The sequence below is a fragment of the Onychomys torridus genome, chromosome 10, assembly GCF_903995425.1.
Source record: "Onychomys torridus chromosome 10, mOncTor1.1, whole genome shotgun sequence".
NCBI classification, from domain to species: domain Eukaryota; kingdom Metazoa; phylum Chordata; class Mammalia; order Rodentia; family Cricetidae; genus Onychomys; species Onychomys torridus.
In genome coordinates, this window is record NC_050452.1 from 27,473,378 (window position 1) to 27,615,556 (window position 142,179).

Consider the following 142,179-nt stretch of genomic DNA (forward strand, 5'->3'; position numbering starts at 1 on the left):
TCTGCATCAGCTCCTGCCTCCATGTTCCTGCCCTGACTTCCCTGGATGATAGACTACAGGTGTATGATGAAATTACCCTTTCCTTCCCCAAGTTGCTTTTGGTCATGATGTTTTATCACAGCAATAGAAACCCTAACTAAAACACAAGGTAGCAGCCCCAAGGGCACTGCTGGGATGGTATCTGTGCAGGTTGATACATTCCCCTGTTCTATACCATTATCTCAAGCTGGAATAGAACCCAGGAACTTGAGAAGCAGAGGCATCTCTATGAGTTTGAGGTCTACATACACAGTGAGTTCCAGGCCAGCCAGGAATACATTGTTTGTGTATGTGTTTGTGTTTGTGTTGGGGGGGGGGGGGGAGGGAGGGGAGGGAGAAAGAGACAGAGAGAAGTTCCTTCAGTTCCTTCCTTGGCAGCTTTTGCAATGGATGCCAAACTCTTGGAATGAACAACATTGGGATACCCTGCTTATGCCCTGGGAATGTTCTCCAGAACAATCATAGAAAAGATAATAACATAAAGCTGTTTAAAAGATACGCCATATAAAAACCGACATATGGACCAATGGAATAGAATTGAAGACCCTGACATTAATCCATACACATATGAACACCTGATTTTTGACAAAGAAGCCAAAACTATACAATGGGAAAAAGAAAGTATCTTCAGCAAATGGAGCTAGCATAACTGGATGTCAACATGTAAAAGATTACAAATAGATCCATATCTGTCACCATGCACAAAACTCAAGTCCAAGTGGATCAAAGACCTCAACATAAATCCTGTTACACTAAACTTGAAAAATGAGAAAGTAGGAAGTACTCTTGAACACTGGCACAGGAGACCACTTCCTAAATATAACACCATCAGCACAGACACTGAGAGCAACAATCAATAAATGGGACCTCTTGAAACTGAGAAGCTTTTGTAGGGCAAAAGACACAGTCAATAAGAGGACAAAAAACAAAACAGCCTACAAAATGGAAAGAGATCTTCACCAACCCCACATCTGACAGAGAACTGATCTCCAAAGTATATAAAAAACTCAAGAAACTAGACATCAAAATACTGAACAATCCAATTTTAAAAAATGGGCTATAGAGCTAAACAGAGAATTCTCAAAAGGAGAATCTCAAATGGCTGAAAGACATTTAAGAAAATTCTCAACATCCTTAGTTATAAGAGAAATGTAAATCAAAATGACTCTGAGATACCACCTTACACCTGTCAGAATGGCTATGATCAAAAACATTAATGATGGGCTAGAGAGATGGTTTAGCAGTTAAGAGCATTGAATGCTCTTCCAGCGGTCCTGAGTTCAAGTCCCAACAACCACATGGTGGCTCACAACCACCTGTAATGAGATCTGGTGCCCTCTTCTGACCTGCAGGGACACATGCAGGCATAACACTATATACACAATAAATAAATAAATTTAAAAACAAAAACAAAAACAAAAAACACTAATGACAGTCTATGTTGGAGAGGGTGCAGAGCAAGGGGAACATTCCTCCACTGTTGGTGGGAGTGCAAACTTGTACAACCACTGTGGAAATCAGTATGGCGGTTTCTCAGGAAATTGGGTATCGATCTACTTCAAGACTCAGCCATACCACTCTTGGGCATATACCCAAGGAATGCTCAATCATACCACAAAGATACATGCTCAACTATGTTCATAGCAGCATTATTCATAATAGCCAGGACCTGGAAACAACCTAGATGCCCGTCAACTGAAGAATGGATTAAGAAAATTTGGTAAATATACACAATGGAGTACTACTCAGAAGAGAAAAACAATGACATCATGCAATTTGCAGCCAAATGGATGGAACTAGAGAAGCTCATCCTGAGTGAGCTAACCCAGACTCAGGAGGACAAACATGGTCTGTACTCACACATAAATGGATACTAGATATAAAGTAAAAAACAAACAGACTGCAACCCACAGATTGTAGGGAGGCTACCTAACAGGGAGGACCCTAGGATGACTGTGGCTTATAGTAAGTTTTGGTTTTGCCCAATCATTGGGCAAGCTTTAGTGATAAGAATTTGTACTGTGGGACTGGAAAGATGGCTCAGAGATTAAGAGCACTGACTGCTCTTCCAGAGGTCCTGAGTTCAATTCCCAGCAACCACATGGTGGCTCATAACCATTTGTAATGAGATCTGGTGCCCTCTTCTGGCCTGCAGTCATATATGCTGTATACATAATAACTAAATCTTAAAAAAGAAAAAAAAAGAATTTGTACCATATCAAGCTGATGAAAGAATATGCTGGCTGTACTTTCAGGAGGTGAGGCTAAAATCTTATTAGAATTATGGATTAGCCTATAGAAAAATGTCTGCTGTAAATCAACCAGTGAAGGGGAAGATGAATAAGAATCTTAGGCCAGGTGGTGGTGGCACACGCCTGTAATCCCAGCACTCGGGAGGCAGAAGCAGGAGGATCTCTGTGAGTTTGAGGCCACCCTGGTCTACAGAGCTAGTCCAGGACAGGCTCCAAAGCTACAGAGAAACCCCGTCTTGAAAAACCAAAAAAAAAAAAAAAAAAAAAAAAAGAATCTCACTTACTATGAGATTTACTAAGTAAAACCTAGCTCTCTGAACAGATGAAGAGATGAAGATAGATTTCTTCTGTATCCCAGAATCTTTTATATATAGATAGATATAGATATATAGATATATAATTCAGCTATTATTTGGCTTAAAAGGGCTTATTGGGAAATGATATCATTTTTACTATTTTCTACAGAGAAAATATTTTCCAGTTTCAAATAACCCTGGATTCTTGAATTATCATCTGCTTTTATTTTCAAGCTATCCGTGTATTATTTCTCCTGCAGTTGTACATAAAATGTTTTTATATTCAAAAAAAGGACAAATACTATAGAATTGTATTACATGAAATATATAGAATAGAAAAAATAAAAAAAAGAAAAGAAATATATAGAATATACAGACTCATAGAAACAGAAAGATTAGATGTTATCTCAAGATGGAGAAGAAAGAAATATAGAGCAACGATTTCCTAAGTACAGAGTTTCTGTTTTGTGTGATGGAAAAGTCCCACAAATGGACAGTAGTATCAGGACATAATATCATGAATGTAATAAATCAATACAATTAATGTAATTAATGAATATCATAAATACAGTTATTAAATGAATACTGTGAATGTAATCAATGAATACCACAAATGTAATTAATATCATGAGTGTAATTAATGAATATCATGAATGTAATTAATATCTTGAATGTAATTTATGCCACTGAATTGTGAACTTAAAAATGATTACAATTGCAAATATTATGTTCATTAAAAAAAAAATAAGGTAGAATGTAATCACCATACATTATATGTGTGTATAAAATTGAAGACAGTGATGTTCTAAAATGGAAAATGGTGATAGTGTCATGGGCTTATGAGGATGCTGGACTAAAGTCTATCAGATTGTGCAAACAGGCAAACTGTACACTATGTGAGTTATTTGTCAATAAAGATTTTATAAAATGTTTAAAAAAGTGTTTGATAACTGTGCCAAATATGATGATTTGATTGATAAGATACAAACCTTAGAAAGCTTTACTATTGATAAGATCCAAGCCTTAGAAGAAGAGCACACAGCTCAGAGGGAAAGGGGGCAAGGAAAGGTCACAGAACCTGGTGTGTGTAGGTAGCTCCTAGGGGGAGGGGAGGAGGTTCCAGAAGGGACTGAGGATCCATGAGGGAGCAGAGGGGGTAAGTGTCTTGGTACAAAGAATTTCAACCCAGGCATCCCCAAGTGTCCTGGGAGACTTGTCAGAAAGAGATGTCCCAAATCACAGAGGAGAGGTGTCCCTTTCCACATAATGGGGCCAGTAGGACGAGAGGAAGTTTCCTGAAACACTGGTGTGGCTTCTACAGTAAAAGAAGACAAAGCAGGGAGCTCTGTGGTGGCACTTACCCAGCAGAAGGGGCGAGGCAAATGGCAAAACAGATAGAAGAGAGAACAGCTGGAGAGGTGCCAAGCGTCTTAGTAAGTAAAATTGCCCATGTGGTAGGGCCCCGAAGTGTTGTGGGATATTTGGTCACACTGTGAATCCCAGGATTGCGTTAATTAAATAAAATCTACCAGGCTGGAGAGATGGCTCAGAGGTTAAGAGCACTGGCTGCTCTTCCAGAGGTCCTGAGTTCAATTCTCAGCAACCACATGGTGGCTCACAACCATCTATAATGAGAGCTGGTGCCTTCTTCTGGTGTACATGCAGGCAGAACACTGTATACATAATAAATAAATAAATCTTAAAAAATAAAAAATAATAATAATAAAATAAAACCTACCTTAGGTCAAGAGGCAGAGCCAGCAACTAGTTGACAGGAAGTAGAAGGGAGGGACTTTGAGTTTGGCAGTCTCTTTGGTTTGGAGTGATGGAATGGAGTTCTCTTTCTAAGATGTCAGCTACCGAGGAAGGTCAGCTAGTTGCTCCTCAATATCTCTGATTAATACAGATAGAATACTGTATATATAATAAATAAATAAATTTTTTTTTTTTTTTTTGGTTTTTCAAGACAGGGTTTCTCTGTTTCTGGAACTTGCTTTGGAGACCAGGATGGCTTCGAACTCACAAAGATCCGCCTGCCTCTGCCTCCCGAGTGCCGGGATTAAAGGCGTGCGCCACCAATGCCCTGCAAAATATCTTTTTTTTTGGATGGAGCTGAGGACCGAACCCAGGGCCTTGCACTTGCTAGGCAGGCGCTCTACCACTGAGCTAAATCCCCAACCCCAAATATTTTTTTAAAAATGCCAAGTGCAGCCGGGCGGTGGTGGCGCACGCCTTTAATCCCAGCACTCGGGAGGCAGAGCCAAGTGGATCTCTGTGAGTTCGAGGCTGGCCTGGGCTACCAAGAGAGTTCTAGGAAAGGCACAAAGCTACACAGAGAAACCCTGTCTCGAAAAACCAAAAGTAAATAAATAAATATAAAAATAAATAAATATAAAAATGCCAAGTGCAAATTCCTTGATTCCTCAGGTACCATAATTTTCCAGGTTTCCTGAACCAAGTTTGGCATAGATAGGCCTTTGATCCTTGGGAGACTCTCATACAAGAGAAACAAAAGGTGTCGGTAAAACAAAGGATGGATTAGGGATAGGTGCTACTCTCTGGAGCCAGGCCAAGAGTAGCTCAGCAAGAATACAGCCACACCAAAGGAAGTATGCCCACATGGTGGGCAGCCCACAAAGGGCACAGGAAGGAAATAGGACACTTACTGAGTAGGTGAGAAGAGATGGATGGTTAGTTAAGGTGGAGGGAAGAAATGGTTGAAGAGGTAGACTCTAGAATCAAATCTGGTGGGTGGCGAAAGCCAGCAGAATCAAATGATCCATACATATACCTTAGGAGGGTCAGATCAGCAGCTTGGTTCAGAGTGGCCATTTCCTTGGAGAGGGAACTCATTAAGCCACTCCCAAGTTTCAGCACCAGATGAATAAGAAAAAAAGAAAAAGGAAGAAAGAAAAAGGAAAGGAAAGGACATGGGTGCCCTTAGGTATGATGGAGGAGAAAATTTAGTGTAGATATGTGGGAGAGCATAGTCAGAGGCGGGGATATCTTGGAGAGTCCAGAGTGGATATGGCCAGACTGAGCTGGACCATGTGGGAGACAGAAAGGGGAAGGGAGAGGGGGAAGAGGAGAACCAGGTGCAGCAGCCAGGAGGCCAAAGCTACAAAAAGGACAGATAACCAAAAATGTCTGGATTATATAGTGAAGAGTCTCTGAGGGAAGGGCATCCCAGCCCCTGGGCTAGAGAATTCAGGGTAGAGGGCAGGTTATGTGAGCCATGCCCTGTAACAGGTAAGGACTGAGGGATTCTGGGAAAACCTGAAAGCCAGGTCCAGCTTTGATATGTTAAATAGGCACCTCAGCCTTTTGTCCTGAATCTGAAACTTAACAGAAACTATGCAACTTTCTGTTTGATTTTTACGCAGGAAGTCATAGCTCAGTTTGCTTTGACTTTTACAGACAGAAGACTTTGGTCTTGGACTTTTAGGCAGTGTTGGAACCATTTGGGATACTCCTGGAGGTAGATCAAATGCACTGTGAAATGGATGTAAGTCTTCAGGAGCCAAGGGAGAATTCTATGATTTGCATATGAAGTACCCCACCACACCCTAAAGGCTCATGTAATTCAGATCTGGTTCTAGTTCTATGGTTCCAAACCTTTCTAGTGTTTCCGACCCTTTAATACAGTTCCTCAAGTTGGGGTGACTCCCAACCACAAAATTATTTCCATTGCTACTTCATAACTGTAACTTTGAATTGTAATGTAAATATCTGTGTTTTCTGATGGTCTTAGGTGACCCCTGTGAAAGGGTTGTTCCACCCCCCCCCCCCCCCACAAATGGGTCTCAACTCATAGTTTGAGAACCACTTTTCCAGGTGGTGGCACTATTGAGAAATGATTGAATTCTGAGGATGTTAAACATAAACCCTGAATGGGTAATTAGGAGTTTAGTTGAAGGAAGGGGGGCACTCAGGGTATGCTTTTAAAGAACATGCCTTATCCCTGGACCTTTTTTTCCTCTCTTGGTCTCTGTAGGAAATAATTCATTATAATCCATTTTTAGTACCAGGTGCACTTAGAGCTCATCAAAGAATCATATGATGATAAGCTTAGGACACTAGGCCATGTGGGCATGGCAGCTGCAGCCAGTAATACAACCCAGATGCTGCATCCACGTGGAGAGTTTATTATAATAGAGAGATGAAGAGAAAGATAGGAAAGAGAGAGACAGAAAGAGAGAAGAAAGAGAGTTCAAGGTCAAGGGTGTGCACCTTGTGGAAGGAAAAGTGGAACAGAGAGGAAGGGGAGGAGTTTCCTTAGAATGAGGCTTTTACATTAGAATGCAGGGTGGCACCAAGGGGTGGGATTCCTAGCGGTCAGAATATTAACATTCCTCTGTTTTGGTTATTATAAAAAAGGTGAGTTATGGGAGCAAGTCGGGGAACAAGGGCGCTGAATTCTTGAAGCTACTTCAAGCTGATAAGGGGCAAAGTAGGGAGGGGTTAGCTGGGAGTCACACATGGCAGCAGGAGATCTCAGGCATCTGTTCCTTGAGGGAGCCAAGGAGGCAGGTTGCAACAGTGGTTATTCCAGGAGCTTGGGGGGAAATGGCATGCTAAATCAGGAGTACAGAAGCCATGGCATCTGCTATTTCTCTGGAGGTCAGACGGGAACAGTGAATCTGCAAAATATGCTTGAAAAATAGGTGGGGTCAAAAATTGTCTCTGGAGATTGTTAGTTTTCATCAGACCAGATTTCTTGATACAGTGGCAGAACTTTTCCCAGGAACCTGTAGGTATCTATAAGACAGCTGGAATAGATTTTGAACAGGAAATTTATTAATGAACTATCAAGATGCTTGTCATCTTGGGTCATCAAACACTGTCTGATCTGAGAAGGATAAATTTAAGAAGTGAGAAGGGGACCTGTGAGTTTTATATAAAGAACTGAGAAAGCAGCTGAAGCAAAGCCTGGTCATCAAATGGAATCAGAGATCTGAGAAGGCTAAATAATATCTGAGTGTAGATCAAGCATCTTTCAAATTTGTTAAAAATGACAAAAACCAGTCCATGCCCAGTTAGCCATACCCAGATCTCTACATTGTTGGCAGAAGTATCAGAACAGCATCAATCTTCGACCCATCAGGACCATGAGGTGGGAGTTTTTCCCATGGGAGAGGGACATAGGAAAGACTGATCTTAATTTTTCTAAGCAAAAGGGGTGCAATCAATTCCCCAATGTCCTGCTGTTTGTCCACAATTTGGGCCAGGTCCTGGCAGCAGGTGTCACATTTGGGCAACTTGCCTAGAGGTCAGTGTTATCATTGTCCAGATGGAAACATCTTCTTCAGAGAACTTGGGTCACTGTTAGGATCTGGGAATCTCTGTCTGATATAATAAGGGGTTTTTATTGTTGTTGTTGTTTTGTTGTTGTTTTTTCGAGACTGTAGCTTTGGTGCCTGTCCTGGAACTCACTCTGTAGACCAGGCTGGCCTTGAACTCACAGAGATCCACCTGCCTCTGCCTCCGGAGTGCTGGGATTAAAGGCATGCACCACCACCACCTGGCTATAATAAGCTTTCTTGATTAACATTTTAAATGCCATATTCTGCAGATCTCTGAGCATTTGAGGACTGCCTGTCTATTAGGTATGAATGGCTGACTACCAGCTAGTATCCCTAAGTCTCCCATATCTTAGCAGCTTCCATAAGTCTAGGACTTGCTGTCTCCTGAGAAGGCAAAGAAGAGTGACAGGGGAAAGATCCCAAGGCCGAATGAGAACAGGAGAAAAGGGGCTTGTGATTCAGGGTGCAGCCCAACTCTGAGAAAAGTACCCTCGGAGAAAAAGACAAAGACCCTCTTGGTGGACTTTATGACAGGGTTTCCATTCCTAAGCTAGCCCGCCAGCCTGTCCTGAGAACAGGGAGCACAGGACGACATCTTCTCCATAGCTGCTTCAAGCTAAAATAGGGTGTAGGTGGTCAGAACTCTGGCTTAGTTGTAGAGAAAGGAAATAATTATGTTTAGCTGGGCTGGTCCACATCACATAGACAAGAGTGTCTGCTGGCATCCACAGCAGGGAAGGCACTGCAGGCTGTGGTCCAACTGTTGCTTCAAGGTTTCTGCCAGACTGCTGAAACAGAGACTAGAGACAAGAGTTAAAATGTGTGAATTTATTTGGAAACTTTTGGCCTATGGTCTTAATAACTGGGAAGAGCAGGAGTCCCAAGACCAGGAGAAAGAGAGAGGAAAAAAATATACCATCCTTAGGAATAGACAAGTGAGGAAAAAATTAAAGCTTTAGATAAATTAGTATATCAATCAGTACTGAAATCCAAATCATGGAAAAGCAGGTAATGAGTAGCCACGGAAAATCTTAAATCCTGAGATTGTGACCTAAAGTGTATCAGAATTGCATTAATGTTAAGATCTGAAATTTTAAAATCTTAATATAATGATACCACCTGCATGTGGTTCCACTGGTGCCCTGGAGAGGAGTGCATAACACATGAGCAGCTGCAGAGGAATGAACCACAGGCCACAACTGGACTTCTGCCCTCTCAGATGGCTGGAGCCTGAGAGAGGCAGCTGGGGGATGCCAGGCCAAGGCCAGAGGGCTTTTCTTCAGCCTGTAAAACAATGGTGAAACAATGGGCAGTGGGAGGTGATTCCCTAACCTCCTTCCATACCAACGGTCTGAGTGCCAGGTGCCCAGCCCATGCTGCCCTTAGTAAAGATGGCAGTGAGGTCATATGACCTGCCCGTTTTAACCTTAGCCAAGATGGCAGCTAGACCACATGGTTGACCTTATTTAGGATGGTGCCTTGATCATGTGATTGCCCTTATTTAGGGGCAGGGTGGTAGTGGTGCACGCCTTTAATCCCAGCACTCAGGAGGCAGAGCCAAGTGGATTTCTGTGAGTTTGAGGCCAGCCTGGTTCTACAGAGTGAGCTCCAGGGCAGGTATCAAAACTACACAGAGAAACCCTGTCTCGGAAAAACCAAAAAAAAAAAAAAAAAAAAATGGAGCTGCCTGATCACATGATCACTCCTATCAGATATAGCACCTGACCACCTGTTCATGTGAGGTTTTTTCCCCCAACAAATAAACTGAGCAGATAAGGAACAGGTAAATTGAACCATTTAAAATCAGTCAAAAAGAAATCTAGATGGCCATATTAATTATCCCTTTCCATTCCATTCTCTTATGAAAGAGAAGTAGCAGTGCAGCCAGGTGGGAGAGAGGGACCCCCAACCCCCTAGGCTACAGCATGGTGCAAGCAGCTGCAGGGGAATGAACCCAAGCCACGGGCAGTGGTGGGGGCAGGGGGCCGTAGGCGCATTTTTTCCACAATGAGGTATAAGGCTCAGCAGGCTGACCTCCGGTGTCCCAGAGGATGAGCAAGGACCAACAATAATGGTACAAGATAGCCAATGGACCGTCATCACAAAGGTTATAGGCCGTGGACTTGAGAGGGCACAGGCCATCTCTATATGCTGTTGCATAGGGATGGGGGCCAAAGGGCTATGAGCCCAAAAGACACGTGGTACCAGAAAGCAAAAGGAGACGAATCTGACCTCCAGCGTCCCAGAGAGTCAGTGAGGACTAATGAACAGCGCAAGGTAGCCAATGCACCCTTGTAACAAAGGCTATGGGGCTGTGGAATCGAGTGTGTACAAGCTGTTTCCATATGCCGTTGCATAGGGATAGGGGGCCCAGGGGCTTACAGCCCGAAAGACACATGGTACCAGTGAGTAAAACAAGATAAATCCTCACTTGTGGAAAAATAGCCAGAAGGGAAGGGAGGAATCTTACCAATCTGGTAGGGTGAAGAGTGTCCAGTGGTGCTCCAGCCTGAAAAAATGGCAGGTAATACAGGACCCCAGAGTTCCTTAGACTGCTGGCAGGCAGAGAAAGCAATGGGATTGCCTGGTGACATTAGGAGGTGTCATTGAATAATAATTCAATGTTATGAATTATTGTGCAGGAGGACCCCCAAGGGCATCCTGCATGTGCAGGGAAACATGCTAGGCAGATGCAGCAGCGTGCTGGACAGATGCATGCCGTTCGAGCATGGCAGTGGTGGTGGCAGCCAGTAATTCACAACCCAGACACTGCATCCACATGGAAAGTTTATTATAATAGAGAGGTGAAGGAAAGAGATGTTAGGAAAGAGAAAGACAAAGAGAGAGGAGAGAGAGAGAAAGAGAGAGAGAGAGAAAGAGAGAGAGAGAGAGAGAGAGAGAGGGGTTGAGGGTGGGAGGAAAAGCAGAAGAGAGAGAGGAAGGGGGGAGCTTTTCCTTAGAATGAGGCTTTTACATCAGGATGTGGGGCAGCACCAAGGGGTGGGATTTCTAGGGGCGGGTCAGAATATTAACACTTATGTCCTGAATAAATAGAATGGGGATTTGGGAAGGGGGCTATTCTAGACAAATGCAAAGATTGTACTTCTCTCAAGTACCAGCCTATGGGAAAAAGAAGGCAGGAAGTTTTCATGACCAGGGACTTTGAAAATCACTATCTCCTGTCAAATTAGGGTGCCAGCCATTTTTTGCCTTTTTTCTAAACTGATGTCCACCATTTCAGCAGAATCAAAAAATAAAAACTGTTCAGCTTTTTCTAGTCTCTCGAATATATTACAATTAAGGGTCTTGTTTCTCAGTCAAAGCCTCTGGACAGCCATGAGGAGACATTTTGCTTCACCACATATTCCTGGCATGATGCTCTGCCTCACCACACAAGGCCCAGAGGCATAGGAGCCAGGTGCCTATAGACTGAAACTTAAGGTTTTTTTTCCCCTCATTTTGTTACCCAGAGAAAAATAGTTCCAGTGCAGTTTTATCTTCAAATACAAAAAACTCTAGAGCAGCGGTTATCAACCTGTGGGTCACTACCCCTTTGAGGGTCATATGTCAGATATCCTGCATATCAGATATTTACAGTTCATAACAGTATCAAAATTACAGTTGTGGCCAGGCAGTGGTGGCACATGCCATTAATCCCAGCACTCGGGAGGCAGAGACAGGTGGATCTCTGAGTTCGAAGCCAGCCTGGGCTACCGAGTGAGTTCCAAGAAAGGCGCAAAGCTACACAGAGAAATCCTGTCTTGAAAAATTAAAAAAAAAAAAATACAGTTGTGAAGTAGCAACAAAGTAATTGTATGGTTGGGGGTCACCATAACATGAGCAACTGTATTAAAGGGCCACAGCATTAGAAAGGTTGAGAACCACTGATCTAGAGTGAAGGATCCAATCAGATTGTGTAAGGTCTCTAGCGTCAATGTGCAAAAGGTTACTTTATATTGCTGAACAGTCCTGATTAAGTTCAATGGCACTAAAACATGATTGCTTGGTGTGGAGATGAGCAACTAGGAACCAGACAGATCCCTGGTAAGAAGAAAAAACAGGTAAAAGAAGCTCTGAGTAGATCAGTGTATTTTTCACTTACATATTTAAGATGGCTGACTTCCTGGTTCTTCCTCCTTAAGACAAAGACTTGGTGGGCTTTCCCCTGACTTCCACAGAGGGAACCGTTGGTTTAGACTTTCAAATCTCTTACTGGAGAGCTCCTGTGGTGGGAACCAATTGGCTTCCCTGTATTTGGTTCATACAATCTCCTGCCAGAGCCCAAACCAATCAAAGGAGAAAGGGGACTCACCCCATTCCCAAATATAAAGTTCCCTACCCCCTGAGTAGACTCTGGTGCCATCTTCTGGTTCCCTTCCTACTGCAGAGAGCCTTGTCTTTGTGTGGTTTGCCCTGTGTCTGAGTACATGCTTCTGCTTTCAACAAATTTGGTTGAGTGCTGAGACTTTGCTTTTCTTGCCTTTTTAGTCTTTAAATCAACAGAATAAGAATTCATTCCTACAACTCTAGACACCTCACCCTGACAGCATCAGAGAAGAAATCTGTTTCTCTCTGTGGGTTAGTTTTGAATCCATGAGACCATAAAATTGGCCTCTAAGGGGCAATGGTGCGGCAAATATCATAGCACTGAACATAAATGTGACCATAATAGAGAGTCAGGGTGGCTACAGAAGAGAATGTGGAATACCACCTGTGCAAAAATGAACTGTAGGGCTGTGCACTTCTATGCCCAGGGTCACCCATTTCTCCATCATCTCAAGCCAGATAGGCCTAATTCTAAGACTAAAGACTATGGGGACTAGAAAGGGGGTGGTGATGGGGACTGGGTCGGGGGAGAAGGCATGGAACCTGAAGGGACACAGAGCCTTCTCTAGAATTGAAAATGGCCCTAGCTTTCGATCAGCTTGTGGGAAGCAGAAGTTCAGTAAGCTCAGAGTTGAGATGTGAGCACTTTATTTAAAGCTATGTTTCAAATATTCAAAAGTACCTGGATGAGTGGAGTCTGCACCCACACACTGAGGACTAAAGATTTCCTAAGCTCCCAATCCCCTGATCAAATGGGAAGCTCTTCTAAGTCATGCATCTTTCTTCCCAGCTCTGGCAGGTTGTGACTGCAGTTCTCATGCATCTGCCAGCAGGTTCTTCCTGTCCCGAGCCACCATGTGGTTGCTAGGAATTGAACTCAGGACCTCTGGAAGACCAGTCAGTGCTCTTAACCTCTGAGCCATTTCTCCAGCCCACCACCATAAGTACTTTCTTTTCTAACACTGCACTTAATGTTTAAACATTGAAAAATTGAGTTCTGATGGGTGGTGGTGGCACACATCTTTCATACAAGCACTTGGGAGGCAGAGGCAGGCAGATATCAGTGAGTTTGAAGCCAGCCTGGTCTACATAGTAAGTTCCAAGATAGCCAGGGCTATATATAAACCATGTCTCAAAGAATAACAAAACAACTAAAGTTGAGTTCTATAAAATACAAAAGACAGCTGGGCGGTGGTGGCACACGCCTTTAAACCCAGCACTCAGTAGGTAGAGCCAGGTGGATCTCTGTGAGTTCAAGGTCTGGTCTACAGAGCGAGATCCAGGACAGGCATCAAAACTACACAGAGAAACCCTGTCTTGAAAACCCCCCCTCCCCCTGAAAAAACCCACCACAAAAGACTATTTTTACTGTAGAAGTCATTTCCTAATGAATGAAGCCTAATTTTATTTTTAATTTTAAAAGCAGGTGAGAGGGCTGGAGAGATGGCTCACGGGTTAAGAGCACTTGCTGGTCATGTAGAGGACCCATATTCAGTTCCCAGCATCCATTTTCTTGGCTTACAACTATCTGACACTGATCTAATGTTCTCTTCTGGCTTCTGCAGGCACCATGCAAACTTCCAATTCAACAAAAAATGGTGAAATGCAGAGAAAGGAATTTAATGTGGCATCCCAGGTCTATTGTCTGGCCACCAACTGCCAAATTCAGTTTAAAATAGAGGAAGAACTAGAGCAGAGGTAAAAGGTATGCTAACTAAACAATCTTAGTCCAGTTGTGGTCTGGTTGATCATATTTTCAGTTGTTTCTGTGAGGTGATTCAAAGTACTCCTTATTGCCTGAGGGGACAAGCTGATTCTCAGGTCGTCATTACCTGTGCTTTAGGGTGCAGCCTACATCACAGATAATTGCCCTCACTTGGGGGCCCTGGAAGGTCAACATTGCTTAGTTTCAGTTCCTTGTTAGAAGGATGTACCACTGCTCCAGGAATCCAATTAGACAACAAGTGTAGCACAGCAGGTGCCTTTTGTAGACTCAATTCAAGGAAGGAGTCAACATTTTTTAGCAAAAGCAGTTGCCAAGTGTTCCTTATGGTATCACCTGCGAGAAAGCCCAGCTGCTCGCAGGCCCCGTCCTACTCTATTGTAAACATCCATTTTTTTTTAATCTTCCATTAGGAAGCTCGTGTCAGAATTCCAGCGCGGCTAATCTGTAAAAATGGAGACTGAAGCAAAGTAGTTCCCGGATGGCAAAAACCGCACCCCCGAGTGACCACCAAGAGATGACGGCCACGGAGCACGGAGGTAGGATCTGCGACCACTACCAGAAGGGATCGGTGGGGGTGGGGGGGAGGCGTGCATTTACAAGCTAGCCACCCAACGCGCGCTGCCCCAGCCCCAACCGCCAAGAAGCATACGGCGTAGGTGTCTAGGCTCTACTGTTAGGTCGGTATCTGCGGCCTAGGCCGGCGGACAATTCAATGAGGAAGCCGCTCTCTACAGCTGTCGACGATTGGTCGAGCCCGCGGACGGTGATTGGCCCGGGACTTCTTCCGCTCGGGCGGTCCGGGGACACGATTGGTGCAGACGCACAGCCGCTCCGCCTGCCCCCCGCGCGTCGCACGTCACTACCCGGCGTGCCGCGTACCCGCCTCCTCCGCTCGGCCGGCCCAAGATGGCGGTGCAGGAGTCGGCGGCCCAGCTGTCCATGACCCTGAAGGTGCAGGAGTACCCGACCCTCAAGGTGCGTTCTGGGCGCGGCCGGAGCCGCCAGCGCACCTTCGGAGGGGTCGTAGAGGCGCAGGGGCTGGGGCGAGGCCGGAGCCGCTTCTGGAGGGGCTGCACGGCCGGGGGCGGGGTCGGGGGCGGTGGGGCTGGGGCTCTTCAGGGCGGCAGGCATGGGCCGGGGCCTCTCGGTGGGGCCCCCGGGAGCTCTCGGCGTGCTGGGTCCCGACGGCGCGGGGCGGCGGGGTCTGAGGGCCTCCGAAGTCCGGACGACGGTGCCTGAGCCCCGCCTTCCGCCCATCCCTCAGAGCCTAGAGGCTCCAGGCCGTCCGAGTGCGGGCAGCGAGGCTACGGCCCAGGCTGCGGGCACTGGAGAATTGGGGGCCCTGGTCGCGGGCGTGGGTCGCGGCGGCACCCCGGCGTCCTTCCGGAAGCTCGGCCTGGGGCGTGGCGGGCAAGCCTCTGGCGTTAATTAGGGGGCCAGTGGGGAGCTTTGGCGACCCGGTGGCACCCTGCCCCTCTGGGCGTCCCCATAACTCAAGCGCAGCTCCTGCCCTTGGTTTCCGGGGTGTGACCTTGGGTGGTCGCTGCGCCAGTGCGTTCCTTTAGGACAAATGTTCTTCCCTGACGGCAGACTGGTAGTGGCTCTTGTGTTAGAAGAGGGTTTGATGGTGCCGGATGGACTGCGGTGATGTGCCAGGGAAGAAATCCTCCAGAGAACAAATTCGGTAGTTTTTAAGGAAGGCCGGCTGAGCCTTGGGGTTTTACATTCCTCCTGAGGGCTGGGCAGCTTTTCTTCTGGAGCGCTTGGCACCGTGTCTATCTCTGTGGTGACTGAGCAGTTGCTATGTGGCTTGGTGGTGGGTGGGTAGTTTAGCCAAGATTGAAAAGCACGGGTTCTAAGCGAGGCTGCCTTCTTGTGCTTAGGGAGACCCATGGTGTGTATGGGAGGTACCTGATTGCTGGCGTTCTCTCATCTGATGTAAGCCCTAGGGAGCATTTGTTTCCCCCTAGGGTGAAGTGAGTGATCACATATTACACATGGACGTCTTGGCATTCACTGGAAGTTATCTGCTGTCATTGTCCCTGTGACATCTGACTGCTCTGGTGTAGTTGGTCTTCACAGGAGGGCAGAAGCAAGGCCCTGCTGCTCCTCGTCAGTAGTAGGTGAGCAGCCATATTTAATCGCTGTTTTGTATCCCGTCCTTTATTTGACCAAGGAAGGGAGCAAACAATGCTGGCATCACCAGTCTGTTTGCTACACCTTCAAAATGAAGAGTTTTTGTGGGGAGGTACTCGTGACAAACCTGTGTCTTGTGTGTGCATGCGAGGCAAATGCTCTGTTACTGAGCTATACCCTCAGGCCTTGATTTTTTTTTTTTTTTTTTTTTTGAAACAGGCTTCTGTTGGCTGTGAACTCTCATCTCTTTCTACTTCCTCCTGAGTGCTGGGATTACTGATGTACTACCAGTAATAGTAGTAGCAGTTACCAATAGTTTCTGGCATTGTTGGATTTCTTTTGATTGACAGATGGAAACCCTGCAGCTCATAGTGGTCTATACCTGGGAACTGCTGTCAGTGGACTTGCAACGATTGACTTTGGGGCCTAGTCAGGGCCTCCAGGCCGGTTGCAAGGAGAATGTGGTTTTTTGGTTTGGCTGGTGAATTTGGGACCCACAGACAGGAAAGGTTTCCAGAGCTCCCTCCCTGGCTTACTGAATGCATTAGGCAGTGAAATGGATGGATAGTCAGGAAAGGATTCCTCCAGTCTCCCTGGTGATCATGAATGCACTTTGCATTCCAAAGCTATTGCACAGCTTCTGACTAAAATGATTATGTGGATCTTCCTGCAGGTACAGAGAGGTGGTGGTGTTATTAAACAAGATTGCCCTCTCTTTCTTTTTTGAAGATTGACAGTAAGCAAAGTAGGTAGAAATGCTACTTCTTCCAGGAAAAAGTAGCACTTCCTTCCAAGTCCTTTAGATCCTAGCATATAATTTCTGTTCTGTTGACAATGTGTTTTTGCTTTGTTAATGTTTTTCCTGTAAGTTATTATTGCTTGTTTGTTTGGTTTTGTTCTTTGTCGTTTGAGGTGGACTCTCATATAGTCTTGGCTGGCCTGCAATTCACTGGTTAGCTAAGGATGACCTTGAATTTCTGTTCCTCCTGCCTCCATCTCCTAAGTGCTGGGATTTCAGGCATGTGTTACCACGCCCACTTTATGCAGTGATGGATATCAAATCCAGGACTTTATGCATGATTGGCAAGCACTCTGCCAACTGAGCTACATACTTAGCTTCATTTCCTGTAATTTTTCATGAGTAATTATTGGTGGGTACTGGAAAGCTTTATAACTTTGATTCAGAAGTGTGTGTTGACACAGAATCAATCAGGACACTAGGAGAGATATATTTGTGAACAGTACTTTGGAAGGTCTAGATGCAGGTGTGACATGGTGGATTGGGGTTCACAGGAAGTGAGGACTGGAGTGGAGAGCTGAAAAGCAGTGGGAGCTGGAGTATACTGGACAGACCTTTACATTTTCTTATTCACTGAAAAATTTGAAATTTATATATTTTGGTCATTGACAGATTCTTCACCTGCCAAGCAAGGCCTCCTCAGATGTGCAGCCTTGGGAACTGTAGGTGGGCTTAAGCAATGAACTAAGATGTCTGTTTTGCAGTCTCAGGCACCTGACAAGTACTACTTTTTCTTTTTTTCCTTTCTCTTCATTTTCCTGTGAGGTGCTATTGCTGACATGCCCTGATCCTGGTCGTGGCTCTTTTCTGTTCCTATATTTTCTCCATAGTGGTCGACTGGCATGGACTTCTTTATAGAACCTTTCGGCTTCATTATCTCAGTTTCTGGGGCCAGGAATTTCAGGATGCTTCATAGTTTTCCTAACCTCTGCCTACCAGCTGTAGGAGTAGCCTCAGAACACCTCCAGACATTGCCAGGTTGCCCTGGGCACAGAGTCACCATCATGAGGATCTCTGGACTGAATTTTAGGGGACTTGTTTCTGTGTTCTTCAAAGGCTCTGGAAATGTGGTTCATGAGACATCATCTTATCTTCTGACTGCGATCTTTTCTGTTGAAGTCTGTTCTGATGGTAGTTTGTAAATGACAGCCCTTTGAAGCAAGGGGGAACTGGGATTTGTGGCCCAACATCTTAAGCTTAGATCCCTTGTTTGAATTAATTTTTAAGCTTCTTTAGTTATAGGAGATTTTTTTCTTCCTTCAAATTATTCTACTGAAGACATCATTCCATTAACATTTCTGCTTTCCCCCCCTTCAGATAGCTGTAGCCTAGTGTTGTACCAACCTTCTCTGCTTACTACCCAAATCAGGAAGCAACTGTTCAGTGTCAGGAGCTGAAGACACTGGGATAGCCAGCTCTGGACCCCAACTCCTTCCTACATCTCACCTGGTGTACGTTCCCAGCTCCTGCAGTTCTCTTGAATACACAGACACACATATACACAGCTGCTGATGCTGTTCTATGCTTACAGAAGTCTAAGAGTAGTGTTTTTAGGCATAAACTCATGCATTCTTGCAATTTTTACAGGAATACTTAAAATTTCTGTCTTGCATTTGATAACAGACTGGTGAACCAGTTACTGCCTTGGAAATGCACAGCTTGAATTATCACACAGAATGTGTGATATATGCTCTGTATTGTAACTTCTAGAGCAGTTTTGCAAACTTGATTTTAGATGGATTGGGAGGATCATCAAATATGAGACATGCTGATAACCATAAAGGTTTGACTTGAGACAGGCACACACTGTGCTAGGTAGTAGGTATAGCAGTATCCTACAATAGTCTAGATCTTTTGATATGCAAATTTGAGCCACTTTTCTTAGTGGGCAGGCTATTTAATACTAAGAATACTTGGTCCATTTTTTGCTATTTTTTGGGTACTTAGTAAATTGTGATCTTATTCCTTTATGAACCCAAACCCTGCCAGATCTTCAGCATGCTGTCTGTTCTAGTCTAAAGCAGCCTCCTTTTCATTCTCCATTTAGAACTTGCCATTCATTGATGGGCCCATCTGAATTCCTTTTGTTCTTTAAAAACTGTGCATGGTGCTCCTGTCCTCCCACTTCTCACTCACCTTGTCTTTCATTTGTTGGACATTTGAATGAGTGAAGCAGTTTCAGGTGTGTGTTCCATTGGCGTATCTCTGTCTTTCTGAGGTGGGTGCCTACTGAGATTAGAAAAGTGCAGACTTGAATTCCATGATAGCTTCTGGGTTTTGTCTTGTTTTGTTTAAATTATCTTTTTTAAGAAAATAGTTTATTTAACTTTATTTTATGTGCATTGATATGAAGATATCAGATCACCTGGAACTGGAGTTGGAGACAGCTGTGGGTGCTGGGAATTGAGCTCAGAACCTCTGGAAGGACAGGTGCTGCTCTTAACTGCTGAGCCATCTCTCCAGCCCCTGTTTAAATGATCTTAAACAGATTTTGAATCAGGGAAACAAAATCCTTTGTAGTGGCAAGGGATTGGAGCAGAACATATCCAGGAGGCTGCACTACTATTGGTGCAGCCCAGGCCTTAGAGCCAAGACCTTGGCCCTTGGCTGCTGTAATAGCAGCTGTTGATGGATTTCCTGTTAGGACCCTCAGGCGTTGTGATAAAGCACTCTGCATGTCCTCTTGGAATTCATACCCTGCCAAAGGATGTTTGCTATATTGATCTGTCAAAGATAACCAGGACAGGTAATGTGGCTCAGCAGGTAAACACCTGCTGCCAAACCCAGTGACCTGATTTTGATCCCTGGAATCCATGTAGTAGAAGAAGAAACCTGATCCCCAAAAGTTGTACTGTGAGGGTTGGAGATTTAGCTCAGTGGTAGAAGGCCCTGGGTTTGGCCCTCAGCTTTTAAAAAAAAGCAAAAGTTGTACTGTGACCTCCTAATACACTGTATGGTACTCATGCTCCCATACACGTACACAGACATAAAATATAAGTAAGCTTTTTGTTTTTGTTTGTTTGTTTTGGGGGGTGTTTTGAGACAGGGTTTCTCTGTGGAGTCCTGGCTATCCTGGAACACTCTGTAGACCAGATTGGCCTTGAACTCAGAGATCTGCCTACCTCTGCCTCTTAAGTGCTGGAATTAAAGACTTGTGCCACCACTCCCTGACATTAACTTTTTTTTTTCTATTTTTATTTTTTTATTTATTTTTGTTGTTGTTTTTTCCCTGAGACAGGGTTTCTCTGTACACCTTTGGAACCTGTCCTGGATCTAGCTCTGTAGCCTAGGCTGGCCTTGAACTCACAGAGATCCACCTGCCTCTGCCTCTCAAGTGCTGGGATCAAAGGCTTGCTGCACCACCACCGCTCGACTCTTTCTATTGTTAAAGATACCAGTGAAGCCAAAAGGAAGTTGAGTAGTGGGAGGGGACTGGGCTTCCGTGACTGACAGAAATAATAGCTGGTGCTGTGAAGCTATGTGGACTGTGTAAGGTCTTGGCTGACGTTGCCTCAGAGGCCTGCAGGCAAAGGAAGAAAGGAGCCTGGCCGGCATGTGTAGTCAGTGTGTGTGTCCATCTGTGGAAGTCCCATGACTACCACCAGTCTCATGGGACTGTGTCACAGAGTTCAGGCTCTGCCAGTGGTGGTGTGCGCTGTTGTAGAGTCTTTAGACATGGGAACCATTTGAGAGCTTCCAAAGAATTATTCACTGTAGCAGTAACTAGTAACTATTTGGCAGAATGTGTGAAAGGAGAAAACTGAATTGTTTGTTTGTTTGTTTGTTAAAGACCTGGGCCTGGCTTTGCTTTCCTGACCATGACCCTCTGGTGCTGTTCATTACCTGCCTCTATCCCAGGTTATCCTCCCTCCTGTCCTATCATCCATCCATCCATCAATCTGTCAATTTTGAGGCAGGGTCTCTGTAGTCCTGGCTGTCGTGCAACTTGCTATGTAGACCAGGCTGGCCTCCAGCTCATCTAGCCTCTTCCTCCTGTTCTTTTTTTTTTTTTTTTTTTTTTGCCACAGCTGAGGATTGAACCCAGGGCCTTGAGCTTGCTAGGCAAGCACTCTACCACTGAGCTAAATCCCCAACCCCCCTCCTGTTCTTTTAGATACTCTTTCCTACCCATCTGTCTTCTCAGACCTTTTCCAGCTCAGTTGCCCATGCCTATCATAACAGTTGTGGGTCCCACATGCCCCACTTTAAATCTTTAGGGCATCTACTGGTGTTCCTGCTTTCCTATTGCACTTGCCCAGCTCTCCCCTTGCTGGGTTGGTGTCAGTATGTAGACAACAGCCTTTGCTGCGCTCTCTGCCTTCTCAGCTTTTCTCTTTCATACTGCTTAACCACATGGTTTTCATCATTCCTTTCTGGGCAGTCTGTAGGTTCCTTTCCTGTTTCTTCAATCTCGAATCTTTTTGCTTGCTCTTTGGTGTCACCAGTTAACCCTGAGAGGTGGCCTTAGTGCTTGTATCTCAGGCTTCTGCCTCCAGCTAGGCTTCTTGAGCTCTCACTAATGTAGCCACTACAGAGATCTGCCTGCCTCTGCCTGACTAGTACTGGGATATAAGGCATGCACCACCACCGCCTCGCATAAATAGAGGTTTTGTGGTTGTTTCTTACCATTTTTATTCCCTCCTTCCCTCCCTCCCTCCCTTCCTTCCTTCCTTCCTTTTTTATTCCTTTTTGTTTGTTTTGGTTTTTGGTTTTTTTGGTTTTTGTTTGTTTGTTTTTCTTAAAGCATTTATTTACTTATTATGTATACACATGCCAGAAGAGGGCGCCAGATCTCATTATAGATGGTTGTGACCACCATGTGGTTGCTGGGAATTGAACTCAGGACCTCTGGAAGAGTAGCCAGTGCTCTTAACCTCTGAACCATCTCTCCAGCCCAATTTTTGTTTTTTTTTTGAGATAATCTCTCTATGTAGTTCTGTCTATCCTGGAAGTCACTGTGTAGACCTGCCTTCCTCTACCTCCTTAGTACTGGGATTAAAGGCATGCACCACCATAATAACCAGCTTAATTTTATTGTTAATTATGTTAGGTGTTTGTGTGTCTGCATGTTGGTATGTGCATGTGAGTGCAGGTTCCCTGAGAAGGCCAAAAGTGTCAGATCCCCTAGAGCTGGAGCTACACTTTCCAGCTGCCTAGCATGGGTATTGGAATGAAGCCTCTGGTCCTCTGGAGGGAGCAGCAAGTGCTCTTAATCCCTGAGCCATCTCTAGCCCCCCAATTTTGGTTTCTTTATAGTATTAGTCATAATTCTACAGAATTATCTAAACTTACATCTTTTTTCTTTTCCTTCTCTTTCTGTCAGACATCTCCTTTAGAATATGTTTTGGTCACTGCCATATTCCTAGCATATCCAAGAGTACCTGGCACAGAGTCACTATAAACAGCCATTGGCCAAAAGAATTTCTCCACTGTCTGGTTGGAAAATTCCTTAAAACTTGGTGTCACTTTTATTCACTTCTTTGAATTCCAGAGTGCTTTTCTAGGCAGGCACATACGTCCCTTTGTTTCCTTTTGCATCTGTCCTCTAACCTACTAGTGCTCTGGAATTGCAGCATCGACCTCCTGCCCATAAATCCCAGCCTTCTTACTGATCAGTTTTAGCCTAGAGGTAGCATCTGTGGATTCCTCATTGACTCAGCAGTTGCCTCCACTTCTGAGAGCCCTGGCAGCTCACTGGAGGGTACCTTGCACACAGTGCTCTTTCATGCACTTTGACCTTAAACTCCTATGCTTGTGCCACACCCTATAGGCTATGCTTATGGCTTGGTTTCCATTTGTGACCTGCCTGCTTATGCTTATTGTCTTGTTCTGGTGACTGGAAATAAGGCATCTGTTCCTTATCCTGGCCCATCTTTATCCCTCACAATTAAAAGATGTGCAAATAATGACTGCCTTCTAGTTTTCCAGTGAGCAAAGTGTCACATTCTCTTTGAGCTTATCTTGTTTTTTGCTTCTGCCCACATTGCCCATGGTCATGCTGTAGCCAAGGCCATTGGGCAGCTTTATAGTGCTCAGACCCTGTGACTATATGTCCATCCATACATAGCAACCTGCCAACAGGTATCCTGGTGTTCATTTTGACTTCTTAAAGCTAGTGACTCCTCCATAGCCTTGAGGCACATTCCTGTTTGGCTTTCACAGTAGTCACCTGGCTGTCTTTCCCAGACCCACAACGGACTCATTCTTTATTGAACTATTTGCAGAATACTGGAACAGCACCTAAGCTTGACCCTGGTGGTTGGGATCTTGGTGATCAATCACATGAGTCTTGTGAACTTAAAGGAACCTCTGTCTACACTGCTGATATGCCTAGAACCCTACTCCAGGAGCCTGAAAAGCATGCCCTTGAACTCTGTAAGGTGCTTAGCAAGGCTAAAGCTGAACTTTTTAGTCTCTTTGTTTTCTGAAACAGGATCTTGCAGAACGGATACGGGAGGAACACTTAAGATCCCAACTCCTTAATGAGGAGCTGTTGAAGTTGATAGCTGCTGGGGGAAGTAGAATCATTCTTTGTAGGGTGGCCACTGGTAAGTTCTCATGCTCCATTGTATGGCTCCACACCCATGCACATATGGGCAACACTAATTGGACTTACTGGGTTATAAGGAGAAAATGAAGGAAAAATAATGAAATTGGGAGAGATGTGTTTGGAGGGATTTGAAGTGGGAAATGGAAGGTGAATATGATTATATTTCATATATACATGTAAGGATAATTTTTGGAGTGTGTCAGGCAGGGTCAGAAGCTAAAGGGTGAGTGCATGTGATCTGTCTAAAAATGTCCAATATGAGTAGAATAGAAAGCAGTTGGAGAAAAGGAAGGCACAAAAGCTAGCGAGGTGGACAGCTGTGAAGGACCTTCAGTGGATGCCATGCTGAATTGCTACATTTCATATAGGAAGCTGTTACCTCAGATGTGCAAATGCTCAGTAATATTTCCAGTCTTCACCAGGTGGTGGTGGTGTACACCTTTAATTCCAGCAAAGGCAGGTGGATCTCTGAGTTCAAGGCCAGCCTGGTCTACAGAGCAAGTTCCAGGACAGCTGGGGCTACACAGAGAAACTTTGTCTCTAAAAACAAAAACAAAACCAAAAAAAAGATTTCCACTTCTCCCCTCTCTAGACAGAAGAAATATGTCCTTGATTCATAGCTGGGCAGGACTGTGTGGCAGGTTCTGGCCAGTATGCTGTGACTTGGAATCAAGTCTCATTGCCAGAGCCAGGGCCTCCAATGAAAGGTCTGATTTTCCAAGTCCTACACAAAATTGTCAGGCTTTCCAGACCTTTGTTGCATATGAGAGAAACAACCAGTAGATACAAAGTCAGAAATTAGTACATTAGTGGCTATTGCCCAGACTAGAGGAAATAGAATTATAGAAGTATCTTTTTGAGATTAAGAACATGTTTTAAGAGATTATGATAATGAATGCAGTAATCTGTTAACATGTGAAAAAAACCATATTCTTTAGATGACTGAACTTTGAAGCTTAAATAGTAAATACCTCAGTAAACTTGTTAGAAAAAAACTAAACGAAGGCAAAATAATATGAAGTGGAAGTTAAGTACAACTGTTAAAGTTTAGTGGGGAGCTGGAGAGATGGTTTAACGGATACTTGCTCTTACAGAAGCCTGGATTCAATTCTCAGCACCCACGTGGCAGCTAAAAACCATCTGTCTGTATCTCCAGTTCCAAGAGATCTGATGCTCTCTTCTGACCTCCAAGGGCAAGTACCAGGCACAAATGTGGTATACAGACTTACAGACAGGCAGAACACCCATACACATTTTTCAATTTTTTTTTTTTTTTTAAGTTTAGTGGGCAGCTGGCCATGCAGTAGACACTGAGTGAGCTTAGCAACTGCCCTCTGTACCATCAATGGCCAGTTGCATCATATTCTGAGGAGATGTCTGTCCATGACAACCTACCAGTGGGGAGAGATGGCCAGGGTGAACCTTGGCTGGCAGTGATGTCACTGAAGGAGCTAAGAAAGGCACAGTTGGCAGAAGACAGGCATTAGTGTGAGGGCCTTGCTTTTGGATGTAGATGGTAATGATGCCTGGTACATTTTGTTCATTGCATAGTGTGTTTTACTTAGAACATGGGGAGCACCAAGAAGGGCAGGACCCTACTGACCCCAAGTCCAAGCACTCAGAATGCTGGTGGGTTCTGTTACCTACAGAATGAGCATTAGCTTCACTCACTTGAGGCATGTGCTAGTGCATTTGGGATTGGGTTGGGTCACTGAGCTGTGTCAAGGATGAAGACTTAACCACATGAGACTGGCTGTTGTACCTTTTGGTGTCATGCCATGGCAGTTTTAGCAGAGGGCGCCATGTTGCTTTGTGTACTGTCCATGGGTTGTTTTGCTTGGTTTTTCTCTAGTGGACTGCTGGCATGTGACCAGTGGGTTAATGATGGATATGATGGTGGACCTAGGGAGTAGTGTTGATGCTGATGGCTCTCCTTCCATCTTGGTCTTTGTCAGCCACATCTTATTATAGCTTCCTAGAAGTTGACCAGAAACATGGAATTTATTTTTTAAAGTAGGAGATCTAGACTGTTGTCTTTTGTATTCTCCTTCATATGGCCATATCTGGGGCATAAGCTCTTGGTAGCATAGAGCCTTCATGACTTGGGGCACAGCACTACTCCACAAAGGTTTGAGTGGCTTCTTAGCAAAAACTTAGATACTTATTCTGAGGCCTCTTTTTTGCTTTTTTTAAAGATTTATTTATTTTATGTAAATGTTTGCCTGCATGCATGCATGTCTATGCCTGTGGAGGTTAAAAGTGGGCATGGGAACCCCTGGAACTGGAGTTAGAGATGGTTGTGAGCCACCAAATGGGTGTAGGGAACTGAATTCAGGGTCTCTGAAAGAGTAGTCAGTGTTTTTAACCACTGAGCCATCTTTCTAGCCCCTCTGAGGCTTCTTTTTCTTTCTTTTTTTTTTTTAAATTTTTTATTTTTTACATCCCTGCCCTGTAAGGCTTCTTAATTGTGAACAGTAAATGCCTCGTGCCATCACGAAAATCTTTCCTTTCTATACTGGTGGATAGCTAGAAACACAATAACAAACTAGAGCACCCTTTTGTGTGTGTGTGTGTGGTGGGAGAGGTGTCAGCAAATACTGTCAGAAAACTCATAGCAAGTCTGAGAGAAAGCTTGAGGAAGAGAGGTCCTGCAGTAGATGACACCATGTGGGAAGGTGCTGCATGGCAGGTGGGAGAGCAGGTGTTTCTTTCAGGTCTCAGCAAACATGGGCACCAGACTGAGGTCAGTGATGAGACAAGTATTGTGGGGGAGTCACTGATGGGGAAAGACACACTGAAGGAAACATAACCCAACAACAGCTGACTAGAGAGAGTCTGACTTCAAGAACTGTCCCACAGAGACTAGAGAGATGGCTCAGGAGTTATTACAGAGGACCTGAGTTCAATTTCCAGGGTCCACATGATGGCTGCCAACCCTCAGTAGGCATGCATGTGGTGTGGGTACATATATGCAGGCAAAACACTAATGCACATAAATAAATCTTTTGTTTGGTTGCTTTTCATTTTTTGAAACAGAGTTTCTCTGAGTAGCTCTGGCTGTCCAGGAACTCACTCTGTAGACCAGACTGGCCTCAAACTCACAGATCTGTCTGTCTCTGCCTCCAGAGTGCTGGGATTAAAGGCCTGAACCACTGTCAGTGCCAGGCTGAATAAATAAATCTTTTTAGAATTACCACTGACTCCTGCTGCTGGCAGGACACATGAGTTAAATTCCAGCAACCACATGGTGGCTCACATTGAGAAATATTAAGTAGATCTGTTAAGTAGACATTTTAATATTTAGCACAAGATAAATTGAAAATCAGAGACTTCTAAAAAAAAACAACCCCAGATATAAACTAAGGAGAGGTGATCGGATGCAAAAGAAAGCGTTAAACCTTTTCTTTCTGTAGAGAGCTGGTTGGCGGCACAAACAAAATGTGTGGAAGGGGGAGTGTATCTTTATAGGTTAAAGAGCTGGACAATGGTGGCGCATGCTTTTAATCCCAACACTCAGGAAGCAGAAGCAGGCAAATCTCTGTGAGTTTCAGGTCAGTCTAGTCTACAAAGCAAGTTCCAGACAGCCAGGACTATACAGAGAAACCCTTTCTCAAAACCTTGAAAAGCAGAACAAACAAACAAGGCAATAACTGTAATGACCCTGTAACATGCAAAGACAGTTGTTTAAAAAAAAAAAATTCTTCCTAGTTGTGAAAAGTCCCAGTATAGGATAGCTTTACTGGTGAACTCCAGTAGACATTTTAAAAAGGAATTTATATCAACTCTCTACAAACTCTTCCTTTTTTTTTTTTTGAGCTGTGGGTCGAACCCAGGGCCTTGCGCTTGCTAGGCAAGTGCTCTACCACTGAGCTAAATCCCCAACCCCACAAACTCTTCCAAGAAACAAAGAAGGGCCACTTTTTAACCTCATTTTTTGTGAGCCCAGTATTACCCATAGCAAAAACAGAAAGTAACTTATGAAAGCTATAGTCCAGCGTTTCTTTTTTGTTGTTGTTTTTTAATTTAAATATATATGTTTATTAAAATTTTTTTCATTTTGCATACCATCCCCAGTTTCCCCCTCCTTCCCCTTCTCCCGCCTCCTCACCTCCCTCCCACTCTACCTTCATCCACTCCTCAAAGTGGGTAAAGCCTCCCATGATAGTCAATAAAGTCTGGCATACCAAGTTGAAGGAGAGCCTAGCCCCTCCCCATTGTATCAAGGCTGAGCAAGGTATCCCACCACAGGGAATGGGCTCCAAAAAGCCAGTTCATGCACCTGGGATAAGTCCTGGTCCTGCTGCCAGGGACCCCATAACAGATCAAGCCACACAACTGTCACCCACATTCAGCGGGCCTAGTTCGTAGACCAGCATTTCTTATAAATAACTACATACTAAAACACTCAGCACTATCTAAATCTAAGCTCAGCCAGCAGTCCCAGCACTTGGGAAGTGCAAGCAGGAAAAGCAGGAGATCAAGAAGAGCCTGTAGTCAGTCTGGGCTGATACTCCTCAAACCAATAAAATCACACATACCAAATGAGTTATCCTAGAAATGCAAAGTTAGTTTACCTTGTGGAAATCAGTATAATGGATATATTAATGGAATAAAGGACAGAAGCCACATGATCATCTAAATAAATACAGAAAAAGCACTTGACAAAGTAACATCTTTTCAAGATTAAAAATACCAACTTCCTCAACCCAATAAAAGGTTTTAAAAAACAAAACAAAACCCATACCTAGTGCTGAAAGACTGAAGCGGCCCCTAAGATCAGCAACTAGACAGGACATATATCACTCCTTACCATTTCATGTAACCTTGGCCTGGAAATTGTAGTCAGGGCAGACAGACAAAAAGCCAAGTCTTTCAGACTGGAAAGGAAGAAGTAAGACTATTTGCAGATGACATGATCATGCCAGTCTAAGGAATGCACATCAACACACAACTATTAGACTTAATAAGTTAGTTCATCATTGTTGCAGAATACAAAAGCAGTGTGAGTGGCACTAATCCCAGCCTGGATTAATGTTTTTTTTGTTGACATTATTTATTTTGTGTGTACATGTGTGGACATGAGTAGAGATCAGAACAGCTTTTGAGAGTCAGTTCTCTCCTTTTATAATATAGGTTCCAGGCCTTGAACTCAGATCAGCAGGCTTGGGAGCAAGTCCTTTTGCCCACTGAGCCATCTTCCTGCCCCCTAATGTTTGGTAAGAAGATAGACGACTAAAGAACTCTGCATGTATACCAAAAGAAAATGTGAGGCCATAACAAGTAAGAGGATTTTTGCCAGACCCAGTTCTGCCAGGACCATGCTCTGAGCCTTTCAGCCTTTTTAATTTTATATAGTAAAAATTGTGCAAGCTAAACTGACCAAGACAGATGCTCACAAAATAGGAAAAAACATTTGCAAATCACCTCTCTGATAAGAGCAAGCATTCAAAGTCTATGAAGTCTTAACTGTTGAGTAATAATTTAAATTTTTAAAATGAGCAAACGTAGTGGATAAAGCAGAGTTCTCACTATGCAAACTTGAGGGCCTGAGTTCAGATCCCAGGACTCACATAAGGCCATGATTCCACCTGTAATCCTAGCATGTGGGAGGCTAAGACAGGGTATCCCAAAGCAGCTGGCTGTCTAGACTAGCCAAAGTGACAAGCTCTAGATTGGGCAGGAGACCCTGCCCTGATAAAATAGAGAATGATTAAGGAGACACCATCAATGTCAACCTCTGGCCTGTACACCCACTGGTGCATGTGTATCTACATACTTTCCAAAAACCAAAACAATTTGAAGATTTCCTCCAGAAAAGATTCACATAGCCAGTAAGCACACAGGAAGGTGCTCAGTGTCTGTAGAAATCAAGGAAATGCAAACCAAAGCCACTGGGACATACTACTTCCTTCTGCTAGAATGGCTCCAGGGGTTGGGGTTGTGGGTTGTAAAATGTGGAGAAATCAGAAACCCTCAGATGTTGTTTATGGGAGTGAAAAACAGTGGTGCCACCTTTTTGAAACACCTTAGGCATTAGGTAGTTGCTGTCCATACAAGGCACAAAAGCTTTCACAGCCTTATTCATAATGACTCCAAAGTACATGTGGTCTCTGTGTGTGCATAAGCAGAGTTATTACTAACACAGGATTGCTCGCCATCCAGGAAGAGCAGAGCACTGGTACACACTACATCATGGATCAATCTCAGAAACAGCATTAAGCCAAAAGACATACAAATGTCCCTATAACCTATTGTTCTGTTTGTGTGAAATTTTAAGAACTGACAAAGAGTCATGGCTGGATTCTTGTGTCTTGAGGGATGGCCATGGCGTGGTTGTGAAAACACTCTCTAATAGATGGTGGTAATGGTTTCACAACCTTGTAGTTACTATAAATAAAACCTCTTAAGTGGTACCCTTTAAAGGGAGACTTAAGAGTTTGTGAATTATATAAAAAGCAACCCCTCCCCCTTTTTTGGTAAGGGTTGGCTTGACTGACAACTGAAGGTGGCACCTCATGACCCGATCTGTTGGTCGGCTGGGGTACACAGCTCTGAATACATGAGCAGTTGTTTTCAGGATAGGCCTGTAGAAGACCAGGTCAAGAAGCCAGGCATGGTCTGTGGCTTACACTACATCAGCTCCGCCTGTGGCTCTTGCTCATGCTTGATGTGAGGCCCAGACTGAGGAGTTGCCCATCACATATGTGTATTACATTCTGTCAGGGCAGCTGTGACTTGCACAGCTAGGGAGCACTGGGAGTGTTACATGCTCTGAGTTAAGATGACTCTGGCTGGGCGGTGGGGGCACACCCCTTTGATCCCAGCACTCGGGAGGCAGAGGCAGGCGGATCTCTATGAGTTCAAGGTCAGCCTGGTCTACACAGCGAGATCCAGGACAGGCACCAAAACTACACAGAGAGACCCTGTCTCAAAAAACAAAAAACAAAAACAAACAAAAAGATGACTCTGGTTTGTTTGGTTAGGTTTTTTTCAAGACAGGTTTTTCTGTGTAGCCTTGGCTGTCCTGGAACTTGCTTGGTAGACCAGATTGGCCTCAAACTCACAGAGATCCACCTGCCTCTGGATCCCAAGAGCTGGGACTAAAGGTGTGCGCCATTACTGCCCAGCAATGACTCTGTTTTTATTGTAGATGGTTGTGAGCCACCATGTGGTTGCTGGGAATTGAACTCAGGACCTCTGGAAGAGTAGCCAGTGCTCTTAACCTCTGAGCCATCTCTCCAGCCTGACTCTGTTTTTAAAGACTTAGTATAAAGTGGGAGATGAACACAGCGTCCCAGCTGGATGCAGATGGGGGTCTTAATGTGTTCTCTTAAGTTTTCCAACAGATTTGGACAAGACCCACACCAGAGAGGCCATCAGCTTTACTAAGGACTGGCTCACTGTCTCCAGAAACATGCTCACAGACACCCAAAGTCTTTGGCCAAAAGTCTGACCAAATCAAGGTGCTGCCTAAGAAAAACCACTTTCTGTTAAAGTTCTCATTTATATTTCCTGGTGACAAGCAGCATCATAGATCTTCCATGTGTCATTTTGGATGGCAGGCATATCTGCTGATCCTCTGACCTGTTTTGAGAATACGATTGTTGCTATCCTCATTTTAAATTTTTGTAGGCATTCCACATTTTTTCTGGAAGGAGTTATGCTAGATATGTATATTTCCAGTGGTTTCCTTCCAGTCTAGCTTCTGTTCGTTCGTTCTTTCTTTCTTTCTTTCTTTCTTTCTTTCTTTCTTAAGATTTATTTATTTATTATGTATACAGCGTGTATGACTGCAGGCCAGATCTTGGTACAGATGGTTGTGAGCCACCCTGTGGTTGCTGGGAATTGAACTCAGGACCTCTGGAAGAGCAGTCAGTCAGTGCTCTTAACCTCTGAGCCATCTCTCCAGCCCCCTGTTCTCTTTCTTTAGGTGGTTGTCTGCAGACCCGAAGTTTGGGTTTGGTGTTAATGATGAGTTTTCTTTCATAGTTTGTGTCATCCACAAAGCTTGTGTCCTCCTACAGGTCATAACAATGTCTTGTTTCTTCCTCAGATAATTATAGAAAGTGTCAGCATCTATGTTTGGATATGTGATCTGTTTCAGGGTGATCTTGGTAGATGTAGTAGGCATAGTCACCACTTTCATTGAGTTTCCAGTCCTGCGATTGTTACAAAGATTACCATTTATTTCCCTTGGCCTTGTGGCTGGACATATATGGGTGGTGTGGGGCTCTATTTGTGGTTTTTCCACTCTCATTTGATCCATATCTAATCTCAGACCAGCGCCTTCCTAAGAGGGATCACAAAGGTTTATAGTTTTCGTTGTAGTTTGGTCTGGTCTAAGGTGATGGTGTTGAGGTGGAATCTTCTTATGTAACCCAAACTCAAACTCAACTGTCCTACTGCCTTGGATTCCTGAGTGCTGAGATCACAAACATATGCCACCATGCTAAGCTAGAGTATTAAATCTTGACATCATGTACCATTGCTTGTATTATATCAAAATTGTAGTTGGTTTTTTTGCCTAAGATTTATTATGTAGTCAAAAAGGATCTATCTGATCTTGAACTTATCCTCCTACTTCCACCTCCTGAGTGCTAGGATTGCAGGTATACACCACCACTGTGCAGTCTGTTTATGGAATAATGGGGATTAAATTCAGGGCTCCATATATGCTAGGCAAGCACTGTCTGCACCAACTGAGCCATTCCAGCCTGGGCCTTGATGTATGTATGTATGTATGTATGTATGTATGTAGTAAAAGCATAGCATAGAATTGTAAAATGTACAATATGTGCTGTTACTTGTGTGTACCCTCATGGTGCATTAGGTCTGGAACAGTCAATCATGTAGAACTGAAATTCTGCCATTAGAGATTCACTGTGAATCCTATTTTTGTTCGTTGAGAGTTTGTTCTTTTTAGGAGTTTTGTTCAATGACAGCTTTATTGTCATTTTGTGATCAGCTCATCTTACTTAACATGATAATCCTCAGGTTTCATCCATATTTTGGTATGTGGCAGGATTTTCCATTGTTATGCTGCATGTTCTTCATTTATTTGTCAGTGAACACCTAGATGGCTGCTGTTGGGGGATGTTGTAATAAATATGGTATGCAAACATCTTGTAGAGATCCTGCTCTTTTAGATGCACACCTAGAAGTGGGCCTGCTACTATATCTGGTTGTGTGTAGTTGGCATTTTCATTGGCTGTCAACCAGCTCCCAAATAAAGACATGGAGACTTTACTATTAATTATGAATCTTTGGCCTTTGCTTAGGCTTATCTCACTAGCTCTTAACTGAATTTAATGTGTTTCTATTAATCTACATTTTGCCTCAAGGCTTTTTTTTACCTTTCTTTCGTTCCGTATGTTCTACTTTTCCTGCTTCCTCTGTGTCTGTCTGTCTGGCTCCTGGTGTCTCCCTGTTGTCTCCTTTTCTTTCTTCTTCCCTAAATCTAAATTCCTCCTCCTATTTACTCTGCCTGCCTAGAAGTTCCTCCTATACTTCCTCCCTTGCTATTGGCCACTCAACTTTTCATTAAACCAATCAAGTGCCTTAGGCAGGCAAGGTAAAACAGCAACACATCTTTATATAATTAAACAAATGCAGCACATCTTTACATAGTTAAACAAATACAACACATCTTTGAATAATTAAATATTCTGCAACATTTCCTCTTTTTGTTTAGCATAATAAGACTATATACAATAAGAATTATTAAGTAAGGATTTCATTTACAATATTAATTTGCATTAGGCAAATTCAGAGAAAATACTCTATTATTTATCCTATCTTGGTGAGTCCAAAGTTGTGTACCTAATTTACTTTCTATCCTAACTTATATAAGTTTCTTTTCTTAATTTGGTAACAAGGAAAACTATTTCTTCAACTCCATCAAAGACCTGAGAAGGATTAATATTACCTGAGTAAACAGGAAGTCCAGAACAAACAACTTCTTAGAATATCTGGCAGGCTTTTCTATGAAGCAGGAATTTTGAAGGACTATCCCCCTTTGTCTTGGTAAAGTTCAGCAGTCTTTTTCCTTTGTGTCCTATTTGTCCAGTTTGTACCGTATACTGTCAGCAGTTGAGGCAAGGGCAGTTTCTTACCCAAATGGCTAGTTTTGCCACAGTGAAAGTGAATTCCATATGGAGGTTCTTTGATGCCCATCATCCTTTTATGAAGTAGATTGGTGCTACCAGGAACAGACATATCTCACTGTCATGAAAAGCCTTAGGTTATTAAACATCTTAAATATCATATTTTGTAGGTCTCTGAAGCGTTTGAAGATCACTTATCTATCTAATATACATCTCTGTTTTACTTTGAAAACATACCTAACATAACTACAGGTTTGATTATTATAGATGACTAGCTACTAACCTATATTTTTTAATTATCCTAAACAGTTTGTAATTAAGCTTTCAAGGACTAGAACTTGATATTACATTTTTAAATGAGCTGCATAGGTACAATACCTTAAACAAGAATAGAAACATATATATGGTATAATAAAAAATAATCTTAAATTTGTATGAGTATACAAAAATCCATACCAATGTAAAATATTTGAGATGAGTAGTTGTCTTTTTAATCCTATATTCCTGTACCCCTAAATGATGACAAGCATCCGTAACCCACCAAATGAGCAAAGCCATCCATCCCACCTCTTGGGAATGTGGGCATTGTGTTCTCTAGACTGCTTCCTGTTGTCTGAGGGTGACAGCTTCCACAGGAGACCCTGAGAAAATTGACAGCTATAACATTTATTGTCCAGTCTCTGTGTATTGGGAAAGTGCAAGGCTTATCTGAAGTCCTGGCTAGAGTAGTCTGTGAGAACCATCTTACCTAGCAGCGTAGAAGTCATTCTGAACCCAGAACTCTGAGGAGACTGCAACAGTTATCTGTTTATAGTAATCCGATGATGGTTCACCATAACAACACCATTCCTGTCCTCACTAGCAAGAAACTTTGCTAATACAATGTGTGGTTTTGGTGTGATTTTTGTTGTTAGTTAGAGACAGGGTCTGTGTCCCCTTCCATTTGCCTGGAACTTGCAGTGTAGACTAGGCTGCCCTTGAACTCCTGGAGACTAGCCTGCATGCCTGGCTACATTTTGATTGGTAAGAGCCATTCTGACAGATATGAGGCAGTGCTTCATTGTGGTTTTGATTTGCATTTTTCCACTCAAGTGATACTAGCATCTTTTACAGGTTTGTTTTTAGATTCCTTTTCTCACTGAGCATGGTGGCATGTGTCTTTAATCCCAGCACTTGGGAGGCAGAGGCAGGCAGATCTCTGTGAGTTTGAGGCTACCTGCTCTACAGAGTGAGTTCCAGGACACCCAAGGTTATACAGATAAACCTTGTCTCTAAAAACTGAAAGAAAAAAAAAATGATTCGTGTGTGTGTGTGTGTGTGTGTGTGTGTGTGTGTGTGTGTGTCACACGCACATGCATGCACATTGTACCCTTGGAAGCCAGAAGAGGGCATTGGATCTCTTGGAGCTGGAGTACAAGCTTTTTGAGCTGCCTGATGTGGGTCCTGGGAATGAGCTATCTACACACACACATACACACACACACACACACACACACACACACACACACACATCCATTGTTTATTTTCTTGCATATCGTCCTTAAAGATTTTTTGTACTATTTTCCACTGAGTTTAGGAGATATTTTTGTTGTTTTTTTTTTTGAGACAAGATCTTTCTACATATCCTAGGTGTTCTTGGACTTTGCTATGTGTCACCTAGACTGGCTTTGTACTTGTAATCCTGCCTCCACCTCCAAGTGCCAGGAGGTCACATGGCTTACATGCCATCCTGTAGGTTGCCTCTTATGCTGTTGATTGTTTTCTGCTACTTTGGAAACATCCTTGATGTTGTTTCATTTCTCTCTCTCTCTCTCTCTCTCTCTCTCTCTCTCTCTCTCTCTCTCTCTTTTAAAGATTTATTTATTTATTATGTATACAGTGTTCTGCCTACATGCATGCTTACAGGCCAGAAGAGGGCACCAGATCTCATTACAGATGGTTGTGAGCCACCATGTGGTTGCTGGGAATTGAACTCAGGACCTCTGGAAGAACAACCAGTGCTCTTAACTGCTGAGCCATCTCTCCAGCCCTCATTTGTCTCCTTTTGTTTAGAGTATATATTTAGTATTTTGCCTCATTTCCCAGTCTTTCCTTAAAGTCTGTTACATGTATAGGCATGTTGGTTACCATCTTTGTTTAGGGGAATTATATCTTTTCTTGGTTTCTTCTTTAGTACCATGTCCATCTGTTGTCTTCCCTTGTAAACTCCCTGTTCACCTCATTGAGTACCGTCTTAAGCAGTTTTTCTCCCAGAGAAGGCTTGTGCTTGCTGAACTTTTCAACCTGGCATATCTGGAAATGTCCTTGCCCTGCCCACATCTGTGAGTGGTGATTTAGCCTGGGTTGCAATCCTGCTTGTTCATTCACTGGAGCCCTTTGGAAGGAGCTGTTGGAAATTACAGTTTGGAATCACCTGGCACAGCCCAATAGGGGAGCGTTTGCCCCTGGAAAGGGGCAAAGAGAAGAAGGCTGCTTCCCAGGTCTGGGAAAGGTGTGGGTAACAAGGAAGAAGTTGGTTCAGGAAGCTTGATTTGTTGACTATACTGTCACATGTTCTGAGAGTCCCTAGGAATAGACAGAGCTACTTTACCCATCCTCTTGTCTTAGATGAGATCCAGGCACCTGGCCCAGAACCTAGGAAGAGCAGACCATCATGCTGGAGTCTGAGAAGGGGGAAGGTAAGCCAAAGAAGAGAGTAATGAGGGTGCTTTGACAAGCATGTGTCTGAGTATGATCAAAGGAAGTTGACACTGGGCTATCCTGAGGTTAGACTCAGGAGTCGTGGCTGGCTGGAAAGAGATATTCAGTGCAGAACCCCAGGAAGACTCTGAGCTGACAGTGTTAGGAGCTGTCACAGTACCTTTCAGGTCTGTGCCATTATATTAGCCCGGTGACATCTGTGTTGTGGGTTATGTGAACCACTCGCAATACAGGCTATATGTTGTGCAGCCTTACCACAGATTCTGCATGGACATGGTAGTTTTGTTCACACCTCACTTGAATATACTGGATCTTGGATTTTGTTTTCTCAAAAGGTACTAAATGGAGCCATGAACTTAGAGTAGATGGCTATCCACCTTCTCTCTAAATAAAAGTTAGGATGGACATCCTGAACTGATGGGGTTTTGCTGTCATTACCTCTGCTGGTAGACCATCTCAGTAAGTGTGGGGCTATGCGGTATGGTAGTCCTAGCATGACAGGTTTTTATACCACCTGAGACCTGCAGGTGTTATGTATGTTATAGGTATATGCTGGTTTCACTCAGGATCTTCATGGGGCTGAAGACTCAGCAAGGTTCTGGTTCTTTTGAGAGTCTATTCACATCAGTCACCCAGTAAGTACCACCTAAATGGAGCTTTGTGTACAGGTTTATAATCATGGGTTTTTTTTTATGTTTATTGGAATATAATTTTAATTTGTGAGTGATGATAACATTTGGGGACTTTTGTTTACTGTGTGTCTTGGGTTTGTTTTCTGTTGTTGTTTTTCATTTTAATTTTTACTAACTTGGTATTACTGTATTAAAGGAAAGTGTGAGTCCAGGTCAGAAGGGAAACCTCCCAAAGGATGGCCAGCAAAAGAGAGAAAAGGTCGGCTGCTGCACTGTGTTAGGAGCCAGGGGCTAGTGGGACTGCCTTTGCTTGCTCAGTGCTCCTGCCTTGTAGTCTGTTGTTTTTGAAAGGGTTGCTTATATCATGTGCATACAGGTACCTGAGGATGCCCCAAGAGAATGTCACATCCCTGAAACTGGAGTCACTCACAGTTATAAGCCACCTGATAATGGGTGCTGGGAACTGAACCCAGGTCCTCTACAAGAGCAGCAAATGCTCTCAACAGCTAAGCCACGCCTGGTGGAATTTGCTAGAGGTTGCTTGGATAACCCATTGACCATAGCTGGGAACTGGTGTTTTCCCTCTTGAGCCTAGTATTTTTTTCCTGTGCTTGACTAAATCCCAGAGCCTGGCAGCACATGCAGGTATGAGTCAATGTCTCATCCACTATGACGACAATGCATTCTTCTGATAGCACTGCTCCTGACAGAGGAGTTTTAGCAAGTGCTCCTTTCATTTGACCTTATAAACTTTGTATTTTGACATAATGTTAGGCAAAACTAAACCCTTTTCCTTTGGTCATAAAGGACAGGAGCTTGTGTTTGAAACCTATTAGTAGTATTTGTTTTGTCTTGTTATTACACTAAATAGGCTTGATAACAAGACAGACATTCTTATAGGAATCTAACAACACCCTGAGAGGGTATTCCTGGCCACAGGTTGGACTATGGTGGGTCTGGGGAAGCTATATATATGAAGCCTCTAACTTCATACTCTGCTGTTTGGTGGGCTGGATTGCAATGTGGTTGAAGAATATATGTTTGATTTGCCTTCCAGGATTCTACTTCCTCGCAGGATAACCCTCATAATGGGTAGGAGGTAGGACAGTTGGACCTGGCAAAGGTGCCAGGTGCTATGGTGGCTCAGGGACTCTGTGACTGCCAGAGTCTCTCACTGGGTCTTATGTCTGTCCCTTCTCCCATTAGGTCCTTTCTAAGAGTACAGTAGGAAGGCATGGGACAAAAGCTATTTTGAATACATCCTTATCCATTGGATAGACAGGAATGGAGGAATCTCTTTTGCATGAAAACAGTGTTGGCCGAGCAAGGTAGTGCAGGTTTGCCTTGGCCACCCACACTGTGACAGGCTGACCACTTACCAACCGTATCTATCACAGAGCCTCCAAAGAGGATGCTATGCTCTGTGCTATTCCCTACCTGACCCAGGAGCTGCATTGGCCACACTAGTCTCTTGTTTCTTATTACCCTGTTGAGGTATTGAACGTGCTGCTGTTTGACAACTTCTCCATCTTCATTTCCAACACTGCGAGATTAACTTACTTACCAGCAAGTGAAAGCTCACAGCCATTTTGCTGCACCTTCTTCATAACAAACATGGCTTGTCTTAAGGCAGTTTGCCTCTCATGCCAGTGAAGCCTTAGGATTAGACAGGAATGGTCAACACAGTGCTGGAGAAAGGCAGGTGTGGGATTGTGGGAAGTAAAGCTAGTCCTTTTCCCATGTTGTCTTTACAGTCCCTACTCTCAAGAAACTTAGGTTTTAAGGTGAGCCATGTCTCGGTCTCTCTGTCTGCTTTCCTGCCTTTATCAGGCCTCACCACAAGCTCAGTGGCTGACTGATGCAGGGTCCATGCCTGCCTCATGTTGAGGGGTACAGAGTCTGACCATGTTGCTGAATGGGTTTAAGATCACAGGTAAGCTGGGTATTGAGTGTAGTGGTACACACCTTTAATTCCAGCACTGTGGAGGCAGAAGCAGGTGGATCTCTGTGAGTTCCAGCCTGGTCCATGGAGTTCATACAGGTCCATACAGGTCAGCCAGGACACATAGAAACCTTGTCTCAAAAATGAAAAAAAAATTTTTTTCACAGGTGAGTTTGCTGTGACAGCAAAGTTAACACTAGCAGTACTTGACAGTAGAGATTCGAGCCGTGGCTGTAGCTTAGCCTGCCAAAGAGGTGGGGCATGGTGCTCAGGCACAGCTTAATGTGTTACGCCCACAGTTATGGGCCATGAAATGAGAGACAAGTGTGATGATGAATCTCTGGAAAGACAGTGACTTGACAGTTACTTTGTAATTTTTCTGTAGGAAATGGTTGTTGTTGTTTACAATTAGGATAAACTATTTTTTCATGGAGGAGAAGAAATTTAATGTGCATTTGTAATTCCACATGAAATATGATGACTTCACATTAACCTGAACGATATGAAGCTTTTTGGACCCTGCCCAGTGTGGTCGTCCTCCAGTTCCCCACTAGCTGAATGGAAGCCCCTTTCTCTCAACTTATTTTTGGTCGCTTTTTTTTTTGTTGTTGTTGTTGTTGTTTTTTTGTTTGTTTTGTTTTGTTTGTTTTCCGAGACAGGGTTTCTCTGTAGCTTTGGAGCCTGTCCTGGACTAGCTCTGTAGACCAGGCTGATCTCAAACTCACAGAGATCCACCTGTCTCTGCCTCCCAAGTGCTGGGATTACAGGTGTGTGCCACCACCACCCGGCTGGTCGCATTTTTAACTGTTTGTTTTTCTAGATTAAAAAAACAAAAAACAAAACAAAATTTTGTTGTTTTCTTTATATACTTCATTTGTTTTTCTTGTTGTGGAGAGATTGTGGCTCAGCATTATTCAAAGACCAGGGCAGCGTGCGTCTCCGTGCCATTCGCCCTTCCGGGCTCTGGACCGTGTCTAGTCGCCATGCTTTGTGAGTCCTGGTCCAGGGTGCCGTGAGAATTTTTTTGAGAGCTTAAGGTCTTAGGCTGCCTTTGCTGGATGTAAAGGAGGCCCATGTGCTGTGCCTGGGACATACCCGTGCATTGAAGGTCAGGGCTGAGGTTCTTTCTGCCTTTTCTTGTCTAGGTGCCCTATGAGACACTGAATAAACGCTTCCGAGCTGCCCAGAAAAACATTGATCGGGAGACCAGCCACGTCACCATGGTGGTTGCTGAGCTTGAGAAAACCTTGAGTAGTTGCCCAGCTGTGGACTCTGTGGTCAGCCTACTGGATGGTGTGGTGGAGAAGCTGAGTGTCCTCAAGAGAAAGGTTTGTCCTCTGGGAATGGGCCCTGGCTTGGAGATGAAGACGGAGGCTGACTGTGGGTAGGGTGCCCAGGCCTCACTCATGCCGCTGGAAAGGGAACTGAAAGTGTCCTAAGCCCCACCCATGAGGAAGCTAGGGCTTCCAGAGACTGATGTTTCACCCTGAACTTCTGGGACTGTCAGAATGACCTAGCCACTGCGGATGACCCTTTAAATAAGATCTGAGTAGATTTGAATAGTCCTTCCAAGCACCCTCCCAAAGGAGTTAGAGAGCTCAAGCAGCAGAAGAGAATTACCAATCCCAGTCACGGGTGGGGGTCAGATGTAAGAAAAGGCCAAGGACTGCAACTGCCTAGGAGCATTGTCTGAGCTCGAGGGGTCATGTGACAGAGCTTTGGAAGCCCGGGAAAGTGGGCCAAAAAATCTTGAAGACCTGCAGGGAACAGAAAATACAAAAAGTATTTAGAGTTTCAAAAATAATCAGGGAAAATATAAAATAGAAACTGGGACTGGACATGGTGGCACACACCTTTAATTCCAACACTTGGGAAGAAGAGGCAGGAAGTCTCTAAGTTCAAGGCCAGCCTGGTCTACATATGAAGGTCCAGCCTGGCCAGGGCTATAGAGTGAGACTATGTCACAAACAAATAATAACCAGGCTGCTGGTAGTATTCAGTGGTAGAGTACCAGACGGAAAAGTGGTTCTAAAGAAATTGTCTAGAATATGGTGCCAACAGAAAAGCAAGTACATGAGAGATCATGGATTTCTGATGGTTGGTCAGAGCCCAGAGGAGGGGCAGAGAAAGGACAGGGAGAATAACAGTGGCTCATAGACCCACATGACACAGGTGAAGATAAACTTGCCTGACATGGTGAGACTGAAGAGCTCTGGCTGAGATCAACCCTAACAGGAGCCAAGCAAAAGCCCACTCCCAACAGAAATATAGCCCAGAAGCCAACCTGGACGCAGGGACAGAAAGCCAGCGGGGGCCTGGCTTGTGGTGTCTCACATTTAGCTGTTTGCTCCATGGCTATGAGAATTTACTCGCAATGACATAGGAGTGGTTCCTCTGAGTCACTGGCCTTCCAGTAATCCACTGATACACGGGGTGGTAGCAGCCATGTTGGGCAGTGTAGGTGAGCTACGTAGGATTTAATTTTGAACAAAATTGGGTGTGTGTGTGTGTGTGTGTGTGTGTGTGTGTGTGTATATATATATATGTATGTATGTATGTATGTATGTATGTATGTATCTATATAGCTGGGTGGTGGCGGCACGTGCCTTTAATCCCAGCACTTAGGAGGCAGAGGCAAGTGGATCTCTGTGAGTTCAAGGCTAGCCTGGTCTACAGAGCTAGTTCCAGGATGGCCAGGGCTACATAGAGAAACCCTGTCTCAAAAAAACAAAGACAGAAAAGAAAAAAACCTAACAAAAAAATATAAAATATTTAAAAGTCCAAACATAGTGACACATACTTTTAATCTCCACATTCAGGAGGCAGAGCCAGAAGGATTTTGTGAGTTTGAGGACAGCCTGGTTTACATAGCAAGCTCTAGGACAGCTAAGGCTATGTAATTGGACCCTATCTCAAAGTAAAATAATTAGAGTCACTTTATAGTAAATAATAAGACAAGGAAAGTACAACACATTTCACATTTTAAGCATCTGACAGTGTAACTTAAACCAAAAAAGATACACATGCATTTTAGGCCTTTTTGAAGGAAATAGGGCCTCAAATGTACTCAGCAAGCACATGAAGTGGTGGGTAGAGTGTCATGCCCCTCTCAGGAAGTGCTGTCTCACACAAATTCACCCCAAACAAATGTAGAACCTGATTTCTTTTGTTTCTATCATATCGTCCTACACATCCTCAGCTTTTACCTTTCCTTGCTTATCTTCTTGCGAGCATACAAAAGAGGTGATGCATACATATGTTTTCATGGCTGATGGTGGGTCCTGGGACGAATCATCTCAAGTGTGTTTGCTGTGACTTAGGCAGTAGAGTCCATCCAGGCTGAGGATGAGAGCGCCAAACTCTGCAAACGTAGGATCGAGCACCTCAAGGAGCACAGCAGCGACCAGCCAGCAGCAGCTAGCATGTGGAAACGAAAGCGCATGGACCGAATGATGGTGGAGCATCTGCTGCGCTGTGGCTACTACAACACAGCTGTGAAGTTGGCTCGCCAGAGTGGCATTGAGGTGGGCTCTTCGAATTCTTGGTCCCCTGCTTAGGTGTGAGCACTATCACATTCCCTCCTGTTCCCACCTGTTATGGTGCCCCAATAGTCACTGAAGATCACAGGATACAATTAACTTGCTTTTAGCCAACTTGAACTTGCACCTGAACTTAAATTTGTTGGCCTTGTGGTGCCTGAGGAGGTCAGAAGATTGGTGTTCTTGATAGGAACTCCCTGGAGTCAGTGACATGCCCATATAGCCAGGGAAAGGTGTTGCTGCCTTCTTGCCCCTGACCAGTGGTTATAGCCACTGCCACTAGACATTGAATACCCAGCCTGTGCTTGGCCACCAGAGTGTATCACTGAACCCATAGGTTATCCCATTTTTTTTTTCTTGTTCATTTTCTTGTAAGCCATTATTGTCTTTAAATTTTCATTAAATTTATCTCGGGGGTATGCACATGCATGTCACAACATGTGTAGACGTTAGAGGGCAACTTTTGGAGGTCAGTTTTCTCTTTCTGCCGTGGGAGTCATGGAGATTGAACTCAGGCTGTCAGGCTTGGTGGCAAGCATCTTTTCCCAGCTGGGCTATCTCACACCATCCAGGCCATTGGTTTTAATTGCATTGTTATTAGCTCTAGTCTGCTTCTTATAGTTGTTTATCTTGAAATAGGAAAAGTAGGAGTCTTACTATGATTTCTTTTACTTAAAGGCTGTGTCTATACCATGTTCAGTAGCTAGGTCCACATGCCCTGCCCAGTCACATCTCTGGAAGAAGCTTCCCATAACTTCAACTCCTTTCTCTGGTCATTGTCCTGTATGTGTGGTGGTGTTCAATGCTTGGGATGAGATGCTAACTAGGACCATTGTCATAGGGCTTGGCAGGAGGAACATCAGGTCCCTGTAGATCCTGACCAGAGCATACTGCACATGGCTCACCTAGGAATTATCAGTTGTTTTGTGCTGTTATTCTCCTTGTTAGTTGAGAAACTTTTTTATTAATGTGTTTTGTTGGGTACATCCCAGATAGGAAAGAAATTTCACTTTTGAAATTAGGTTTTTCAGGCTGTTGAGATGGTTCAGCAAGTGAAGACACTTGTTGCCAAAATTTAACTAATTTTGATTCCTGTGAATTACATGATGTGAAGAGAGAGCTAGTTCCTGCATGTCATTTTCTGTATATCTGCCTACTAATATATAAATCAGTGTGATTTTTAAAATTTAAAGAAATTTCCATTTTCTTCAGTTAGCTTCCCTGCTTTTCTCATAATGTGCATACATCTCATTGTCCCAGCCACTCATTCTTGCTAATCTTGCTGGACCCTTAAATATAGAGAGGCCCTGACCTTGTATGAGCCCTCTGGAACTCAGCAGATTTTCTGTCCTTGGCCCTTTTCAAAGAGCACAGGCACTGGAGAGAGTTGTATTACAACCCCCTCCACACACACTTACACACAGACACTGTGGGGGCATTGTACCCTGTGCTGAGGACTTGAAGGAGGTTGTGCTCTTTGGAGGTTTGGTTGAGGTGTTAGTGATTTTTGTTGTTGCTGCAACAAAATGCCTGTCAGAAGCAATTAACGAAGGAAGGTTTCATTTGTCTTAGCATTACAGGAGATAAACCATCATGCCAGAGAAGGCACAGCAGCAGAAGCAGGAGACAGTTGTTATGTGTGTGCACAGTCAGGAAATAGAGATGACTGCTGGTGCTCAGTTTGCACTCTGTTTTCAGTCTTGAGACCCCCAGCCCTTGGAATAGTACAACCCACATTTAAGATGAGTGGAATAGTAAAACCCACATTTAAGGTGAATTTTCCCACCTCTAAAATTTACTTAATCTAATCTAGGTAAGCCCTTAGAGATATGCTTAGAGATTAATTTCCATGGTGATTCTAACCAGATTAACCACAGTGTGCCTGTACCCTGTGCTGGGAGCCAGTCCAAGTATGTCTGTATAGTCCAGTGCTTATGATCCTTGTTGGCCTTTTTTTTAAATTACAACAGGATGGCTCTGGTTCCCTAACCAGTAGGCATCTGCCATATGTAAGCTTCCCAGTCATTGTGGACATTTTTCTGCTCCCTAGAATCTCATTCCCTGGGTACTTATCTATGAGCAGTGCTCTAGACAGGTTGGACTAGAAGCAGGGCTGCCCTATGGCCGAGCCCAAAACCCTGGGTGGGAGGCTGGGGTGAAGAGAGTAGAAACCAGTTGCCCCTGCTTGTAGGCCACAGGCATGTTGTGACCTGAGCTGCCCCTTCCTCTAAGGACCTTGTGAATATCGAGATGTTCCTGACAGCCAAAGAAGTGGAGGAGTCCTTGGAGAGGCGTGAGACAGCCACCTGTCTTGCCTGGTGCCATGATAACAAGTCCCGACTCCGGAAGATGAAGGTATGTGGGCTTTCCCGGTTGGGCTTCTGGTGGGGATGGGTCTCTATTGGAGGAGAGGCCAACGTTGGGTGGAAGCTGTTCCACCTACCCAGGACCATCATGCCTTCACTTGCTTGCAGCCTTTTGGGTTGGTTTTGGTTTGTAAGATTGAGTTGTTGGGTTTAGGGTGGGGTTCACCTCTAGGTAAAAACCCTGAAGAATAGCATGTAGATGTAACGGTCTTATTAAATAAGAAACACAGAGCCAAATGCAGAGTTAAAAGCCCAAGAGGTCAGGGAGCAATAGCTGAGACTAAAACTGCCTTCTTACCACTCGATGCTGCCGCCACCGTCCTTCCCCTTAGAAAGAGACCTACTTCCTATGTGTCTGTCTTTTTATTGACTTTCTGTTCTGCCTTCTCATTGGTTGTAAACCCAACCACATGACCTCCTCGTCACTACCTGTATACAGACCTCCAGGTCTCTATGGTTGGTATTGAGATTAAAGGCTATGTCCTTGAACACACAGACTCTGCCTGCCATGTGATTGGATTAAGGGTGTGTGCTACCACTGCCAGATTTTTGCTATGGCTTGCTATTAGCTCTGACCCCCAGGCAACTTTAGTTATTAATATACAAGTAAAATCACGTTTCAGCACAAATAAAAAATCACCATAGTAGCATGTTGTGTTAGTTTGGTTCTATGGTGAAGTATGGAGTCGCATCACACATTAAGCATGTTCACGCCTACTGCACTTAGAGTTGAGGCAGCCTGTGGGTTCCCCCACTCAGTCAGATAGGGGCTGCAGAAATCTGGGATGTGATATTCTACTGATTATATACTTTGTACTTTAAAGCATTCTTTAAAAGTAAAACACAGAGGGGTTGGGGATTTAGCTCAGTGGTAGACCGCTTGCCTAGCATGCACAAGGCCCTGGGTTTGATCCTCAGCTCTGGCATAAATGAATGAATGAATGAATGAATGAATGAATGAATGAATGAATGAATGTAAAACACAGGCCACAGAACTTAAATCTGCTAACTGAAAATTGTTATCCTAGGGCTTTGTAGCAGAAATGTGTTAGTGTTCATCAACAGCCAGCCCCTGTTTCCACCAGAGGAGCTGTATTTTTTCTATTTTCTAAACTGAATGCTGCTTTAATCCATCTGGTTGAGTTTGTTGAGGTGCATGTAGTCACCAGCCAAGAGTGACACTTTGCCATTCAGGGCTGCCAAAGTGAGCACGAGGCAAAGATGGAACAAAAAAGTAGAGCCACCACTGAGGATCTTGGTATGGAACCTCTAAAAGGAAGTGAGAATTGATCTGTAACAGTCTGGCCTACTCAGTCCCACTTTCACTCCCTCCCAGAGAAAGAACACATGTCTCTCCCATGAGGTGATTTCCCAAGCTTTGACCTCTCTAGGCAGCTCGCTGAATTTACTATGAGTGCTCCATGTGGACCTGGGATGGACACTCTGGGTAGGCAGAAACACCGTGAAGGTGCCTAATGACAGCCTTGCCCATCACATCACATTATACTATCTGTATAACTTGATTGTGCACATGTACACATGCTCTCCCTGCCACCAGAGAAATAGTGGAGGAGCCACACTGCACTAAGGTCCCACAGACCAGACACACTAATTTGGATGGGAAGAGAAGTATCTCAGAACCAGTTTCACTAAATTGGAAATATCATATAACAGGGTACCAAGATAAGATCTGTAAATTAGCTTAGGTCTCTAGACTTGACAGGACACTGAAAGAACAACCTAGAGGCCTTGTGTCTAGAAGTCACACAGTGGTAAATTCAGAGTCTCCAGCTGCTGCAGAGTGAGCATTGTGGCCAATCATCCCACCATATGAATTGGTAGATATATGTTCTGGAGGATTAATTTGCATAGCAAACAGGCACTTCTGTGTATTGGTAAGGTGTTTGAAAGTTAACTGTTAAAGAATGTTGCTCCTAAATAACAAAAACACATTTAAGGTATATGTTTTATGTAACAAAACTTTTCACTAGGAGGTGGTGGTGCACACCTTTGATCCTAGCACTCAGGAGGCAGAGACAGGTAGATCTCTGGGAGTTTGAGTTCAAGGCCAGCCTGGACTACAAAGTGAGTCTACAAAGCTGTCTACAGGACAGCTAGAGCTGTTACACAGAGAAACCCTGTCCTGTCTTGATGGTTTTCATTTTCCTTCAGTACATACACAGTGCCTTCATCCTGCTTTTAAACATCCCACTGGTGCCCACCAACTACAGAAGGAACAATGTTACTCCGCAACTTAATGGGACTCTAAGTGTGTAGATTCACCTTCAGTTCCTGCCTTTCTGGCTTTAAAGGGGCAGAGCAGCCACACACCTCTCCATCATCAGTGGGGCCAGGCTACTCCTGGAGAGCCTTGGGGTACCCTGTCTTTTCCTGATCATATCAAGCCTGCTACCCACCACTCAGTCAGGACAGCTCCTGCTCTGGCTTGGAATGTACTGTGTTTCCAGCCTGTTGGGCCCTCAGCCTGGGTGCAGAGGGTACAGTGCAGGGGTCAGAGGGAGTGGACATCCCTGTCATCTTCCTGGCCCTACACATGTAGGTATGGCTACATTGTGTTGGTGGAATAGGGTCAGGACAACTGGCTCTGGAGTATGCTTTGCTGGGGTTACATTGAGATGGGCTGTGGGAATTGGGTACACAGAGGAGGCTAGGTGGGAAAAGATGCAGCACTGGAGAATTGAGTTTGAGTCCTAAATGTTCATGAATGATTGGCTTGCCATGTGAAGCCTGTGCTGTTGTAATATGGATTCTCTGGAATCAGTGGCATGTGATGAATAGTCTTAGACTAGTTTTTCATGTCTTTCATGTCCTCATTCCTGTTTCTGGCAGGAAGTGTTTTATGTGTCCTGAGGCTATGCTGAAGGTTTTGAGTAGCTTTTAGGGGGATATTGCCTTGCAATGTAGCCCAGGCTAACCTCAAATTCACTGAGACCTTGCCTCAGCCTCCTAGATGCTGGTTTTACAGGTGACAATGTACGCGTTGGGTAAGTGCTCTACTGCCTGGTACCTGGGGATCTTTAGATTAGTACTTGCATAGAAAGATGCTTTCTGTGTAAGGTGGTAGCAGTTAGTCTTCCTGCCAGTCACAGGATTGTAGTGCTGGTTTCAGAGTCAGCTTTAGGCTTCTATATAGAAGCATCTGTCACCATACCCTGTACTGTCCCCAAGAGCCACTGCAGTGCTGATCTCAGATCTCCCTTAACAGCTGCACGTCTTAGAGTTTCTGCCATTCGTGGACCATCCCTTCTCTTCTCCTGATCCCCACCAGCCTGGACCTTAGAGTCCTGACAGGAACATTAGCTTCCTTGGACTTACTGCTCCAGGGATTTTGTTCTTCTGTCCCAGGCCTTTATACTAAACCTCTTTCTGCCTGGAACCCTCCTCGTCTTCAGCCTTCCATCTTTTGTTGTTGCCTTAGTGTTCCCTGTCAGCACCTTGAGGTGCCACCTTCTTGCTGCCTCACACCCGCTTGAGACACTGTCTCCTTCCACTAGGTATCAGTCTTAGATAAACAGCTTGTGGACATTTTCCAGAGCATTCACCATCTCTGCAGCGTGACTTACAGTGCAGACAAGAAATGTGCTGAGTTGAAACCTGGTGGAGGTGATAGGGAGGAAACTTTTTTTTTTTTTTTTTTTTGAGACAGTTTCTCTGTACATAGCTCTGGCTGTCCTGAACTACTCACTGTGTAGACCAGGCTGGTCTTGAATTCACAGTGATCTGTCTGTCTTGCCTCCACGTGCTAAAGGAAACATGTTTAGAGGGAGATTGCTTTATGGTATTCACAGAGAATAGGCCCTTGACTCTAGGGCCCTGGAAAACCCTCTAGGGAGTTGTCAGGGTTTCCTCATACAGTTACTTAACCTTACTCCATGTGTTCTGGGAGCTAATGCCTGTCTTCAGATGTTGTGCTCACCATCTGCATAATGCATTGGTCCTGCCTGAAGAGGAGTAATGTTCATCAGAATAGAGGCTCTGGCCATAGCATGCTTCCCAGTGTCCGTGGAGAGCCCTGAGTTTTGATGATAGAATTGGGAGACCTATGGGTCCTGGGGCCCAGGTGCCTAGACCATGGCACTGCTGACAGGTGGCACCTTCTAACCCTGTCTGTCTTTGCCCTCAGAGCTGCCTGGAGTTCAGCCTCAGGATTCAGGAGTTCATTGAGCTTGTCCGGCAGAACAAACGCCTGGATGCTGTGAGGTAGGACGTGCTGTACACAAGGTTTTTTACATTAGGACAGGACATGCAGGAGCCATTCCCCTTTCCCCATTCCCTTGGTCAGGTGATAGAGAGGGAAACACGCATGTTGGGGCACTTCCAGTCTGATGGCTTCAATCCTATATGCCAACTAGATTTCTGTGTTCTAAGGCAGGGATTGAAGTCCTCTGCTCCACAGACAATTTCATGTGGCAGTTCAGACCCTCATAGCTGTCAGGTGAGCTGGACTGGCATCCCAGCCACCCATGTGAACCTTGGATCAGGGCTCCTGGTCTCATCTTTTCCACTTGGGAAATAATCATCAGCTTTAAGTAACAAGTATGCTCTAAGGGGCTAACCAATGGACAATTCCAAGTTCCTTGGTCTGATACTTTCTTCCTGGCCATCTGAGAGCATGCTTGCATCAGGAAGAATACCTTAGGGCTTTCTGTAGGTATATTGAGCTTCTGAGGTCTATCTCTGCCCTAAGGGTACAGGGAACAGTGGCTGACTGGCCCTGTGGCCTCTACTTGGCAGGCCTCTAGAGGGTCTTTAGCAGTCAAGCATAAGACTCACCCTTTTTTGGCTGGAGTGTCACAGAGAGTACCATGTGCCAGTTTGCACTCCTTCTGAACTACTTGCTTTCAAGTCAGCTTTGTAAGCCTTCTTGGTGTCCACCAGGTGTCTGGTTAGTGTATGCCAAAGCTGATGCAGTAACTTCTTTCTGTAGCTGGGGTTCTCCAATTCCAGCTTTGCCAGGCTCCTGCCCAGTTAGTCCTGGAGTGTGAGCAGGGAGGAACACTGCTCAGGGCCATGCAGTACACCAGTGAAAACATGACCTGCTGCTCCCTAGACATGGGCTGAGCTGGTGGCATCTCCTAGCATAGGCACTGAAGGAATGTATCTTCCAGAAGGTGTCTATGATGAGTGAGACTCAGCAGTGACGTGTCCCACCAGAGAACCCTGAGTGGGGAGCAGAGAGTCCTGCAGGCCCAGCCCAGGCTTAGCTTTTAGTGAACCCAGGACTGCTGTTCCCTGGGAGCATGGAAGGGTGAGGGTAGGGCATGATTGAGCTGGCTGTGGACCTTACTGGCTGCTGTCGGTTCACCTTGCCTCATACTTGTAACGGGAGAGCATGAGGTGCCTACACGTGTGTGTGCCCTCTGTTGATACTCTTTTTCCAGGCCTTGAGCATGGTGACAAGTGCTCTACCAGTACATTCATTTCCACTCTTCTCATTTCCTTTTTAAGAGGCCTGGTCATGCCAGGAGTGGTCATAGATGTCTCTAATCTTAGTACTTAGAAGGTAGAGGGAGTGGATCCCTGTGAATCTGGGGAAGGCCTGGTCTACATAGCAAGTTCCAGGTCATCCAGGGCTACATATAATAAGATCCTGTCTCACAAAAAAAAAAAAAAAAAAAAAGATAGGATCACATTTTGCTGTCCAGTGTTCAAACTCCTGAGCTTAAGCAGTCCTTTCCTCAGCTTCCTGAGCAACTTGAGTTTTGGAAGGGGCACTGTGCCTGATGCCTGAGACTTGACTTGTGTCTCTACAGTGTTAAAGGGATTGTCACTCTCCTCACACTGTGGGAGCTAGTGGTTGGTTCAGGTATGTCAGTCTCTGGGTGTCTCACATTTATGTTTTTAAAGAAAAAGTTGGTGTCACTGTACACCAGTTGCCAGTTTGTGATGTATGTATACCTGAGGCAAACAACTTCAAAGGCAGACAAGCTCATTTTGGCTTGTGTTTCCTGTCACTTGGTGCCATTGTGTGGCACCTGTGATGAGGAAGAACATGATGGTGGAAGGATGTAGCGACGCACAGCTGCTTAATTCACAGCAACCAGGAAACAGTAGCAAGGGGCCAGCGCACCACTGGCTCTTCAAGAACACACCCAAGTGACCTAACTTACTCCAGTGGGCTCCACCTTCTAAACTTTCTGGTACCTCAGATCGTGCCATAGACTGACAGCCAGCTTTCAACCATAGCTCTTGGGAGACAGTGAAGAGCCAAACTATGTTTTGTTTTTCTTATACTGTTTGTGATGTTCATTAAGCAATATTGGTTCTTTTACCCTGGGATTAGGATGTCAGTCCTAGGCCTGGTACTGTTCGTGGCTCACTGTTTCCGTTGAGTAGGAAGCTATGTAGACCAATTGGTTGTAGGCTAACCCTGTACATACTTCCCACTTCCTTTGGCTTTGTGGCCATCTTGCTACTCCATGGGGGCTGCTTGGTGACAGTGTCTACTAACTTTATTCTCTATCTCACCATACATATCCATACTCACCTCAAGGCTGCCTCAGGTCCCCAGAACCTTCTAGCTCTCTTTTTCCTGACTTAGCACAGGACTGACCTACATGAAGACTTGGTTCCATGTATTCTGCTGTGTCATTGGCACTGGTTAGAGGGACTGGTTCTGCAGGAGGGACTTGGGGTGTAGAAGATATGACATTGAATGAGCCTTGTGGGAAGATGGGAAACCTATGGCCTTTGGGGCAAGTGGCCAGCAGAGGAAAGTTCCATACTACTCCTGGCTGCCCAGCCCTTCCGGGTAAAATAGGCCCTAGTCACATGTGAAAGACTACAGTGTGTTTGCTTGTACATGATGGGCTAGATAAGCCTTGGAGTCCGTCTATGGACCTGAGTTGCTCTGAACAACTTAGAATTGAAAATGCTGCTCTGGAAGTCCCTGGGCCTGAAAGGTAAGCACTCAGGACAATTGGAATCACTTGGGAGCCCAGGCAATAATTCTAGCACTAATTGAACCCATTTCCTGATATCTTGACCCCTCAGGCCCTACCCAGCACATCTCTGGGATCGAATTCCTTTATGCCAAACTCAGAAGGACCTGTTAGTCCAGACCCTTAAAATTGGAAATTCAGGGCAGGTAAAGGCACTTGCCTCCAAGCCTGGCAACCAGAGTGTAACCTCTGGGATCCACGTGGTAGAAGGAACTATCTTAACCCTCACAAATTGTTCTTTAACCTCCGAATTGATTAAGTGATTATTGAAAAGTGGGGAATACAAACCTAAATGTGCCAAAATGTTGTGTTTTAGACATGCAAGAAAGCACTTCAGTCAGGCTGAAGGAAGCCAGCTGGATGAGGTCCGCCAGGTCATGGGCATGTTGGCCTTCCCACCAGATACACACATCTCCCCATACAAGGTAATGTTTATGACCTTGTTATCTAGGTTCCTGCTGGTCCTTGGAGTCAGGGGTCCACTGGGATGGATCAGCAGGTCCTGGCCAGCTCCTGAGAGCCCATCAGGTGTCACTTCTTCAAACCTCATGGCTTGTCTTTTTCTTGCTTTATTCCCATCCAGCTGATGCGAAATTTGAGGCAGAGGTCAGAGGCTTCAACCTGGCAGCCTCTGGGTCTCCACACCCTACCACCCTTCCTCAGTAGTCCTCCTGCCATGTCCACAGCCTATCTCCTGATCTACACTCCCTGGCCTCCTTGCTTTTTCTGTAAGGCCAGAGTTCTGGGTCTAAAGAGCACTAGAGTCTGGTCATGGAGGTGGTCTTGCCCTTCCTTGGCTGCTCCTGGTCTTTTTCCTGGTTCAGTCCTGTTGTTTTTAACCCCCTGATCACTGGCCTGTGGTGAGGGAGGTTCTGGGAGCGGATGTGGTCATGGCTCCATTGCTTAGACAGCTTTGTACAAACTTCAGCTCCACATTGGGGTATCTGTGCCTGACCCTGAGTAAATAGCCTATGGCTTTTTGCTGTTTTTTGTTTGTTTGTTTGTTTTGTTTTGTTTTTTAATTTACTTTTATTTCTGTTCAATATAGCCTCATCAAGCCAAGACCTCTGAAGGCATTAGGTAGTCTTTGCGGTTATATACTTTGTTCCCTGATCCTTGAGACTGGTCTCTGTGAGAGGCTTTTGTGTCTGCCCTGCAGCCTCACCCACAGTGCCAGCATGCCTGAGTAGACCCAGTTTTGGAGTTGCTGGGTTTGCTCTAAGCCATAGTAAACGTTTCCAGCTTTGAGGTATGAGACATAATGTATTGAAATGCCATGAGGCCAGAGTGTCATAAATCTCTCTTCACTAGGTTGGAGGTTTGGTTTGGGCCTGAGGCATCTGAGTTAGAAGATGAACCATCATCTCAGGCGACGCCTCGTAGTACAGAGAGGGGTAGGACATAGCTGCTGTCCCACCAGTGAGCACAGGGAGACGCCTACTCATGGGGTCACGGTCAGCAGGGTAAGAGGGATAGCTTATCAAGTCCTGTCAGTGACAGAAATGTGACCTGAAAGAGAAAGACCAAGGTAATACTGGTTTCCTTTGTCTTGGGGGCAGTCAGGCAATTTAGGGAACAGCAAGCTAAAAAAAGAGAACTGAAAGAATGGCTTTTATAAATTAAGGAGGAAAGAACCAGGGAACTGGTGAGAAAGACAAAGAGGAAACTTCCTTGAGAAAGTGGTGTTCTGGCCTCAGGAGAAGGACCCTGAGGACTGATGTTATCCCTTCTGTGAGAGCCTCCCAGACTGGGCATGATCCTCCATAGACTGTATTTATAGAAATAATACTGAAAACAGTGTTTTATAAAAAGGTGGGAGTGAAGTATGTTGTGACCCTACTGATGCTGAAGTTTTACCTCCTTTGTGCTTGTAGATGTGCATTCCTTATCTGTGTCTAAGACACACACATTAGCCAGACATAGACATAGTTCTTTTGAGCTGAGGTCATCTGTTATCATCTGTCCAGCATTTCTTCTCTGGAGTGACCTCCCTTTCAGTTTTTATTGTCTGTGATTCTATTTTATAGTTGTAAGACCACAGGATACACACCAGGGAGTATTCTGGAACATTAAGCCAGCAGGATTCTTGTAATACAATTGGGGCAACTGTACTGGCTGGGCCTCCCAGTAACTGCCAGGGGAGGGTCCCAGCACTTGAACGTTGTCTTTCAGGACCTTCTGGACCCAGCCCGGTGGCGGATGCTGATCCAGCAGTTCCGATATGACAACTACCGACTGCACCAGCTAGGAAACAGCTCCGTCTTCACCCTCACCCTGCAGGCTGGGCTCTCGGCAATAAAGACACCGTATCCTCCATGTTCCACCTCGTCCTCTGGGGTAAAGGTGGAGAGGGCCTAGGACCTGCAGCTTGGTCTTCTTCCCTTGGTCGGTGTACTCTCATGGTTTTTGCATCTCAAATGTTGCCATGCACCTGATAGTCAGAACTCAGGTTGACCTCATCTCTTGTGGGTCTGTCCCCACCCCCTCACGTGAGTAACTCTCTCTCATGTGGATGACCTGTATCTATTGTATGGCTAAACCCTACCACTCTGGCTGAACCCTGTCCTTGTGTGCCTGGCCTGATTGTTACATGTGGCCAGCCCCATTCTGCCCCATTCTGTGTGTGATAGCTGTCCCACAAAGTAGTGGCTATTCTGGGATCACAGTTGATACCTGTTTTGCTGTGTTCCAAGCTGAGGCTCAGGGCCCATCTTCTCACTGTCTCTAGTGGACAGTGGAGAATAAACATGTGTTTGCCTGCCACCTTCTGACAGTCACCCAGAACATCCCTGTTTCACTTTTGCATGAGAATACCAGCAAGTGTGCAAGGTCCCACTGGGTGGCCATGCTAGTTGCTTGTTTTGAGTCAGGTCTTGGTGACCATTGTTGCTGAATGGCTATAGCATCCTTTTCACCTTGGACAATAGATACAGCCCTATTTGTTTTCTGCATGGTGTCCCTATATGGCCATAAGGATGCTTGCCCTGTGTCTAGGCAGTAATGGTCATCACATGCCTGTCTTGTTCTTGTTGCTTACCCTGTTGGTACAGCCTTTCCTTAACAGTGTTCACAGACAGTGCTACAAGGAGGATGGCAGCTCCAAGAGCCCTGACTGCCCTGTGTGCAGCCGCTCTCTGAACAAACTGGCGCAGCCCCTGCCCATGGCTCACTGTGCCAACTCCCGCCTGGTCTGCAAGATCTCTGGTGACGTGATGAATGAGAACAACCCACCCATGATGCTGCCTAACGGCTATGTCTATGGCTACAATGTGAGGGGCCTGGGTGATCAGGGTTGTGGGCTAGGCGGGGCTGGGCAGGGCAGGGCAGCTGTGTGGAGGGTAAGGAGGCACCAGGGTTGGGTTTAGCACCACATTTGAACAACTTCAGGTTTCTTTGACAGGTGTGTCTTCAAGTGACTTTGTAGGACTAGATAGCTTGAGACTGAAGAGATGGCTCGGTAGTTAGGAGCATTTGTTGCTCTTGTAGAGGACCTGGGTTTGGTTCTAAATATCTGCATGGTAACTCACCACTATCCATAACTCCAGTTCCATGGGATATGACACCCTTTGCTACTTTCAAAAAGCATCAGGCACACATGTGTACATACATACATACATACATACATACATACATACATACATACAGGCAAAATGCTCATACACATAAGTCTAAAAGTTAAAAAAAAATAAGATTAGCTGGTTTAATAAATGTAATGGTATGGTAGCTTATTTTGTGGAATGAACCTTAATTCAAGTCTTAATTTATGTGGGATTTTCTCATTTTAATGCATAACTCTGGTCTTGCTTTTCAGTCTCTGCTCTCTATCCGTCAAGATGATAAAGTTGTTTGCCCAAGAACCAAAGAAGTCTTCCACTTCTCCCAGGCTGAGAAAGTGTACATCATGTAGGCCCTGCGTTGCCATGTGCACGCCTCCGGCCAGAGGCTGTGGTGGGTGGGAGCCATACCTCCTACCCTGACCCCAGACCCCAGACCCCAGCCTGCCTCGGCATTTGTTTCTTGCGACCAAAGATCAGTGAGCAACAACAAATACTCTTAGAAAAAGAGGAAGTGAGATTTAATAAGTCTGTGCTTGAGAACAGCGTTTGATTGATAGGATTTTGTAACATAAGTCGACTGGTGTCTCTGCAAGTTCTTGCACCTCTCAAAGGAAACTTTCTCTACAGTGTGACCTGAACACCAAGGAAATCCAGAGCATCTCAGAAGTAGGAATTGGTTCATCGGTTATTTCCCTGTGTTTCTCCATTTCCTTCCTTTTGCTAGTGATGGGACTCAGGGGAGTTTGAGGAGCAGGCTGGTCCTTTGCCAACTCCTGTTGGCCACAGCCTGGGCAAGGTGTTGGCCACACCAGGTTGGCTTCAGTGACTTGTGACATGGTGCCGAGGCCTTTCCTGACTTCACTGTCTAGCTGCTGCCAAAGCACCATGCACCACACACTCCTGGGCTGCTACTTGAGGAGGCTCCGCCCACATGGCCAGGGTGTCTGGGGCTGTGTCTGTGCACAGGTTCAGTATCTCACCTTCCAGCACCGCCTTATCTCCTGCTTTGAGAATGTATTCACGGGAAAGCCACTGGACTGAGTTTCTGCAGAGGCCTTGCCAGGTGGTTCCGTAGTCCTAGAGTGTAAATGCTTTTCATTACAGAAACTGATAGTTGAGCTAAAATAAGTACTGACGGGTTTTCAAAACAGATGAACCATTGTAATTCACACAAAACCATATTGTAGAGGTTTGTATCTAGCGCTTATTTTTGCATGTTGATGTTGATTAGCTAATGAACTGTAAATGTAAAGCGTGTTAATAAAATAGCTTTCTATTTCTCATTTTTTGTGTGAGGTGTTTCTAAGAGCTCAGGTCTCTTCTGCTTACCCTGCCAACCATTAGACCATGCAGCACCTGTATGGGACCTGGGTTTGTCCTGTCGCTACAGTAAAAAGGACTCAGCACCCCTATCCTGGTCCACTGTACACAACTTAGCCTGCTGACCTCCAAGGGGCTCTTCTGAGGAATGAGGGCATAAAATCAAGAGGCCTAAGGTAACAGCTGACTCCTGCTACCCAGCCAGAGCCCACCTGGAGCTGGAGCACTGCAGGTTTTTGGAGAACCAAAGTGGCTCTTGATAGTAATTCCTGTTGTCTTTGTTCTTGGGCTCTTAGGAGCCACTCTTGGGGCAAGGGTTCAAGCTGTAGATACCAGCAAGCAGGTGTCCTGAGTGTTCTCTTCACTCAGGACACTGTCTACTCTTCTCTGTTTAACTCTGCGGCCTGACTCTTTGTGCATGACAGCTGCCTTGGCCACATCAATCAGTTCTGCCCGTGAAGCCAAACACATGTACCTCAGTTCAGACTGGCAGGGGTAGACTTTGCCTGTGGTACCCACTGCTTTCCAGTGCTCTCTGGAGATACCTTATGCTCTGTTTGGGGGTCTCTGTGACCTAGCACCAGTTGACACCTCTATACTCATTCTCGAGCCACAGCCTGTCTGGGGTCTTCCCTTTCTACCATGGCACCAGTGAGAAGTGGTAGCAGAATGATGTCAGCACTTCTTTTCTGTGGTTTCCTGCAATGTCACTGTCCTTTGGGTTGGTATGGCCATTATCATCCTTAGAGTAGCTGCAGTTATCTGCAAATGACCTTCATGTGATTAAACATGTTAACATTCTCTTGGGGAAAGAGGCAAGGTCCAGAGGCTTCTCCCCTCACCAAGATTATACAGGGTAAACAGATAGGGATTTGGGGTATTCTAGCCACTTACCAGTTACACGGGGAATCACTTAGTCCTGTAGCTGTCTTCAAGTCTCCCATGTTCTGTAAGTAATCGAATAAACTCATTGGTTCATCAAGCTGGGCTTCAATGGAACTCTTTGTCTGGTCTGCTGGTGCCTTGGCTTTCTCTGTAGTATGAGTCGGTGTGCCCCTCTGCCCTAGTGGCGGTTGCAGGACTCCTGCCTTGGGTGATAAAGTCACACAGGCGAAGCTGAGCTCTCTGCCTTAAGGGAACTTGATTGCATGGGGAAGGAATGACACATGGGAAGGGACATGCTAGCCTCTGATTTGGTGGGGAATAGATAATAAGACAAAGATACTGATAGAAGGATTTTGTCTGGTTATTTTTATTGCCATGATAAGACACTGACTGGGGCAGCCCATGGTAGAAAGCATTTAATTTGAGGGCTCCAGCTCCAGAGCATTAGGGTCCATGACCATCATGGTGGATGGCAGCAGGCAGGTGTGCAGGAGCGAACAGTACCTGAATGGTACTCTTGAGATAATAGTCATGATGAAGAGAAAGAACTAAGGATGATGTGGACTTTTAGAACAACCCACTCCCAGTGACACACCTCTTCCAAAAAGACCACACTTGATCCTTGCTGAACAGTTCCAAGTGGAGACTAAGCATTCAAATATGAGCCTGTGAGGGCCATTCTCATTGAAACCATCACAGTTTTGTATGTGTATAGGTGTGTGTGTGTGTGTGTGTGTGTGTGTGTGTGTGTGTGTGTGTGTGTGTGTGCGCGCGCGCGCGCGCGTGCATGCATGGAAGCTAGAGAATAACTTCAGGTATCATTCCTCCAGTTCATCCCCACTGCTGTGGAGGTAGGAGCTCTCACAAAACAGAAATCTCAAATCTCAACTGCATCCTTAACGTGATGGTCAGTGTTGGCTGCAGGGTGGTCCAAGGCCCTACATTGAATTACATGTTTGTTGGTTGTGGGAGACCATTTTCAGTTCCTCTTGGCTTTACCCAGCAGGTCCGCATAGAGAGGGTGATTAGGGCCACTGGCTTGAGTGCAGGTGTCTGAGATGGTCTGCACTTGGTTGTGCTGGGGGAGGAGGTCTTTTGCTCCACCCCTTGGCGTCTATAAATACCCTGGGGCAGAGACAGTCAGGGCCAGTTGGAAAAGGTTCCAGGCCCTCTCGAGGTTATCCTTTATTTTCTATCTGTTTATCTACGCAATATATAACCCTAATATTTCCTGTTGCTCACACTCAAGAAAACTTTGGGGAGCTGTGGGGTTGGTGGGTAAACGCCCCACAGTTGGTCCCTAAAACTAATGAGCAAAATTTGGGCTTTAGTGGATACTGGGGCCAATTGTACTTTAGTTTATGGCAACACCCAAAAGCACCAGGAACAAGAGTCAGCAGCAGATGGACCCAGAGGTCCAGAGCAGTACTAGAAAAAAAAATTAAGCTTATCCTGTGGGTAATTCTTTCCCACTCTTGTAAGTACACTGTATATTTCTCTCTATAAGAAAATAATGTGGGGGTGGAGAGATGACCCAGTGGTTAAGAGCACTGGCTGCTCTTCCAGAGGACCAGCGTTCATTTCCCAGCAACCACATGGCAGCTCACAACTGTTTCAGGGGATCTGAAATCCACAGGCCTATGTATATAAAATTAAATAAATTTTTTAAAAAAAGAATGTGGAGTTGGAGGCTAAAGAGATGGCTTGGTGATTAAGAGCACTTGCTCTTGCAGAGCATACAGGTTTGGTTCCCAGCACCCACATGGTGACTTACAACCATCTGTGACTAGTTCCAGACAATCCAATGCCTTCTAATCTAGGCTACCAGCTACATACATGGTGCACATACGTGCATGTAACAAAATATTTTAAAAAATCAAAAAACAGGAAGGGTGATACTGCTGGAATACACTGTGTGCACAACCATTGGAGATTTCTGTTTGAAGGATGTATTTGGGTAAATTGGAGCCTATAAAGTTGATAGATTACTGTGTCACTCCAAAACATTTTTTAGAAAAAAAAATTACTTGTATGAGTGTTTGCCTGTATGTGTACTACATGCATATAGTGCCCACAGAAGCCAAAAAAAAAAAGGGTATCAGATCCCTTGGAACTGGAGTTACACTTGTGAGTCACAATTCCCACATGAGTATTAGGTTTGAATTGAACCCAGGTTTTCTGCAAGAGAAGCAAGTGCCCTTAACTGCTGAGCCATCTCTCCAGCCACCTACCTTCCCCAGGCCCTTTGAACATGAAAGTGTGGTTGAGGGGGCTACATGGATCGTGGAGGGATAGATTTCAGAATAGTGTCGCCAGTCCATGCTGCTGTACTCAAAACTGCTGTACCCAGTATTGCTCTTTTGGCAGAAAAACATGATTTTTGTTTGTTTGTTTTGTTTTTTTGCTTTTTAAATCTGGCTGGCTTGTTTAGTTTCCTCATAGTTGCTGAGTCCCAAGACCAAGTCTCACTTGGAGTGGAAGGCAGTGAAGCCTCAGAGCCCCTGCCCACCCTTTGTATAAAGGTCCCATTATTTCACACTGGCCTCCAAGTGTCTAATGAGTTGGGCAAAGCATCTGGAAGAACAGCAAACTCAGCATTTAAACACTTTGAACGAAGGTATCTGTGTAGGTGGGAAAATGAAAACCTCAGTGCAAGGGTAGGCTACCTCTCTGACTTGCTGGCCTGAGGACCAATGACGGCCCCCATACAAACTTTTGCCATTGTTGTTGTTGTTGAGACAGGGTCTTCCTAAATAGCTCTGGCTATCATGAAACTTACTATATAGACCAGGCTGGCCTTGAACTTAGAAAGATCCACCTGTCCTTGCCTCCTGAGGATAAGAATTAAAGTCCAGTCCTGGAATTAAAGGCATGTGTCACCAGGCTTGCCTTTGACATGTAACTTTTCTGTTCGATTTAAGTCTGTTGTCAGCTACTTTTTCCCGTTTCCCTCTCTGTTCACTGTTCTCTCTCATTTTCACCTGTATCCACTTTATTTTAAATTGATCCCATTTTATCTTTGCAATCTTACCAGTGATGTCCTATTTGTGTGTGTGTGGGGTGTGGGGTGTCAAATCTAGAGCTGGGTAAGTGCCTTGTATCTAATTTATTTTTTTACTTTGGGGTTCACTTGATGGTAGTGGTATGTTCTGAAACATGGGACATTAGGCAGTTACACTGTTTTGTGATCACAGAATACTTAAAAGTCTGCTAGGGAGCCAGGCGGTGGTGGCGCATGCCTTTAATCTCAGCACTTGGGGGGGGGGGGGGTAGAGCCAGGCCGATCTCTGTGAGTTTGAGGCCAGCCTGGGCTACCAAGTGAGTTTCAGGAAAGGCGCAAAACTACACAGGGAAACCTTGTCTCAAACAACAACAACAACAACAAAAAGTCTGCTAGGTCATTAGGTGTTGCATTTGGTCTCTCATTAACTGAAATGCCATTATATGTGATTGTTTATCACAATGTACTTTTAAGTAGTATACCAATTTATGTAAGAACACAACTTTAGAATATATTCTACCATTTCCCCCTCCATGTCACTTGAGTAACTTGTCATATTTTTCCTGATATTAAACTGCATAACCTATTGAACCGTGGCTTATAAAAGAAATTTGAAATTATTTCATTGGCTTTATCATTGAGTTAGTTCTTCAGTTGCTTGGAATCTGCATCTAGTATCTCCTTCTCAGAAGGGACTCCCCGTGACATGTTGGCATGCAACTGCTTGCTCCTGCTGGCAGCAAGCTCAGCTTTTGAAGGAGGCCTTGCTGCGCATAGATGCAAGTCTGGCTCGACAGTACCTTTTCTGTTACTACTTTAAGACATTCTAGTTGCTGAGATGGCTCAGCTGGTAAAGGCATTTTACCAAGCCTGGCAACTTCAGTTTGAGTGGTGGAACCCACTCGGTGGAGAATACTAGCTCTCACAAGTTGTCGTGATTCCACAAAAGAGCCCACCTTCTAACCCCCAAAAATAAATGTAATAAAAGTATCTTAAAGACATTCTTCAGGTTTTTTGGGGTGTGTGTGTGTGTGTGTGTGTGTGTGTGTGTGTGTGTGCAAGTCTTTGGCTTATCTTTGTGTGAGCATGTGAAGTGAGGAAGCAGCAGGCCACAATCGTGACCCCTCAAGTATACAGGGACTGGGGACCTGGCAGTGGCCACGAGGCTGTGGGAAGAGCTCAGATCCTGAACATATTCTGAAGTTGGGTTGCCAGATCCTCCTACAAGTGAGAAGAAAAGTCCAGTTGACTCTGGTCACTGACCCAATAGGTGGGTGGGGGGCAGTAGGCATACAGTCCTTAAGGCTAGGGGCGAGGTGGTGGGGGGTGGAGGCCGCACTTGTTGAATGGAACCCGAGGCTCAAGGTAGGGTACACAGGGAAGGCCGCTACTTTCCTGGGTGAAGCAGGAGCCAACAGAGGAAAGGCTGACTCCAAAAGGCAGAGCGAATTGAGAGAGAGATGAAGTGAGTGGCCGTGGCCGGGGTCTGTGCAATGGAGAGCTGGCTGATGGACTGAAGCTGCGTGCGGTCGGCCAGAGCCAGTGACCTGGACATGTAGGGAAGGGAGCAAGCAGCTCTAGCCGTGAGCCGCCGGATCCTTTAAAGTCACTCTACGCTGAGGCAGAACTGACACTTTAAAATTTCCAATCGGTGCAACCACCACTACCCGGGGGCAGCCTCGCAACTGTGCCTCCTAGGACGGCCGCCCGGCCTCGGGGTTGGACAGCTGACCCGGTCTGGGGGACGGGCCGACCCCTCCCCACCGGACTTGCCCGGACTTCCTTCTGAGCTTTCTTAGCATATGTACAGGGCCTGTACATAAGCCACGAGCCTCCTGGTGGTCACGGAACTGATACCCAGACCAAAACCTCTTTCTGCGCCTGTTTCAGACCGCTGCCCCGAGACACCACCCCTTTAAGAACTTGATGAGCCCTCCCGCCTCCTTTTTCTCGCGCGTAGTTCTCCTAGAACTACCCCGCCCCCCGGAAACGCATCTGCGTCACCGCGTTGCTGCGTCCTCGCGCCTGCGCTGTGGGGCCACCCGGGCAAATGACGGAAACTGGCCGGGGCCTGGTCTGGAAGGGGCGAGACGAGGGCGGTCCCGTCGCGCGTCACGATGACTTCCGCTCCGGCGCCGCGGGCCTTGGCGAATTTATGCCCTCCACGCTCTGGGGCCTGTGACAGCGAGCTCCCTCCACCGGAAAGGGTGGGCGAAGCGAGCTGCCGCGTCCGGCTGTCTGTGTCACTTCGGCCGCCGAACGCTGGTTCTAGGTTTCCCGAGGCGGAGGGTCAGGCAGCGAGTGCAGCGCACCGAGGGTCGTGACCGTCCCGGATCGGTCGTCCCTGCAGTTGTCCAGAGGCTGTCGCTTGCAGAGAGCGAGTATCCTGTGCGGGCAGCTTGCGAAGGCCGGTTTGAGTATAATCTAGTGACATTTTCCCTTAAAGAGCCAGTACCGGCTCGCCTCGCCTCCCACATAGCTGACTGTAGACCGCGGGAGTTAGTGTCATCTTCAGAACCTTAGCTAATTACCATCGAAGGTCTTGATGGCCTTCAGCGATAATGAGCTAGCCAGCTTCCTTCGCCTGGGAGGCTACAGAGACACACTAGGGCCTTTGCCATAGTCCCCAATACTCGGAGGTCCCCCATTAAGCTTTATTGAAAACACCAAGACTGGTAGGTGCTGGATGTTAACCCTGCATCTCTGCGTCCCTCGTTTCTAGATATGGATCAGAAACTTTCACAGTTGATAGAGGAGCTCACAACTTCAGGAGAATCCCAACTGAATGCTCAGAAAATGAAGGAACTGAAGAAAATTTGCAAGTATGTATTTAGGTTAAGCGTGTATAATAACCGGCCCGCTGAGCACCCGCACCATTTGAACCCTTCTGCTCTCTTGTATATCTCTGTCACCTCCTGCCTTCTGGAAAGGAGTTAGCCGACCACTGGGACATTCAAGCACTTGCCTGTTGGGAGGTGGAGGCAGGGGGATCATGAGTTCCAGGCCAGGGTAGGCTACATAATGAGACCTTGTGTCAGAAACTCTAAAGAAGCGCTATAAGAGCCGGGCGGTGGTGGCGCACGCCTTTAATCCCAGCACTCGGGAGGCAGAGCCAGGCGGATCTCTGTGAGTTCCAGGCCAGCCTGGTCTACAGAGTGAGTTCCAGGAAAGGAGCAAAGCTACACAGAGAAACCCTGTCTTGGGAAAAAAAAAAAAGAAGAAGAAGCAGCGCTAAAAGAGTTCTGGGGCAGTAATCTCAGTGTGCATTGGTCCCGAATGTAGCACAGGTTCCAAGCTTGGTGCCTCTGACCATTTCTGTATGTTATAAAGCAAGCATACTATGACAGTAAAAGTAGAGCATCTTTTTACTGTTGGAGTAAGGCCTTCATGATTGAGTCAGTGGGGGGAGATGGGGCAAGATCTAGGGATGAACCCACGAGCCTCAAGCTTGATAGGCAAACTGTGCCACTGAGCTACCCCTACCTCTATTCTCCCTTTCTTTTTTGTTTTATTTGGGACAGAGTCTTAAGTAACCCAGGTTGACCTCTTACTATGTAGCTAAAGCTGACTGTGAATTTCTGATCTTCCTGCCTCTGCTTAGCAAGTGCTCAGTTGTGTTCAGAGGTATGTGCCATCAGTGTTCTCCCTGTCTTTGAGGTAGTTATTCTCTTCTTTATTAGTCCCTCCAAAGAAAGCACCCTGCCTTACCACTTAAGGCAGTCATATTTAATGAGGAAGCAAAATTCCTTCATTTGCCTTGGTCACAAAAGGAAAAAAAAACTTAAGTGATTCTTTATGAAGTGATAAGAGTATTTACATTCAATAAAACCCCTAGTCCAAACCTGGTTTTGCTGCACACCCCAGAAAAACTCTGAGCTCTGATTTACACAGGGTGTTGTAGAGGGAGAGAGGAGCCATCCGGAGGACTATGAGGACCTTTTATTCTGTTTCCTGTAGAAGAGGCTGGGGCTATGCACCTGGGGCTGTCCTGCTGACACTGAGGTTCAGGGGATACCTCTGGGGTGGGGGGTGTTCCAGGTTTTTGTGTCTCAGAACAAAGACTTGATGTGGATAGTAGCAAGTAAAGCAAGAGCATTTATTAAGAGTGAATACCCTTCCAAGGGAGGAAGCAGGCTAGAGAAGGGAGAAAGTTTAACGTTTCAAATATCACTGCTATACAAAGAGCTGGGCTCTTGTGTTACCTTATTGTGAGCTTTTCCTGCTCTATCTGTTGTATTTCTACATTACTAGTTCATGCATCCCATGTCTGTGGTAGTTTGAATAGGAATGGCTCATATAGTTGAATGCTTGGTCCCCAGTTGGTGGAATGGTTTAGGAAGGATGAGGAGGTGTGGCCTTGTTGGAGGAGGTGTGTCACTGGGGGTGGACTTTGAGGTTTCAAAAGCCCAATCCATTCCTAGTTAGCTTTCTTTCTGCTTCATGGTGTCTCGAGATGTGAGCTCTCAGCTACTGCTCCAGCACTATGCCTGCCTGTTGCCATGCTTCCCACCATGATGATCATGGACTCACCCTCAAAAACTGTAAGCCCCAGTAAACTCTTTCTTCTGTAAGTCTCCTTGATTGTGGTGTCTTATCACAGCAATAGAAAAGTAACTAATACAGTACATCATTAGCATCGTAAATCCCCCTGGGGGTGCATTTTAGTTATGAAAGCTTTGTACAAGGAAGGCCTTTTGGACCTCACTTTCCACCTGAGGTCTGTGGTTTTAGGAATCATTTAGGGAAGCAAGGAAGCTGAAGAATGGTAACCTGGTGGCTGTTAGGATGGTAAAGGTGCTTCCTATGTGAACCTGGCAACCTGAGTTTAATCCTTCCACTCATGTGAAGGCGGGAGGAGAGAACCAACTCCATGGGGTTGTCCTTTTATCTCCACACACGTGCTGTGGAATGCACACCCACACACACATCATGAGTCAAACACACAACAATGATTTTTTAAGTGAAAGAAATAATTATCTAGCTTCTCTAACTACTTCCATGATATCTCAGGATGTGTAAGAGGGATCACAAAACTACTATTTAGTGACTGGGAAGGAGAATTTGGATTCTTCAGTTGAGTCTGAAATTGCTGTGTCTTAAGTGACAATAATTAGAAGACAAAGAAAGTAAAAATTCAATGTCCAAACAAGAGTAACATGGTAACTACAGCCAATGGCCTTGACCTCATTGGCTTCCAGTTGCTGTGATAAACACCATGGCCAAAGTAACCTAGAGAGGAATTGTTTATTTCATCTTACATCTCATAGTCCATCAGGATAGGAACTTAAGGCAGGAACCTGGAGGCAGGAAATGAAGCAGAAACCGTGGAGGAATGCCACTTACTGGCTTGCTTCCATAGCTAGCTCAGCCTGCTTCTTTATATAACCCAGGACCTCCTGCCCAGGGGTGACATCACCCACAATGAGTTGGGCCTTCCCACATGACTTGCCATTAGGTCAATCTACAGGAGGCATTTTCTCAATTGAGGTTCCCTCATCCTGGATGCCCGAGCTTGTGTCAAGTTGACAAAAAATTACACAAGTTGACAAAAAAATTAACCAACACAGGCTTCCAAAGGGCAGAGATCAGGGAAACCATGCCCATGTGTTTGCCCAGGAGAGCCATCTTGATGCAGTTTTCCCCAGTATACTTAAAATACTGTTTTGGACTTGTCTTAACCTGCATTTCTCTTTGAACAACCCCTGGGCTGTTGCTAGCATATTGAGAGCCATCAAGCCTTGTAGGACAGCTAACCTTACCTTAACTTTTGAGTTTAGGAATGAGATAGGTCCCTTAGGCTTAGAAAAGAAAAAGAAACCACACTGATGGTTATATATTGAGAATGTGAGATGCAAAAGAATAATTTCAAGAAGGAATCTAGTGTTGGAATAGAAGAAAAAAGTATGAGATTGTAATCATTGAATATATCTTATACCAACAGAATGAAAACAAAAAATGTAATGAAGGGCTGGAGAGATGTCTTAGCTGGCCAAGTGCTTGCTGAATAAACATGAGGACCTGAGTTTGATCCCCATAATACATGCAGAAAGCTGGGTGTGATGGCATACATTATAACAGCAGAGTGCTGGGAAGGCAGAGACACGAGGATCTCTAGCTCTTGATGGCCATCCAGTCTAGTTAACATTGACCTCCAGATCCCAGTGAAAGACCGTGTCTCAAAAAACCAAGTAGACAATTCCTGAGGAACAACACCTGGTGTTGATCTTTGACCTTCACATGTACACACATTCATGCATATACACACATACATGTACAACTCTACATACACATGCACCTATACACATGTGAACATACCCACTTGCATACACACTCATAAGTACTGAAGAAAACTAAACACGACATAAGGTTACTACTGCTGATCAATTTGTAAAAAGGACTTACCTTTATATTTAAGAAGACATCTTTTTTGTTTGTTTGAAGAGAATTTTTAAGTTTTTTTTAAAAAAATAGTTTGCCTGTGTAAATGCCATTGTCTTTAAGGCATTCTTAATTTTTTGTTGTTGTTTCATTTTATTTTTCGAGACAGGGTTTCTCTGTAGCTTTGGAGCCTGTCCTGGAACTCACTCTGTAGACCAGGCTGGCCTCAAACTCACAGAGATCCACCTGCCTCTGCCTCCTGAGTGCTGGGATTAAAGGTGTGCACCACCACCGTCCGGCAGCATTCTTAATATTTTAAAAAAGATTTATTTATTTACTTTGTTTTATTTATTTACTTCGACTACTTTGCTCACCTGCATGTATGTGCACCATGTGTGTACTTGTTGGATCCCCTGGAACTGGGGTTACAGATAGTTGTGAGCCATTATGTACGTTCTGGGAATTGAACTCAGGTCCTTTGCAAGAGCAACAAGTGTTCTTAGCCACTGAGTCATCTCTCCAACCCCTCTTTAAGGCATTCTTGAGACTGTGAAGACTCAAAACAGGTTTTATTCTATATACTAGGTTCTTTGATTAGTTGCTGGACATCAAGAATAACTTGAGTTCTTTTAGTCTGGATGAGGTAGGCCTCTGTCCGCTCTGAGAAGCTGTGAAAAACAACAGAAGGTATTTATATCTTTAATGAGTTCATGTCTGAGCATTGCTGTGGCTGGTATAGCTTACAAGTACCCTGGATATCCACGAGTTACAGTCTAGGTGCAGAAATAATCTATGTAGGAAGGATGTAGGAAGGTTCATAACTTTTAGATGAGGACCTCAGGTGGTATGCCTGTTATTGGACCATGTTTTGGGCAAGCGCAGAGATTGGAGCTGAAAACAATAGCTCCTTTGGCCTTTAAGCATTCCCATCAACCCTGGGTTATGCACAAGTTTATTTAGGAAGGGATTCTGGATTATTACTTAAGGCTGTGTTTAGTTACTTTTATGTTGCCATCATAAAAACAGTGTGGCCAGAAGCAATTTGCAGGGAAAGGGTTTATTTCATCTTAAAATTCTTGGGTCACATTCCACGGAGGGAAATCAGGGCAGGAGCTTGAAGTAGAACAGAGAAAGGAGCTGAAGCAGAAGCCATGGAGCAGTGCTGCTTACTGGCTTCTTCCCTATGGCTTGCTCAGCCTGCTTTCTTATAGAATCTAGGACCACCTGCCCAGGGGTGGGTCACCTCCAGTGGGCTGGGCCCTCCCACATCAATATTAATCAAAAAGTGTCCCCATAGACTTGCCTACAGACAACCTAATGGAGACATTGTCTCCACTGAGGTTTTTTCCAGATAGCTTTAACTTGTGTCAAGTTGACAAAACAAACAAACCCATTAATCAGGACCTGCAGAGAACAAACCCCATATTGGAAAGAAATTTAACATTTCCCAACCACATTGATAATTTCCTGAGGTGTTGGGCGGTGGTGGCTCACACCTTTACTCCCAGCACTCAGGAGGCAGAGGCAGAGGCAGGTGGCTGTCTGTGAGTTCGAGGCCAGCCTGGTCTACAGAGTGAGTTCCAGGACCAGCTCCAAAACTACACAGAGAAACCCTGTCTCAAAAACACTTTAAAAAAAAAAAAAAAAAAGAATTTCTGAGGCACCTCAGCAGTTTCTATTATTAGAGGAGGTGTGTCCCCAGACCGGCTTTGAGGCTCTGAGAGCCTCCTGCTCTCTATCCCAAGCTCTTTCTGCCTCCTGCTTGTGGTTTAAGGTGTGAGCTCTCAGCTGCTACTCCACCGTTGTGGACTCTAATACTCTGAAACTCTAAGCCCAAAATAAACATTTTCTTCTGGTCATGGTATCTTATCACAGCAACAGAAAAGTAAGACATGGAATAACTTTTCTGGTTTTCTTGTAGTTAGCAGGTTTCTTAATTTTTCATCCCCGCAAGGAGGTTTTCAATCACCAACCTACATCTGTGGGTGCCGGCTGGGGTGTTATGATTCCAGTTAGTGGGTTCCTAACCTGGGAGGCTAATCACTCAGAATGGACAGAGGTGAGAATTTGAGTAACTAATCCACTGGTATACTTCCTCTTCTTCCTAGATCCTCTCCTTTTTGTCAGAAGTACAAATAGTGAGGACCACGTATAGATCCTTCCATCCTTTGGCCAAACCTCCCACCAGCCAGTCTGCCTGTATTGAGACCAGAAGATGTTACAGTCAGATATTAGCCTCTTTTTCTTAGGTTCCCAGGATCAAGTATATCTGTATTTTGGAAATGTATTATTTGTATATGTGTGCACACATTAGGACACATGTACATTCAAACAGGTGCATGCAGGTATCACTGCACACTTGTGAAGGTCAGAGACAACTTTGTGGAGTTGATTCTCTCCTTCCACCTTTATGTGGGTTCCAGGGATCTAACTCAGATCTCCAGACATACCCAGCAAGCACATCCACCTGCCAAGCCATTTAGACAGCCTAGGGTCAAACATAACTTCAGTTCTTGAGGATGCACTGTCACTGGGCCTCCAAGATTACAGAGGGTGTATCTTAAGAGGAGAGACAAGCAGCAGCCTCTGGAGGTAGGAAGATACCTCCCTCTGGCTTGTGTGTAGAATCCTCAAGAGACTTGAAGGATTCGGATGTCCCCCAGTCCATCACTCCCTGGGGGTTCCAAGTGAATTGAGTGAGGCTTACAGAGTGTTAGAAACACTGCTTCATTTGGGTGGTGGTGGCGCACGTCTTTAATCCCAGCACTCGGGAGACAGAGGCAAGTGGATCTCTGAGTTCGAGGCCAGCCTGGGCTACAAGAGCGAGTTCCAGGACAGGCACCAAAGCTACACAGAGAAATCCTGTCTCGAAAAAGAAAAAAAAGAAAAAAGAAACACTACTTTGTGGCCCCAGCTTTTCTGTTTCTCATTCTCATCTAGAGTTGAAGCCAGCTAGTGATATCTCTTCAGGGATCATATCCTGCATTAACTTTCCTGGGTCTGGAATGCAAGTCTTCACTACAGGCACATTTCTTTCTACCTGGGTGGAAAAGGGCTTCTCCTGATAGCCTCTAAAAAGTCCCAAGGAGGGACTGAAGAAATGGTGCAGTGGTTAAGAGCACTTGGCTGGTCTTCCAGAGGACCTGGGTTCAATTCCCAGCACCCACATGGCAGTTCACAACTGTCTGTAACTCCAGCTTTAGGGGATCTGACACAAATTTACATAAAATAAAGTTAAATCATTTTTAAAAAAAATTCTAGGCAGCCAGGTTAGTCAGAGAAGAGGTTTGCTTGAATGGATGTGTTGTTTGTTTTTCCTCTATTTTAGGGGTCTGCTGCCCAGGTCCCAAATAAATCACACATGGAGGCTTATTTTTAATTATGAATGTTCAGCCTTAGCTTGCATTTTTCTTGCCAGCTTTCCTTAAATTAGCCCTTCTACCTTTGGCCTCAAGGACTTTTATCTTTCTCTACTCCTGTATACCTTTTCTTTCCTTCTTACTCCATATCTGGCTGTGTAGCTGGGTGCTGGCCCCTGGAGTCCTCCTCCTTCTCTGGCTGCTGCTTCTCTCCTCCCGGTTCTCTCCTTCTACATATCCCCTCTGCCTGCCAGCCCCGCTTATCCTTTCTCCTGCCTCACTATTGGCTATTCCACTCTTTATAGACCATCAGGTGTTTCGACAGGCACAGTAACCCAGCTTCACAGGGTTAAACAAATGCAGCATAAACAAAAGTAGCACCCCTTACAATAATAGTATACTACATGGATAGCTCTGTATTTTTCCAGATTGTCATCCAGGTTAAAAGTGGAAACAGGCAATCTTTCTCTTTGACTTTAGACCTCATAAATAAGGGAGTATAAAATATCTGGGAAGCTAAATCAGTGGCCTTAGAGATAGAGTGTCTACTCTAAATGAGCAGGGAGGACAAGGCAAAAGAGGGTAGAAAATGTGTGGTACAGGGAAGCTATCTAGATGTCCAGAGTGCCAGTGAGGCGTTCTGAACAGAAGGATAAGACTGGAGAGAGGCAAGCAGGGCTTCCATGGTGCAGGAAAGCACCAGGAGGTAGCCGCATATGTCAGATCTAGTGACCAGATACTTCCCAGACTGGAGCCTCTGCACCATAATCACTGCCCAGAGCCAGCTGGACAGATGCATGCATAATTGAGTCTCTGAGCACCCACCCAGCACCCTCCTCCCCTATGCCTCAGAACAAGTGAAAAGAGGAGACAAAAGAAAGTGATTGCTCAGGGATGTGTGGGTGTGGTTTAATAGGCTCCTCAGAAGTTACTTGTCCTTACCAGGGAGTTGCCACAGGACATGGTAGTGTGTGACTTCTTATTTTTAATTTTTTATGTTTTGATTCAGAGTTGTACTTTGTAGCCTTGGCTGGCTTGGAACTCACTATGTAGACTGGGCTGGCCTCAGGTTCATAGAGTTCCACTTGGTTCTGCCTCTGGAGTGCTGAGATTTAAGGTACACGACACCACATCCAGCCCCTGAGGTGTGACTTTTGCAGCATACCTTGATTCATTTAGGGCTGACTACTAACCTCTGCTAATGACCAACCAGATTATCTTCTGGTGGGCATATTCAAGCGGCTGGCATGCTGATGGCTCAGTGGGTGAAGTACTTACCTTACAAGCTTGACAACCTGCATTGGCTCTGGGAATGAGAGAACCAACTCCTGACCTCCGCAAGCATGCCCTGGCATGTGTGTACCTGCACAGACACACACATACACTAGTAGTACATCTTTTTAGGAAGGAAGGGAGGAAGTGAGGAAGGAAGGATGGATAGGCTTCCAAGGGAAGCTTATTTACATAGTACAAGCTTTCTGTGTATGTTCTGTTATATATAGTTCTATATACAACATCATATATCACATGACTCATTAGCATCTTCACTTTCCACTCAGGGCTGTGTATTTTAGTGTTATCATGAAACTTTGGTTACTCTCAGACATTCTGGAGTACCTCTGTTCCTATGCCCGTGGCACCAGCATGCAGTCTTCTTTGCCAACTTGTTTTTTTAGCTAATCGTGTAAGGCTTTGCACAAGGCATTCTGAGCCTCACCCTCTGCCCTGTATTCCTGTCTTACTGTTACTATGTGAAGGATCTGCATACACTGTAGATGTCAACTGTGAAAGCAGCTGGGGACCATCCAGGGGTAGCTGTGTTTCAACAAAACTCATTAGCATTTGTATTTTAAAAATTATTTTATGTGTATGAGTTTTGCCTGCATGTGTATTTGTGCACCATGTTTATGTCTGCTGCCCAGGGAGGCCTTAAGTGTATGCAGGATCTCCTAGAAGTAGAGTTAGGGATTGTTGTGAGCCTTCCTATGAGTGCTGAGAATCAAAGCCAGGTTCTCTAGAAGAGCAGCTAGGGCTTTGAACCACTGAGCCATCTCTCTCCAGCCCCTGACATTTGATTCTTCATGTAATGTTCATATGTCAAAAAGGTATTCTTTTATGTGTTTCAGCCATGATATTTATCTTTGCAGTGCTGGAGGTCCAGTGATAAAGCACCTGAAACATGCTAGTTTAGCCATTGGAAAATGTTCTTGGCTCACGGGCAGTGCTGAAACAGGACAGGAGTGGGCCATATTTGGTGCTTAGACACTGGTCTGTCCACTCAGCTTTAGAAGGGAAGAATAAAGATTGGATGCACAGTCGCTGCCACTTGTAAATGTAGTGTCCCTACACAAAGAGTGATGCTTCTTTGTCCTTCATGAGTGAGCATTTGGTTAGGCTGGCTTGTGCTCCTAGGTCTTCCGAGGAGCAGCTGAGCCATGCCTACCACCTGCTGAAGACACAGCTGGCCCAGGACCATGCTGAGATCCGCCTGTCAGCCTTCCAGATCGTGGATGCGCTCTTCACCAGGTCTCACCAGTTCAGAGTGCTGCTCGTTTCTGACTTCCAGGAATTCCTCGAGCTCACACTGGGCACAGATAATGACCATCCCCTGCCACCCCCACGGGAGGCAGCCCAGAGGCTAAAGCAGGCAGCCATGCAGGCTGTGGAAGGTTGGAATGAGAAGTTCGGGGAGGCCTATAAGAAGCTGGCCTTGGGCTACCACTTCCTAAAGCACACCAAAAAGGTGAGTGGGTCTCGGGCAGGACAGTCTGCTTCCCTGGGGTGGGTGAGGCTGACTAGCCAGTGTGTGGAAGAGCTCTTCTCATTGAGTGTTTGCCAGGGTGCACAGCCCTGGGGAGGCCAGGCAGCTGGGTCAGCATGCAGGAGAGGGGAGGGTGCTCCCTGAAGGGAAGGAAACTGCACCTGGCACGTGCCTGAGGGTGGAGCCGAGCCTGTAGAATCATACTCCTCAATGCCCTCTGCTTTAGGATGGGCTCCCCTTTCTGGGTCACACTCTACTCCTGCTACTCCCCTGCTTACTTCTTGCCATGGGCTCTCACTGGTGCTGTGCTCATGAGGCACCAGGTTCCGTGTGTCTCCAGCTCTCCTGTTACCGTGCAGATTCTGTCCTGCCCCTGTCAGCAGTACAAGCCTTCCTGCATGGTTGTGGGTCCTGTATGTGCCCTACTCTCTGGAGTTCACTCCTGGGTGGTGTGTACCCTCTGGGTCCTGCTGACAACCCCTGGCCTGCAGTTAGAGGAGCATGCTGCTTCCTAACAGTGTTGCACTTGGCGCTGGCTGTGGAAGATGCGGCAGGATGAGGCAGTCTTGTTTGAAATGCTGTAGACTAAGAACCGTCAAGATCCTGACCTTGTGTTGATGGCAATGAGTCTCTTTTCACTTGGGGTTTGGGTTTGTTGGAGGCAATCCTGAACTTCCTTTTCAATTCCTCAGGTGGATTTCCGGGATGTCGATGGTAGGACTGTGGCAGAAAGGAAGCGTGAAGAGGAGAAGCAGAAACACCTGGACAGAATCCACAGAGAAAGTGCTGAGCGGGCTAAGAGGGAGATGGAAGGTGAGACCCTAGGCTTAGCCCTTGAAACTGTCTGTCCCCTGGAGCCCCTGGTGCTTGTTCCCTAGTTGTTCTTCAGTCTAGCCTGAGACCACACAGGCAGGTTTGCAAGACAGAATGCTTCAGGATGGGGTTGAGCCTTCACAGGCTGCCTGAACCTCATGTGTCTCCTGGTGATTTGGTCTTTCTGGAACTACTCTCTCTGAACAGAGAGGCTGGACATAGGTGTGAATTCAGGAAGGAGTCTACACTTGGTCACAGCCAAAGGCCTTCTTGCCCATTCTTCTCATGTCCAACGTCTGTTCTTGCTAGTTTCCTTTCCCAGGTCCTCATCCTTCCTGGAGCCAGCCCTTGTGAGATGGGGCAGTGTTCTCTGTTCTGGGATACCGATTTTAGGTTCTTTGCGTGTCCAGAGCTCCCCACATACACTTGCCCAGGGTGTGGGCCTTGAAAGCCCAGGCCTTGGGGAAGGCTGCAGGCAGACAGCTGTGCTGTGAATGGCTTAGAGGGCTCTAGGAGGGGGCACCCTGTAAAGTGTGTAGTGGTGATGACATGTCCTGCTCTGGCAGAAAGGGTGGCCTCTCTGGGACCACCATTCTAAGTGGAAGGTTGGCCCATGGTAGAGGTCACATAGGCTCCTGTGAGCTGCCACACAACCATGATCAGAGATGCACTCCAAAAACTGAGCTGTTGTGCTAGATAGTTCATTGAATAGCTGGAAATGTTATGATTTATGCACCGGGGTATTGGCTTTTCTTGGAGTCACCAATGACCTTCCCTTTGGTGCCCTGGGGAGCAGTCTTGGTCATCTGTCGCTCTTTGGCTCAAGACAACAGAATAAACAGGTGTTTCAATGTCTGCAGAAATGTCTGATGAAATCCAATCCTGCCTGACAGAAGTGGAGAACTGCTTTAAGCTGCTGGTGCCCTTGGACCTGGGCCCATACATAGAGGATAAATTCTTTGCTGAGGCATCTGGCATAACAGAGGGCCATGTTCCTTGCACCTTGAGCTCAGACTTGGCAACTTCTTGTGAGTCTGGTCTCCCTGGCTCCCAGAATGAAGAGCAGCCGTGCTGTAGCAAGGACCTGCTTGCCTCCACATACCATGTGGGATCTGTTGTTGGACTGAAGGCACTAGCCCAAACAGCTGAGCAAGACCCCTCCAGGGACGAGGACGAGCACAGTGGCCCAGAGGAGTTCTTGAGGAGCCATGGGCTGGGGTCCCACAAGTACACACTGGATGTGGAACTCCCCTCAGGTAACTGGCTGCTGGTGCTCCATGCACTGCCCTGGCCTAGCCAGGTTTGTAGCTCCCTCACTGGCACCAGGTTGTCCAATGGTAGAATTTAGACTTGGGAACAACAGTTCCTTGGGTTAGGCTATGAGGGGTAGAGGGACCTCCATCTGGTTAGTCTTTCCTGTGTAACTCTGCTCTGGATTTCTGCCACCATGCCAGACCTCCATCACCATGAACCAGCTATGTGGGATTCTCTGCCATTATAGTCCTATACTAATGAGGCTATGGGCAGGGGTACAGAGTCCCTGGCAGCTGTATGGGCATCCACCTGAAAGTCCACCAGGGGCACCTTCCTGGGAAGAAAATGTGATCAAAGCATGATCTCTTGCTGTTTACAATGACAGGGATGTGGCAGAGTTGTGCCTGGCCCTGGCATTCCAGCCTTGTGGGAACAAAGGTGCTTACTGGTCCATCTGTCTATCTCAGTTGACCAGGTGTCCTCCCAGGTGCCATGTGTTCACCATGTGGGACACTGTTGGGAGGGATTGGTGCTCTTCAGGATCCACAGCTTCAATTAATATCTCTGATGGACTGCACCTTGCCTTGTAAGCATAGAGGTGCTAGTGAGGTCCTTTCTGGGGGGTCTTAGCAGGTGTTGTGAAGGAAATAAAGATCCTGTCAAGAACATGCAGAATGGCAAGGGTCACTGAGACCCTGGGACCAAGAGCTGGAGACAGTCCTGAGCAAAGAGGCAAGAGAAGATGGCTCTGAGAGGTCCAGCCCTCTGGGTGGGAAGCCATGGCTGAGACAGTGGAGCTGTACGAGGGGCAGCCTCAATGCAGAGCCAGAATGGTTGATAATTGTCCCAGATTTTTTCCAAGACAGTATGTTTTTCTCTCAGGGTTGACTAGTGTCTGGGACCTGTTGGACTCACATTTCCAGTGGGCTTAATGGCCTCTGCTACATGGCCAGCCTTGACATCCCTCTGTGACTTACTTGCCTTGTTTTAGATGGTCTGAAGGTGCAAGAGAATGAGGACAACCTGGCTGTCCTCCATGCTGCTCGAGACTCACTCAAACTCATTCAGAACAAGTTTCTGCCAACTGTGTGCTCCTGGGTCCAGGTGAGGCTCAGTGCCTGGCCTTCAGCAGTGAACGTGGGCTCAAAGACCAGGCAGAGCAAGGATATGGGAGGCGAGAACACTGACCTGGGTGGGGATGAACATTACCCTCTCCCTAGAACTTTGTCTTTTCCTATAAGAAAGGGCGAGGCCATGGGCCTCCTGGCCAGACCAGGCTCTCTGGGGACTGTCTGGGACCTTTGTGAGTCATCCTTTGTTTTACAGCGGTTTACCCGTGGAGGAATCTATAGTGGACACTTAAAACAGGCCATTGACCTGAAAATGGAATTGGAACTTGCTCTGAAGAAATATGAGGAACTGAACATCCAGCCTGGGAAAGGGCAGAGGAGCAGGGTAAGTTCATGGAGCTGAGGCTGAAAGGTCCCAGGAGTCTGCACTTGGTTATTTGAGCAGGCATACATCACCACCTTCAGAAGATTCTGAGTTTTTCCTTACTATGGTCTCATGGTGGGAATCCCAGATCAGTCTCTCCCAAGAGAGGACCTACCTGCTCCTCTTGGCTTGGAGTTCGGGCTGTCCCTCAGCAGGTCTTCTGTGATGTCACTTCATGGTGGCTGCATTCCTGCTGTGGGGGTCTGTTCATCTGTGTTATAGCTAAGGATACTTCCAAAGTACTAAAAACCCATGTGTCGAGGGTACCTCCTGAAAGCCCAAAGAAGCAGGCTGTGCCCTAGCTTAGTGGTAAGTAGGTGAGGACTTCTGTGGAGTTGCTAACAAATAGGGAATCTTGTCTCTAGGCAGGTCCGACAGAATGAAACCTACAGAATGCTCTGGTGCAGTCAGGTGAACATGGGGACTATGCCCTTTGGGGTAGAGACCTAAAGGCCATCTGTCTGTTGGACTGTGTGGCCTCAAACTTGGATAGGCCAGGTTGTTTGTGAGCAAAAACTAATTTTTAGATTCAGGGTGCTGACAAGGTACTGTATCTCCCTGAGTGAGGATCTGGTGTTGAGATAGAGCAGGGATGCATGGATCCCCTGGAAGGGGCTGGAGAGATGGGAGTCCCAGATAGGGCCAGAAAGAGGTGTGGGCATGTGTTCTGAGTGCCTGGTAGTGGGCAAGGATTCAGTCCTATAGTGACCTAGGAGCCACAGAGGCCTCCATGCCAGGTGCACTGGCACTGGCTGGAAGGCAGAGTTTGTTGCTATGCCTGGAGGAGGTGATCCCTTAGAGTGGGGATGGAGATCCTGTGCCTGAGGGCTGCATGGACTGGGGTTCTGCATAAATGACCATAGAGCTGGGGAAGATGGCTGCATTTAGGGTAGTTGGGTTTTGAGATTTTGGTTGAAAGACACAAAACTGTCACAGTCCAGACTTTCTCTGTCACCTGCTTCTTCTCACAGCTTCCAGCTGACAGTCATCGTCCTGTGTTTCTCTCAGCTGGGTTTTTTTTTTTGTTTGTTGTTTTTTCGAGACAGGGTTTCTCTGTAGCTTTGGAGCCTGTCCTGGACTAGCTCTGTAGACCAGGCTGGCCTCGAACTCACAGAGATCCACCTGCCTCTGCCTCCCGAGTGCTGGGATTACAGGCGTGTGCCACCACCGCCCGGCATCTCAGCTGGTTTTAATTAAAACTTTTTTACATTTATTTGTGAGAGTCAGTTCTCTCCTTGTACCATGTAGGTCCAGAGATAAGACCCAAGTCCTTGGCAAGTGCCTTTCCCAGCTGAGACATCTCACAGGCTCCTCTCAGCTGGTTCCCAAACGGAGAAAACAGACATCAGAGCTGCCACCTCCCCATGGAAGTCGTAAAGCTGGACCCTGAGCCTAGTCCCTGAACATAGCCTTAGAGCAGTTGTTCTCAATCTGTGGGTCACGACTCTTTCATGGGGTCACCTATCAGATATCTTACATATCAGATATTTACATTACGATTCATAACAGTAGCAACATTATAGTTATGAAATAGTAACAAAATAATTTTGTGGGGGGAGCACCCCAACTTGAGGAACTGTTAAAGGGCCACAGCATTAGGAAGGTTGAGAGCCACTTAGTGGACCAGCTCACCTGGCAGTCTGACTTGTAAATTCTGGTTTGGAAGCTAGCTTTGAGGCAGAAACAACGCTGTCTTTTACCGGGGAAAAGGTCACATTTGAAGCCATCCACTGCTCCAGCCTAAAACCAAGAGTAGCCCATGTCTCGCCTTTAGAGACCCTGTTGACCACTCTGTGGCAGCTAGTAGGCACATTGAAAGTGCAGTACGGGAAGTGCTGGAGCCAGATGAGGTAGGAGGGAGCTCCTGACTGCTGGTCCCCGCTTTGCAGAGGGTATGTGTGATGTGGGCCAGCAGAGGGCGACCTTGCTTCTCCTTCAGCCGGCCAACCATTGCGTTTACGGCAGTGATGGAAATACAGTGCTGCAGTTGAGTTTGGCAGTGTTTGGTATGTGCAGTTAACATCTTATGAGAGCTGCATTTTGTTGTGTCACTATCTAAGTCAGATTTATGAATTTTGAGCAATGTGTGTCTACAGTGGAGAACATTTCTCTAGCCATGTGGAAAGTGACTGCTCCAGCCCTCACTGGAGCAGTCAGGAAGAGTTTGTTTTATCTCTCCATTCCGTGTCCAAAGTCATCAGTACATCAGGCTTGGCCAAGACTGAGCCTATGACGTGGAAGGCCATCTCACTGTCTGCTGTGTCAGTCCCTCCCTGAAGATCTCAGCCAAGCCACTTCCTACATTATGTGGACAGTCACCTTGCTGATGGGCCTTGGCAGTGCAGGGACATCCTTGGGTAGCCAGTGTTCCAGGGACTGTCCACAGAGCTTTGAATGCTCTTGGGTAGCACAGGGTTTTTGGGTTTTGCAAGGCCTAGGTATTACCAGCTTGCACTACCTTACTGGGACCAACTGCAGTGCTGGTTGATCTCCTTGGTCTAAAGCCTTGTCAGAGAGACAAAGCTGGGTGTTGTTGGGCATAGTTGCCTTAGCCTTGTCTCTTAGCTCCGTATTTCCTGACTGCTGCGTAGCCGTCTGCTGGAGGAGACCTGGGCAGTCTTCTTCTGGCCTACAGGCCACTTGTGATACCTTTGTGGGTGGATAGGACATGCAGCCTCCCAGGTCAGGACTCTGCATTTAGTCCAGCCAGCTCCGGGTGTGCAACTTCCATCCCCAGAGCCCAGCTAAGAAGCTCTGTTTTTCCTCATGGCTTTTACCCATGGCTCTGTTACCTGTATGGCAATGGCCATGCACTCAAGGCAACCGAGTGGACGCCAGGCCTGGTGGTACAAGCCTGTGATCCCCATTACTTGAAAGGCTGAGGCAGGAAGATTATTACTTCAAAACGAGCCTGGGCTGCAGAGTGATTTCTAGGGCCGCCTCTGCAACTTCAAAATGGAAAGAAGGCCCGGGGATTTAGCTTAGTGGTGGAGTGCTGCCTAGCATGTTGGAGGCACTAGGTGCAGCCCCTAGTACTACACCGAAAAGACTGAGTGGCTTGCCCTGACTCCTGCTAGCTGTCCTAAACAGCCCCAGTGCTAGCTTCCTGCTGTGGATCTGCCTTCAGTGTAAGGGGGTATTTGGCCCATAGTAGATGGTCAGGGCATGGCTATGTCAGTACTTCTTTGGCTCCCAGGACCGAGGGCAGTTTCACTGGCCATTTCCTAACTCCCACGGGACACAGACATGGGAGTCTGAGACCCAGCCCTTAGACACTGTGGGCACAATCTTCCTGTGGCATGTGGTGGGCAGTCTTGGGTTGATGTGATGATGCCCAGGGCCTGTATTGTTTCCACTATCCCTTTTTGCACCCAGTGGCTACTAGCCTGTTCTTACCCAGATTAGTACATGAGTGTCTCAGCAGGTAGATGGTAACCCTCACAGCTGAAGCCCAGCTACTTACTTCCCCTTGTGCGTATAGGATCTGCTGTGAAGACAGGCCCTTCAGGGTGTTATGGGGGTCCTCTCTCTGGCTCCTCTGGTCACACAGGTCAGCACACTGACCCAGGCCATCTGTGGGTATGTAGGGCTGCCTGGGCCCAGTGAGACTGATCATGCCTACCTTCAGTGGGAAGGCAGAGATTGCTGCGCTCTGCTGTCAGTTGAATGGACACTTCCCAGACCTGTCTCTACAAACTGATGTGAACGAAAGGCACTGCTCTGAAGTCCTTGGAGATTTTGCTTGCCGCAGCTGGAGAGCGAGAGAGGCGCTGCTTGTAGATGAAGTGATTGGCGGCTCCCGGACTGTGAGTGGCAGCGCCCAGGCTCAGGTGAGCACTGCTTCCCAGAATAGATACAGCGACTGCCTATCTACACATCGCCCGCCCTTCCTGCAGCTGGTGGGCAGCTCCTTGCAAGGCTGCTGCACCAGTGTCTTGGGGGGGAGGGGCAGGGAGAGGGCTAATGAATGTCTATGTTAATTAGAGCTGTTTTAATTAGAAATCATGATGAGGTGTTCACTAATTTCCAAATAAAATTTACGGAGGGTTTAAATCATTTCCTAGTGTTTCCCCATTTAGCACGGGATTGGCATCGTTAACTCCTCATGTAGAACAGGCTGAGCAGGGAACACTAATTCAATAATGCATGATTTAAACATTTAAGAACTTCTAACAAATGTGTCAGATTGAAACAAATACAATGTCATAAACAGCAGCCCAGACTTTGGAAGGGTCCAGGCTGTCTTTGGAAGGTTGGGTTGACGCAGGCTGTGCTGGTTATTGCCTTTCCCTCAGGCATCTCTGTAGTCCAACCCCAGTTCCCATTTGAATGTTGACATTGGTTTCTGCACAGTATTGCTTTCCTTTTGACATAGATGGTCTGTCTTCAAAAATACTTAAACCAGTTTAAACATGTCTAAGCATTTGCTTTACAGAGTATGCACACCAGCTCAGTTTGGAGGCAGGCTGGGGATAAATCTTGACCCGATCAATGTGGAGGGCCATTTGGTAGAGTTAGTTTCTACCTGCTCTGTTACAGAAGAGCTATAATAATCCATGGCGGCCTCATTATTTAAACTGATAAAAATCCTTTGAAAACTTTTAAATTGCCTGGCTTTTCATTATGTAGCTCTGATCTTGGTTAGTTTGTATTATGTAATTAAGAAAACACAAATTCCCACCAGCTGGTGGTCAGAGCAGTGATTGCAGACATCAGTATGTCTGGCTTGTCAGCAGCTGTTCTGTCCTTCCTGACTGCTGGTCTACCTGTTCCTGTGGTTATAAATGTGTCTTTGTGCACAGCAGTCTTAGGGGCCATGTGGCCGCCACCTTGATGGAACCACAGACTCATCTTCGCCCTCTCACAGCAATGGAAATCAATCTGTTTGGTTCATGCTGTGCAGCTTTGCTCACTTTCTGTGTTGGGTGCTGGCCAGCCCGCCTTTCAGATCAGCCTCATTACCAGGCCCATGGGTGCAACTGTGGGAGCTCACCCAGGCCCAGCTCCTCTCCTGCTGAGTGTTAAGAAAGCTCCCTGGGCTGTGCAGGATTTGCTTTTGTAGGTGAAAAGGACAGAGGCAGAAAACCCAGGGAATGAAATGTTGAACCGTCAGGCACACCCAGGGAGAACAGAGAAACTAAATCAGCTTTGCGGGACCTTGTGCAGCAGCAGGGCCCGTAAACAGCCTTCCCAGTGCTGTGCTCCCTCCATCACACTGAAGGCCAAGCACGCACTCAACAGCAGAGAGTGGGGAGGGGTGTGAGCATAAGTTCTTATGAGGTCAGCTCACGAGGATGGGAGAAAACAGCTCAGCAGCCTCTCCACCAGCCTGTACCCTCCCTCCCCTGCTGCACAGATCTGGTCTTGGTTTTCCCTGGTTCCAGTGTCCAGCCCAATCATTTTCTCAACACCTTCTCATATGTTATCTCTTTAGCTCCAGGAGTACTCCCTCGGATTTTTTCCTCCATTTTACAGAGGAGAAAGCAGTACTGAGAAACTCATATGAGTCTTGGCCCCTCCTAAAGTCCCAGATGACCAGTGGAAAGGCTGCCTGATGAATGTGGTACCAGCACCTTTGGGACAGGTCACACAGCATAGCATGGCCTCATGTGCCCGGAGGCTGGCCACGTGCTCTCACCTGAGATGGCAGCCAAGGCACAGGGAGGGCCCTGTTCCAGTCCTGGCAAGTGTTAGTCGTGAGGACGCACTTCCACCCTGCGTGGTTGGCTTTCTGTGCACACTCCTGGGAGGAATGATTAGTGATTTCACACTTCATTGGATGTTAATGTGTGGAGTTCACATAACCTCATTCATGATAACTCTCCCTGCCTCTGCACCACTCACACAACCTTGTCATTGGGAGCCTGTATATATGGGTTCCCAGAGCAAGCTGGTTTGAGGATACCCATTAGGAGCACTGTAAACCCAGAGTACCTGACCTCTTTGTAGCAGGATAGACTCAGCTCTTGAGTGCCAGTGCCGGGAAGCTCCCTGGCACTAGGGCTATTGCTGGATTCTCAAGGGCAGGTTTTGTGGACTGTTCCTCAGTATTTAGATCAGGGGAGAGAGGAGGAGGAGGAGGAGGAGGGGGGGGGGGCCTGTCCCTGTGTGTCCTGCAATGCTATTGTGAGATCTCTTTTGTGAGCATGGCCTTTATAGAAACAGTCATTCCAGAAAACAAAGTTTTGCTCCAGCATTAATATTTGGACCTGAGCATATGCTCAAGAGCCCTGTCTGCACCTGGGCAGGTCTGACTCGGTGGACACCAGGTGTCTGTTCTGTGTTATCACGTGGTCAGCACCACTACGCCACGCCCTCTGTCCTCTGAAGGTGCGTCCCTGGCAGCCGAGATGCACATGAGATATTGGCCTGGCCGGGCAATTTGCACGGCCTTCCAGGGAGGGCATTAGCATATAAATAGCAGATGCAATGACGGCCATCACAGCTGAGCACGTTTAATTTTTAGTTTATAAGATAGAATGGGTTTTTAAATGCATAGCCATCAAGCCGCTGAAAGACAAATGCAGTTTGGAACTCACTTGTCTGACGAGGCCTTACATCATTTTTTTTTTAAAAGGGAAATAGACACACATAAAACTGAACAAAAGTGATTTCTTGGGTGAAAAGTAATTGAGATTGCGCACCAAGTTAATTAGATCGTACAAAATTTATTTAATGGTCCCAGCTGTATCTCCAGGCTTTGGGCTTGGCGGCCATGGCTTTCTGGATGTTGAGATGCTCTTCCCATTCCTTCGCAAATAATTAGCACTCACCACCCCACTTCTGTAAACTGATTGCATTGTATATTTTAGCTGTGTTATTGCTTGTTTAATTATGATCATGACGACTCATTTTTCTAAATCCTTTTAACTGTGGGTGAGAGTCAATTTGTATAAAACCAGCAGTACCCCTACCACGACAACAGTATTGGGTAAAAGCTTGTGTCTGTCTTGTGGGGTGGATGAGTTGGCCCTCTGTAGGGGTCTGTAACTCCCACCAGGGGGCCAGCTTGGGAGACATCACCTGATTGGCTAGAAGGGTTCTGACCACCCACCCTAAGCCTCAAAGGCACTCAAGGATTTCACTTGTCAGAAAAAGTATGAGAGAGATGCCCAGCTGGTGTGTAACTCCCTATGCAGATCTCATTAAGGGTTGGTCATCACCACCCCCCTTACCCCCACCCCCTGGTTTCCCGAAGTTTGTTTTGTGTTGTTTTGTCACAGGAGAAAACTTGGCCCTCATGTGGAATAAAAGTAAATTGTTCTTAAGAACATTTCAAAAGTCTGACCTCATTTTGAAGATGTTACCAGGACTGATGCCTTTTTACCAGGTGGGAGATCTTTCCCAGGATCCTCGGCACCCAGCTACTTTTAGTGGACTCTCTGGATGCTGCCTTCTGTCTGACCTCCCCTGTGACCTTAAAGGCAGGTTACCACCTCAGTTGTCATGACCTCCTGATTATTTAGATTCTGAAATAGTAAGTGGAGGCTGGTCAACTGAGCTTCAAGACCATCCCGTGAAGAAGGCCTTCTCTCCTCTGGGCTGTGTTACCTTTCCAGGGGACTGCCCCTTGTGACCATAATATTTCTGAGCAGGTCACAGGAGTGTCCTGACAGCCAGAGCTCAGAGCTTTCCCACATCAGAGTAATTTCCCGTCTCTCAGGTATAGCTCATCGGTCAGCTGTCCTTGGTAACTTCCGCACCAAGGATTTGCAGTATCGGTATTACTGCAAATAGTACCAAGTGTGAATGAAAACTTCACTTAAGTATTAACAGTGGCATCTCTAAATTCTAGTTGGTGAGTGTGAGGACTCCATCTCCCAAGAGTTGCAGAGTAAAGTGTAGGAGTGGCTGGCAAGTCTCTCTGTGGCCCCAGAGGAAGCCTGGGTCTTTTTCAAGGCAAATGTGGTAGAAAAGCAGACAGTCAGAGGCCTTATCCGTGCTCATTTAAGAACAGGGAAGAAACCAGTGCTTCAAATTTAATCTCAAAAATAAACGATTTAGTTGGGGAGGAAGAAGATAGAATTCTAATAGTTACCTAAGCAGTTGAATATTTTTAGGGAATGAAATTTTGATAAAAAGTCCCCAGCAAAATTCAAGGGTGTGAGCAATAAGCATAATATTTTATGAAAATGACCCCCATATTTAAAACCTGGCACTATATGTTATGCATTGTAGCACCCAGCCCACATCTACCTTTTAGAAAATTAAAACACATAAATTCTGTTTAGTGTTTGATACGCACTGCACTAGCTGAGCCCGTAATGCCCTAAAACCTTGGGCTGCTTTCCACCTTTCATAAATTCCTGGGTAGATTCTATACAAAAATAATTTTCAGGTCCGTGGCTCATTGTTATTCAAACGTGATTGATCGTCGTCATTTGCTCAGCTCGGGAGTTAAGTGCCCCTGTCATTTCCAAAGAGTATAATTGGGACGTTTCACAGGTCAGCGGTGGAGACAGGCTTCCCTTTTGATCAGTGTTAGACTGATAACAAAAATTACAGTTTCCGATGATTAATGTCCCCGTGCTTCCCAGATGCACGACTGTGGGCTGCACCAAAACAAAGTGCATTTGCATCTGATTATGCTCTCTCGGGCAGCAGTCTCCCAGGCTGGGGCATGGGGCCAGCAGGCACAGCCAGATGTGGCTGCTGATGGCACCCGCAGCCCCACGATGGAGCCTGCCTCTCCCTGGGCGGGCAGCATGCTGAGCTAGGGCGTAAGTAGGTGATGCACTGTAGATCCCTCCTCCATGGTGGTTATCATTGGCTTGGCTTGGCTTGCGATGCACAGTGGCTCCTGACCTGGAAATCGAAGCTACTCCTTAGATGTCCTTTCTTCAGGAAATAGTTCAGACCATGAGTAACATCTGTGAATTCAAAGTGTCACTGTTGGAAGTGGTTTTTAAAAAGTTTTTCAAAGTTTTTCTTATAACCCTATAAGGGTCCCAGTAGTTGGCATTCACTTGACAAGGGCCTTCCTTGTCTCAACTCTGCCCTGGAGCTTTTGTTTGTTTGTTTAGTTGGTTGGTTGGTTTTTTGTTTTGTTTTATTTTGTTTTGTTTTGAAACAGCGTCTCTCTATTATCACTATTATGAAGCTGTCCAGGCACTTGCTACATATGTCAGGTTGGCCTCCTCTAACTCACAGAGATCCACCTGCCTCTGCCTCCCAACAGCACAGTCCACTCTCAGACATTGATGGATATTCAGTGCAGAGCTCCTGCTGGTCAACTAGAGCTCTGTGGATTGTTACTGTAATTGAATCCTCTCTGTATCTCACTCCTTATACACATTCCCCTTCATTCATCCACAGAAGAGCGCTCAGATTCAAGTTGTGCAGCACCATGCCCAGTCAATTGCTCTGGAGCTTTGGAAGCTGCAAAGGGCATTGAAACGTGGGGAGCACCCAAATCCAAGGGCATCACAGCTCAAGGGGCCACTCCAGTCTGAGGGGTACCACATCCCTAGGGCATGGACCTCCTTGTCCTGGTGAGCTGAGCCTGGCCCCCTAGTGTGACAGGTGGCCAATGGAGGAAGGTTGGGTTTCTGGCATCCTATCCTGAGTGTGGAAGGCTCTGGAAGAATATCAAGTCAGTGGGAGGTAGGGCAGGAGGAACTTCATCAGAGGATGTTTCGACAGTGAGGTTAGAGGAGCAGTGTGTCTGAGGCATAGCGAATGCTATGACCTGTGACCCTGGTGGCTCGCTTGGGCATGGCAGCGCGGTAGATGGGATGGCAGCAGCATTAATTCAGGCCCTGCTGCCTGCTTAATGGGGATGGGCCAGGTGTGCAAAGTACTTGGTCATGCACACTGCACTGGCACAAGAGAGTTGGCAGTGATTAGGACATGGCTCCAGGAGAGAGCTTAGCAAAGGCACCGTGGTTTAAGAATAAGAACAGCCTTAGAGACACTGTCATTGAAGACCATCCACATTTAATGTGGAAATTAGAGAGACGGCCCTATGTGCAGCAACACTTGTACACAGTCTACAGACAGCTGCTGTTGTATAGAGCTGATGGCCTCATTTGTACTTGGGGATGTTTCCACAGACAGAAGCCCTGGAAGACAGCGAGGATGAGGATCAGGACTTCGTGGAGGTCCCAGAGAAAGAGGGTTATGAACCTCGAATCCCTGACCACCTCCGGGCTGAATATGGTGAGCTGTGGACCCACAAGGGGCAAGATTGAGCATCCAGGGTGCTGGGGAGATAGGTCCCCACTCTGGACAATGTCCCTAGGTTGTGACATCAACACAGGGAGCTTAGCCTTCAGCTTCCCTTGTACAACTATTGTGTTAGTAATTGTTGCTTGTATTTAAATTGTGGAGTTTTTCTTTTGTGTCTCAAGTCCCCCTGGGGGCCAGCACATAGCAGGCTTCCATCATGCAGGGTCTTCTGGGCCATTTGGTGCTCTGGCTGTAGGGCAGGGGTGCAGTCTGATGGGGATGCCTTTGCCCACATAGAGCCTGCACCAGGCTGGGAGGGAAGCAGACACCATGATAAAAAGCATCCCTGCTTTGTGTCTGTGAGGTCACAGATGTGACCACTGACTCAGGAATATTTGAACTCCATAGCAAGAATGAGCTTGTCACACACAGCACCACTGTGACAGACAGGAATGTCCCATCTAGGATTTTCCTCTTTTCCAAGAACTCTTAAAGCCACACTCTGTGCCCTAGTTTTATGCCCTCCAGAGGGAAACTTAAAGGGGATCCAGGACCCAGGTCACAGGCTCAGGTTATGGCATTGCTTATGTCCAGAGGAAGCAAATAAAAACAAGTACCCTGGCTTCTGGGAGGCAGTACACAAGTGGATTTGAACTGGTGTCTGTGGGGTGGAGTTGGGATTTGTTAAGAGAACTTAGATGATTATATGACTCGTGTGTGAAGACATGACCCAATGTAGTGTCATACCAAATTAGCCCAGGCAGACTCACCCTTCACTCCCCCAACCCTCTGCCCAGTGCCATCTGCTGGGCAGGCTGGGCACTTGGGGGTCAGTAAGTGTGTGACTGTCAGGAGGAACCTCCACACTAAGGGGGTACTGGTGACTCCTTGGCTGAGCATAATGTCCTGGCTGGGCTCACTCTGCAGGAGTTCCAGTGTTGTAATGTTCCTTGAAGCGCCCTGCCTGGTAGAGCTGCCCTCTTATCCCTGCTTGCCCATCTGCTGGTTGTGGGCCCCTCACCTTGCTGAGTTGTATACACCCTTTCTTTTAGCCTTACAGTGCTCTCATGGGGTTCTTCTGCCTGCAAGAACTCCAAGCCTCCCCCACCCACAAGCTCCTCCAAGCACCCATCTCTACCTGAAGTGCATTTTACCATCTCCCAGCCTATCTTTTCACCTAGTGGAAGATAGATACCTCACGGCCAAACCCTTACCCAAAGTGGTCAAAGCCAGTGCCACACCTAACATCTGGAGTACTCAAAAGTGTTTCAGGCATACCGTGGGATGACATGGCCATCCTCCTGTGCCCATAGTGGTCTTTGCCCCCTGTTTCTTTTACCCTCAGTTAGATGAGGCCCTGGTCTAGCAAGGTGCTGGTATAGATGTGGCTATATCTGAGGCCACCAGAGTCTAGAACAGTGGGCTGTGAAGTCAGGTGCGGCAGGGACACTTTTCATGGTCCAGGCAATGTGGTTAGCACCTACCGATGTACCAGAGTCTTACCTACCAAAATGTTCTTCTGCCCTCCTTGGAAGCCACATTTTCCTTCTTAAGCTAGGGGATTGACTGGCTCTTGGGGTCTTAGGGCTCATGGTTGGCACCAGAATTTTTTAGCTTGGGCCTCTGCATCCTGTTCTAATGTTCCATATCTTTCCAGCAGATATAGTAAGTCTGACTTTACACGGGCCTTGAGTGGCTCCAGATCATATGTAGCAGCCAGCAATGACAAGCCAACACTGAAGAGTGTCCTCAAAGAACAGAACAGATTCTTTCCATCTGAGGAGAGGAAGATGGCCTATGGCTTGGGAATGAATGGCCAGTGGTGGTGCCAATGACAGCAGCCTCTGTTGACAGATTCCTACTCAGTGTCACCCCTGGGAGATAGATAGGCACAGTAGAATTGACAGGGCTAGAGCAAATCCTGTAGTCCTCCTGATTGGTGATGGTTCTGTGTCTGCCTGTATCTGGATGGCTTGTGATTGTTGGCCATTAGGGTCCAGCAAAGGAGGCTGAGTTGTAAAAAATACTTTGAAGCATCTCCCAACGTTACTTGTTTGGACACAGCCATGGGCAACCTGCTGTGAGGCTACATAGGCCCTGGCAGCACAGGGAACCAATCACAAGTGACTCTGGTTTGGCAGTTACACCCCACATCTTCTCATGGTCACCCCAGCCGGCTCAGGGCTGTGTTCCTAATGTAGAATAATCCATGATTTTCAATAGAACACTGTTGGTTCCACTACTGAGTGTTCGGTTATTTGTTATCTAGCAGCAATAACTACACTACCCATAGCTCCTGCATCAGCCTGTGTGTTTTTCCTCAGAGCCTTCTCTGTGTACCTGGCTGTGGAAGGGCCTACAAAGCTGGTAAGGGCTTTATCCCGCCTCACAGAAAGGCAGAGACCCTGGTGCCTTGCTTCATTGTCTCTAGTTCATCTCTTTCTTGGAAAAGCTCTGGCACCTGTTTTAGACCTGGAAGGCAGTAGTGACTGTTGTGGTCTGAGCCAGGTGTTGTTATTTTGTGTTTTCAAAATGACATCAAGTGGGAAGTGTGGCAGAGGCTGAGTAGGCTGGCAGGGTGTATAGGTAGACCTACAGCAGCCACACTCAGTACATACAATCTGGCCATCAGTGCCACCATTGGGCTGAGGGCCATAGGAACCAAGGCAGGGTTGGTGGGCCCTTGAGCCCAGGGAATGTTTGATGATTCCTGGAGCAGTCACAGGAGGGGCTGAGGAAAGAGCACTAGCCCCGTGGGTAGGACTTGTGGCAGGGATGGGAAGTGGGAAGCCTCCATCATTGCACCAAATGAAGACTCCCTCGGGAGTCCTGGGAACTAAGCCAGCAGCCTAGGCTGGAGTGTCCAGACAGACAGACACTGTGCAGTGAGCTCAGTTCATAATGCTAGTTTATAGTCCATCACTGTTTTTCCAATTAAACACAGGCGAATCTAAAGTGTTAGATTCAGTCTAAATCCACACGGCTGAGGAAATCAGACTCTTTTTTCTTTCTCATTTCTTTCTCTGAATTTTCACTGAGGGGCTTTTATCTTCCCCTTAATCCTACCATTTCTGTCAGGACATAATCTCTTTCTCAAATTTACATTTTAATTACAAGGCCAGCTGAACTAGGTAAAATCAATAATGTCAGCGCGCGGCAGCCTAACTTTGTGCGGAGCCCCGGCCTCTCCATTTCCTCCTATCGATCCATCTCTCCCGCACTGTCTGCTTTAGTGCTTCAGGCAAATAGGTGCCACTTGGCCAATTTAAACAAAAAAAGGAGCTTTGGACATTTTTATGATTCTTTCTAAAAGCAACCATGGGAGTAAATTTTAGCCAAGGGACTACTGGAGTCAGACCCTGCAAGGCAGCAGGGCCATGGTGGTCAGCAGGGTGACGTCTCACTCTTTTAGGCCACACACCCCTTGGCCTGAGGAGTGTGCTCTGCTTTTTGGGTTTTAACTTTGAAAATATGTCAGTGAGATTGATTTTCTACGACGGTGTGAAAACAGTGGTGTGTTCGGTGCCCTGAGTGTTTACCCTGCTCTAACACGCTTACCCATCTTCTTAATGGTTTAAAACAACAAATCAATGAAAAATATATTTCATTCTTGTAACTCTTAGGAATTCTCATATTGATCTTTTGGCTGCGATTGTATCTATCTAAATGTCACATTGTTCACTTACCAACCTTGCCTCCCTGCTGTGTATGTATGTATGCAGGGCTGGGCTAACTGCTGCCTTCCACATTGCCGGTAACATTGTGATGGGAAACACAGAGGGTCACATGGAAGTGTTTGCCACCCAAACCTTGGACACTGTTTTTAAGGATGGAGCAGAGAAGGGGCTGCCTGGTATCTTCTGACACACAGTGTGCCCAAACCTTAGGACCATAGAGCTCTAGAGCCTGGCAGTGGCTGACTATGACTCCACTACCCTCAGAGTGACGCTGCCCAAGTCCTCTGCTCCTTACCTATGAGTCTTCAAGAGATAGGAGCCCTTACCTGTGTACTGGATGTACCAGAGCAGAGACAACAAATGTGTCTCTCAAGGGCGTCAAGTAAATATTTTGGCTTTCTGGGCTGTGTCAGGTCTCTGTCATAGTTCCACTCCAGACTCGGCAGATAAAGCACAGACAAATGGCTAGAGCTCGGGCCAGTAAAACTTGGTCATAGAACAGGCAGTGAAGCAGATTTGGCCCGTTCCTCCACGGCCCCAGGAAGCACTGAGGAGCAGCTGCTCATTTCTCTGCCATGTCAGGCTGACCTCCGCTCTACAACAAGCCCATTGTGAGTCCAGAACTCTGGTGGCTTAGTGCTGTGACCCCTCAGAGCTGTAGGCTTCGCCTTCCCAAGGGCCTCAGGTACAGTGTGTTGGTCTGCCTTGATGGGTGTCTCTTTGTATGCGTAGACTTTGTTTGATTTGGTTTTGGAAACAGTATCTTGCATTGAACTTGAAGGCCTCCTACCCAGGCCTTCTGAGTACTGCAGCCTTGAGTCTAGAAATTAATGCACAGACTTAGCATTTTTAATGAATTTGTTCTTGATTTAGGCTCTTACTATGTAACTGGCCTCAGCCTTGAGATTCTCCTACCTGAGCACTCCAAGTTCTGGATAAAAGTGAGGTCCACGGCTGGAGAGATGGCTCAGAGGTTAAGAGCACCGACTGCTCTTCCAGAGGTCCTGCAACCACATGGTGGTTCACAACCATCTGTAATGGGATCTGGCGCCCTCTTCTGTATGCATAATAGATAAATAAATCTTAAAAAAAAAAAAGAAAAGAAAAAGAAAAAAGTGAGGTCCAGCTTGTACTTTGGCTATTAGGTACAGGTCCATCCACATTTATCATACATTCACATATTTTTTCTTTTGTACTACTTTTTAAACTTCAGATCTACTTTCCCAGTATTAACCTATTTTCTCAGCTGTCTCTTGATTGTTTATTAACTTTTTTCTTTGAGCTGCTCAGTAGCTATTTATTAGCTAAATGTATTTGACTCGCCCAGTCTGTCGGCTCACAGATTTATCAGTCCATGTGACAGGTGGTCCTCAGTGTGTTCAGAGCTGGGCACCATACGTTTTCTGGCTTTGCTGCTGCTGTTTGGCTTTTTTCTCCCACTTAAAAATGAATCTTCATATCCTTCTGAGAGCTATCTCTAATTTTAAGACTCACATATTTTTACATTCACTGCTTCCATTCTGTGGTTCTGGGGACAGAGCCCAGGGCTGCACATATATTAAGCATGTTTTCTACCACCAGCCCAGCCCTTTGCTCCCTCACTCACTAATTTTTTTATGGTTTCTATACTGTCCTCTGCATAAGATAGGTGATCAAGAACCCACTTATCCTACCTCCCTGGCATTGGGCCACCCTGGTATCTTAGTACCCACTGAGTTAGTGTTCTGTTGTCAGAAGTCATTTTCTCCTTGTTATCTTTTGTTTGGTTGGTTTTGGTTTTTTCAAGACAGGGTTTCTCTGTGTAGTTTTGGTGCCTGTCCTGGAGTTCTCTCTGTAGACCAGGCTGGCCTCGAACTCACAGAGATCTGCCTGGCTCTGCCTCCTGAGTACTGGGATTAAAGATGTGCACTACCACCGATCAGCTGCTCCTTGTTATCTTGCCCTGAACTTGTGATTTAGATTTTTTTTTTCTTGATGGATCACTTATGCTAAGGGTATTCTTAAAGAATCTTCAAATGGTAGTCCTTGTAAGGTCTTGGGTCACAAGACCTTCCTGTACCTGTGGTGGGCTTGACAGCTCAGCAGGGTGTTCAGCTGTAAGCTTAGCTCTTCTTCCTACTCACTGTGTTCCTTTCTTCCTTTTTCTCTTTTGTGGCTCTGAGGATGGGACCCAGAGCTTCACACATACTAGGCAGATGCTCTGCTACGACACTGTATCTCCAGCCCTTCCCTGTATCCTTCAAGATGGCTTTTCCAAGGCCTTAAACTTGCAGCTATGGCTGAAAGTGAGGCTTCCAGTTCACCTTTTCTTGGTTACTGTTGTGTTCTCTGACTTCCTCTGTCAGCCAAAGTTGCCCCTCTGCCTCCTCTGGCAGGCCACAAGTCCCTTAATTTCAGGAAAACTGGCTCATTTCTTCAACTATTTCCTACACCCCAATTATATTTTATTTCCTCTGGAATTCCAGAGACAAGGACAGCAGTACTGTAGATCTGCCCTTCCCACTGCTGGGCTCTGCGCCCTTGCTCATATGCCTCACCATTGGTCCCTCTGCCCTTTAGAGACACAGCAAGTAATCCTTCTTCTTCCGCACTTCCTGCTCCTCGTCCTTTTGGTTTTTAATTTTATTTTATGTGTGTGGGCGTTTTGCCAGCTCGTATGTTTGTGTGCCATGTGTGTGCCTCCCACCTGAGGAGGCCAGAAGAAGGTATCGGGTCCCTGTCACTGGGGTCAGGCGGTTGTAAGCTGTCATGGGGCGCTGCTCTGAAGAACAGCCAGTGCTCCCAGTGCTGCGCCATCTTCTCCCCAGCCGCTGCTCCTGGTCTTTGCTAGAAGGTGTCTGCCTTTTCTGACTGCCGCCTGCAGTCCTCCTCAGCTCCTCTTCCCTTTTTGTCCTACCTCAGCTGTGGAGTCTGCCTCGTCTAAGAAATGGTGCATCATCTGCTCTCTCTCTGGTGCCAGGGTGCTCAGAAGTCTGAGCTTCTTCGTCAGTGCAGGACTCCCTCGTTGCTCCTGCCATGAGTGTGAGAAGTGGGGTAACAAATGGGTAGTGCCTCTGGAGTCCCAGTTCAGACTATGCTCTGGGGCCTGCAGGGGTCAGAGTTGGCCCTCCCTGCAACCTCCTAAGAGCCAGACCCAAGAATGTGCAGGCAGGGGAGCAAAGTGGCAGGATTCTGCCATTGGAGAGGGGAGAGTAAATCCGAGCTAAGATTGGTGTCATCGGCATAGCCTGTGGAAATCCTGCTGTCAAGTGTCAACATCATAACCTCCTCTAGCTGGTAGTAGGGCAGGTATTCCAGGGTGACATCCTGTAGTCAGGGGCAGCTGCCTCACAGCCACAGAAAAGGTACTGCAGTCACAGAACCCAGGCCTGGCTGCAGCTATCCCTGCGGCTTTTGAAGTTTAGAGCAGAAGCTGGGAGCGACCTTGGGTGTTTCCTCTGAGGACAGCACAGGGAGAAGAGGCACTGCTAAGTCCCAGCTGGAATCGTGTCGCTGCAGGAGTACAAAGGCTGCTTTTCTCTGTTCCTTGCTCAGTGAAGGGAGGCCTGCTGTGGGGGGGCGGGGAGGGAACTATATATGCACACTATGGGTAGCCTCTGTTTAGCATAGCAGGTTTTGTACGCAGAAGTCTGTCTTGGTTAGGGTTTCTACCACTGCAACAAAGTACCATGACCAGAAAGCAAGTTGGGGGCAGGGGTTATTTGGCTTACACTTCCACATTGCTGTTCATCACTAAAGGAAGTCAGGACAAGAACTCAATCAGGGCAGGATCCTGGAGGCAGGAGCTGAAGCAGAGGCCATGGAGGGGAGCTGCTTACTGGCTTGGTTCCCATGGCTTACTCAGCCTGGTTTTTATAGAACCCAGGACCAGCGGCCCAGGAATGTCACTACCCACCATGGGCTGGGACCTCCCCCACTGATATCAAATTGAGAAAAATAACTTACAGTTGGATCTCCTGGAGGCATTTTCCCAACTAGGCTCCTTCCTCTCTGGTGACTCTAGCTTGTGTCAAATTGACACACAAAACCAGCCAGTACAAAGTCCATCCTCTCACTGTGAGAAGCTGTGGGCAAAGGTGACAATATTGTTGGTCCATGCTGTGAACAACTCTGAGTAGGCTTCTAGTGACAGTCCCCGTAGGCTAGGGCTGCCTGGGTCCTTGCCCTGTGTCCCCTACATAAGAGTGCGGCCCCTGTCTAAGAAGTTGAGATGACAGGCATTTCGTGTGCTATTAGAGAAGTGAATGTTATCATGTGTGGGTGCACCTGAGGCCTGACCACATGGTGTTCCCCCAGTTTGCTCTGGACACGTTGTCATTTCAGGGCTGGAGCCAAAGGCCTCACTGAAGACTCTCGAGAAAGGTAGAGCTGTGTGCAGCTTACAGGAGAGGACAAGGATGAGAAAGGAAGAGGAGGCATCAGACCCCACCTCTGCAGCTGCCCAGCTATTGCGGCTCCAGGACAGCTTGCCGTCCACTTCACCCTCCTCTACCAGGTGACTCTAGATGTCCCATGTTGTTGGGCCTACTGTCTAATACTGCCACCACCTGTCTGGGTTGGCCTGAACAGGTTCCCAAGAACCTCCGCCACCACCCCACCCCACCTCACCCCTGTGTATGTTTGTAACCCTAGACAAGTAGCATCTGTTAATGTGGGGCATGGAGCTCAGCTGGGTCTGCAGCAACCCTCTAGAGCTCCTGCAGCCAGGCCCCATTCTTGAAGGAAATGTCAGGCAGGTTCACATCACAGATCAGAGCTAGGGCTCAGTAGGCCAGGCTTTTTGCTAGACCTCATTAGCCATTCTGAAACCGCAGGCCTAACGTAGTTTATTCATGCTGACCCCAGGCCTCTGGGCTGCACTGGGGTGTGGGAGGGAAAGGCAAGTGGTCACACAAGCAATGGGTAGCCTACATGTGCTGATCTGTTTTCAGGTTACTTCTGGGGCCAAAGGAAGCCCAGAAGCAGGCGGAGCGGGCTCGAGCACCCATTGTACCCTTTGGAGTGGACCTGTGTTACTGGGGCCAGGAGAAACTAACAGCTGGAAAGATCCTTAAGTGAGTCTAACCTATCTGGTTCTCAGGACTCAGAGCATGGCATGGCTTTGTATATCTGTTCTCTGGCTCTTCAGACACTGGTGCTTGAACCTTACTATTGCTTATTCAGGAGGTACCCATAAACTTCATCCATTACTCAGTGTGAAGAAGAAAGCTCAGTCCTGAGACCCTCCTGGCCGTTGTGGCACCTCCTTAAGATGCAGGAGGCTGATGCACACAGTGTTAACTGGGTCATAAGTTGGATTCTTGTTCTGCAAGGACCTTCTGAGTGGGGCTACCCCAGCAGAACCCAGGCTGCAGACAGCTAAGGGCGTAGGGATAGCAGGACACATCTAGGAGTACAGGTGAAGACTCATGTACAGGAAGGAGGAGTCAGGGGCGGTTGGAAAGGCCCAGGTTGCATTTGCTGGTACTGTACTTAAGAGCTAGAGCTGAGAGTCCAAGAGCAGTAAAGCTAATGACTGTGTGAGCCCCAGGCTGGGCTGGCTGGGCACTAAACTTACATGACAGGAATTGGGACCTCTAGAAGCCTAAGAAATGGAGCCAGGTTCCCCATGGAGAGTCCTGGTCCAGGGCTTTGCCCTGAGGCTCCATGGGTTAAATATTGGTACAGTTAGGCGTGTTGTGAGGCACTGACCCAAGTTCAAGTCTTACCTCTGTGTTGCTGCTGCCATCGCAGTACTCTGTCATTGGATGCTGTTGCTCCCAACCATAGCCAGGACCAGTCAGGATCCTGGGCCCCATTACCCTTCTGCCCACCATTTGCCCCACCATCTCTGAGCAATCCACAGAGGTGCCAGCTCTTGGGGCAACTGGCATCCATGTGCAGAGCCCATAGAATCCTCCCGTGTGTCAGGCAGGAGGCACAGTGGCAAAGCCTGCCCCATTCTCTGGCATCCAGATAAAAGTGGCTTTAATGGGGTTTGGTAATGGGCTGGGGCTATAGTTCAGTGGTAGAGTGTTTGCTTAGCATGCATGAGGCCTTAGGTTCAATCCCTAGCACTGCCACGGGGGAGGAGGAGGAAGCAAGGTTTGATGATAGCAAGAGAGTAAAAGCTCCATCCTTTGGGTCCCTTAGCACTGCATGAAGTCTGGATATGAATTTATCTATGCTTCTTCTTCTGGGTCATTGGTGCCATGTCAATGTCAGAGCCTGTATTCTCCCACTTGGTGGCAAAGGGACCTGTGACATGGACTCATGCTGCTCTCAAAGCCACAGTCTGAGGGCCCTGGAGCTGCTGTCTGCTTTGCAAGGAGACTCTGAGCTCAGGCTAGTGGTTATACCCACCATCTTTGGCTGGTTCATGAACATCATTATTTGAACCTGGTTACAGTGATTATGTTCTCTAGTCCAGGAAGGCCTCAAGGCCACCAGGGGTCAGTACTCTCCCCAGGGTTGAGGTACAATTGGGGTGCATTGGGATTGGGCCAGATCCCCCCTTCTGGGTCCACAGTAGCCACTCTGAGGGTCTCTGGTGCACCTTGCAGATCTGACTCTCAACACCGCTTCTGGAAACCCAGCGAGGTAGAGGAGGAGGTGGACAGTGCCCATGTTTCTGAGATGCTCCATAGCCGACACATTACCTTTGCAGGGAAGTTTGAGCCCGTGCAGCACCAGTGCCGGGCCCTGAAGCCTAATGGCAGGCTCTGCGAGCGCCAGGATCGGCTGAAGGTAAGGCTGGTGGGCAAGGCCATTGGCACGAAGCTGTGGCTACCCAGGAGAGGCTGGGCCACAACTAATGGCCTGGGGAAGTGCTTGTCCTCTTTGCCTCCATTCTGGACCAGGGATACTAGTAAGCCTCAAAGAGCCCTGTAGAAGAGGCCTTAGAAGCAGTGTCATAATTGCTTAGCTGCTGACCATCAGAGAATCATGCTTGAGTTCTCTGCCCTGGGCCCTGACATTCACTTCTGAGAGACTACCAAAACAGCCAGACTGCTGCTCTGCAGCTGGAGCCCTGTGTGGGCTGTCCTGAGCTTGGAGACATATATCCAGGCATGCAGAAGGTAGCAGAATGGAAAGAAGTTGCTTTGGACAGACAGACTTGAGTTCTCAGACTCCTGCTGCTGTCCCTCCCCAGATCTCTGTCTCATGATTACAGGGCTTGGCTGTGCCACCCTCCCCTAGAGCTGTTTGTACACCCTCCTAGCCATCAGCTGATTTGTGTTCATTGCATAGTGCCCATTCCATGGGAAGATCATCCCCAGAGATGACAAGGGGCAGCCCCTCAACCCAGAGGACAGAGCCCGTGAACAAAGGCAGCAGCTTCAGCAGCAGCAGGCGCATCCAGGTAGGTATGGAGTGCACAAGAGGGGCTGCAGGCGCAGCCAAGTTGTGGTCACCAAGTTGGAAATCCCATTTGTGACTGAGAAGCAGGTCAGAGGCTCCATGGGCAAGGTTGAGTATACATGGAGTGAGGTATTTTATCTTCAAGGCTCACAACAGGAATATGGATACTCCTGATTCCATAGACCACTATATTATCTACACAGCAGGATTGAACGCAGAGTCTGATAAATTAGATAAGCACTCCACCACTCCAATGGCGGAGCTACAATCCCCCAGGTTCTGGTTCTATTCCTGCTTCCTGAGCAGATGAAGCAACTGCAGCCGTCTCGCTCCCCTGATACGGTCACCCACTCTAATTCTTGTGTCTAGAGTCTAGGTGGTCTGTCTGCTGGCTCTGGCTTGCTCTGCTCAGCTCCAACTCACCTCACTATCTACATGGGTGGTCAAACTCAGACAGACTAGTGTTTAAACCTGCCTTGGAGACTGTGGTCAGCCCATGGGGGACCCTTCTATAAGGGACATGTCCACAGGCCCCTTCATGGCTTCTTGCCCTGTGGTCCGTAGACACAAATTCCTGTTTCATCCTGAACCCAGAGACGTGTCTGGGTTGTGTAGTGGTGGGGAGGGCCTGACCTGTTCATCTTCAGGAGAAACCTTCCCTGGTGGCTCACACTCAGGAGCAAATTAAGTGCCTATTTTTGTGTCAACCCTGAAGAGTATCTGGTTTTCCAGCCCTCGGTGGCTTGTTAACAAACAGGTATCAGGCCACGGGCCAAGCCCGGTGCTGGCCAGTCAGATGTGAAATAGCATCTCTTTACTAACTGCAGTATTGATCCCGCCTCCCTCACACACAGGGCAATTTTCTTTTCCCTGGTGCTAACCTCAGTGACAATGCACACGGTGCTCCAGGGCCCTTCAGCGCCCAGGAAGGCCGCACAGCCCCAGCGTCTATTGATTTTCTTCAAAGGCTTTTAAATTGCTCCTTCATTTTCCTGAGGTGCTCATTCCATCTCCACTGGATGCCAGCATTTTTTCGTTGTGTTTAAACAATTGCTCCATTCACCAGGTTCCTAAACTGTGACGCCTTCTTATTACTGGGAGATAAACTGTTTAGACAGTTTTCCTTAATCTTGGATTAATCGTCCCTGTATCTGAATCGTGCAGTCCTGAGTTCCTTCACTTCAAAAAAATCAGCTTGGAGAGGCCAAGCCATCTGTCTGTCTGGCGTGCTTGCTTCTCCCTCAACAGACATGCCATCTCAGAGTCTGGCTTTGCTGCCACCCTGTCCAGGCACTGTTCCCTGTCCACTCTGCCCCAGCTCATGGATCTTTGGCATTTGGGTGCCCGTGTAGTGAGGAGTGGCGGGCGCCCTTCTGCCAGCTAGGCTCCCCAGAGGCCTGGAAGAGTCAGTTTTACTGTGCCTCACTCTTCACTAGGCCGACGCTCCCAAGCTAGGCCGAACAGAGCTTAGGGCTGCCTGTGGAGGTGAGCCAGCAGAGACTGAGCAGGGAACTCGGCAGCCCAGGCTCTGACTGCCTGGTGCTTATTTATGTGGCTAACCGTCTCAGCAGCCCTACACATGAGCAGTGATCTTGCCATGGGTCTGCCTTGGTAGTGAGGAGGCTGCTCAGTGGGCTGGGTGTTCAATTCCCCTCACTTTCTGTAGACCCTTGTGGCTACAACAGGTAGTGCCTAGCTCACCGGAGGGGTAACTCTGCTCTGCCTTCTGAGACCCATAACCACATTTCCTGTGAACCACAGAACCCATCTGTAGCCTGCAATACACCTCAACTCTGGATACCCTTGCCTCACATGCCCACTAGCCAGCAAATACATCTGAAAAGCACTACAGTTGGCCTGGTTGGCCATAGCCCAGCCTGGAGGTTGGGAAGTAGCCTGTAGACACTCTGACTCCATGGCCAGTGACCTTGAGTACTGTCCTGCTGGAGTGGTCAGGAGTGCCAGGAGTAGTGGCTGCTGGGGCTGACCTGCCTGGGTCCTTGTAGCCTGTTCAAGCTGTGGGAGCCTTCAGGATACTGGGGGACTAGGGAATAGAAGCAGGCAGTGGGAATAAGGAAAGAGATATCCCTGAGTGGGTCTCTTCCCCAAGGTGGCCATGTCACTCAGCACAGACCCTCTCAGATGGTAGTACGAGGGCGTGCAGCAGGCAGGCTCCAGCCCTCCATCAGGAAGAAACCCACAAGGTCACCCCTGGTGGTGCCAGGCACCTTTTGAAACCTTCAAGTTTGTTCAGATTGGCAGGACCCTGAGTTTATGAAGGACGTGGAGGCAGCCACAGGGGTGGACCTCGGCTCATCCAAGTATGGCAAGAAGGGCAAAGGGAAAAAGAAGAAGCACCCCAACCTCACCGACCTCCGAGAGCGTGCCAACACCTCCCGGGCCCGCCTGGAGAAGAAGGTCTTTGCCAAGTAAGAGCTCATCACTGGCCCAAGGCCTCGGGCTTTGGTCTAGGATATGTTGGGGGAGAGCCACCTGAGTTGCCAGGAGTTTCTGGTGATTATATTAGTTGTGAGAGTCCGTGGGAGTCCAGCTCCAACCTGCTCCCACCTTTCAAAGGGTTCTTGGGTAGAGGAGAGAGGCATGAGGAAATATTAGATGTAAAGATAGAGACACAGGATAGCTTCAGGAGGGCCCTGGGTCAATACTCAGTCACCTAGAGCTTTATTCAAAAGGGCTTTTCATAATATGCCAAGGGAAAAGACCTCCCCCTTGCAAGATCAAAGCACACTGTACAGCCAAGTGTAGACCCTTCCAAACACCTGGTAACCGCAACCCTGGCCAGATCACCCTGTTATGCAGCCCTGCTGGGTAAAGCAAGCTCAGAATCTCTGACCCTGTCTAATTTGGGCCCCCACAAATAGTCAAGGTGATAACCAAGATTAGCCATCACAGTGACCTGCAGCCCTGACCAGTGAAAGGCCAAGACAAGAGCTGGTTGGGACCAGAGCTGCAGCTGGGGGCCTTGCATATTCTTCCTAGGAGTCCACAGCCACCTCTCTGTAAGTAGAGCTAGCTGCAGAAAGATGGCCCTAAAAGGCCAGATGCTGGCTTTGCTGTGCCCTGGGTCAGTGCCATGCTCACAAGAGGGTTAACTCTGCTCTGTAACCTCAGAGAAGGCAGACATAGCGTCCAGCACTTCTGGGGTCAGATACTTCATCATAGTACTGGTCAATAAGCTCCTTGGTCAGCCTGGGGCGGGAGGAGGGGGTGGAGGCTGGGCCACATAGCCTCCTGCTTTCTCCTTTTTCTCTTTCTACTGAGTCCCCTTACCTCTGGACATGCAGCCCATGTTCGCCCGTGCCTTCACCATGGGGTGCAGCCTGGGATTAACAAGAGTCTGCTCTTGCAAATGGCCTTCAGGGCTGGGAGACACAGCCAAGGCCCATGGTGGGTTATAGCTCAGACTGGTGAGCCCCACTCTGAGTCCACCTTATAGGAGTCCATACCCACTGGAAGCCTTTATAAGGTCCAAAGGCAGTAAGCCCACCCAGAACCCCAGAGTCTTGTCAGGTCCTTAGTCATCTCTTACTTTGCTCTCTCCATAGGGCAGCCGTGCAGAGAGTTGTTGCTGCCATGAACCAGATGGACCAGAAGAAACATGAGAAGTTTGCGAACCAGTTTAATTATGCACTGAATTAAAAGAGTGTGGGATGAATGTGCTGTGGTCCCCTTTGGCCATCAGTTCTTTTCTTTTCACCAGCTTACTAGGATAGGAGTTAGGTCTGGTTAGAATCAGAACTTGTTTTTTTATGTATGTAAATAACAATGGAAAATGGTGCATTACAATACTTTCCAGTAGGCCAGGAAATTCAGCTTAGTGGTAAAGCCAAAGTTTGGTTTCCAACAATTTGAACCATGCATATGGCACCATACCTATAATCCCAGCACTTGGGAACATAAACAAGACTGTGAGTTCTAGGCCAATATGGATTACAGAGCAAGGCTGCTTGAAAAACAACAAAAAGCAGTATGAAGTGATGCACACCTATAATCCTAGCACTTAAGAGGCAGAGCAGGAGAACCAACACAAGTTAAAAACTAGCCTAGTATATATAGTAAGTTACAGGCTGGCCAGACTTTGTAAGGAGAGTGTGTTTCCAGGGCGGTGGGGCTGGGGCTGGGGAGGGGGAGGTCTCAGGAGAGCCTACCACATTGGAGTCAGGGGTAAAGGCAAGCACCCCACTGTAGCACGAATCTTAAATGGTCTTATTAATAAGAACAAACCCGGTGCCCGTTATTGGGGTGAATGCTGGAAGATCAGAGAAGTAGAACAAGCCACAGCCACCTCACCTGTTCCTGTTTCCTCAGACTGGAAGCCTCTATGTCCTCATGCAAATGGATCTCGGCTGAACTGCTACTCACAGCCTGAAAGCTTAACCAGCTCTAGTTCCTGGTCCCCACACCTTATATACCTTTCTGCTTTCTGCAGAAATCCCATCACTTCCTGGGATTAAAGGCGTGAGTCACTATGCCTGGCTGTTTCCAGTGTGGCTTTAAACTCACAGAGATCCAGATGGATCCAGACGGATCTCTGTCTCCCAAGTAATAGGATTAAAGGCATGTGTATGCCACCATTTTCTGGCCTCTATATTTGGTGGCTGTTCTGTTCTCTGACCCCAGATAAATTTATTAGGGTGCACAATATATTTTGGGGAACATTATATCACCACACCCCATCTGGTTGCAGGTCAAGCCTTGGGCTATGTACTTTATGATGGTTTTGGAAACCCACTCTTTCATGCACACGCTGCTCAGTACAGATACACAACTCCTAGCATAGAACTCTATGGAATGGCTCTCTTGAGCCCTAGCTCACATATCGTGCAGCCCACCTAGTACATGCACAAATGTCTAACCAATGACACTATCTACTTCCAGAACTTTATCATCCTAGGATGAATTGCCTGCCCACGCACCCCTAAGCCCCCTTTCTGTTTCAGGATTTGTGTTTTTTAGATTAATGGGGTCTGTGGCTTTTTGTTTTGTTTTGTTTGAGATGTGGTCTCTTAATGTAGTTTTGACATTCCTGGAGCTCAGTATGTAGACGAGGCTGGTCTCGAACTCACAGACATCCTCCTGCCTCTGCCTCTGCCTCTGCCTCCTGAGTGCGCCACCACTAATGACTGAGTCTGTGGCCTTTTGTTTCTGGCCTCTTTCCCTTGATTTAAGGTCCTTCCATGTTGTAATACGTGCCAGTACTTCATGTCCACCAACCCAGCCCTACAGAGACCGCTGGAAGCAGCACTCTGGACAGAAGAGAAGGGTGTGCATAGTTAAGAGACTACAGAGAGAAAAGAGGGGAAGCTGTACTTACTGAAACACAAAACAGGACGAAGAACACAGAAACAACAGTAGCCAACACACGCCGTGAAATGACAACTCTGTAGTGGCCTCAGCTCTCCAGTCAAGGGACACTGGTTAGTTGACTGGATTAAGAACCCACCTTCAAAGATCAGGGCCACCTTAAAGTGAAGGACAGAAAAATTATTCTAAGCAAATGGGACCAGAAGCAAGTAGGTGTCACTACCTTTCTATTTTTCTTTTCTTCTTTCTTTCTTTTTTTTTTTTTTTTTTTGGTTGGGTTTTTTCAAGACAGGGTTTCTCTGTGTAGTTTTGGTGCCTGTCCTGGATCTCACTGTTTACCAGGCTGGCCTCGAACTCACAGAGCTCCGCCTGGCTCTGCCTCCTGAGTACCGGGATTAAAGGCGTGCACTACCACTGCCGCCGCCACCACCACTTCCAGGCTTTATTTTTATTTTCTTAAGACAGTGTCTCACTATGTAGTCCTGGTGAGCTATATAAACCATGTGGGCCTTGAACTCACAGAGATCTGCCTGCTTCTGCCTTTCAAGTGATGGAATTAAAGCCATGCACCACCTTGGCAGGTCAGTATTGCTGTTTTAATATCTGACAAAATAACCAGGTGGTGGTGGTGGTGGTAGTATGCACCTTTAATCCTTGCATTTGGGAGGCAGAGGCAGGTGGATCTCTATGAGTTCAAGGCCAGCCTGGTCTACATAGTGAGTAACAGGACAGCTGGGCTATACAAAGTAACCCTGTCTCGAAACACACACACACACACACACACACACACACACACACACACACACACACACACTTCAGATTAAAATTAATCAGAAGAGATAAAGGACACTTCATTCTAATCAAGAGGATAGTTGACCAAGAATACATTACAGTTCTGTATGCACCAAACTCTGGCGTACCCAATTTCATAAGAAACATACTATGAACTTAAAGACAGGTTACTTCAATTCAATATTAGTGGGTGATTTCAGTAGCCCACTTTCTCCAGTAGACAGGTCATCTGTACAAAAAAAATTAACAGAAACATCAGAATTAAGTGATATCATACATCAAATGGAACTAACAAATATGTACAGAACGTTTCACCTGAACACTAAAGAATATACATTCTACTCAGCAGGCAATGGACACTTCTCTAAAATAGATCACATAGGCCAGGAGGTGGTGGCCCATGCCTTTAATCCAACCACTTGGGAGGCAGATTCAGACAGATCTCTGAGTTCGAGGCCAGCTTGGTCAGAATGAGTTCCATGACAGCCAGGGCTACACAGAGAAACCATGTCTCAACCTACCCCCCCCCCCCCGGGTGGGGGGGAAAAATCATAAAAATCATAAATAAGTGACTTGATGTAATTCAATGATTTGGAAAAACAAGAACAAACCAAACCCAAATCCAATAGAAGGGAATAAATAATAAAAACAGCATAAATTAATGAAATGAAAAGAAAACAACACAAAGAATTAATGAATCTAAAAGCTGATTCTTTGACAAGCTATCAGCAGATCCCTGGCCCAACTAACCAAAAGAAGCAAAGACATGACTCAAGTTAATAGAATTAGAGTTGAGCAGGGAAACATCATAACAAACACAAGTGAAATTCAGAGTACTATAAGGGAATACTTTCTCCATTGGGTTAGAAACACTAGAAGTGGACAAGACGTGCATATGGTGCACCTTCATGCAAGCAAAACATGCATAAATTCTTCAAAGAATTGTTAATGTGATGGGTGTTTTGCCTGCATGTGTGTCTGTGCACATGTTTATCCTGGCTCCTACAGAGGCCAGAAGAGGCGGTGAAATTCCCCTGGAACTGGAGTTAAGTTGTTAGCTGTTTTGTGGGTGCTGGGAATTGAACCTGAGACCTGGAAGAGCAGCCAATGTTCTTAACTGCTGACCCATCTTGTATCTAGTCTCTCATTCTTCTTTTTTAATGTCAGCAATCTTAGTGAAAAGTATGGTTTTGGTTTTCTTTCTTTCTTTTTTTTCCGAGACATGGTTTCTCTGTGTATATTTGCGCCTTTCCTGGAGTTCACTTGGTAGCCCAGGCTGGCCTCAAACTCACAGAGATCCACCTGGCTCTGCCTCCCAAGTGCTGAGATTAAAGGCATGTGCCGCCACCACCCAGCCAGGTTTTGGTTTTCTAATGACTAATGGCAGGATTTGTGTTTATTGGCCACTTGTATCTGCTCAAATAACTTCTCGTTTTCAGTTGGGTTGTCTTGTAAGAGCTTTTGTAGATATTCTAAACACTGCATCCCTATATAATTTGCAAATATTTTCTTCTTGTCTTTTCATCCTTTAAAGTTATTAATCTTTTAAAATTACATTGTGTGTGTGTGTGTGTGTGTGTGTGCGCGCGCGCGTGCGCGTGCACACACGCACACATGTGTAAGGAGATCAGAAGACAGCCTTCAAAAAGTCCATTCTTTCCTTCCACCACATGGGTCCTGGAGATTGAACTCAGATCAGAAGGCTTAACAGCAAGTGCCTTTACCCACTGAACCATCTCACTGGCCCCAAAGTTTTTCATTTTAATAAAGTTCATTTATATATTTATTTTTGTTGTCTGTGCTACTGGTATCATTTCTCATAAATATATATTATATATAATGTAATATATGTATTTCTCAATTTCACAGAGATTTACTCCTAGTGAGTGTTCTAAGATTTTTATTTGTTTTTGTTGTTTCATATTTTTGAGACAGGGTCTTTCTACATAGCCCTGGCTGTCTGGAACTCACTCTGTAGCCCAGGCTGGCCTCAAACTCACAGAGATCTGCCTGGCTCTGCCTCCCGAGTGCTGGGATTAAGGGAGTGTGCCACTGCACCTGGCTTTCTTCTGAGAATTGTAAAGTTTCACCCATTTTGAACCATGTTTTGTGCTGTGAGCTTCATTGTGCATTCAGGACTCTAGTTGTCCCTTGCAGCCTTGGTGAAAAGATTGTCCTTTCCTTTACATCATCTTTTGATTGCTAACCATCGGAATCATTGGCCGTTGTCTTAGTTAGGGTTACTACAGCTGTGATGAAACACCATAACCAAAGCAAGCTGGGGAGGAAGGGGTTATTCAGCTTATGCACCCACATCACAATTCATCATCAGAGGAAGTCAGGACAGGAACTTTGGAAGGGCTGGAACCTGGAAGCAGGAGCTGATGCAGAGGCCATGGACGGGTGCTGCTTGTTGGCTTGCTCAGGCTGCTTGCTTAGAGAATCCAGGACCACCAGCCCAGGGACAGCACCACCTGCAAAGAGCTAGGCTCTCCTCCATCAATCACTAATTAAGAAATATAGGCTTACCTTAGAACCTGATCTTATGGAGCATTTCCTCAACTGAGGCCCCCTCCTCTCTGATGACTCTAGCATGTCAAGTTGACATAAAGCTAGCCAGACACCTGGATGTGGGCTTGTGGTTTGTTTCTGGGCTCCTATTTCTTCTCCCATTGACATCCATAACAATGCCAAGAGTGTGGTCCTTAATTACTGTAGCCACATGGTAAGCTTTGGGTTTGATAGGTGTGAGCATCCCTGCTGTTCTGTTTCTAGAGTTGGCTTTTCCAAGTCCATATAGTTCCAAATGAATTTTAGGATCAATTTTTCAGTTTCTGCCCTACTTCCCAGGAGGTAAAAATTTGACAGGGATTTCATTCAATTTGATATCACTCTGGGAAATTGTAACCTCCTATTACTAAGACTCATGATTCATAAATTTCTGGTACCATTCCATTTAATTCAGTTGTTTATTTTCAGTGTTTTACAGGCTTTTAAAATAGGTCACTTATTAAAAAAAAATCCCCAAGTACTTTAATGCTTTTATACATATTATTGTTCTAAATTCTGTGTTTAGATTATTTGTTGCTAATGTACAGAAATACAGTTGATTTTTTATTTTGATCTTGTATCCTGCCACTTTGTGAAGCTTTTCTGTTGGTTCTAATAGCTGTGCGTATTTCTGTGTGTTCCTCAGAATTCTCTGTGCACAGTCCTAGTATCCATGAAAAGAGATGTTTTCTTAGTGCCCCCCTGCCCTTCCTCTCCCCCTCCCCATCTTGTGGTTAATTGCTCTGGTCAGCAGCTCCAGTCCAGTGCTGAATGGTGTGAGCAGAGCTGAGATCTCCATCTCACTCCTGACCTCCCACCACGCACTGACGGTGATATCAGCTGGGGGTTTTTGAAGATGCTCTTTATCATGTTTCTTCTTTTTCATTTGAATGAAGTCGTTTTTTCTTTTGTTGCTTATGGTCTGGGTGTCATGTCAAAGGAACCACTGCCTAATTTCAAGCCACAAAGATTTACTCTTTTCTTCTGAGAGTTGGTTTTTCTCATTATTTCTCCTTTCCTTTTCTGTTTTGGTTTTGAAATATGGTCTCACTAGGTAGCCCTCACTGGCCTGAAACTCAGATATACCTGCCTCTGTGTTCCAAGTGCTGGGATTAAAGATGTGTACTACCACTCTGGGCCTGAGAGAGTTGTACAGTTTTAGGCCTTATGTGTAGAGACTTTAATCCATTTTGAGTCAACTTTTGTGTGTGTTGTTGAGTGTTTTGTCTTTAAAGGTTCAATTTTATAAAATGCTTTTGCCTCACTGCTAAATACTTTTCCTGTATTTGTTGAATTGATCATATGACTGTCAAGACAGATTGAATATATTATATGCTGTTCATACATTGAACTAACCTTGTATTCATGGGATAAATTCTCTTTGCTCATGGTGTCTAATCCATTTCATATGCTCATCCCTTTGCTGGTATTTTTACATCTGGTCTCTAGTTTTCTTGTGTTGCCATGTCTAGCTTTGGAGTCAGGGTGCCTTTGGCCTTACAGATTGAGTTGAAAAGTGTTCCTTTCTCTCTATTTTAGGAGAGTTAGTGAAGAATTGGTATTAATTAATTAATTGGTATTATTGGTATTAAACATTAGGTAGAATGCACCAGTAAAGCCATCTGGTTTTAGACTTTTGTTTTGTTTTGTTTTGTTTCTCTGTGTGTAGCCCTGGCTGTCCTGGAACTAACTTTGTAAACCAGGCTGGCCTAGAACTCAGAGATCTGCCTGTCTCTGCCTCCCAAGTGCTGGGATTAAAGGTGTGTGCCACTACTACCTGGCTCCATGTTATTTTTCCATTTTTTTCATTTTATAGATTTCTACTCTGATTTTAATTATTTCTTTTGGGTTGTTCATATTTCTTAAATTAGAAACAATTAGCTTATTAATTTAAAATATTTTAGTGGACATATTTATAGCTGCAAGTTTTGATCTAAGCATTATTTTACATTCATCTTTTAAGTTTTTTCATGTTGTGTTTTTGTCTTTAAAATTTTTTGTTTGTTTGTTTGTTTTTCGAGACAGTGTTTCTCTGTGTAGCTTTGCACCTGGAATTTGCTTTGGAGACCAGGCTGGCCTAGAACTCACAGAGATCTGCCTGTCTCTGCCTCCCAAGTGCTGGGATTAAAGGTGTGTGCCACTACTACCTGGCTCCATGTTATTTTTCCATTTTTTTCATTTTATAGATTTCTACTCTGATTTTAATTATTTCTTTTGTGTTGTTCATATTTCTTAAATTAGAAACAATTAGCTTATTAATTTAAAATATTTTAGTGGACATATTTATAGCTGCAAGTTTTGATCTAAGCATTATTTTACATTCATCTTTTAAGTTTTTTCATGTTGTGTTTTTGTCTTTAAAATTTTTTGTTTGTTTGTTTGTTTTTCGAGACAGTGTTTCTCTGTGTAGCTTTGCACTTGGAATTTGCTTTGGAGACCAGGCTGGCCTCGAACTCACAGAGATACGCCTGGCTCTGCCTCCCGAGTGCTGGGATTAAAGGCGTGCGCCACCACTGCCCAGCTTTTGTTTTGTTTTTAAGACAGGGTCTTACCTTACCCAGGCTAGCCTTAAACCTGATCTTCCTGTCTCCTTCTCTCAAGTACTGGGATTCAAAGGCATATGCCCCCATACCCAGAACTTCTTTTTTTATTTCAAAGAACTTTCCAATTTTTCAGTTATTCTTTACTCAGTTGATTAGAAGTTTGTTGCTTAATTTCCATGAATATGAGACATCCCTTATGTTACTGATTTCTTACTCTTACTGAAGAATATACTCTGTAAGATTTCAAGTCACCCGAAGCACATTGACCTATCTGCCAGGGAACCAGCCACTATTTAGTTCTGCCCTGTTGCTACTCAGGAGGCTCTGTGCTGCCTGCAAACATCACCCTCCTGGTGTGCTGGCCAGCCTTCCCTTATCTGTCCTTGAGAGGGATGTTGAAGTCTTCAGCTGTTGTCTCTGTTCCTTCATTCTGTTAGTTTTAGCCTCATGCACTTTGGGGCCCGTGCTAAGTAAGCTCTTTTATACTTGCCATTTCTTCCTAATGGACGGACCCTTGTCTTTGGCCTGGAGACTCACTCCTCCGTTGATAGCCTAGCCACTCGGCTCTCTGATGACTGCTTCTGTGGCATGTCTTTTCCCACTCTTCCTCCTTCGTGGCATCTGTGTAGCTGTGTTTCCTGCCTACTATGCAGACTGACAGTGTTCATCTCTCCCCTCATTTCTGCAGCCCGAGAGGAGTCTCTCAATCTGTTTACATTCACTAGTGTTGCTGACAGGTGTGGATGTGTACCTGCTGTTTACATTCACTAGTGTTACTGATAGGTGTGGACGTATATCTTCTGCTTTCTGTTGGTTTCCTCTATTTCTGTGTTGTGTGAGCATTTAATCCCTTGTAACCTCTCCTAATTTCCTGCCTCTGCAAGATCCTGGAGTTCAGAACCCCAACCAAGCACTTGGTACCATAGTCTCCAACCACAAGCTGCTGTTCTGGAGTCACAGCTTGTCTTGTAGGAGTGTCCTTGATGTTGGCATCCAACACTCAATTTCTAGTGTTTCTCGTTTGGAGCAGTCCTGTGATTGATAACTAGCTGCTTGTGAAAGTGTTTGTGTGGGCAGCTGTGTGCTGAGTAACGTGTTGGGATTTTCCCTGCCATTCTGCTGAAGTGTCGGGATCTAATGAAGAAGACGGAGGAGCATCAAAGCCCGTGACGACCAAGCACACATGGAAGTCAGACAGAGTTGGCCTGGGGACTTGCTTCTGTTCCTGGCTTTTGCTTTTTGAGACGAGGTCTTGGTATGTATACCTCAGGCTGACCTGGAACTCAAGGGCCTTCTGCCTTAGCCTCTTGAACGCTGGGATCACAGGTGTGTGCTACCAGAAACAGCTGTATTTGTGTGTGCAGTGTGTGTGTGTGTTCTGCCAATGAACTGCACCCTACCCCTCAGCCATCCTTCACTAAACATCCCAGGGGATTGGCTATTAGGAACCTTTGTTCCCTCCAGAGTTTTGAAAAGTTTGTTTTTGTTAGTTACTGCTATGAACAATGGTCCTCACTCTATCTTCTAGAAGGATCTCCCTGCAGGACACAGCTGTGAGGATGGATGTGCTGTTCTGCATTGGCCCTTACCCACTGCTACATGCAGGTATACACCAATCTGGAATTGGAACTGTTGAGCCCAGGGTTTAGCGGGATTATTCCTTGTTTTCTTCTATTATTTTTGTGTATCCATATTCCCCTTTAAATCACTGGACTAAAAAATATGAACTAGGAGATACCATTTTTTACAATTCAGGTAGCTAACTAACTGCTCATCCGCTCTCCTCAGATCTGAAAGAGCACCTGCACTGTGTGTTCAAGTTGCAGTGGTTCTGGTTTGGTACTTGAGCTGACTACCTGATGAGATACAGACAGCCTTTTTATTTATGCAGCTTTGTGATGCAAGTTTAGGTCCAAGAGCTCTTGTATATTTCTGTCGTGAGGCAAAGTTGCAACATCAGGGATGGGGTAGAAAGAGTGTTTGTAAGGTGCGACTCAGGACTACCTAGGTTAGCCCGGTGATGTCTGTATTCTCTTTTTCAGTGGGTCTCCCTGACTTTATTCTAAGAAAAATCTGCCAGTGTGGCTGGCAGGATGGGAGCGAGGAAGGGACTGCAGTGAGGGTCTGGGCAGTGCTTCCACCCAGCACCCAGTCTCTCTGTGTTTGCTGCAGTTTGGGCCCCCGGAGTCGGGGAAGAACAGGTCAGACTACCTGGGTCCAAGGGGGTCCAAGGCTCAGAGCTGGGAGAAAGGCAGCTGCTGGCCCTTGGGATTCAACGGCTTCTTGTGCTGCTCGAGGCTGTGGGTCCTGGGGGTGGACTACAGAGAAGGGAGAGGCAGAACTTGCAGGCTGTGGGAAGGGCAGAGGCAGCCAGCTGAAGGCTCCGTGGACATGTCCATTCGGGCTGCGAACAGGGTTGACAGTTATGGTTGCCAGCACCTAAGGGCCAGACTGAGCTGGGGCCTTATCCTAGGAGCAGTCACAGGGCTGTCACTAGTAGAGTGCTGGCCTGGAGGTGTTGGGGCTGGCCAGACCCAACTGGCTAGGCGTCGGGGACAGTAGAGTAGATAGACACTGTTACAAAAATGAGTATCAGAATGAACTTGAAAACTATTAAAATAGAGTTCTGGGATGTTTGTCAGAAATTGGTGCTGGGCGGTAAGCAAGCCACATGATACCATTAGGACTGTATCTGTTTCCAGATTGTGGAACAGCAGGCTAGCATGCAGGCTGCGTCTTCCCAGGCTGCTCCCAGCCTGAGGAAACATGCTGTGTCAGCTTGGCTGGAATTTAGTCATACTGCCCAGCAGCCCTGTCCAAGAAGCAAAACTTAGTTGTTTTTGGTTTGATTTTGAGGCAGAGTCTCATGTATCCCAGGCTGGCCTCTAACTCACTATGTAGTCAAGGATGATCTTGAACTTGAATCAGCTTGCCTACCTCTTGTGAGTCCTAGGATTACAGACATGCACTACTATATCCCAGGTAAGCAGTGATGGAGACTGAACCCAGGGCCTTATGTTTGCTAGGCAAGCACTCTACCAACTGAGCTTGATCATCAGCACCAGAAACTAGCCTTTATTCCCCGGAAGAGCTAATCGATCAGTACAATTAGTGCTGTACCCAAAGGTGGCTGCCATGCAGGACTTCCCTGGAGGCTGTGGAATGCAAACATCCCGGACTTGTACTTGTGGGAAGGTAACAGAATCCTGTAGGGGGGGCGTCTCTATGAGACTGTGTGAGGCTGGGCTATCCTGGGGTGGGACACAGTGTAGAGCACACCCTGTGGTGGCAGGGCAGGCCTCATTCCTGCTTCCTCCCCTCACTGGCTGGTCCTTCCCATCGTAGGGATGGTCTCCCTGACTTTCCTCTCTGCGCCCAGATCCCCCCTCCTCTGCCCCATGCTGTGTGCTGGGTCCAACTTCCCTATCTCCAAATGTTATCCTTGTTCTTGGGGGTGGGAGTGTGTGTCTCTCTGATCCACCTGACCCAAGATGACCCAGAATGGATACCTGAGCAGCTCACCATAGGCCCTGGCCACAGCCAGCAGGAAATGCCCCACTGGGCATAAGGGGGCACTCAGACACCAAGGAACACATGAAGAGGATGGCACTGGTTCTTTGAAGCCATAGGCAGCCTTTGTCAGGGTAAGCATAGTTGGAGGAGGTGGTGGGTCCTGGACATTTCTGGAGCTGAGGATTGTGGCACAAGGTGGACACCTGAGATGGGCAGTGAAGGCCACTGGCCACTGGGGACACCTTGAGTGGGGTCTGGCTGAGGCCACAGCCTCCCTTAGCAGGACAGCAGATAAGATGAACAGCCTTAGACTTTGAAGAGGAAGAACTACCATAGAGACACCATGCAGGGACAGAGTGGGAGCAGTGCAAATAACTAGTGTGGACAGGAAGGACAGATCGTAAACAAGACGAGAGGAGCCACACAAGTGGAAAGAGGAAGACCAAGGCAGCCGGGCTGGCAGTGCAGGTCTGTGGCCTGGACCGGAGTGGGAGCAGGAAACCCCCAGGAAAAGACCCCATTCCCCAGCCTCCCTCAGTGACCACGTGGCTAAGCTCTAGCCACTGAAGCAAAAGCAAAAACGCCCTGGGTTTCTGGGAGAGTTTTATAACGAAGTGGTGTCCTTCCTTTCTTGCTGATTGCTGCCCTGAGTAGGGACATGGTGGCTGGAGCACACCTGGGTTTGTGAGGTGTGCTCACTGCGGAGAGCTGAACAGGGCTGGGCTTCGTAGGGCTCTATGAAGGTGTTCTATCTGCCTAGGCCTGCCACTGGTCACAATTCTCTCGTGAGAAAATAAGGTCTTTTTTCAAATTCTCTTCATTTGTGTTTTCTCTCAGAGGCTAAAACACCCAATCTTAACCCATACCCATGGGACCGTGGAACAGGGGCAGGATGGTGGCGAGGAGGGATGTGTGTGGTCTGACTGGGATCTTCCTCAGTGTCTGGGTTCAGCAGTCCTTACACAGGAGGTTAGGGGCAGAGAGGAAGGGGGCCTGAGTGCAGGTAAAGGCCCCCCTATTCCAGGGTACCTGCCCTGTGCAGCTTTGCCTTTAGGATTGCCTTCCTATTGACAAGTCTCTGCCACTAGAAACTACCACATGTGGAAGACAGGCAGCTGCGTGTTACAGGGCATACCTATAGTCTTAGCACTTCTGTGGCTGAAGCAGGACTTTCACTTTGAGTCTGGGTGTACCCTGGGCTATGGGCACAGTCTGTGAAGAAGAGCTGCCCAGGTCAGAGTGGTCTAAGTCCTAGAAAGACTCCCTGTCCTGGGGTTCCGGCAGCTTCTCAACCACCAACACCAAAGGGGTGTGGTAAAGGCCAGCAAGACCAAAGACCAGCTGGCCAGCAGTCTAATGCAGCATCCAAGGCCCAGACTAAGAACTAGACAAACTGGTGTGTCTCCCCAAGCCTGGCCAAAGCAGAGTCATAGAATCAACTGGAGAGCTCCCCAGAACATCCAACAGAATCTGCACCCAAAAACTCACCAGACATCAGAACTAGGCAGGCCCAGCTGGCTCCTCCTAACCTGGCACCCAGAAACCTCTTGCCGTTTAGACCTACTCCTGTCACAGATGGAAGACCACAGTTGTGATGTGTAACAGTGTCCTCCACATTGAAACATTCCATCCTGCAGGAAGCTATTTAAACAGGAAGGCAAACAACCCAAAATAGCCTCAGGAAGTTCCTGAAACTGACCGGATTCACTAAGCCCCTCCCTACCAGAATAAACAATCAAAGCTGAGGATCACTCTTGGAAGAGCCACGCTGCATAGACCAGTCCAGCAGCCTGGAAGAGGTTTAAACCAACTGAGGCACCTGGAAAGGACAGTCTTCAATCTGTTGAACTGTGTTCAGGCGGTGCAGTATGCTCCCCGTTTTCCAGCTTTTGTGAGCTATTATCCATGCTGGAGTGGTCCTTGGTGATGCATCTGTCTTTGAGTCATTTCTGCTCCTGTAAGTAACCCCAATAAAACTGACTGCCTCACCAAGTTGGACTTTGGTGGTGTTTGTAATTCGGTCTGTCATGGGATCTCTATTTGGGGTGAGTAGATATGTTGCACTGCCCCAGAAAAGGTTTTGTCTCACAATACCCAATCATAGGCAAAGGTCTCTATACACAGCAAGAGTCCAGCAAGAAAGACTACAGGGGCCCAGGGAATGCCAGGAAGTAGCCTCTACTCCATGTCACAGCATGTGGCCATACACCAGTTAGGAGCCAGCAGTGAACCCAGAGGAGGAGCTATGTGTGGTGGGCTCACTGCTTTGCAGTCTCATGGCCCGACTCCTGTTTTCTACCTTGTCCTAAAGCCTGGGGTGGATGTTGGAGGGCCCATAAATGTAAGCAGTGCTATTTGGGACTGAGCCTTGGCAGATATGAAGAGTCCAATCCAGCCAAAATTCATTATCACATGGCAGAATACTAGACCCCAGGGAAGTACACCTACCTGCTTTATCTTGTCATCTTCCCACAAGAGCTCCAGAGTCCTGGATTGTCTCAGCCTTCCCAGCTGAGCTCAGCAAGGCTGCCATAAGAGTCTCTTTCCAGGGTCTTCTGGCAGCTGCTTCCTGTCTCCTGCACAGGGACCCCTGAGCATGGACACTGAGGAGGCTTGCAGTGAGGCAACCCCACCCCTTCTAATGCTCCATGGCATCTTGCCGTGTGGGCTAGGATTGTATGTGTTGGCATGTGAGAGATCTCTGTGAGCTTTGCGGGAGGGTTGGATGGGCAAGCCCCTTGTATGACCTCTCTATCCAGGGAGAGCGGCTTCCGGCTGGGCAGCCCCTGCACAGGCCAAGCCTGTGGTGATTTGATGCCAAGAATCTTCTGAACCCTTTTAGGGCTTCCTTGTCAGCTGTGTCTTAGAGCTCAGCTCCTCAGCAGCAAGGCCAGGAATGTCCCCAACCCATCACTTCTCACAGTTAAATTATCCCACTTCATGCAGGGCTCTCACTCCCCGACCACCAGGAATTCAGGTGTCGTCCAGCTGAGCTAGAAGGCTGGACCTGCTGCCCCCCTAGGGACTGGCAAACATCAGCAGCTCAGGACAGGAAATTCCAGGCCCAGAATATCTTGGAAGTGGAAAGTGGGCTGACTGGAGCTGGGCACCAGGTCTCTGCTGGTAAGTGGGGGAAGCCAGCGGCACCTGTCTTGGGGCTATCTTCAAGGCAGACTGGCTTCTGCCCCTGCCAGCTGCCAGCTGCGTGGCTCTGACCTGCCCTTTGACTCTTGGAAAGGATGAAGTCAGTTCTGAAGACTCTCCACCAGTGCCAGTCACTGTAGCCCATTCTCAACCTGACTCCCCATCTAGCTAACTGACTAGTCAGGATTCCTCCAAGAGCTCACTGTGCTTGGGGTGAGGGTGGGGCAGGGCGGGAGGAGGATGCCTGAAGAAGCAGCTAAGCTCCACAGTGGAGCACAGCCTATTCTTTCCAAGGTGAGTCAGCGACCCTAGCACAGACCCAAGGACACGTGCCTACCCACCCCCTGCCCACCCTCATGCCAACCCCTTCCTCATCCCCAGTCGCCTCCCCCTTCTAGGTCTGTAAAATCTTCCAGAGCTGGAACAAGCTGCCACCTGCCACCGTAGCCATAGGTGGTTTCGTGTATGCTTTGAGGTGCATGCTGCCACTGCTTACGGCCACCCCTAGGCTCCTTGCATTGGGTGCATGGGGACCATACACATTTACACAAATGATTCAGCAGAGTGACAGACACACCAGACCAGGTCACTGGCCTTCCAGTCTGGCTATTTACACTCTGGCAGGTAGTTCAACCCCAATCCTCGGGGCCCAGCTTCCTCCTCTGGGAAGCCAACGAGATGTCTTTCCTATCCACAAGTAGCCTTGTTGTGAGAGTTGGCGGGGACAGGGTGTGGAAGACAGTGAGCAACGGGTGGGAGTGGGGCGCTCCATTTGGAGCCCAGCAGCGCCAGGCTGGAGGGAGAGGGGAAAGGGCCTCCCCTTCGGGAGAGCGGGAAGGAGACTCGGCTCCATGCTGCACCAGCTCCCAGAGCAAGCCCCAAGACAGAGGGGTGCCTGGGTGCAAGCTACACCACGGGACACTAAGACTGACAGGAAAACCAGAGCTCAGCGCTCTGAAGTCCCCGCTCAAGTAGACACACAGACAGGTAAGAACCCAAGCGGACAGGAAGGCGGGATCGGCACCCTGCGGCGCCAGAGCCTTCGAAAACGCCCGCGTGGCTTCCTGTGGTTTATTAAGAGTTCTGCAAAGTGCTTGAAGCAGGCCACGGGAGCCTCCCGTTTGACCCCAGCGCACACTCGTTTATAAATTTCTCTTCTGTAGGAACCGGCTATATACAGGAACAACGACTGAAACCTTAGAAAAGAGACGGCGGCGCTCGCCTTAGGTCCTCCGGCCGCGTGGTGCGGTCCCCATCGAGGTCCTGGCTCCCAGGTTCAGAGGTGGGGCGCATAGAAGGCGGGCGCGCCATACGTCTGCGAGCCCAGCACGAAGGGCGAGAGCACGGCGGGGCTGGACAGGAAGGGCAGCTGCGCGGCGCACACCAGCCCGCCCGGACTGTGCGCCGGGTACCCGGCCGGGCCGTGCAAGGCGAGCGGCGCGCCCATGGGCGGCGAGGGGCTGAGCGGACTGAGGCCGCCGGGCAGTCCCGCGCCGGGCCCTGCTCCTGGGCCGGGGCCCCCGCCGCCGCCGGTCGGCGCGCTCGTGTCGGCGCCTGGGTTTTGCTTCTTCCACTTGGTTCGGCGGTTCTGGAACCAGATCTTCACCTGCGTCTCGGTGAGGCTTAGCGACAGCGCCAGGTTGAGGCGCTCGCACACCGACAGGTAGCGAGTGGCCTTAAACTTGTTCTCCAGCGCCACGAGCTGCTCGTAGGTGAAGGCGGTGCGCGCGCGCCGCGGTTTCCCGGACTTGGAGTCCGAGCCCGTGCGCTTCCGCTTGGGCTTGGTGGCCACGGCCGCGCCCTGCGGGGTGCTCCCCGCGCCCCCCGCTCCCGTAGCCGTTGCAGGCGGGCCCGGGGCTGCGGGCGAGTTCCCACGGGGCCCTGGGGCTGCGGCCTCATCCACGGGGGATGCCTCGACCTCGGCCGCTCCGGGGCAGCCCGACCCGCGGGCCCCGAGGCCGCCGCTGCCTCCCCGCACCTCCTCCGTGCCGTGAGCATCCTGCACCTCGGGCGCCTCGTCCTCGTCCTCGTCCTCCGGCGCTTCATCCTCGCTGTCGGCGGTCGGGCTGCGGCCGCTGCCGCTGCTGTAGCCGTTGGCCTCGGCCTCGTCCGCCCTGTAAGAGTCTCCGGCACCTGCGGGCGGCGGAAAGGAAGAGAACACAGGGTCAGCCCGGCACCCAGCCGCACTGCCCGCTCCCTCCCGGCGAGATTCTTTTTATCTCGTTGGTTTTCTTCTCTTCCCCGTTTGCTCCCTCCCCCCAAAGATTTTCTTTTCCTCCCTCCTTGCAGCCGTTCCTCCTCGCTGCTTGCATTTCCTCTCTGCCTTCCTTCCCTAGGACCCTGTCCGCCTCAAGCTGCTTTTGCTACCCATGGTCAGTCCGCACCTCCGCCTTTAGGCGGACCTCGGAGTGTACAGGGGAGAGAGAGCTCTGATCGATTCACGGGGCAGATACAAACTTAATTAAACTCATTTTGTGTAATGTACAAACTAGTTAAAGTCCATTTAATTTATTTCGGCGTATATTACCTTCCAATTACAACGGCGCGGGGCTAGCCAATTACGGCACACTTAATAGCTGGAGGGGCCAGAGGCCTGGGGTGGGGTCGACCGGCTGAGAGAAGGCCATTTTTTGGGGAACCAAAATCAGTCGCCCTGGAGCTGTCCCTACCCTCAGGCTTCAGGCCCTGAAAACTAGGCGTCGAGAAGTGCTGGCTCCCCTGCCAGCCCTGGGACCCCAACTACCTCGCTCCCCAACAACACTGTCTCTAGTGGGCTCCAGCCTCCCCTAAGCTGGTCGAGTTTGGAGGCTGGAAAAGGGCATTATGAACCACTCCGCAGGAGCCTGGGAGGGGATCTGAGCATCAGTCCCGCAGAATCCAGACAGAAGCTGCCGCTGTGACTGTATTTTGTCTCTGAAATTTGGAAAGCTGTCTGTTTCCTATGCAGGAATTTGAGGACCGTCCATGCCTCTCGCCCACAGGTGGTCTCTAAATGCCAGAGGAGCCCTCCAAGCTTTCCAACCCAGTGCCTGGGTTCTGCTCTCAGGTCGGCTCGACTCCGACATACTGGAGCATAAACGGTAATTCATTCCCCGAGTTCAAAAAACCCAGATCGCATGAAGACTGTGAAATGTCATGTCCTCAACTCCCAGGCCTTAGCAGGGCAACTATTCCCGGGCGACCCTTAGCCATCCACGCCTCTGCCTGGTTGCCCTCCTCAACTGTTCGGGGCTAGCTCCGTCCCTACACAGCTCCAGCAGGCAGCTGTGGGTTCCTGGGAGCTCAGCCTCTTGGCGGAGAGCCGGGAGGGGGTCCGACTGCAGCCTGCGGGACCTGCTTTTCCTCCCTCTAGGAATGGAAAGTCAATGCAGAAGTGCTGGCAGAGCTGGTGGCCCCAGTCCGGTCCACCCCGAGCTTTCTGGTCGGTGCGAGGCGCAGGGGCCAGGAAGTTGGAGGGAGGACGGGGGAGGGGCGCAAAAAGCAATCAGGAGCTGGTCGAATGCAATTCGCGATCAATAGCGGCCCCTAATAAGTGTAATAGGTTTTAATCGAGTAATTATCCGAATTTTGACCCTATAATTTAGATGTTCGGGGGGAGTTTGCAAGGTGCTTGAAAGAGATATGCATGCGCCGTAATGGGATATCGACCGCAAAGGGGGCGCGGGCCGCCCCATTACCGGCCGCTTTCCGCCGCTAAGCACATTTCCCTTTAACTGTAATCGAAGGGATTTAATTGTTTTTCCAGAGATAACCAGCGTTTTGTCACAATTAGTCTGATTTGTCCAAAGGGGGGGCGCTGGGGAGGCCACGGTGGGGGTGGGTAAGTCACCAAGCCAGCCGCCGCATGTCCCTTCGCCTCCAGCACCGACTACCCTCCAAAGGCGGAGACTGACTAGGCGAATCCTTGACCGTTGTCGCAACGCTAAAGCCCCACATCTGGCCCAGCACAGCCTTTCCGGAGGCGTCCAGCAGCGCGGGCCCTAGAGTCCGGATCGGGAGGAGGCTCGGGCTGCGCGGGGCGCGGACCCCGCGCTCTGCGAACTTTCCCCCGAGCCTGGCCTGAGTGTGTCAGGCCCAGCTCGCCACGGGCTCCCGGGAGCATAAACCTTCCGGAGCAGTCAGTGCCCTCGCCCCCGGCGTCCCCCCCCTTGCAATACTCACTTGTAGGCTCAGCTCCCGCAGCCGCTGCAACTCCCGTGGCGCCGGAAAGGGTTCGGCGTTCCAGCTCTGCGCGCGGCGAGCGTCCGGAGGCAGCGGGGACCGGGACGCACGCCGCCGCCGCCGCCGGGGCGCACGGGGCGCACGTAGCGGGCACCACAGGGCCCAGTAGCACGCACCGGCGTCTCCTGCTGTTGAACTTGTTGGGATCTAAGATGTCCAGCACTGAGAAGGAGGTGGGGCGCGGGGGCGCGGCGGGCCGGGCCGCTCCACCCCCCTCTGGCACCGCGGGCGCAGTGTCGCTGGCCGCGAGCGGTGGGACTCCGGCCCGGGGGAAGATGGGCAGCTCGGCTCGTCCGTCCATAGCGTCCCGAGCAGTCGCCGCAGGAGCGGGCGGGGCGGGCCCCGAGGCGGGCCCGGGCGGCGGCGGCGGCAGCGCGGGGACGTCCCCAGGTGCCGCCGGGCCGCTGGTACTCATGCCGGCCTCGGGCCGCTCAGGCGGCTCGGGCCCCGCTGCCTACTGGGCTCCCATCCCTGCGCCCCGCGAAATCAGCCTCAGCCCAGCTGTTCCCCGGCGCTGCGCTCCGCTGGGCGAACGCTGTCCGGCGTCGTCTCCGCCACCGCTTCAGGCGCCCGCCGCGCCCGGCCAGTGCATTTATGGCGGCCCCGCCGGAGGCGCCCACGCGCCCACACGCCGCACACACGTGCGCCCGCAGGCCGCCGCGGGGTTCCGCCACCCTCGTTAGCGCGCACGCCTAATTGGCTGCGAACGGTCCCCGGCGGAGTAGGCGGGCCCGGTGCAGGACACACGGACTGAGCCGCAGAGGCAGACAGACAGACGCCCTGCCGGGAGCCACAGCACAATCCGCTGGAGGGTGTCGCGGTCAGCACCGTGCCTCTGCGCCTCCGAGGGGCTGGAAACTGCGTGCCCGCCTCCTCAGCGAAAGGGGAGGAGACAGCCGGCTTTTAAATAATTGCGGGATCAGGCGGCGGTGGAGGGCTGCGGAGGCCCCGGTGCGTGAACCCGGCAAGCCCTGAGTTGGGCTGGACATCCCAGCTCAGGGTACCGCTCTGGGGCAGGTCTCTCCTGCTGCCATGGCACGCGTGCTTCTGGGCTCCCGTGCCCTCCGCAGCTGGGACAGGGGAAGAGTGGGGACTCTTGCCGGTTCTGAGTCTCTGCAGGGTCCTCAGCCCCTTGTGGGGCGTCTTCCCAGGGTCTGGGCTTCGCAGCCCTCGGTTGCTGTCTTTCGTGGCTGGAGCTCTCCAGTCAGGATCTCTGCCCCTCCAGCCTCGCCAGCCCTGACTCCCGCCCCCTTGGCTCGATCAAATTAGGGACCGCACGAAATTCCCTCAAGGGGCGGGGCTGGCTGCCGCGAGTGATGCTCATTAGAAGTGGAATCGAAATGAGGAGGGCTAGGCGGCCCTCTCGGTCCCCGCCCCCCGAAAGGGTGACTGAAAAATCGCACAAATAGCAGGCGGCCTACATAAAGATCGATACCCTTCATGTAATGGGAAAATATGTGTTTCTTCCAGAAATAATACGGAAACCACCCCCCTTCCCGCTCCTAAAGATATCAGAAGGGCTGTTCGAGGCCTGAGTATTTGTGCACGTCTTGTCCACAGGCTGGATATTATCAGGACAGGCTGGATAATTTCAGGACAACCTCGGAAGATCGAGCCTGGCTTCGGAGTGCTTTGCTTTCGAAGGTCATGAGTTTCCCTCCTCCTCTGGCTCAGGCCAATGAGCTGACCCGCCTCTGATGGACCCAGGTGGGACCCGGCGGTGGAACTCCTGCCCAGGGTGTGAGTGTGTGCACCACCGATGACGCGTGCTTCAGCGGGTATGCTCTCCTCCTCCCACTGCGGTCCCGGGAGCCTGCTCTGCACAAGGACGGTCCTTTGCAATTACCGCGGGCAATGATCCTTCGGAAGCAGAAATTAAAAGTTAGGAGAAATAATGGGGGACCGATCGCCTGTAATTTGGGCCAAGCTCGGACATGCTGAGCCTCTGGGAGGCTGGGATAGGAACCGGGGGGGGGGGGGGAGTGTGTAGGGCTCTCTTCCCCCCTCAGTTTCTTCCCTGCCCCCTCCTACCCTCACCGCGTGCTGGTCCATCCTGAGATTCTAATCAGACCCACAACACTGTGTCCTTCCTTGCCAGGACTTGATTATTCTTTATCTTTAAATTATAAATCACCTCTGGGGAAGGAGGGTGAGTAATCTCTCATCGCATGAGGTAATTATCTCACTTCCCGCCCCCCTCCACCTTGGTCTTCACTCCCTCATCTCAGCTGAATTTGAATATAGATGTACACGCCCCATTCTCTTTCACACACACACACACACACACACACACACACACACACACACACCACTCATTCACAAGCAATCAACACACAAGCAGGATTCATTCATGAGCACCCATACACAGTCAGAAGGTGGCTCACAAGTGCAGGGCACTTCACCCCTCACCCCTCCCTCACCTGCTCCTCCTTCCCCTTTCTGTCTCTTTTAAGTCCTTTGGTGAGGAGCACACACAGGCGGGATGCCAGGCCCCCATCCTCTTCCTGGGAAGCAGAGCCACTGACTGGGTGCAGAAGGGAGCTTCTTTGAGGGAGGGGATGGCAGGACAGGACAGGCCTCATGTGCAGACCTTGGAGCTGGCTCCAGGTAGTGGAGACTCTGTGTGATGTCCCTGCAAACATACTCCCCACCACACACACACCCCGCAAACACTTGTCACCAGCACAGGTCGCCAGAGAGGTAAATTGTTGCCAAACATCTAACAGCAGACACGGCACCCACACCTTCCTGAGTGGGTGAGGGGCTGGCATGGCTGCACTTTCAGCCAAGGCAATCCAATGACCTGTTCAGCCGCCTCTGTACAGCTTTCCTTCAGGACAAGCAAATTCAAGCAAAGTGGAATTTCCTAGAATGTAGGTGAGATTTACTGCTAGGACATAGTAAGTACAACGTATGGAATAAGATAACGTGTCATAGAAAATATACAACTGAATGTTGATTGTTTTTTGTTCTGTTTTGGGTTCCCCACCACCACCACCACCACCAACACACACACACACACACACACACACACACACACACACACTCGGTACTGCCAAATGCACTCCCTGCCAATGGGGAGAGCTGGTTAGAATTGAGTGTAATTCAGAGAAAGCATCTTGGCCATCCGGAAGTTTATAGGTGCCTGAGTTCACGTCCTCTCCTTACTGCCCATCTCTTCCTGTCCCTCGATGTTCTGATGGAAGTTGCAGCAGGCAGAGTAATGAACGGCCAAGCTCACAGCCAACTCAGAAGAGTGGGATGAGCCTGAGGGTCATCCGGAGCTGAATGGGTCTTTCTTTGGTCTGGGGCAGTGCTGTGTGGACCTAGCTCAAAGAGGACATAGAGGCAGCTTCTTTCACTGTTCCCACTCTATCTCTGAGGGCAACCCAAACAGGAATGCCTGATGCCCCTCTCCTCCCCTCCCAGCTCAACCCAAACTGTCTAGGGCTATAAGGACGTCCTTTAGCTCCTAATCACAATTGATTGTCAATTAGACCCTCATTTGTGCAATCTCTGCCCATCTGCCATCTCAGGTTATCTCCAACCCACCATCTTCACTTGTGGGGCCCCAGGTGGGCACTGACAGGTGAAACCCCAGCCTAGAGCAGAGATGGCTCTGCCTGCTCAGTGGACAGGAAACATCCCCTTCCCTGCTGAGCCCCACCTTGGCAGGCCAGTCAGAGTGACAGGTCACGTTGGACTGGGGCATCAAGGCAGAGACAAATGTTGCAAAGGTGGAAATCTGAAAGAGAGACTGGCGGCAGGGGTCTGAGAGGTGGGCCCAGGAAAAGGAGGGATGGGCTGGCATTTCTAGCTTCCTTCCCCTGAATTATGCATTTTGAAATTCTGGATGCCAAGAGCAAGATGAGGAACCCCCAACCTCTGTCGTTAACTCACCTTGGGCTAATGGCCCCTCTCCACTGTGTGGTGATCTGCAAGATCCCATTTGCTTCCCACCATGGATCCAAGGGCTCCAGTAATAGCCTCTTACTCAGAGTAAAGGGACGCTGCGTGATGGAATATCCCTTCTCTCTCTGCTCCTGGGAGCTCTATGTGAGCCTGTAAGCGCAGTAGTGTTCAGGATCTCTATGATTGGGCAATGCACAGACAACCTCCACTTTGGCTACTGCTTGTCTTGTGCACTGTGAATCCCCTGCTCCCATTCTGCCCAATCGCCAGGGCTCCCACAACCTTTCTGGCAACATGCGGAGAACTTTAGTTAGTCGGCTGGTTCCCCGAGTGTGGACTGAGGGGCTGTTGACATCCTGCAGCCTCTGAGTATGCTGCCTCCCCATGGAAGGATGCAATGCGGGAAATTGGGCTGACAAGGAGACAGGGGCTCCCCTGTGCCTTTCTTGACCTCCACCCATATCGATACATGGCACACCCTGCTGTTCACCAGTCTGGAAAATGAACGAGCATTTCTGCTCGTTCATTTTCTATTTCCCTTTGGATCTTCTATCCCCTCAAGAATGAGCACAGCACAGTCAAAAACCTAGAAGAGAGCGTGAGCTCGGGCTGCTGAGCTCTCCACTGCCCAAGGCCACAGAAGAGGACCTGCCATCAGCACTGCACACAGAGCCCAACCAGTAGGCTGGAGGGCAGGACCGCGGACAGCTCCCAGAACCACCAAGAGACCAGTCGTCTGCCAGGTCAGTACCGCGGACAGCGCCCGTTCCACAGAAGCCGAGTTAGCACCGCGGACACCTGCCGTGCCCCTTCCTCTTCCCGGCCCTCCCCCACCCCACCTGACCTCAGCTTCCAGTAGACCACGTCTAAGTCAGGTTCAGCAACTGGATCCAGCCAGCACGTTACTGCTCTCCACTCATGCACCCACCCTCCCCCCCCCCACTGTCTATTACAAGTCTGCCCATCTCAGAGCATGGGCACTCTCTTTGGGGATACAGTGTGGTGTCTGGACCCTGTGTGTTACACACCCAGATGAGATGCTGGCCCCATTCACCTCACACCAAAGGGCTAGGAAGTTTCACAAGATCAGTGGCTGCTGGTTTTGCATCCTTCTGTTAAAATGGTACAGGATTCAAAGGTGGAGGGCTTAGAGAGCAGGGGCTGGCTCCTAGCAAGAGATTACTTGGAGATGAAAAGGTAAAGTTCAAACCCTTTAAATTTAAAACCCAAATCAACAAATAGTACACCAGGAGTCACTCCAGGGCTTCAGGAATAATGGGTACTGTCATGGAGAGAAGGCTGCACAGGCTGCTGGCGCTCTCTCTCTCTCTCTCTCTCTCTCACACACACACACACACACACACACACACACACACACACACTGCTAGTTGGATTTCTGCCCCAGAAGAGTTTACTAACCACAAGACAGGATGGGGTAAACTGAAGCCAAAGAGTATCAATGCTGTGTTCAAGGTCATCCAATCAGTAGGTAGTGGGGCTTTAATGTGACACTGGTACTCCTGCCCAGTGTTTAAAGTGACAAAGTCACAGATAATCAGTTTCCCAGTGCCAGAGAGAAGGTGGCCTGGGCAATGCAGAAAACAGGGCTGACGAGGGGTCAGGAGATCCCAGTGCCTTTATCGACCTTTATTCCTCACCATGTGGCACAACTTCCTGATTACCAGTATGGAAATTACCAGAGTGGAGACCAGTCTGTTTGTTCATTTTCTGTTCCCTTAGGGTACTTATATCACAGGATCTGTCCCTGGGTGCTGTCACCATCCTTCAGCATTTTTGCTGCCTTTGACTTACTTGAAAGGTCTTAGCAGGATGTCCAGGCCAGAGCTTGTCCAGAGTGCCACCTGCCCTCACTCCAGAGGGCTCTCAACAGCACACAAGCTCCAGCTGTCTCACTGTGAGAAGCTGTAAGTTCTGTCTGGTACACAGAGCTTTCCCTTAAGGGATGGTCAAGCCCTGTTACATAAAGGCATGAGGTCAGGAGACCCCTCCTGAGTTGGGAACTGGGTGCCTTGGTGCTGTGCTCTTCTTGGTGATCCTTCGTGTCTTGTTTTGTTCCTTTGAGACAGTGTCTTACTGTGCAACCTTGGATGGCCTGGAACTCGATTTGTAGCCTGTGCTGGTCTTGAACTCAGAGATCCACTTGTCTCTGCCCGGGATTAAAGGCATGCAGCCTCAATGCCCCATTGCTCACTTCTTACTGCCTGGCCAAAATCTGACTCCCCTCTATAAGCTCCCTGAGGTTGAGATGGTCTGAGAATCATGCCTGGGCTGAGCGCCTGCCTGTGGGTCTCCCTGGGTCATCCTGCACGGTCCTACATCTGAGCCCCATACCCCAAGGTCCTTTCTTATCTGATGGCCAGCTACTGGCAGTACCCTTAGCTGGCTGTTCACAAGTATCAGACCTTGGAGCTCAGCAAGTTCCCTCCAGTGAGATTGTCACCATCATCTGCCCCTCTGTCTTGCCCTAACACAGCCAGTGGCCTTTATCTGTTGACATGTTGCTCCGGCCAGACCGGGCTCTTGAGCACTGTGTGCGACTTTGTCCTGTGTCTCTCATCAAGACAGAGGTGGAATGCAAAATTTCAGCCAAGGCCATGGTAGCCTGTCTAGCCTCTGTGGGCAGAAAGCGCCCCTAGTGACTCTTCTCTGCCCTCCACTTTGCCGTATCTTCAGAGAAATGTGGCACTGGGAACTCTACTCCCTGACCTTTGGGTGCAAGACAGCGCCTGCCCAGATCCAGACATGGCATTGTGTGCCCATCATGATTGTTGTCAATGCCATTTGTTGCCATGGATGTGGCTTCCAGAGAGATCTGGGGACACCTCTCTCTTCCTCCAGAGGCAGGGAAGCTGTTGTGAGTCACTTCAGAGTGCCCCTCCAATCCGGCTACATGGAACCTCACGGAGACACATCCTTTCCTGGTTTCCTATGCTCATGTTTGGATTTTGCCTGTCTTGGGAGTGGTGGGCATCTGAATCCTTGCCTCAGACTCAGCCTTCCCAGAGGCCATTAGAGGGATGGTGGAGACAGAGACCTGGGAATTAGCCTGCACAGGGGTGGAATGGTTACCCTTTCGATGCCATAATGCTAGCACACAGCCTTGATGCTCAGGATGTGCTGAACAATTACAATGAGGGCTGTTATTCTTATCCCTACTGCTATGTAACCAGGAAAGCTTGGAGTCAGAAATGCGGCAGGTTGGATAATTTGCCCATAATTCTCCTTTCCCGTCACCTCCTCACTGTACCACGGCCTTCTGGAGAACATGTCTGTCTGTGCTCCTAAAGCTGAGCTTGGCCATATGACCTGTGGGGACTCAAGCCACAGAGGTCTCTGGGTTTTGGAACTTATACTTGTGTGAAGGCATGCTCCTGGGATTGGCCATTCCCCGCCCCTCCCCTCCCCCCACCAAGTTGGGTCTTTATTGAGGGTGTGGAGTTAAAACCACTTCAAAGCCTCCAGTCGAAAGAACCTAGCAATACAGTAGCCATCACCGTCCCCAGCAGGAAGTGAATGCTGTCCAGATCCACGGAGCTCTCTGCAGTTGTTTGTTACACAACAGCCCCACAGCAGAAGCAGGAGTGGTATACTTGACTGCAGAAGGCCCAGTAACCTGGAGTCAGCGTGCGGCCTATCAGCATTCAACCCAGCATAGAGCCGGGCCCACCTCACCTGGCTTTTCTGTCCCAGTTCCATGTGCTCATCAACTGACTTGTCCATCTCTGTCCTATCCAGTGGTCATGGGCCACTGGACACCCTGACAGTTAGTGTGGCTCAGGTGACACCCACAGAGGCTTTATTTTATCTATCGTTTATTCAAACACCCCCAGCTCTCCTGTGACAGGGTGGACCTGGGGTCAGGGAGAAGTACGTTAGGCCCATTTTTGTTGTGGGGGAGGCTCTGGCGCCCCTGTTACCAGGGAGAATATGCCACCCCATTTCCATTGGCTTTAGGGAAGGCAATGGAATGGAGGCAAGAGCCTTATCTGCTCCACTGCCAAGGAGGGCTGGCCTGTGTTGGAATGGGGAGTCTGGAAAGCTGGGACAGTGGAGGAAGAACATGGAGGGGTGAGTAGGACATCTAGAGACTGTACCCCAGCACTGAAGAGGGGCCAGAGGGTGAAGGGAGGGAGTCCAGGCCAAGCACACAGAAGGTACTCAATAAATGAATACAGCGAAGTCTTCCTCTGGGCATACATGCATACCCACGTGCCTACAGGGCCACTCTAGGTCAGAAGGGTAGGTGGAGAGGAGCTGGTCATTAAACATGGAGCTTAACTGAGGTTAATGCCTCTAGCGCAGCCCTTGATTATTAAATTATTGCCATGCACATAAATCATAATTAGAAGGTTGAGAAACTGTACTGGACAGATCAGGAAGACAGGAAGAGGGATTTTGAGATCCAAGTGGAGGGGAAACGTGTCCTCGAAGTTGGGGCGGGACGGGGGTGGGGGTGGGAGGGGGGAGGGTGTATTGTTAGGGTGGGGTGTATAGTCCAGGTGGGAGTGTCCTGGGGAGAGACATATCCTTGAGGTGGGAGTGTCTGCAGATAAGAGGCAAGTTCTCTGGGTGAGAGGGTGTCTTGGGAAGGGGGCATGATGTCCGGGTGGCAGGGAAGAGTAACCTCAGGGGTGAGAAAAGTGTCTGCAGGGGGTGGAGGTGGGCGTGTCATGGGGTGAAGGGTGTGTAGAGGTGGGGGAGGGTGTGTCCTCTGGATGGGGGGCGTGTCTTCGCTGTAGAGGGTGTTTCTGGGTGATTGTTGGAGACCAGAGGGCAAGTGGGTGCGGTGAGGTACCGACCCGGGTGCGTGTGTCTGGAGACGCTCTTGAGGCTGCACCTTGGAGGCTCCCCGACGGCTGCCTGGGTGAAGACGCGCCGCCGCTTCGCCCACGGCCCCCGCCCGCCCCCTGCCGACGCGGCGCGGAACTGCAGCAACCCTGGTCGGCGCTCCCGAGGACCGGGGTGAGCAGGAGGCGGGCGGCCCGAGGTTGAAGTCCGACCGACCGCCTGAGCTGCGGCCTGGTGGCTGCCCGCGGGTCGGATCGAACTGTGCAGAGAGCATGCCAGAGTCCCTCGCGCGGCCGGACTCGGCTCTGCGCCTGCGTCCCTGGGCGCGAGCGCGCGCGGGCTGGATGGCGCGTTTGTCAGTGGGGACCCCCCACCCCTCGCCCCCCACACAGTGGGCTCAGCCGGGAGAACCCCAGAAAAGACCTGCACAAGGGCAGGGCCGAGCCATCACCCCCGCGCTCTCCAGGGCCGCGGGGCCGGCCCTTCCCCTCGCCGTCCTCCCCCCTTCCACTTCTCTATTTATTTCCTTTTCTGTTGCTGAAACATATTGAAGGCGAGAAAAAGGAAACATTAAGATCCGCTGTGAGCCGCGCGGCGGTTTAACGATTTCAAATGAGGCCGGCCTGGGTGAGGCCTGACAATCCCGTCAGGATGGCAGATGACGGCTAAAATTACCCGGAATCAATATTCTCACCGGGTGTCCTGGGCTGATAAGCTCTGCCAAGACAATGTTGACTATTAAAGTCGACAGCTTGAGATATTACACTATTAGTTATGCTATTTTTAATAATCTATAATATTTGGGCGATAATTAATTAATTATACGGGTCAGATAATATCTAGGGCTGGAATGAGGTCTGAAGGACCCATTACAGCGGTAATGAGAAAGGAGGATCTCATCTGGGGCAGGTGCCGTGGTCCTGGTGCTGGGGCCTGAGGCGTGATGTCTCCTGCGCCTGGCCCTGCCACCAGCCTGGGTCCTGGCCAAGTCTGGCCCTTCAGAACCGGGGTCAGCAGGCCAGACAGCTGAAAAGCAGTGCCTGTCTGCTTCTCAGGGCTGGAGGGACTGAGAGCTCCGAGAGCCAGCCTGGCTATGCAAGCCTGGTCCCTGGCTGTCTTCTATGGTCTGGGCTTGCTTCCTGTCCTTCTCTGCAGCGAAAGCCTCGACAGGTGTGTCCTCTGACGGAGGGGCCGCATTCTCTCCTCATGCACTACACATCATCACAACGGGAGAATGAAGTTCAAGCTGTTGCCTGGCCACAGCAGCCCTGATGACCCCGCCTCCTATTCCAGGCTTTCCTGCAGGAGCCTTTCCTGCTTCTCATGAATGAGCCAAGCCCACTCCTGTCTCCGGACCTCACACTAGATGCTCCTTGTTCCAGACTTCCCTCTGTCTCTTCCCATTCATCCAGCATTACTCCGTCAGAGCACTCTGACCGGCTCGTCTCTCTGCCACCACCGCCCAGACAGCCCTGATGGAGGTTCCCCCTGGTTCTGTTGTTCCCCTGCCTGAAGTGTGGCCTTCAGCGAGCACAGTTGTCTTGTGCTTAAAGTTGGAGTAGGAGCAGTGGTCTGGAGCCAGGGATGGCCACTTGCCTGGGCACGGTAGTGCTGTGGTGTGCAGCTGTCAGAAAACGCCCTGCTTTCTGGTTCCTTCCTCCTGCTGCAAGGGGCTGGGCTCTCAGTCTTTTCTGGTGAGGCCAACCCTTCACCTCTGGGATCCCAGGAGAGAGGCCTGAGGTGAGGCTAGTCTGTCACTGTGAGCAATGGCCCTGCCCAGTGGCTCTGGATCTCAGAATGGCTCTCTTCTGGGGAATGAGGGATCTCCTGAAAGACCATAAGCCCTCCCCACCTCTACCAGGCCAGCCGTCTAGGCTTTGCTTGGCCTGGGAAGTGGACAGTGCTCTATCTCCAGAGGGAATTTAAAGCCAGTACTCACATAGATGACCAGGCTGTCCACTTCCTATCACCTTACACTGTGATTTGCAAGTGTCTGTCTGCTTCCTACCCACCCACCCCACCCACCCACCCCACCCCCCCCCCCCACCCCCCCGCACTGTGGTTGCCAAGCCTGATAGGCACTACTTAAGAATAAATGTGTTTGTCTAAGTTGCTGGGTGGTGGTGGCACACGCCTTTAATCCCAGCACCCGGGAGGCAGAAGCAGGCGGATCTCAGTGAGTTCAAGGCCAGCCTGGTCTACAGAGGGAGTTCCAGAACATCCAGGACTGTTTCACAGAGAAACCCTGTCTCGAAAAGCAAAACAAAAAAAATTTCTATATACTTGCTGTGGCTACTATAGAATGTATATTTGCAATGTATACACAGACATGTATGTTGTATGTGCATAAACTTCAAGTTACCTCATGATCATCCTGTGCTTCTCAGGGAGGCTTGTTCTTAGGATCCAGCTTCTACCGGGCACCTCTGACGGCGGCCACAGGGGTCAGTCTTGAGCAGTCTTACCTTGCTAGCATTACTGTGTCTTCAGATCCTGTCTGTTCCCCCAGGTCACACCTTGCCCTTCGTGCCAACACTCCTATCAAGAGAAACACATGGCCAGTGCCTGGAGAGAAGCCGGTGCCCAGACTTGTGGTGGCCCTGCTGTCAGTGAAGTCACCCCTGCTAAAATCCACCAGTCAAAGTGCCTGGGCCTTGAGCTTTCTTTTTGAAAATTATTCTCTACAAATTCAACTACGTTTGTAGATACAGGGCTGGTTAGGTTATCAGTTCTTGGGGAAGCTTGAGAGTTGGTGAGTTTGCTCAGCTGTTGGATTTTGTGCATGGGGCACCCACCCCCAGGATGTCTGTGATCTCTGGGTTGATGGCTTCTCTTTTGTTCCTGTGGGTGGCCATCTTCCTCTGGGAATGCCCCCCCCCCCCCCCCCCCCGCGCTGAAGGTCTGTGAGCTCAGTACTTATGCCTCCTTTCTTGTTCCTGGAGTTCCTAACCACCATCTTCATAGAGCGCTCCCCAGGTGTCTGTGGGTTCTGAAGTTGGTAAGAGTATTTTTCTCATGGTCTGCACCCTGGTTATATGTGGGCTCTGGAGTAACTGTTCTTTTCTTGTTCTTGTTGGTAACCTCCCTGGTTTTTCTTCGTTGGTCTAGCTGAAGGCTTATCAATGGTATTAACTTACCCAAAGACTCAATTTGTAGTAGTACTTTCTCAATGAGATTGCCAGCTCACAAATAATGATGTGGAGACTTATTATTAGTTATGAAAGCTTGGCCTTAGCTTAGTCTTGTTCCTAACTAGTTCTTATAACTTAAATTAACCAGGCGGTGGTGGCGCACTCCTTTGATCCCAGCACTCAGGAGGCAGAGTCAGGAGGATCTCTGTGAGTTCAAGGCCAGCCTGGTCTACAGATCGAGATCCAGGACAGGCTCCAAAGCTACATAGAGAAACCCTGTCTCGAAAAAACAAAATAAAGCTGGGTGGTGGTGGCGCATGCCTGTAATCCTAGCACTCGAGGGGCAGAGGCAGGTGGATCTCTGAGTTCGAGGCCAGCCTGGTCTACAGAGCTAGTCCAGGACAGGCTCCAAAGCTACAGGAGAAACCCTGTCTCAAAAAACATAAATAAATAAATAAATAAATAGATAGATAAATAAATAAATAATTTAAAAATTACAAATAAATAAATTAACCCATATTTTTAAATCTCCATTCATCCATGAGGCCTGTTACATCATCTCTGTACTGCCCACCTTGCTTCCTCTGCAGCTCCTGAAGACCCCTCTTTCTTCTTCCCAATGTTTTCTCTCTGCCTGGAAGTCCCGCCTATACCTCCTGCCTAGCTATTGGCCATTTAGCTTTTTATTACACCAATCACAGCAATACATCTTCACACAGTGTACAAATATCCCACAGCATCCATTTCTGGTTTCCTTGATTTTTGTTTTTATTTTTCTGCTTTTAAAATCATCGATTTGCCAGGCAGAGATGGCACCCACCTTTAATCCCAGCACTCAGGAGGCAGAGCCAGGTGGATCTCTGTGAGTTCCAGGCCAGCCTGGGCTACAAAGTGAGATTCAGGACAGGCACCAAAACTACACAGGGAAACCCTGTATCTAAAAGAAAAAAAATTATCCATTTATGCTTTACTGTGTGTGTGTGTGTGTGTGTGTGTGTGTGTGTGTGTGTGTGTGTGTGGTGTGTGCGCACGCACGCGCACCAGAGGTCAACTTCGTGTTATTTCTCAGGTGAAATAAGCCTTGTTTTTTTTTAAATTTTAATCTTAATTTATGCATATGTGTGTGTTTGTCACATGTGTGCCAGTGTCTTATGACAGCCAGAAAAGGGTGTCAAATACTCTGAGGCTGGAGTTACATGCAGTCGTGAGCACTTGGGAGGCAGAGGCAGTCTAATCTCTGTGAGTGTGAGGCCAGCCTGGTCATATAACAAGTTCCAGGCCAGCCAGGGCTACCTAGTGAGACTGTCTCAAAAAGAAAATGAAGGTGCACACTAACTGTAAGCTTCCACCTCACTCATGGCCCCGCCCTGAGCAGCCAGTGCTCTCATTTGTGTCCCCATAGATTTGCCTGCTGGACACTTGCCAGCAAGGTGAGCTCCCCTGCTGAGGGCAAGCCTCGTGTGCTGTCACACATGTCAGCACCTCAGCCCATCCCGCCCGGTAATCTCCCAAGGTGCGGACATGCTGAATTTTCGTTTTCTGTCCATCTGTTGAATGTCTGGGTAGTTTGAACCTTTGGATATGGTGACTAATGCTGCTGTGAATAGTGTTCACACATTTTTGTGTCTACAGGTACATTCCCTCTCTCTAGTGTGTATCTATCTGTAGGTGGAGAGCTGAGTCTTGAGGTAATTCTGTGTTCAGTTGCTGTGGAGAGTTTCCACATTGACTCACATTCCCACCACCCTCAAGAACATCAGGGTCTCCATCACCACTCTCAGGCACATCAGGGTCTCCACCATCACCCTCAGGCACATCAGGGTCTCCATCTCCACCCTCAGGCACATCAGGGTCTCCACCATCACCCTCAGGCACATCAGGGTCTCCATCTCCACCCTCAGGCACATCAGGGTCTCCACCATCACCCTCAGGCACATCAGGGTCTCCATCTCCACCCTCAGGCACATCAGGGTCTCCACCATCACCCTCAGGCACATCAGGGTCTCCATCACCACTCTCAGGCACATCAGGGTCTCCACCATCACCCTCAGGCACATCAGGGTCTCCATCTCCACCCTCAGGCACATCAGGGTCTCCATCAACACCATCCTGAGCCTTTGTGTGCATTGACCTTTTGGTCCTAACCATCACTGGGGTGTGAATAGCATCTCATTGTGGTTTGCTTGGCTCTTCTCTAATGACTGATCACATTGAGCATTTTGTTTTGTGTTGTTTTGTTTTGTAAACAAAGTTTCTCTGTGTAACAGTCCTAGCTGGCCTGGAACTCACTCTGTAGATCCAGCTGGCCTCAAACTCAGGCATCCACCTGCCTCTCCCTCCTGATTGCTGGGATTAAAAGCATGTACCACATCAAGTATCTTTTTAGGTCTTTATTGGCCATTCATATTTTTTCCTCAGAGAAATGTCTGTTCTGATGACCTCTCCATTTCATTTATGTATTTATTTATTTTGAAATAAAATGTGTGTGTGTGCGTGTGTGTGTGTGTACACAACTGTCTTCAAGTCCAGTTTCAAGGGATCTGACACTCTCTTCAGGCCTCTACAGGCACTAGACATACAAATGATGCACTGCCATGCATGCATGTACTACACAGATGTTGCATATGCAGTTATGCATATACAGTTATAGATAACATAGAGTTAATAGTAAATGAAACTAAAAATAAACATTTTATTAAAAAATAACGTAGTACTGGCAAAAGTATAGCATGCCAACTTCCTGTCACTGTGACGGAATGCCTGAGATAACTGAAAAGGAGGGCATGTTGATTTTGAATTGCCATGTGGCCTGGTTGCTAAGGGCGGTGAGGAAGCAGCACATTTAACAGGAGTACATGAGGGAGAGAGGAGGCTCTTCACCTCGTGGTGGCCAAGAAGAAGATACAGAGACAAGAAAAGGTCAAGGACCCTAGTGACCCCATTATACTACCTAAAATCTCCGCCACATCCAGCACATGACCTTCAGGAGCCACTCAACAGACACACACACAGACTGGCAGGGTCGGATGTGTGGCTTGATGGCAGAGCATCTGCATAGTGTGTGTGTGTTCTTGGGTTAAATGTCTACACACGAAGACATGGAGATCAGTGGGCCAGAGTCAACTTGCTTTTTTTTTTTTTTTTTTTTGGTTTTTCGAGACAGGGTTTCTCTGTGTAGCTTTGTGCCTTTCCTGGAACTCACTTGGTAGATCAGGCTGGCCTTGAACTCACAGAGATCCGCCTGGCTCTGCCTTCCAAGTGCTGGGATTAAAGGCATGCGCCACCACCGCCTGGCTCAACTTGCTTTTGATAAGGGCATTAAGACTGTTCAATGGCCAAGGAAACCATCTTTTAAACAAATGGTCCTGGGGAAATGATATCCATATTTAAAAAGAATAAGATGAAGCTCTTACAACATAAACAGAATTTAAAATGATCTAAAATCCATGTGAGAGCTAAAACTATGACGTTTTTAAACAGAGAGATGAGTTGCTGTGATCTCAGATTTAGCGATGGCAATGGAGAAGAAACAGGTTCTTGTGAGGTTAGCAAACATTAGCCTTCAAATCTCATGATCAGGAAAAGGGTCAGAGGGATGGCTTAGTGTGTATGAGCACTGACTGCTCTTCCAGAGGACCTGGGTTTGACTCCCAGTGCCTATGTGCTGACTCCCAACCAGTTATAAATTGGTTCCAGTCAAATATAAGTCAGGCACTGCATGTACATGGTTCACAGACATGCATGAAGGCAGAACACCCAAACACAAAATAAAAATGAAAAAAAAAAAGTATTGTTAAATGAAAATGAAGGGTGGCTGGGGCATGGCTTTGTAGTAGAACACCTGTCACTCTTGCAGAAAACCTGAGTGAAATGACATGTCTCTTGCTGGTCTCTGGCTAAAAAGCAAGGTCAGCTGATTGCTTCTCGGCTTCTCTGATCTAGCAGGTTTTCACCCCACATCTGACTACCGAGTCTTTGTTGGTAAATAGAACAATAGAGACTTAGTTTAAATCTACATATCATGGCCATGGCAAAGCCAGAGCCTTAGGACCCAAAGGCCCTCCAGGCCATGGACTGAGTGGCCATTGGGGGGTTGACTGACGGGCCAGAAGGCCACAGATGCTAATTAAAATATCAGTAGATTCATGTGCAGCTGCCAAACCAACAGAAAAACATCAGTGAAGGTATGTGCATGTATGAACGCAGGTGCCCACAGAGACCAGGAGGCACCAGAGGCCCTAGTAGTGTTAGTTACAGGTGGTTGTGAGATCCCGACATGGGTGCTGGAAACCAAACTCAGGTCCTCTTCAAGAGCAGCAGTTAGTGTGCCCTTAACTTCTGATCCAGGTCCCCAGACCCAGGACTGTGCTGTCCTGATTCTGTGACTCTGTATCGAGCCTGGAGTCTGAGAAGGAAGAATTCACTTGCTTTCTTCTTTTCCTCCTTCTCCTTCCTCCTCCTCCTCCTCCTCCTCCTCCTCCTCTTCTTCTTCTTTTACTTTGGTTGGACATTCTGGGTCCCGACTGGACCACACTGTCTGCTAGCATCCTGAAGGGATCACTGAATTTGAGATCAGCGATGACAGCTGCCGTCCTTACACAGTGTGGCATTTTTCCATTGGCAAACTCAAGGTATCCACCCCCTTAAGGCCTTCTTCTGACTCTCTGAGAAACATTTTGTGGTTTTCAGCCCTAGAGTCTTACACGTCCACAGGAGAGTTTATTCCTAATGTATTTTATTCCTTTTGATGCTACTGTAAATAGAATTATTTCCCCAATTTCATTTTTTTCCAGATGCTTTATTAACTCACGGAGTTTAAACTTCATTTCTTTGATTTACAATTTCATCTTTTTCCTCTTCTGCTAAAATTCTTGGTTCCTAATGATACCAGCATAATTACTTGTATGCTTCATCCTGCATTATACCTGCAGTAATTCCACATAACAGCGCCAATGCTTCCATTAGCCATAGCATCATCAAGTACAGAATTTCTGTGTGCAGTCTGTCCTTATAATGCCCTGTTTGGTGCACGCGCATGCACACACACACACACACACACACACACTCCACAAATATCTAGACATAATTATTTTTTTCTGTACAGCTCAACCCATTAGTTCCAGTTTGCAGTGCAATTTTGTGGATGGATTTCTTTTTTGTCCAAGTGGTTGGGCTCATCCCCTGCCTCTCTTCTGTGGGAAGGGACATCCTTATGGCGCCAGATGTAGGCTCTTCTGGCTCCCTGTGGTCCAGGAGAACATGTGGAGGCTGAGCTTGGAGTTGAAGCCCAAAGGAAGATGCTCTTTGAGAGACCAGTGGATCATTCCACAATGCCTGGGGTGGGTTCCCTCAACACAAAACTTCATCCATTCCCCTGCTCCCAGTCAGTGGTGGAGTGCAAGGCTTATTGTGTGGGCATCATGCTATCAGGTGATAAATCCTTGAAGGGCACTGAACACAGCAGGAGCAGCTTGGAGGATTTCATTCCATGTGTTCAACCTCCAGAGAGAGTGCACTCAGACAAGCCAGACAGAGGTGAGGTGAAGGGACTGGAAACTATGACCGTGAGTGATGGTCAGGGCAGCCAATGGCCTCTGGTGGGAGGAGGCAGCCAAGCTGCCCCAGGAAACAGCAAGGTGAATGTTAGAAATGCAAGCAGGTCATCTCAGGACAGCCTGGAGCATGGGCTGGGATCGAAGGGGCTGAGTTGGGGTCACAGTCTATAGGTTCATCACTGTGACTAAGGTCTCAAGTCTCCAGGCAGGCTGGTCCATTTTTGGGTGTGTTGAGGATGGGGTCAGGTGAGAGTAGCTGAGACCAGGGAAAGGCTGGGGACGCTGGAACCACATGAGGTTTCATTGCTTTGAGTGTCTTGCCATGTGGTCACTTTGAGGAGACAGTTGGATTTAGGGGTTTGTTAAAAGCTTGGGTGAGGGTCTGGGTTGGATGGTCTAGCTAGGAGTCATTATTAGGGCTCCTTATGTGGGTGCAGCCAAGAGTGACAGGCAGACAATAAACGTGCATGTTTGTTGACCAGCAGGGTTGTTCTGAGCCTCATACTCAACGGTAGAGGCCCCATCCTCTCGGCCTTCAGCTTAGTACTCTACAGTGTGTGCCTTGTAACTCGGTGTCCCCATGAGCATCCTCTCTCACAGCCTGTCTGCCTCCCCAAGCCAGGTGCCAGAATTGCAGGACAGGGACCAGATCTCAGTGCCTTCAGGCCACACTATGCCCTTGAGAGCCAGTGGTGACTTGGCCACAGAAAAGCTGTGAGGTCTCTCTCCCAGTAGGTCTGTATACCACATTCATAGCCAGCCAGTAAGGGAGGTGACCTTCAACCTTGAGGTCCCGCAGAGAGAGTTTCCCTGAGGAGTAATTCATATCCAAGCCAGTGTCAGGTCTACTGAAAGTTCGTCAGGCTACATGGCTAGCCTCGAACTTGCTGGGACTTCTAACATGCCAGTCAGACCCACAGCCTCAAGAGCTGCTCCTGTGCGACACACCGCTGTGTGGGGGAGCAGTGGGAAACCCAGCGAAGGACTGGAGGTCACCCCAAAGGGTGCAGACCCCTGTCACTCGGAAGCCCTCAGACATGAGTGCATAGTGTCTACCTTGAGCCCTGCATTCTCAGCAGAGGGGACACTGTCAGAGCCCAGAAGACCCCACTTGGCTTCTTTATGATAGCCCAAGAGTCTTTGCTGCATGGCAATTGCCAAGGGGCCTGCCACCACCCAGCTTCAAGTCAGTCTTGTTAGTGTTTCCCCCGAGTTGTGCGGGAAGTGGGGGCTGAGGGTCCTTCCGAAGGATGTCCAATAGAAGAGGGGCAGCAACCAGGGCCCTAAGTACACATCAATGCTGAACACAGTTATTTTGATTTTGCAGTTACAGAGAGGACGATAAGAGGGACCGGAGAAGCAGGGCAATGGCTCTAATTGATGGATATGCTTCCAGGAGTCAATTCGGATCCATCAATCCCCTGTAGCAAGAGGCCTGTAGCCCATAGGCACTGGGGTTTATTGCCTTTTGTAGCAAAGAGAAGGCTCAGTATCAAAGCCAAGGTCAAGCCTTGAAACAGGACAGGCTAGGCCCAATGTGCACATGCAGATAGGAGTGTATTCCAGGTAGGCATGCCCAGCCACACATCCAGGTGAACTCAAACACTCAGAAACACACTCAGGTAGGCTTGCATACTCAGAAATGCACTTAAACAAATTTTCCCAGATACACATGGGTGTGTGTGTGTGTACACTTGGGTAAGCACATTAACTCAGCTGAGCCTGTACACTCAGATAAACATACTAGAACAGGCTTACACTGAGACACTCTCATCTAGGACCCTTTAGAAGGTATTGTCTGGACATGGTTTTCTGAAGGTCACTTAAACCATCTGTCCTATTTCACTGATGTCACCGAGGAAGCCTGGCTTTCTCCTGTGTGGGTGACTCAATGCTTCTTTTCTTCCTCCTTTCTTTCTTTCTTTCTTTCTTTCTTTCTTTCTTTCTTTCTTTCTTTCTTTCTTTCTTTCTTCCTTCCTTCCTTCCTTCCTTCCTTCCTTCCTTCCTTCCTTCCTTTCTTTCTTTCTTTCTTTCTTCCTTTCTTTCTCTCTCTCCTTTTGGCCAGGATGTCCCTAGGGCCTGATTCTTCAAGTTTAGGTTGTCAGCACTAATTGGCCTCTATAAAAATTTCTTTTTCTGATTTGTATGTGCATGTGTGTTTATGTACACAATGTTGAGTGTCTTCCTCAATTGATTGCCACATTATTTCTGAAGATAGGATCTCTTGCTGTGTCTGGAGCTAACCAATTTGGCTAGACTGGTTGGCCAATAAACCCCAAGGGTCTACTTCTTTCTGCTCCCACACTCCAGTCCTGAGGTTACAGGTGTGTGCCTCCATGCCCGTCTTTTATGTGGATGCTGCGGGTCTGAATTCAGGGCCCCATGCTTTCACAATAAGCACAGTATCTATGGAACTGTCTCCTGGCCCCTGGTGCTGATGCTATGTTCTTTGAAACATTTATTGTTTAAACACCTAAAAAAATTATCTGAGGCCTAGAAAGTGATGCAGAGAGCCAGGGGTGCATGCCTTTCATCTTAGCACTCGGGAGGCAGAGGCAGGTTCTCTGTGAGTTCAAGGCCAACCTGGTCTGCAGAGTGAGTTCTAGGACAGCCAGGGCTGCTACACAGAGAAACCCTGTCTAGGAAAAAAAAAAAAAAAGTGAGCACTGCCTTTGCAGATCCCAGCAGCTACTTTGGGTAACTCACCACTGCTTGTAACTCCAGCTTTGGAGTTTCTGACACTCTGGCTTTTGAGGACACCTGCATTCATGTACACATTATACGCCCCCCCAAGAAACATAGATTCATAAAGTAATTTTTTAATTTAAAAAAGATTTGTTTATTTTCTGTGTTTGAGTGTTTTACCTCTATGTATGTCTATGCACCACCTGCATATAGTACCCAGAGGCCAGAAGATGGCATCAGATTCCCTTGAAATGGAGTTATAGACAACAGTGAGCAACCGTGTGGATGCTGGGGTTGAACCCGGGTCCTCTGGAATTGCAGCCAGTGCTCTTGACCTCTGAGTTGTTTCTCCAGCCTGTGTGTTGTCATTTTTATCCCACCATCAGTACCAGGAGTGTGTCTGTGGTCCTTTCTGCCTGTTGCTCCCCGGTCTCTGTTCCCTCCTACTTCAGGATGTAGTTTCTCAGAGTCAGGTGATGCCTATGCTGCATGCTGGCCTGCACTGGGCAGGCCCTACTCACACTGTCCCCCAGTGTGGCCCTTGTGGGAGCACAGGACCACCTGCTTGTCCCTCTGATCTGTAGGCCAACTTACCTTTTTGTTTTTCCTGTTTTCTCTCTTTCCTGAGTTTTTGTTTTCTCTTTTGAATTCTTGATTCATGGAGGCCATTTTATCTGTAAATCCATTAATTTTTTATGACAACTGCATTATTATTAAAAGTTACTGAATTCCAAAAAACACACAAAATAACCTGTATTCAAATGACAGAAGTTTGATACGTGTATTTAGATTGTGTGACATAGATTTGTCTCTCTGAGCATTTCTGTTTTATTTTTAAAGTAGTTACTTGGGATGGGGAGATGGTTCAGTTAGTAAAGCCTTGCAAGCATGAGGACCTGAGTTCGATTCCCCAGCATCTATGTAAGAATGCCATCATGGTGTGCATGTTTGTGACCCCAGCACTGGGAAGGCAGAGACGGGCAAATCCTTGGGACTCACTAGCCACCCAGCCTAGCCTAGCTGTCAAGTTCCAGGACAGTGAGAGACAACAGAGGTGGATGGTGTTCCTGAGAATAACATCTGAGACTGTTCTCCAGTCTTTACACGTATGTGCATACACATGCATGTGCACCCTACACATGTGCACCTCCCACACAAGAATACATACATAAAACGGTAGCTGTTTTACATAATTTTTTTGCAGTTTGAACTAATGAAACACAAATATGAACCTCCCCAATTCCAGGCATCATGCACTTTTAACAATGCACAATTTGTGCTTCTCAATCGCAGAAGAAACTTGGCACCTGAAGAAGTGACGAACCTGTCTGGTGCTGAGCAGACAGGCCTCTCCAGGCTGCTAGGTAGCCAACCACACTGGCAATCTATCCCCATAATTATTGTACCCCAAGTCTGCCAATCAACTTGCATCCATATCAACAATCTGGCCAATGGGGAAGAGGCTTGTAGTTTTGAGGCATCTGATAAAACCTTTCAAGTTCCTTACCAGTCCTGTTTCAGGAAACCCAACAATGATGCCGCCTAATAAAACCAAGTGTAGAAAGGAGTTCAACCACACTATCTGGGAGAAAAGAGTTTTAAACCATGCCAGAGCCATTTCTTTCTGGAAAGCTCCTTTTTAGGGACTGGCACGAGGCTATGGCTGAGGATGACAGCTGGGAGGGGAAGAGGGATGTAGGCCTGCACACAGACTTGATGGAAGCCCTGTCATCTTCCAGCCCATCCTAACCCGCACTTCTGTACTTGAAACCTAAGAGCACTCACTGAGAGGTCTGTGGGGGTCAGGGTGCTCTTGTCATCTCTCAAAGATCACTTCTTCTGGTCCCTGCTGCTCTCTGCTCCAAGCTTGTGGCATTAGGGTACACTGGGACTTACCTGGAGCTACTTTTTCCTGTCCCGGAATTCATCTCCCTGACTCAACCCCATTCTGTGGCTCTTCATTAGCCTCTGGGCCTCATCGCCAGACCCAGCTCAGCTCCTCCCCATGTGGTGTGTGGAAGTCTTTCTTTCCTGCTTTCTTCCATGTCCTCACTGCTGCACAACATCGAAGCCAAACAGCAGGGACTCACAGCTGGGTTTCCTGGTCTAGCAAAGCACCTTGGGACAGGGGCCACACTCTTTCAGCATGGACCTCGGTCTTTGACCTAGTTGTCTATGGACTGGACATTGTGGCATCCACTGAATTACAAGGAGCAGCCACGTTCATGTATAGTACAAATCGGTCTGTGGATCAGCCTGAGCAAGTCTGGGCATGTCACCTCATGGCATTAACAGCTCTTCATCTATGTGCACTGTGGCAT

General features: G+C 47.7%; 3 protein-coding genes across 7 annotated transcripts; 2 read left to right on the plus strand and 1 right to left on the minus strand.

Moving 5' to 3' along the window:
- Nucleotides 1–14,808: 14,808 nt before the first annotated feature.
- Nucleotides 14,809–56,511, plus strand: Maea (macrophage erythroblast attacher, E3 ubiquitin ligase). Of its 3 annotated transcripts, XM_036200917.1 has the most exons (10): nucleotides 14,864–14,917; nucleotides 15,913–16,065; nucleotides 39,950–40,132; nucleotides 42,125–42,328; nucleotides 44,576–44,698; nucleotides 48,854–48,930; nucleotides 51,988–52,096; nucleotides 53,844–53,977; nucleotides 54,745–54,940; nucleotides 55,483–56,511. In XM_036200917.1, the coding sequence occupies exons 3-10, from the start codon at nucleotides 40,025–40,027 to the stop codon at nucleotides 55,576–55,578; spliced, it is 1,047 nt and encodes a 348-aa protein (XP_036056810.1). In that variant the 5' UTR covers nucleotides 14,864–14,917; nucleotides 15,913–16,065; nucleotides 39,950–40,024; the 3' UTR covers nucleotides 55,579–56,511. The 3 variants fall into 3 exon arrangements, with proteins under 3 accessions (XP_036056809.1, XP_036056810.1, XP_036056812.1); XM_036200916.1 differs by lacking the exon at nucleotides 15,913–16,065 and having other exon boundaries at nucleotides 14,809–14,917; XM_036200919.1 differs by lacking the exons at nucleotides 14,864–14,917; nucleotides 15,913–16,065 and adding an exon at nucleotides 36,805–36,865.
- A 5,965-nt stretch (nucleotides 56,512–62,476) lies between these two features.
- On the plus strand, nucleotides 62,477–101,354 carry Uvssa (UV stimulated scaffold protein A). Of its 3 annotated transcripts, none has more exons than XM_036201330.1 (15): nucleotides 62,477–62,841; nucleotides 63,157–63,256; nucleotides 72,584–72,914; nucleotides 73,625–73,745; nucleotides 74,606–75,001; nucleotides 75,991–76,103; nucleotides 76,326–76,454; nucleotides 80,081–80,323; nucleotides 86,546–86,651; nucleotides 94,661–94,832; nucleotides 95,269–95,391; nucleotides 96,880–97,063; nucleotides 97,568–97,679; nucleotides 99,933–100,107; nucleotides 101,245–101,354. In XM_036201330.1, the coding sequence occupies exons 2-15, from the start codon at nucleotides 63,159–63,161 to the stop codon at nucleotides 101,336–101,338; spliced, it is 2,397 nt and encodes a 798-aa protein (XP_036057223.1). In that variant the 5' UTR covers nucleotides 62,477–62,841; nucleotides 63,157–63,158; the 3' UTR covers nucleotides 101,339–101,354. The 3 variants fall into 3 exon arrangements, with proteins under 3 accessions (XP_036057223.1, XP_036057224.1, XP_036057225.1); XM_036201331.1 differs by having other exon boundaries at nucleotides 62,477–62,641; XM_036201332.1 differs by lacking the exon at nucleotides 80,081–80,323.
- A 15,467-nt stretch (nucleotides 101,355–116,821) lies between these two features.
- On the minus strand, nucleotides 116,822–120,181 carry Nkx1-1 (NK1 homeobox 1). The gene is made up of 2 exons (XM_036200426.1): nucleotides 119,707–120,181; nucleotides 116,822–117,678 (listed from the first exon to the last, which is right to left on the minus strand). The coding sequence occupies exons 1-2, from the start codon at nucleotides 120,179–120,181 to the stop codon at nucleotides 116,822–116,824; spliced, it is 1,332 nt and encodes a 443-aa protein (XP_036056319.1).
- Between the last annotated feature and the right edge of the window lie 21,998 nt (nucleotides 120,182–142,179).

Bases quoted from the DNA above. Each gene is read 5' to 3' on its own strand.
- Maea (XM_036200916.1), top strand. From the start codon at position 14,849: ATGGCGGTGCAGGAGTCGGCGGCCCAGCTGTCCATGACCCTGAAGGTG. The intron at 42,329-44,575 runs GTGGGCTCTTCG...CCTTCCTCTAAG, and splicing joins CTCGCCAGAGTGGCATTGAG to GACCTTGTGAATATCGAGAT. The intron at 54,941-55,482 runs GTGAGGGGCCTG...CTTGCTTTTCAG, and splicing joins GCTATGTCTATGGCTACAAT to TCTCTGCTCTCTATCCGTCA.
- Uvssa (XM_036201330.1), top strand. From the start codon at position 63,159: ATGGATCAGAAACTTTCACAGTTGATAGAGGAGCTCACAACTTCAGGA. The intron at 72,915-73,624 runs GTGAGTGGGTCT...TCAATTCCTCAG, and splicing joins TCCTAAAGCACACCAAAAAG to GTGGATTTCCGGGATGTCGA. The intron at 75,002-75,990 runs GTAACTGGCTGC...GCCTTGTTTTAG, and splicing joins GGATGTGGAACTCCCCTCAG to ATGGTCTGAAGGTGCAAGAG.
- Nkx1-1 (XM_036200426.1), bottom strand. From the start codon at position 120,181: ATGAGTACCAGCGGCCCGGCGGCACCTGGGGACGTCCCCGCGCTGCCG. The intron at 117,679-119,706 runs GTGAGTATTGCA...CGCCGCCCGCAG, and splicing joins TGCGGGAGCTGAGCCTACAA to GTGCCGGAGACTCTTACAGG.